A 144,179-nucleotide genomic window follows, 5' to 3' on the forward strand; every position below is an offset into this window, starting at 1 on the left:
CATACGTATAAAGGAGAATTTTATGCGTGAATGGAAGGTTGTAAATAATTCTAAAATTGATTCATAATAATAATAATAATAATAATAATAATAATAATAATGAATGGGAAAGAAAACGTTCTTTGAGTGCTATATTTGTACTTACTGAGCGAGAAGGAACAGCTGTACTTAGAAAACAGCAACGAAACGTTAAGTTAAATGATATTGCGTAGTGTGTGTGAGAGAGAGAGAGAGAGAGAGAGAGAGGGAGAGAGGGAGACTCAGTTTCTGATATACTGACTAAATCAAAACCATTTATATTGATATGAAAATCATTGAAGTTTTATCAAAATGCGAGAGTTCGTGACTGCAGCATTGTTTTTTCCTCAGAAAGTTTTGATTCAATTAAATTTCAATGACGAATTAAATTTCAATGACGTGTGCAAACCGAGCACAATTTTATAAAAGAAACGAAGAATCAAAACGGAATATACATTGTTAAGACAATTCTCATATCCAATGCCGACACTGACGTGCACAGAGAAATGGGTACAGCGGTTATAGCCCTGAAGACATTCGGTCACATGACAGATCCGCACGTTTTGCTTGCTTGTTTACGCTAAATTCTTTATTCAGGCCACATTCTAAAGTGTCATATAAGGTATCCTATAAAAAGGACAATATGTGGCATTAATTCCAGTTCTCTAAGTTCGCTATATGGTTAGGATGTGCAAAACAGGATCACGCCTATTTGGTGTATGTTGGAGATGTTACGTTGTTGTGGGATTTCTGATGCTCCACGGAGTCCACTCGCAAGACACTTATAATGAGGTAAGCGCTGTGCCTCTCTTCTAATATGTCCATGCATCTGTATGTGCGTCTGTATGTTTATATACGTACACGCATACAATGATCTCTAGATATTCACAAACACCCGTATCAATAGGTGTCATTCATACATACATACATACATACTGCTACAAGCTAGCGGTCTTTACTTGACCGAGCGGTGTCAAACCCTGGGCCCAATTCCCGCTAGAAGTCATAAGTTTACCCAAAATTTCCAAAGACTTCCTTACAACTTCAGTTGTAAAGTAAAAAGCCTGACGTGTCCATTCTATACATAAATTTTATTCTAATCAATACAAGACCACATATCTCACAACCTGCCAAATATCTATGCACCGCACATCTGCATACTTTCTCATCGTTAGGTTTCCGTACCGGCAGCAGTTCTCGCCGTATAAACTATGCAACTGTCCTTTAACGCAGGGAACTATTTTAACTACGCCACCTTGTACCAGTCAAACTATGGTTTCCAGGCACTTTTTGCCAGTATAACTGCATCACCTTTGCCACCATGGCGATATAAACGGTATTTACCGAGTCCGTTGTTACTGGCTCCATTGTGTGATTTACCGGTTTCTTACAGTAAATACTGCCATAGCAGTCACACCACCAATGTACACCACTAGATTTTAGTAGGGATTTTACTATTCATGGACACTCATTAGGTTTGGACCTGAATTGACGACTAGTCAATCAGGGCATCATGGAAACTCACTAACACTTTTCTCCGTGACGTATAATCCTAGTAACTGGCTTATTATTTCGGGCAAAGGAATATTTCTATTGCACCGAATTCCAATAATCAGACAAGTTATCACAAAAACCGATGAATTCCTTAAAACGGGGCTCTTTAACAAATGTACATACTCCAAATGTTTTATAATACATTCACACATACATACATACATACATACATACATACATACATACATACATACATACATACATGTATGTTAAAAAGGGATATATCAGAATTGGCGACAACGGGACTTTAACATGGAAATATCGGACTTGTATAGGGACACTAGACACTGGCAACAATGTTGCAAGTGGCTGACCTCAATCGGGCGGAACAGTGTGGCAAGGAGGATTGACTCAAATACGCGCTACTGTAGGGACAAATAGAGACATAGAGACATGGGGTTTACATATACAAACCATTTTTTATATGCAAAAGAGTTGTTTAGGCAAGAAAGTAAATCTTCTCGAGGCAATGGAGTGGCCCTGAAAAAAGTCTTTGAATTTCTTTTTTTGTCTTCTTTTTTTCTCTCATCCCTTCTACTTTTCCACCACCTTCTTAGTTTTGTCATCGCCGTTGTCTTTGTTTTCTTTCGATCCTTTTTCTCATTCTCCTCATACTCTTTCTTCCTCTTCTCATTCGCGTCCTCCAATTCTATCTTTTCGTTCCAAGCTCACATTTGGATTTAGTTTCTATATCTTAATTTTCCTCCTCTTTTTTCTTATCACCTCTCTTATCATCTCCTTCCCTTTCTTTCAATTATTTATCTCCATTTTGAGACGGTGTGGACTATAGGCACCATTCTCTATTGTCACTAGCATCTCTTCTACCATGCCTATGATATCCACTACTTCCTGAAACTTTCACATCTTCTCCAAATGTTTGATTGCCATTTTGTGTTCAATGTCGAATGACGCGAATGACTGCCTGATTGATTATTTGGATTTAAGAGGCGTTCGCACGGAGTGCATGTGCCTGTGGTCTATGTCCACACGGCGGACTGATAATTGTTCCGGAGAAAAGGAATTAGAGCCACATCCCCAGGCATTTATGTGCTCACAGAGCACTGCTAATTTAGCCATCAGGTCTTGGAACTAGGTGTCTCTAACGACCTGAGTGAAGGGCTTTCATGAGTGGGAATGGACCCAGTACACACACTCATGGTATCGAAAAGTTGGAATTCAGTTAGCTGTCTACTGCACTAGGTGTCAACCCAAGCAGTATGTAACGTCCGCTGCGATTGTGATTGGGATTGTGTTGTTGTTGTTTATTTAGTTCCGCAGTGTGTGTGTGTGTGTGTGTGTGTGTGTGTGTGTGTGTGTGTGTGTTTGAGAGAGCCTTTTGACCTGGCTTAGGTCACCTTATAGTCTTAAGATGGTAGGGACTTAAGAATTGTTTGTACTTATTTATATCTTACTACTCTTGTTGTCGTGTGTATCTGGGCTGATGGCGGGGTTTGCCACCTTCATAATATGTATACATAGTTATGAGAATATATGTGTTGTTTTTCTCAGACCATGATGGTTAGTATTGTGTTAGTTGCTTGTCTACATGCGGAAAAAAACAACAAACACACACACACACAACAACAAGCATGGGCGTGCGCTTCAGCTAGCAGTCTTACCTTACTGCTTTAGCCCTTCTATTCATTGTGATTATAATTACTTGTGGTTGTATATATATGTTGGCATGTTTGTTAATTTGTTTGAGGTACCTTATTATGTTCATGTATGTGGTATCGATGTTTTTGTTGCGTACCTTGTCCAAAAATTCAGGGTATATTGTAGGGGAATTAATTTTCTTTTGGTAATCTTGGAAGTCGACTCGTTGATTATGGTACATCTGGGACAGGTGTTGAATACGTGGTCCAGTGTTTCTGCAGCAGGGCAATGTGGACAGTTAGTAGTTTGGTTCAATTCCTGAGATATATGTGAGAAAGCCTGCCAGTAACTTCTCGTGGGTCGGTGGTTCTTTCCGGAGGTTTTCCCGCGTTCTTCCTCCACCATTAATACTGGCAACCATGTATAGCCTATCGTGTGCTGAAAATTGGCGTTAAACCCTACAACAACAACAACAACCTTCCTGAGATGTTTCCCAAAGCTGTTCCGGGGTAAAGTTTTCCTGTTTTGATCCTATTGATAATTCCACGATGTCCACGATTTCCAGGATTTTAGGTGTCTTGATTACCCTTCTGGCCTCTTTTAGCAGTTGGTATAAATGTTTACCCTTGTTGGAGCTGTCCCAGAGGTGCTGTCATTTCTTGTTCATTTTGATTCTTATCTGGCTATATATCTCATACACATAATTAAGTGTTTCTGTTACATTGTTCAGGAGATTGTATTTCGCCCTACGGTCAGCATTATCGTTGCTAATCAGACTGATGTGAGAAGGTTCCCATAGGAATTAAATAGTTTTTTTTCTTTCTTCGATCTCTCTTACGGATAACATAGTGTCTTCTAGCATATTTGCTCTACATTTTGACGTGCCAGTCTCTAAGGATTTGAGTACGCTTAGAGAGTCTGTTATAATGATGTACTGGCTGTGGTTTTGGGTCTTAATCCATTTGAGGGCTTCATTTATTGCCCAGAATTCTGCTGTGTAGATGGAGCAGCCATCCGGGAGTCTTGCACCAAATTCAAATTCAACTTGTTGTTGCGGTACCATTATTGCAGCATCAGTTCTGTTTAGTTCTTTCGATTTTAATCCGTTTGATTTTAAGAAATCCAGAGTAAGTTTCTTCGATGATTTTCTGAATTTCTCTTAGCATTTTTGGTGGGTATTGTAGTTTGGATCCTAAGTTCTGGGCAGACATGTTTTATTTTGGGCGTGCAGTTTTGCCAAGGGGTAGGATCTTTGATTTTGTATTGTTCTGCTTGAATTCCGGATAGTTGAAGTTCATCACAGAGTGTGTGTATCTCCTTACCTGCTGGGTGGTTTAGAGCTCGTGTTTGCCTGAACGGAATGTTGCACTTTTTAATCATCATTTTGGTTGGGTTGGTGTCTTGATATATTGAGTTTCTGGTAGAATATCTCAATATCTGCTCTTTTCGTCTAAGATGTAGCGGTAGATCTCCCGTCAGTATTTGTAGCTCCTCGAGTGAGATGTTAGGTAGAGACCCCGTACATAGTCTAAGTGCTTTATATTGTATGCTGTCCAGTTTCTTAAGCCGGTCCTTGTTTGGCGAGGCATACACCTGGCAAGCGTAGTCCAGTTTAGCCCTGATTAATGAATTGTAGAGCTTGAGCATAGTTTGTTGGTCAGCTGCCCACGATGTCCCATTGATATATTTAGGAGGTTGATGTCTTCTTGGCATTTTTTGAATAGGGTTGTTATATGCGTTTTCAAATTAAGTGGTTCGTTAAGTAGCATTCCCAAAACGTACGTTTCTTTTACAAATGGGATTGGTGTATTTTGGATGTAGAGTTTTAGGTATGTAGTAGGTTTCCTGTTTGTTGGAGAGAAAAGCATTCCTACTATTTTAGTATCAGATATTTTGAATCCATAGTTGTCTGCCCATTTGCCGATGGCGTATAGGCTTTGCTGTAGTTGCTTGATGTTGTTTTGGTTGTTGGGGTTGCCTGCCTTCCATATTCCACTATCGTCAGCAAATTGGGACAGTTCGACTAGTTTGTTGGTAATATTGTTGCCGAGGTTGTTGATCATGAGGTTGAACAGTGTTGGACTTATTACACTTCCCTGCGGAGTTCCGTTGTCCAGAGTGTAAGTCTTGGAGAGTGCATGGCCTACTCTGGTTTCGATTTGCCTTCCCGTTAGGAAGTTTGAGATCCAACGGTGCATTTTTCCTGTTATGCCGAATTGATTGAGTTTGGAAACGAGGCCTTTAGTCCAGACCATATCAAACGCGTTTTCGAAGCCTAGGAATACCGCAATTAAGTGCCTATCTTTTTTCGGGTTGGCATTGAAGGCAAGTTTAATGCTGGATTCTAGTCGAATTATCTGATCAATGATAGAGCGTTTGGTTCGAAATCCACTTTGATTTTTAGTAAGTAGGTGGTTTTGTTCCAGTTGGTGTTTTAGCCGGTTGTTGATAATTGTTTCCATGACTTTGCAGATGGTGTTAGTCAAGGAGATGGGTCTATATGATATGTTTTTGGGGTCTTTTCCTGGTTTAGGTATGACTATAACCACTGCTTGTTTCCATAATGTGGGTGTGTTTCCAGTGTGCCATATTAGGTTTATCATGTCAAGTATAATTCTTTGCATATTTATCGGGAGATATTAATAGATGTCGTAGCAGAGGTTGTCTTCACCTGGGGATGTGGGTTTTTTTTGTTAAGTAGTGCTTTTTCTCCATTCATTGACGTTGAATGGGTCATTTAGTGGTGAGTTATTGTTGGTTTGGTCCGTGAATATTCGAGGAAATTCTCCTTCGATTGCCTGTCTTTGCTTCATACATTTTTGGGTATGATTGTTATTACTGCTGGAATTGGCAGAATGGCGTGCCAGCTGTTCTGCTTTGTTCTGGTTGGTGTCGGTTCCTGATATTTTTGGTGATGTTGCCGGGACCTTCCCTTTCATGGCTTAACTTTTGCCCAGACTTCTTTAGAATTGGTATGATGGTTGAGTGTGGAGCAGTATGCTCGCCATGAATTAATTCTTGCTTCCTTTATTACTGTTCTTGTGTTGTTTTCTTTTTGCTTATGTATTATAAACTCCAAGTTTTAAAACAGTTGAGGGCTTTCTTTTTTCCTTGATGGCTGTGCGGCAATTGTCTGTCTACGATGGTAAACTTTTGTGGTTGGATTCCCCGATAGTTTTAGGTATACTGTTTTGTGCCGCTTCATTGATAATATTGATTTGGTTCGTTACTTTGAAGTTCTTCTAGTTGTATCTTGCTCAAGGCTTGTTGGAAGAGGTCCCACTTGGCTTGCTTTGTTTCCCATTTTTTATGGTTACTTGTTGCGTGTTTTTTGGACTTTGTATATTGTTATACATAGCGGGAAGTGGTCAGTGCCAAGTGGACTTTGTTGTAGCACTTCCCTGTCCGTGATAAGTGCGAGGTTAGGTGTTGCGAGTGTTAAATCAATAGGTGTCAGTTTTCCGTGGATGGGGGGTCTATTCTGGTGAGTGCCGGTATTTAATATTACAAGTTGATTCTCTCTGGCGTATTTTTCGATGCTTTTCCCTCTTGTGTCTATATGGTCACCACTCCATTCAGTGTGGTGTGCATTAAAGTCTCCACAAATTATGCTATTTATACCCTTACCTTGAATAGCACCGAGTAAGTTTGGGTGGGGTTTGTATTATTTCCTCCAGGGAAATATAGATAATATAAATATGTAAGTTTTTTTTGTCCCAATTTAATATTGATTGTTTGATATTCAATTAGGTTTCCATTTAAATTAATGTTAGTGTCTATCTCTACTGCATCTCTAATATCGTTGTGAACATATATGGCAAGTCCTCCTCCTTTTTTTTCGATTACTCATATGCTTAAGAAACTTTGTGTCAAAACCATTTATTTTGGGGATAGTCTTATTTTATCATTTAAGAGTGTTTCTTGTAAGCATAGTATTTTCAGTTTGCTGGTGGCTATGTTAATGGTTGATACTTGTTTTCCATGGTTTGGAATTAGGCCTCTGCAGTTCCATTGCCATATGATGAGTTTGTCTGCATACTCTTTGTCGTTATGTGTATTCATTGTTCAATGTTGTTATTTATTTGTTTAGTATGATTTTTAATAAGATACAGGGACGTATGGAATTTTTATTTGTCCTTGGGCAAGATTTTTGTCTAGTAGTTGTAGGAGTAAGAGGATGAAGTCTTGATTTTTAATTTGATTGTGATGCGTGTTCTGTTGTATACCCTCCAGCAGGTCATTGAAATATTGGGTTATTAAGGCGGGATCGATATAGTCCTGTGTTGTGGTACTTACCTCTTTTGCCTCTTCTCCAGCACTAGGGGTGGTATTTTCCTTGTTTATGTGTTGACTACGTGCTGGTTCTTGTATGTTTTGTTTGGGTGTAGTATCCGTTGTCTTTGTATTGTCTAATTTTTGTTGGTCATTCCTCTTGGTTGTGGGTGACTGAGGTTGACTGTGCGTAGCGCGATCCATGAGAGGTAGTTGCTGTTGTTGGTGTAGGGCTCCCTTCACTTATTTGTGTCACTGCTTGTGTTGGGTTGTTGTTCTTGGTCAGTTTTTTGGCTAGGTTACAGGAGATTTGCCCGTCTTCCATGATTTGTATGATTTGTATCTCCTGTGTTGTGTAGTGGCACTCCATAGAGTATGGTGTGTGTGTGTGTCAAGTGAAAGACAAAAGCTGCATTTTACATCTCTTAAGCGCGGACGCGAAGGAAAACATCCCCTCTTACCAACTACCCATATCACCTATTAAACATCCAAAGTAATGAGAGTGCTAATCTAAAATAAATATTTGTATTAAATAACACGCTATACCAAACTTTCTGTGTTAAGTGATTACTTTTTTGGTATTTTTTAAATAAAAAAAAAAAAAAAAAAAACGTACACGCACGCATCAAACACAAATACATACACCAACAAACGTACAAGCAAGCATACAAACACTATTACAAGCACAAACATACGCGCATGCATACAAAAACACATACATACATACAAACGTACGTATGCATACATAGACACACATACATACTATCACATCAGTATAGGAGTTAGTTTTTAAAATCGCACTACTCCAGTCGCACAAATTGGCAACTTGAATAGTTTATTTTTGAGAGATCTGGTTAGCCCTGAGAAGGGCTATTCTTTTAGAACTCTAAATGCACTTGGCTAATGGTGACATCTTCCAGGCCGAGCACCACAGACACATGAGCGGCTCCAGTCCTGCTCCAAATTTATGCGCATAGTTGGGAGCGCAGAGGCCTCATCATCCCCGTTTTCCCTCTCAAGTATATTTAAGACTTCTCTCTGTCTTCTTCTATTCCACATCCGTGGATGATGAGGTCTCCTTCTCTCCTGCGGACCCTGTCTTCCCAGCTTCTTCTACCAGTTTTCTGTCTGTGGAACTACAGGTCTCGGTACTGATGGTAATGGCTGTGGTAGTCGTTAGGGTGCTGGTAGTGGCTGTGGTGCTTTTACTGGCCGTCGAGGTGTCCTCACCTCAGGCATAACCTAACACAGAGGCATTATCATGAGGTGAGGCATGATTCTTTCTTCCTTCTCTTTCTCCTTTTTTATCTGCTTCTCTTTCTCTTCTGTCCTGGGTTTTTCCTGTATCGTCTCCATGGCAAGCGCGTCCAGGAGGCACCTGGCATACTCCAGGTACATTTGGAGTTCTATCAATTTTGAAATTCTACTGATCTTCTTTGCAGTTGATACGTCAACGATGGGTAGCCAGACTGATACGATACGATAATAAATTTAGGTCGCCTGCGCAGATAGTGCTTTCGAGACCGGTTAAGTCTTGAAGGTCAGGATTCTTAATTAGTCGGGTCTGTGGGTGTGGTGCCACCACAGCCCCGTTTTAATGTACAATGTCGCACTCCTTAATTTTGAGATTTCGGACATGTCTAGGCGAGGCGAAGAGGAAAGGGACCCCTGTGACGCTGTGAGCCATTGGATGCTGGTACGCCCTGGAACGCTGACACTCGTACGATCAAATTTTCGTCCATTTTTACTATTGGACACTTACTTTCCCAATAATGTGTGAGCCACCTATGCAAGTTTCCAAATTTTTGAGTTGTATAATTTTCTTTATTATTTTTAACAAAAGATTGGAATTTTGTGTACATGGTGTAATTTTTTTCCCGAAAAGGTGCCAATCAGATGGGTATCACGTACCCTGTATACTATTTGTATCCTGTTAGTTTAGTTTTGGTTTTGAATTTTGATGGTGGTAATCAAAGGTTCAGATTAGGATTTTGTGGATAGAGCTTTTGTCAAAAGAGGACTTCATAAACCAAAGGAAGAACCTCATTAAAAGAAGGCAATTTGGAAGTCGATGTCGGTCTTCTTTTTCTTCCTTTGTCTTCTTTCTGCTTTCTGTTGTTGCGGTGGTATGTTTTCGTTCCGACTCGACTTTCAATGTTGTAGTCCGGTATGATGTTTGCGACTGGTCTCTCTGGTTATTAGGCCGTTATTCTCATTTACTTGATGGAGTTTTGGAATTACATTGATTCTCTAAGTGTTATTAGCTTTGTGAAAATGTTAGACTTGTATAGTTTTGGGCTTAAGATGTTGTGTTTTAAATAGTTTGAGGTCTGTACATCTGCTATTACTTTTATTTCCGCCTTGCGCGGTGGGCCTGATGACTGGGCTTTGTCACCTTATATTCTGATTTCTTATTGGGCCTTATGGTTAAATGATGGTTGTTTTGAATATTGCCAATCTTGGTCGCCTTGTGCGACCGGACCTGATGGCGGGGGCTTGGCCACCTTATATACTGCTTTTTCCATGGGTTGGAATTGGTTCTTACAGACCTATGTGTTTATTATGTAAGTTTGGAGTGCTGACATGCAATAGAAGAGAGTTATTGATATATATAAACAGAAGATATATTCGTATACACCCTTAAGCACAATGAAGTAAATAAATTTGTTTTTGTTTTTTGTTGTTTAATGATTAATTATCATTATGTTTTTTTTATTTTGTATTTCTATTTTGTTTGGCGGGGTGAGGGCTGGGGGTGCATGATATGGACTTGCCTTTTGGCTAGAGATCTTACCCTTATCTCTTTAGTCCAGTCCGGGGTGGATTTAATCAATCTTGTGTTATTTGTAATTTTAGGTCTAGTTTTGTTTTGATTTATTTGGCCCTATTTTAGATTAAGTTGGTTAGGGTATTTATTATATATATGTATATATATATATATATATATATATATATATATATATATATATATATATATATATATATATATATAATATACTTTTATTATTATTATTTATTATGTTATTTGTACGATTTTTATTTTTGCAGCTAAGTTTATTTTGATGAGACATCTGGTCTTTTTTATTTCATAAGTTTAGGTTTATTAATCTGATTTACGTATTTCTATTTTTAGGCTGATTATTTATCTAGTGTTAACTTTCTGGCTACTTCTATTTTGATTAAGACAGTTGTCCTTGCCGAATGCTTTGGTCATTAAGACTTTTCAAGGACATCTAGTCTTTTTTGTTTAATTTTTTTCTCCCTAGGTTTAAGTATATTAGCCTGTTTCCTAGTTGTGTTAGTTTTGATTTCTTTGTTTTGTGTGTTTGCATGTCCAATAATTTCTATTTTGTTTTGTTCACTTTTGTCATATTTGTCAATTTGTGTTAGGTTATATTATATTTTTGTATGTATTAACATGTTTGGGTATGTTGTAAGTGATCCTTGTTTATGCTGTTTGTTGTGGAAGTTATTTCGTTGACTGCGATATTTGGGGCAGGTGTTGAAAACACAGTCCAATGTTTATATTCCTTAAAGTGGGGACAGTTTATGTTTTGGTTTGTTTCTTTGGTGAGGTATTTTTCAAAGCTGTTTTTAAGTAAGGTTTTTCCTGTCTTTAACCTGTTGATAACACGGAGGTCAGTTGTTTATCTTTATGTGTTATGATGGTTCTGATTACCTCTTTTTGCAGTTGGAATAGTTGTCTGCCCTTGTTCGTATTTACCCAGAGTTGTTGCCATTTGTTGTTTATTTTAGTTTTCATTTGGCTGTATATCTCTTGTACCCTATAGTCAAGATGTGTTACTGAGGTGTTCATAAGGTTTAGTTTTGCTTGTTGGTCTGCTTTGTCATTTCCTATTAGATTGATATGGGATGGTACCCATAATAACTCGAGTAGCCAGACTGACGACCTTTTCGCTTTATATGTCTATTGCACGGACGTGAAGGAAACCATCCCAATACCCATATCATCATAAAAAATATAAAAAGCGTGGACCTAAAAGAAAGCACTCAAGTCCACCTTTTACTTGCAAACACATACATCCACTACTTGACAAGACAGGGTAACGAAATATTTAAAAACCACACTTCTATCTTTTGTCATATTAAACGCAGTGCTTATGGACATTTTTCTATTTTTAACGTACATACAAAAACAAAGACAGACAAAAGGTAACTCGTTTCTAGATTGTCGGGGTAGCCCTGAAAATGGCTGTTTTGTTGGAGAATTATGACAATCTCTTATCATCTAAAATTGCGTTCCCGTTTATCTACAGGCTTTCCCACAGAATAGGGTCTGCTTATGCGGAAAAAGGAGAAATCTTTCGTGTCCACACGACAGTCTTCAAAACCTCTGTCTGGTTCCTGCTGTTGCTGCTGCTCTCTATGCTTCTGAAGTCTTTACTTCTGCGTCCATCCTTTTTGCTCCTTCTTGATTTCGTCTCTAAAGATCTCTTCAATCTTGATTTCGTCTCTAAAGATCTCTTCAATCAGGTCTTTAGCTACTTTCAGCATCCTGACATTCTTTATCTCTTCAGGCTTGGGTATCAGGCTTTGCCTGACACGATGCGAATTCACGTGGGCTTCGTTCTGCACAGATAGTCTTGAACACATCTTCATAGGAATACGAGTCAACAGTGGATGGCCAGACAGTCAGTCAGCCAGTCATTTTAATTAAAGTCGTTTGCGCCCATATGGGCATTTGCGACTAGTTAGTGCCCCGTTTGGGGCTATTTGATTTTTTCGAGGGGGAAGGAATAGTGCCACGCATTAATACATTTAGAAGTGCTATTGATTAGTCCGATTTCGAGACATTGATGTCTCATGGGACTCATGGTGAGTGGGAACGGCCCACACGCACTCACTTATGATTCATGTCTAGCAGTGGCAAACGTATGTCGGACTGAGTGGAAGGGATGCGCCCTACATCCGGGATCGTTTGTTTTGTTCCCCAGTTTCCGAATAGCAAATGGCGTCGTTTTGCCGTAATTATAATTTGGAAAATCATTTGTAATGTTTGTAGAATAAGATAGAGATGACATGACGAATACCCCTAGTCAATTTAAGGGAAATTTATTTAGTAGAATACTATTTTGGGTTACTACTCTAATAATTAGTGTTTGCGCCTTTTGCCGGGGACCTGATGACTTGGGTTTAGCCAGCTTATAGTTCTAAATGTTTAGGATATATTTCCTCATTATGCAAATTTGGTGCCACATTGTGTAACTGGCCCTGATGGCTTTGGTTATTAGCCACCTTATAGGTCTAATTTTAGGTTCTTACTTTGATTTCTAACAAGTTTTTAAGTCAATTCGTTGCCACATTGTGCAGCGGGCCCTGACGGCTGGATTTAAGCCACCTTATAATATCTAGGTTTATTGGCCTGTTTTAATTCGTATATTTAAAGACGATTCATCATACCTTAAGATTTAGGATAGAGTAGATAGATGTTGTTAGTATGAGTATTGATGGATAATTAGTTACCAATCACCTATTGCATTGCTTAACTGATTATACATCCGGACCACCCAGGTTGCAGCAGCAGGTGTAGCATCAGCCCGGATTTCGCGAAACACACCCCTACTTGGGCGGTAAATCTTATGCTACCCCCTCGACTAATTTCCCGCCCATCACTCCAAGAGGGATGTCCGGTGATGCATTAATCAGATATTGTGTAAATGGGTATTGGGCTATGTCCTACTTCTGAATCTGTCACTGAACTGCATAACCACGCAAGTCTTCCATATACTAGTCCAAGTTTTCTTTTTGACTCATTATCAAACATTTATCGTGTTGAATTGGTCTGGGATGATCATTTTGACATCCATAGCAATCTTTCCTGGTCATTTCAGTACATTTTTCTGCCAGGTGTTTGGCAAAACAGGAAACTAAATGTTATTCTTGTTCTGGCCATCTGGACCTCATCACTATGTCCCCCACGGCTCCCTTAGTCTTTCACGGCTTCCACGATATCCCCCCATTCCATTTCCATTTCTAAACTGTTGATTTCTATCGTATCATCAAATTAGGCATACAATATGATGTTCATCGTTTCATCAGGATCTCGGTTTGCAAACTGATTTTTCATACGAATCTTGCCTGGATTTTATAGGCTGGAAATATCTCTCGTCCCTTGGTCTGGAGTGAAATAAAAGGCCTACATAGCCTAACCTTCTGCATAATAGTCGTCTTCTATGCCGTGACTGGTGTTGGTCCCTAACTGTCCGGTTGCTTCGTACAAGGACAAGTACGATCTCAAGTAATTATTCTTGGAAAAGCCAGGTTCGAAAGGTCTGGTACACAAGATCTTGCCGTCGCGACTGACATCAATCTTGAACACACTAAAGTGTTGAAAGTTGAAAGTATTTTTTAGTTTTTTCCATTGAAAACTGAATTCTCTACGATACCAATGATTAAATGTTAGGGTAACTGTCCTTGAAACAGTTGATCTTCGATCTTGGATCGCTGAACCTTGGGAATGGTGAGAGTTTTCACTTCCCCTCGTCGTATCGGATACTTGGGGGTCGTTTTGCTCAGAGTGTGGCTGATGTCATTTCACACTTTAGGTAACACTACCATGCATCATACGAAGATTCTGGCTTCCTAGATTTTGGTTTTGAACGTGGGATCAATTTCAGACATCAAATGGAAAGCGGTACTGCTCATGTTCAGTCTGAAACGGACATCCACTCCGTTTAGCAAATACTTTTCTTGCAACCACATGTCCAAATGTAAGCGATCCACCAGTTCTAAAATTTGCCCCTCATTGATTTTGTTTCGTCGTCAGGTTTTCATAGCACACACGCATACAAATGGGTGTTCTTAGCGTCCTTTCCGTAGGTCTAGAAATTTTCCAGGTACGGGTAAGTGTCAGTGATGCTACTGACCAGATTGTTGTTCAAGTACAAATCCACGGAGCTGAACAAAGAATGCATGAAATTGTTGACGGGAGCTACTGACTCGTTGTCTATAGGACCTCCATCCGGATCAAGAACGTTGACTTACAGATACAAGTAAGTGCTATTCAGCTCGATATAATCTCCAGGCTGTCCTTTGATTTCAAACTCGATGTAGGTTGAATCCGTAAAAGTGGAGACGTAATGAAATTCTACCCATTGGGATCCTTGCATCGTCATCATTGTGGGTGGCATAGCAAACAGATCAAGATCCGACTTGGAACAGGCGCAAGACTCTCAGTGCATATTTCTTTCTCTCTGTGTTTTTAAAAGATCAAAGGCGTCTAAGTTTCGGAAGGTTCTTCTTTACTTGGTCGTTGTAGCTCTGAGGTTGTGAAGTCCTCTGAAGGGGTGTCTTCATTGTCTCTTTCTGCCTAGTCCTTGCTATGGCGCAGGGAAGCAGGAATGCCTGACGCGGCACCGTCCAATGTATTTATAGGAGTTTTTTGTCGGCCCAAAATGATTTTGCCCGTTTGAAGCAGGACGTTTTTGCCTGCTCTCAAGAAAGCGTTTTGGGGATTTTGTTTGTCGATGATGACATTTTGGAGAAATTCTTTGCCTTGCGTCAAAGCGGCATCTTTCAAGGCGTGCAATAATCGTGTCACCATCGGTTTAAACATCGGGGTCCCCAACAAAAGGCTCATTTCAGCATATCTCCTAAACCGTGTCCTCGCTGTCGTGCAACCCCTCGATACACTGGATACATGACTTACGAGTTGTCAGAGAATCGTTTTCGGCAATGGAGGTTCGCCGTAAGTTTCCCTTTGGAGAATGGAATATTAGTCCCAAATCTCTTTTCATAGCAATGTTGACACTTTAGAAATACGACGTACTGACGGGCAAATAGTTAGGATGTACAAATTTGTGGTGAACTGTTTTCACCTTCCTTGTCATTGGTCAAGACGGAATCCACTTTGAAAGGAGGTGTGTCCCACTAAGTTGTACTCCACTACATCAGAGAACACAAATATCAAATTTAATCATTCGTTCAGTTCGGTATTGCTGTTGATCTTCGGGCTGATGTTCGGTGCCATGTTTGTGTCTCCATCCAAAATGTCAAACAAACAACGATTAAAACTGATTGACAACGTCTGGGGATCCTTCAATTTCATGAGTAGGCGACGAGCAACTTTATGGTATTCAATCTTGACTGTTTTGTTTAGTCTCTCCAGGGCTTTGCTAAACGTTTCATAGAAACTAGCACCAATCGTGTCCACCAAATGTTGACCGCTAAAATAATAGCCTGCCGAAATGTTCACGGTATAGATGTTGAGTGATGATTTGGATAGTGATTATATATTGGGAAGAGAAATATTACTTTCATCAAAATATTTTTGTAGTTATTCGTTAAGTTCTTCGACCTCAAATGTGTTTTGATGTTCAGTGATGTTTTCGATTTGTGTAGGGTGAATATTTCCACCAAAGCCACTTCCCAATGGTCTTCTTCATCCATTTGGATCGCCTGATGTTATTGGGCCGTGAGACAAAAAAAAATATTGTGGGGAAACACTTCCATGGAACTGTTAATGGGTAACGTTAAATACAATGTGTTGTTCATAATTCGAGAGTTCTGCTGTTCGAAGTTAGAGGAGTGTCTAAACGAGGATTGTTGTTGTTTGGGTGGTGACTGTTGGGACTGTGACTGACGTTGGGTGCAAGTCTCCCGTTGTTACTGTTAGAGAAGTATTTCAGGAAGGATTGGGGTGAATGTAACCGATCAAACTGTTTAGTAAAATGGTCCACAATTGTTTGTCTCCTTGCTGCAAACTCAAATTGGCAATGTCAGCACCGATGACACAATACACCACAAAGATTTGGCAGAATAAGACGATTTTCATTTTAGGCACACGTTCTCTATACGACACACACATGGGTTGCTTTTGTGGTTCTTGAACAGAAGAACTAGATGAAGGAGTGGTTACTGTTGCTGAGTCTGTGTTGAAGGGCATGATGGTCACTTCTTTTTATAGTTGATGACTTGCGAAGCGTCGATGCCAGAATCAAAACTGAGAGGATATTCTTTCCAACGTAAAATCATGAATGTCTCGTTTCTTTAATTCTTGTTGGAAAGCTTGGTTCAGAAATGGCCATCAAAGAGGGTGAAGACCGCTTTGTTTGAACACCACTGTAAGGACACGCTCTAGCTCAGTGGTCGATTTGGAAGTCAATGGCACGACCCAGGCAAATTTGGAAAAGACGTCGATGACACAAAACAAATATTTGTAGCCACACGATTATAAGTGGCCAAGTGAGAAACATCGGCTAAATCGGCATGCCATTGATGATCAATGCCCTCCACTTGTGTGCAACGTCTGGAACATATTTGTCCGATGGGTATGTGTAAAGTGGTATACAGCTTGTTATTGTAACCATCGTTGCACTTGAGGTAAACGGAGACTTTTCAGTCAGGTTTATTCAGCACGACACAATTTCTGAACTTCTCCGTATCCCACAGGATGGCCTGGATCATAGTAAATACTGGCTAAGACCTTCTCCATTTTTGTTACCCACTATTCGCTGATGCTACTCTGGATGGGGCGTAGTGGTGGCTTGGAAACGGCTTTTCGTGTCCGATGTGCCACAGGAGTATAACTCGATGGTGGTGGGGGAGGTAGTAATTGGATGGCTTTGGTTTTCCTTTCTTTTTTCCCTTCTGTTTCCCATTATTTCTTTTTCACGTCTGTCGAAGGAGGAGTGGACATAACTTTTTAACCCAAGCTTTGAGTTCGCCTCATTGGGGCGTGGAAAAAGGGGTCAACAAGTACGCTACAATGTTACTAGGGATGGGAGCTGCTGACGGTGTTTGAAGAACTTTCCGTGCCTCTTCTTTCACGGGCATCCGTGTGGCTGCATCTTTCTTGGTCTCTGGGGATGGTGATGGTGATTGACCTTTCATCAGGGTCTTAAAATATTTCAGAATTGGATGAGCTGTTTCGTCTACACTTTCTGGTGAAAAGAATTGCAGTCGCTGAAACACTTGGCCTAACCGTTGTGATTTTTCCGTTTCTAACAAATCGCTGAGACCCATCAACGGCTGCAGTTCGTGTTGTAACTGGGACATCTCGATCAAATGAGGATTGGGAGGTAAATGTAGGGTTCGTTGTTTTTGAAAACGATGAAATTCCACCTATAAGTTTTCATCCTTCCATCAGATTCAAAAGGTCACGTCTCAGATCTTTAGACTCCAGACACCCACTTTTGTTTAAAGGATCCTTTTTATCTTTGACCTATCCCTTGTGAAGCGGCTCCCGTCATGAGTCCTGTACTCATTGTTCCCAATACTCCTTTCACCACGGGTGCTAACAACAGGTGCGCAAATCCTCCGCGTTGTATCAGCATCTTTTTCTTTTGACGAATGGGTGTTTTCTTTTGAACCATTTGGCGAAGACGTGTCGGTGCTTAGCTAAACATTCTTTCTGATGCTGAGACAAATCTATTGTTCCTTTCAAGACATTCAGACAACATTCGCACACGGTATCCACCACGTTTTTGGAGGCGGTTTGAATGATTTGTTTTCCCATGGGCCGAGGGACTTTGGACAGGACGGACAACACGTCCCACTGTTTGGCTAAATGCAGAGGCAGTCCTTTCATTTTCTTTCCTTTAGGGGTAGAAGAGGGGTGGTTTCTAGTGGTTGACATCTTTGTTTGTTTCGGGGCTTATAAAACAATACACTGACGTCGATGACTTGGCACACACCATTTAATCTTATTTCTTTAACTCTCGCTTCGTCAAAAATGTGACAGCGTTTTTTCCTATATCGCCTTACAATCCTCCCCCACGATTGCTTCTCTTTTTCTTTAGACGAATTTGTCTTTTCTGAGCGAGACGTCGATGTCTGGTGAAGCGTTTCTTCGGATGACGAGACTGTCCTTAACTTTTTCCTTTTCCTTTTTGGACAGGAGAACTACGATGGTGGTGGCGTGCCCTTATTTTAGGTGACATCTTTTGGCGTTCAGGAGCACAAAATACATTGAAGTTTATGATTTGACATGCGTCCTTATATCTTATTTTGTTTTTGAAGAAGTATTTTTGGTATAGTTGAATGGATGTGTAACCAGTCTTTTTGACGAACTATGGTTATTGCGTTATCACACAAAATTATTCCCCTTTGCTTAATCCTCTTTTTCTTTGGGCGAGTGGGTCTTTTCAAGGGTAGACGTCGATGCTTTGCTAAGCTTTATTTCGGATGACCAGACTGTCCATTTCTTTTTTCTTTTCCTTTTTGGACAGGAGAACGACGATGACAGTGATCGTGGTGTTCACGTTTGTTGGGTGACATCCTTGGGTGTTTAGGAGCAACAAACACTGATACCCATCGTTTGCTGCAGACCTTTCTATACTAGAATGAGTCGCCACTGATTGACGGTCCGTCGTATCATTTTCATGGCAGGCATCACTCGACGTGGAGGGGCTGGCAGCAGACTAAATCGGGATAGTTCTTGCTTTGATGAATCCATTAAACTCTTTAGCTGAACCTATATCTTTTGGACTTTGATTTTGGGGGCAGGTACTTTGTGGCAGCTACCACAGTGGCTAAAGAGTCGAAGGGTGTCACCGCTGGAGGAGAAGTTCCTGGAGACACGGGTTTCCATTTTATCATCAAATTAGGAAAGACGCTTGTGAAATCGGGTTTGGCTGGTATCATCAGCAACAGAGAAATGGAATAACCTGAGGCTATTGGAGACGCGGTCACCGTCGCTACGAGCCGTATTGTGGGTATGTAAGGTTGCATCCTGGCCGAAGTGCCTCTCTTGCGGGTAGAAGCTGCTTTCTGGGGTCGTTACTGGGGTCTTTTCTTTCTCTTTTTCTGCGGACGTTTCTTTCTCCGGGGCTGTGACCGGGTTTTAACACCACTGCTCTTTTTCTTCTGGGTCCGTTTGACTTTTTTCTTGGGGAGGACTTTGGGGGCATTGAGAATCCATTTTAAGAGGGAACGACTGATAACACCACCTAGAGAAGCTCTACCACCAGATTTCGAAATGATTTGCTTTTTTATTTGAGAGTCAATGCGGTGATCTGCCAGTTGCAACAAGGCTTCTTTGTTTCTCTAAGACAAAAACATTTGGTTTGATATGGGATGTGAATGATGCTTTGCAATATTTGGCGTACTGTTACCGTAAACCATTGTTGTGGATTTTAAGTCCACGAGTAAATAGACGCGAGGGGTTTGAGTGGCATCGTCGTTCACATGGGTCAGCCAAGGCGTTCCTAACTGTTTGGCAAACACTTGCACTTGCGATTTATTTGTAGGGTTTTTAAGTAAGAACACATACTGAGCATTCAAGAATGATAGTGCGATGGGCTTTAGTTTATTTAAAAACAAATTATGAATAATGTAAATGATACTGGCATTACGGTGATACCCTGTGCGCGTCAACCACAGTTTAATTTCTTCTTCGTCTTCTCCTAAGATGTCGTTGAAGATGAATAGGAGTGTTTGACGTGGGTCAGACATGATCATGTCGTCTTCGCCAGGAATGCCTTCCACAAACATGAATGAATCGCATTGACTTTTTCGCAGGAGGTTGTAAGCCGATTGCCACTCTTTGTAACACTACACGATACACTGAGGTGGACAATGGATCAAATGATGTTTATGTTCGATCAGTGTTGTATGACATTCGTAGGTGTGTGAACGAGGTTGGACTGTTTGGCAAGGGGATGTCTTTTTTCTTGGGTCGTATTAAAGAAGTCTGATACATTTCTTTGCGACTCCTTAACTCTGCCAAAATGTCAAAGTTAACCGTCACCGTTTGACTTGTACCGTCTTTCTTCTCTCTTAGACCTTGCTTCTTCTTCTCTGCTTCCTCTTCTTCCTGTCGTTTCCTTCTTGCCTCTTCTTCTAACTGTTGCTGCTGAAGGAGAAAAACTTGTTCTGCTTCTTTCTGCTTTTGCAAAAATGTCTCCAGTTCTTCTTTCTGTCTCTGTTTAAAATTCTCCCGTGTGGTATGCAAGGAGAAGTTGGCGAATGTGTTGGTACCATAACAAATTCCTGTGAAGAAAGAAAATCCACTGAATCCCAATTAAAATCAGTCTCTTCTGGAAGCAGGACCGTGTTAACTTTGGTAGCCGCTGCTATGCCATCACTTCTCATATCCACGGCCGGTGCACCGCAATTCATCGTCTTCGTAGTTTCAGTCATGTTCTAACTCTCTCGTATTGATTCACTGCGCACAGGTGCTAGATCATCTATATAGGGAATGTGACGTCACAGGCAGCTCTCTTCGGATTGGAAGACAGACTCCTCCCTGTGACCGAATTTTTGTAATGCCTGTTTGGATTGATGAACGAACTCAATCCGTTTGTTGACAAACGAAGAATCCTCTACCCTCGTATTGTCGTTGCTGTCCGACCCGGACTATTCCATGTATGTCAAATCATCATGGTCTATCACCTGAATGACTGATACAGTCCATTGAAAACGAAGGATCTATGTAGATAGACAAGGTTGTCTAAAGAGAGTCTTAACATACGGAGTTCAAACGAAGTTTGAGGAAGAGAAGGAGATCCGTGCGGTGCCCTCTATATTAACTGAATGGTGTTAACATAAAAACCAAAAACCAAAGACTTTTTTTCCAGGGCCACTCGAGTGCCTCGAAAAGATTTAATTTCTTGCCTAATTATTTTACATATTAAAAATGGTTTGTATATGTAAACCCCATGTCTCTATCTATTCTATATTTGTCCCTACATTAGCGCCTATTTAAGTCAATCCCCTTTGCCACACTGTTCCGCCCGATTGAGGTCAGCCACTTGCAACATTGTTGCTAGTGTCCACTGTCCATATACGGGTCCAATATTTCCATGTTAAAGTCCCATTGTCGCAAAAATGGCCCATTAAATAAAAAATTCCCATGTTAAAGTCCCGATGTTGTCAATTTTGATATACCCCTTTTTAACATTATGTCCCAATTGTCGCTAAGTGGCCTCTTCACACTGCTCTCGCGAGACCCGAAAGAACTAGCGTGATCTATATCAAAAGAGATGCAATACAATAACACAGGCCGTGCTGTAGTGCTGATTTGCCTATTATATACCCTAATCAAGTAATTCATAATATCAAGAAAATAACTTTTAAATTGTTGTTCTGATAATTTTATTCCGTCATCCACTCCCATCACGCGACCCTTAGTAGATGACGTTATCAGTGACAACGAGAAATCATCTCGCTTAAAATAGCTTTCAGTTTTTTAAAATCATCTTTCTTTTTACTTTCCTAAAAATTCCACTGGATCATAACACCAGAAGGATTAATGTTTCACCGGGACGATGCATACAGTTGCCCAAATAACTTCAATGAATATAGGCTGATGCTTAGACATTTGCTAACTCTTGATGGATACCGATGATTTAGAATATGCATATATAATTTTAATTTTCCTTATCAATTCTCTTTAGAGACCGGATATAGTTTCCCTCCATATCAGCTCCGACATCAAATATCGCTTTGCCACCACGTTGGTTGTCAGTCGTGTGAAGAACCCGTACAAGGTTGCCAAAGAAGTGGTGTTTGACGTCACGCTTCCCAACGAGGCTTTCATCACGGACTTTAAGATGTAAGTGTATAGAGAAAAGAGATGTGGTCCAGTCCTACGTCAAGAGAATATGACAAATTTCTGACATTTTGGTAGTTGCTTTACTTCTAAGACAATCACAACACTGAAATTTAGTATCCTCCACTCCCAAGCACCCCAATAAATGAAAGTTACCAAGATAAAGAGAACCTGCAAACGTACACTATATGGTATTCTCACACCATCCCATTAGTTTGTACCCACTCCCCACCGATTTAGAAAAAGATGGCATTACGGATATAATAAATGCACAATACTTGGCCATTTCATTCACTCATCGATAAGTACCAGGGAGTCCCAGATTCTGTCAGCTTGTTGACGTTTCGAATCAAACCGGAGTATCTTTAGCAACACGGTCACCATATTTTCTCGCGACAGTCTGTGTCTCGAACAACAGCTGTGGTGTAGTTTACCGTCTTGGAAAATCTCAATAATTCCGTAAATTTTGGATTTACATCTCTTTGAATACATGTATAAAAGAATTCATCACATTTTGTTGTTCAGTGTGTTTTATAAATATTGCAACGAGACATCGCAAATATTGGACGCAGAGATAAGGTTTTAACTGAAATAGACTATTCTCGAAAGCAGAAATGGACAGCGAGAAGTCTGTTATCTTGTTTACCTTGGAAGCTTCCGGTTGCGTTGAACGCCAATAATTCGATAGTGTTAGGTATCCCTTGGCGATAGTCAGTTTGGAAATTATAGAGCAATAATTGAAATGACTATGTTCTGTGCATTTTTTATGTCCTTGATCATTCCCTTTTTAAAAATGTTCGGGGTGTGAGTACAAAAAAACGGGAGGGTATGCGATAACTATACTGATTCAATGTCCTTGGCGCGAAGTTAAATTTTAGTTTGCAAATAAAGTGCTTTTAGTAAAATTACTGGAAAAGACCTGCTTCTAATCAGACGCCTCCTTCTTTAAAATAGAAATTCAAGTAGGATTCGAGGTAAATGTTTGTCATGTAACATTCTTATTAGGAAGGTTTTATGAAAGCAATAAAGCTACCAAAGGACCGCAAAGGGGCGGCTGTTTACGTCAGCTATTTTCTTGCACGAGCAGTTCTGATTGTTTCAAGCACTTTGACACAGCGAAGGGTACAAACTGCATCACTCACGCCCTTAAGCTTCCTTCCACATCCATTCTCCACCAAAACACACAAATAAGTAAGCACAATTGATGTGAGTATACACGTAATCACACTTGATGTGAGTGTATAAGCAATTACACTTGATGTGAGTATACAAGTAATTACACTTGATGTGAGTATACAAGTAATTACACTTGATGTGAGTATCCAAGTAATTACACTTGATGTGAGTATACAAGTAATTACACTTGATGTGAGTATCCAAGTAATTACACTTGATGTGAGTATACAAGTAATTACACTTGATGTGAGTATACAAGTAATCACACTTGATGTGAGTCTACAAGTAATTACACTTGATGTGAGTGTATAAGTAATTACACTTAATGTGAGTATACAAGTAATTACACTTGATGTGAGTATCCAAGTAATTACACTTGATGTGAGTATACAAGTAATTACACTTAATGTGAGTGTATAAGTAATTACAATTAATGTGAGTATGTAAGTAATTACACTTGATGTGAGTATACAAGTAATTACACTTGATGTGAGCATACAAGTAATTACGCTTGATGTGCGTATATAAGTAATTACACTTGATGTGAATGTATAAGTAATCACACTTGATGTGAATGTATAAGTAATCACACTTGATGTGAGTAAACAAGTAATCACACTTGATGTGAGTAAACAAGTAATCACACTTGATGTGAGTAAATAAGTAATCACACTTGATGTGAGTAAATAAGTAATCACACTTGATATGAGTAAATAAGTAATCACACTTGATATGAGTATATAAGTAATCACATTTGATGTGAGTATGCAAGTAATCACACCTGTTGTGAGTATACAAGTAATGACACTTGATGTGAGTATATAAGTAATAATTCAAAGACCAGTCAATTGTTAATTACTTGTTAAGATGAGTTTAAACGAGTTTGACTCGTGATGAGGAAAGGTGCTGATTCGATTTATCCGTCGGATGAGCAGAAATTGTCAGCGGTGGCGTATTCTTGCTCAAGGCACCTTGTTTTCCTTACCTTAACGCGATTTCCATCCCAAATCTGCTGCTGTGCAGTAAAACCAAACCAATGTCTAGTTAATAGATTAAGAGGAAATACTTAGAATGTGATATTGGTTTTTAGATAATTTCAATATGGATGGTTTCTAGTTTAGTCGCCTCGGTGTCATAGAGTAATATTTAATCGTCCACAAATATTTTTTACTGCCTCTATGTCTCGTTTTTCGCACCAGCAATCAAATTAAGCACCAGGAGCACCAAAGTCGGTTGAACATCAATTATGCCAAAATGCGTGAAAAAAAAATATATGCAATCTCGTACTGCATATTTTATCTACTCCCTTCCTTTTTTCTTTCCAAAGAAATTAAACCTTTACACAGATATGCCCACTCTCCAGCATGACGGAGATATGAGAAGCACGTATAAGTAGTTAAGTGGGATACCCTACGTACAATGGGAATTAGCATTACAGGGACCCCTGGGACACTCTACGTACAATGGAAATTTAACATGGCGAAAAATCATGGGTCACTCTACGTACAAGGGGAATTTAACATGGGGGGAATAGAGTTTGGGTTTGTTTAGGGACAAGGGGAATTGAACATGGGATCTTTTTTTTGTTTTAAAAAATTTTTTAAATTTAAATTTAAATTTAGGCAATTGAAAAGCTATCTCTTTTCGAGAAATATGGTTGGCCCTGAAAAGGGCCTTTGGGTTTATGTTAATGTATTCATTAACATAAAGGGTACCGCATTGGTCTTCTTCTTGTTCTTAGGCTGCGTCTCACTGTTGGTCCGTAAATCAGCACTCTTTTCAGGCATCCTTGTCTTTCAACGTAGATCCTACGTATCCACAGGCTGGTGTTTGTCCTGTGGACAACGGTCCACTTGGATCGGACATACATGGGTATGTCCGTCCGGAACATCATGGAAGACACAAGCGTAGAAGATTGCACATCGGTCCACATCTTGAAGCGACGAGAACAAGTGAATCAATGCACTGAACTGTGCTTATTTATAGGTAGAGGTAGGATTGAAACGGATTGAGTTCATTCACCAATCCGAACACGCGTTACAAAATTCAGTCAGCCCGCATCCAATCCGAAGACAGCAGTCTGTGACGTCAGTTGGTCTATATAGATTCGCTAGCGCTTGTGTGCGGTCAATCTATGCGACAGTGATTCAACATGACGGAAACTCAGAAAACGATCCATTGGGGTGCACCAGCAGGGGAGACTGCCCAAGGGAACCCGGACTTACTTTCAGAAGAGGTACATTGGGATTTTGTGGATTTTCTTACCTCGCAAGAATTTGTTCCGGAACCTTCGTTACCTTCTTCATTACCGCAAGTGGAGAATTTTAGACAGAGACAGAAAGAAGAATTGGAGAAATTTATGCAACGACAAAAGGAAGCGGAACAAGCTTTTCTCCTACAGCAACAGCAACAGCAACAAGAAGAGGTAAGAAAAAAACAACAGCAACAACAGCAAGAAGAAGTAGCAGCAAAGAAACAAGAGGGTGAAAATCAAACGGCTACGGTACTGTTGGACATTTTAGCGGAGTTAAGAAGTCTGAAACAAATGTATCAGACTTCTTTATCACGACCGAAGAGAATACGACCTTCCCGAGCTAAACACGCCAACCCTGTGACTAAGCCTGTCGTACCACCCTTAGTGATTTCAACCCAATCATCAGAAGTAGGCCTTGGCCGTGGCAAAGGCTTAAGGCAGTTAAAGTTGATTGGTTAAACTCACCCCTACACCAAAATAAAAAGGTCCTTTTCAGGGCCACCCACATTTCTCGAAAAGAAATACAATTTCAATTTGCCAATAACTCAAAAATAAACCCCACCCATTTTACCCTTATAGTACGTGTCTGTGTATGAGTGCGTGAGTGTAGCTTCTTATTTTAAAATCAAAACTCAAAGACACTTACCTTATATCATTCATGTATTCTTTTATCCATTTTTTTACAATCCAATTCACAATTCACCACAGAACACTTTAATTAAAAGTTCATTGACTTCTTCTTTCTCCTTGTTTAGTCTCTCTGTTTTTTGAATTTCTTCACCGTTTTTTCCTCATTTTCTTCCCTTCTTCTTTTCTTCTCCTGTTTCTTTGCTTCTTTTAAATAGAATTGTCTTCTTTCTTCCTCTTCTTCCTCTGAAGAATCCCTCTCTTCTTTCGAAGAATCCCTCTCTTCTTCCGAAGAATCCCTCTCTTCTTCTGAAGAATCCTTCTTTTCTTCTGACTACTCTTGTTTCTTTTTTGGGCAATCTGGAGACCAATGTCCTATTTCTTTACAATAATAACAGGTATCTTGACTTTTGTCTTTTTTAACCCCTGTTTTTATTTCTTTTTTGACGGTCTGGACACTCTGAAGACCAATGCCCTTTCTTCTGACAGATATAGCAAGTATCCTGACTCTTATCTCGAAAGGAAGGAGAGTAGTCCGTCGGCTGGTCTGAAGAGAATTTTCTAATGACCCCTCGCAAAGCTCTGACGAAACGTTCCATATGGGTAGTCTCTTCCATCGTTCTCCTCGGTTTGAGAGTAAAATGAATAGTGAAAGGACAAGACACACCCTTTTTATATACGCTGGTTTGCCATCACTATAAATTAGTCTATGGTGTTTGAACTTGAGTCATTTGACGTTTTGCACTCAAGATGAAACGATCCTATTCATTCGAGAAGAAAGAAGAAGAAGAAGAAAGTAAGAGGCAGAAACGTGATCTATCGCCTCGTACCAGGGATGAAATCTTGGCACAAATTCATGCCAGTGATTTTGAAGAGGACATGAGTGAACCAGAATCCGAACCCTCTAAACCAAGTTCGTCACCCTTAGTCAACCCTGAAAAATACTATTCCATTCGAGAGACGGAAAAGCGCTCCTCTAGAAAATTTAGAACCACGGCTTACACCTACACGGTGAAGTTTAAAGATTTCAAGGCCGACGTACCCTTGGAGAAAGCAGAAGGGTTCATCACCGAGATGTGGGATTCTTTGCTCACTGCACTCAAACGACAATGTCAACCCAAAGAAGACGATCGCTTGACACTATCCATAGATCACGACGGTTTGAAATCCCCTGTTTGGATCGAGTTTAGCAGACCCGCAGAACTGACCCCTTCCAAAGTCATGGACAAGATTCAACACGTACAACAATCTAATGACCAGTTTGACATCACCGATGGTAAAGCCACACTGAAAATGGCTCACGTCTCTCTTCCTCAAGGGACAGGACGCAAAAAGATGTTATTGGTGGACGACCTTCGCAACACCAAAACAAGTCTCGTCCGAATTAACAACCCTCAAGACCAGATGTGTTTAGCTCGAGCCATCGTGGTGGGACGAACCTATGCCAACAAGAACGACACGGTAGAATGGAAAAGAACCTGGAACACTATTCAACGTTCCTATCGAGCCAAACAACGAAACGAAGCAGAACTCCTGTTACAACAAGCCGGACTGTCCAAAGACACACCCGGTGCCATTCCTGAGATGCAAAAATTGCAAGATGCCCTAGCTCCACGCTACACCTTGAAAGTGCACCCTCAAGAAATGCGCGGGCCTCTGTTGTTTCGAGGCCAAGATTTTAAGGACGGAAAATACATTCATGTCTATCATCACGATGACCATTTCGATACCATTACCAGTATCACTGGATTCCTGGCATACGGTTATTATTGTGAGAAATGTGATTATGGTTATAACAATCAAGAGCAACACAAGCATTGTGGATTGAAATGCCCAGGATGTTTGGCCTCTCCACCCTGTCTGAGCGAAGAACCAGTGCCTTGTTCGACTTGTCTGCGTACGTTTGTCAGCCCTACCTGTTACCAGCAACATCTGAAGACGCAAGGTTCACAGCAGAAATGTGCTTGTCAACTCTTGAGATTGTGCCCTACCTGTGGACAAGGCATACTTACCAACAATGCCAAGGCACACGTATGTCGAGGAAAGAAAAAATGTCACATTTGTCACCACATCGTGGACTTGGAACACGAATGCTACGTGCAAAAATACCAACCCCCAGCAGAGGAAGAGGACGGTCACAAGAAGAAAGGCAATTTCATCTTTTTCGATTTCGAATGCATGCAAGAGACCGGCATTCACATTCCTAATTTATGCGTGGCTCATCGAGCGTGCGAGAAGTGCATTCAAGAACCTATCTTCAGTCATTGCCCTCACTGCAGCAAGATTCCCGGAGGGCGTGAAAAAATCTTGCGGGGACCAAACACGTTAGCCGATTTTGCCCAATGGGTCTTAGACCCCATCGACAAGACGTGGAGCCAAGAGGACATCGAACTTTACGGAGATTGTCATCGTCATGCCACGGTGATGGCTCACAATTTCTCCGGATACGATGGACAGTTTCTTTTGAGGTACTATACGGAACATGGCACCGAACGTCCTAAAGTGATTTTGAACGGAACCAAAATCATTTTCATGCAAGTGGGACAAGTACAGTTTAAAGATTCGATGAGTTACTTGGCCATGCCTTTGAGCCGAATGCCTAAAACGTTTGGAATGACAGAAATGTCTAAAGGGTACTTTCCACACTTTTTCAATACGGAAGCCAATCAACATGCCGTTCTACCCCATTTGCCTGAGGCTCACTATTACGACCCCGACAACATGCGTACCGAACAACGAGAAGCTTTCTACGCTTGGTACCAAGCTCACGCCTCGGACCCTTTCGACTTTCAGGAAGAAATGTTAAAGTATTGTCGTTCCGACGTGGACATTTTACGGCGTTGCTGTGGAAAATTTCGAGAACTGTTCATGGAACACGGAGGGGTTGATCCTTTGAAAGAAGCTTGCACCATTACCAAAGCGTGTTCCTTAGTGTACCGCCAACGATTCATGCCTGAAAACACCGTGGCTGTCATCAGTCCTCAAACGACCCACTATGTCAAGCGTCAATACTCGGTCAAAGCCCTACGTTGGTTACATTACTTGTGCGACAAGGAAGACAAGTGGATTCAGCATGCCCGCAACGGAGGAGGCGAAAAGACCATCGGAACGTATTCGGTCGATGGCTGGGACTTAGAAAACCCCAAGATCGTGTACGAGTTTAACGGTTGCTTATTTCACGGATGTCCCGTCTGCTACCCTGACCGTGACACTAAAAATCCGTTTTTACAACGGACCATGGAAGACCTGTACCAGGACACTTGTCAGCGACGCCTAAAGCTAGAACAGCAAGGATACCAAGTGGTGGAAATGTGGGAACACGAATACGATCACCGTTTGAAAACCGATCCCGAGTTTAAACGCCTCGTGGAAAGTTACCAGTTCATGGACCCGCTGAACCCGAGGGATAGTTTGTACGGAGGAAGGACCAATGCCACCTGTTTGCTGTACCAAGCCGACGAAGAGAAAGGAGAAGAAATCAAATACTTGGACGTGTGTTCGCTGTATCCCTACGTGTGCAAATATTGTCGCTTTCCTGTAGGGCACCCGCAATTGCTGACGGAACACATCGACCTGAAAAACATTCGACAATACGAGGGCTTGATCAAGTGTAAAGTTTTGCCTCCCACGAACCTATACCATCTCGTCTTACCTCACCATTGTCAAGGCAAACTGATGTTTCCCTTGTGCCGTACTTGTGCCGAAACGTGCAACCTGGACCAACCTTGCCATCACAGCCAGGAAGAACGTGCCTTGACGGGAACCTGGGTCAGCGTGGAATTGTTCAAAGCTCTGGACATGGGATACCAACTGTTAGAAGTGTACGAAATTTGCCACTTTCCCAAGACACAACAGTACCACAAGGGTGACCCTACTCAGAAAGGCATTTTCGCCGACTACGTGGATGCCTTTTTGAAACTGAAACAAGAAGCCAGCGTCTATCCTTCCTGGTGTCACACTCCCGAAGACCAAATACAATTCAAAGAGAAATACTACGAACAAGAAGGCATCTCTTTAGACCACATCGAAAAAAACGAAGGCAGGCGATCGTTTGCCAAAGTGATGTTAAATTGCTTGTGGGGTAAAATGGCACAACGACCGTGTTTACCCAAGACGGAATATTTGACAGAACCTTCCCGCTACTTCCAGATGATTCACGACAAAACCAAATACATGAAACACGTGGACGTCGTTCGAGAGGATTTGATCTTGGTCAATTACGAAGAAGATCTGGACTTTGTACAAGACGACCCTTTTGGAAATGTCATCATTGCGGCTTACGTGACAGCTCATGCTCGCTTAAAATTGTACGAAGCTTTAGAACTGTTAGAAGAACGCGTCCTGTACTTTGACACGGACAGTTGCATTTACATCCATCACCCGAGTCAACAGCACCCTGACATCGAAGGAGACCGTTTAGGAGCCTGGACAGACCAGCATCCCGACGACAAGATTCTAAGTTTCGTCAGTGGTGGTCCCAAAAATTACGGCTACGAATACCGGGACAAACAAGGAGAAGTGCACACGACGTGCAAAGTGAAAGGACTGACTCTGAATCATCGTACCAGTCGAGTGGTCAACTTTGGGGTATTGAAAGAAGCCTTGCAATCGGGAGAGGATGGAAACTTTAAAGTGACCACCTATCAACCGAACAAGATTGTACGTTTACCCACTCACCACATCGTCAGTCGACCCTTGGAAAAAGTCTATCAAATTGTATACCAGAAGCGAGTGCGACTTCCCAATCACTTCACCTTACCGTACGGTCACGTCGGTATTGGTCTGTATATGAAAAGGAACCCTAGGCAAGATCGATAGTTCATTGTTCATTGAAGTAACTTACCATGTCGTTGACGAAGAAGAAACCAGATTGGTTAGGAGTCAAATGTTGGACATCACCGAGACCAGGGTTTTGAGGCTTGGACACAAGAGGTGGCCTAGTATGCACGAGAGTTATTCAAGGAAAAAAGTTACTTTTCAACCTGTGTTAGTGACGGTGCCAGAAGAACCCGTCACCCAGGACAGGACTATCGTGGACAGGCCTGAAAGACCCTTTCGGGAGGACACTTGTGTGACCTTACCCCTACTATAGAACTGGTTAGAACTTTACCCAAAACATGTTGTACAGACACTTGTGTTTATTCCACGTTCATGGTTATCATGTGCCTTTTATTCTTGTACTTAAGCCTTTGGCTTTTATGTATTTTTTGTCTTTCGTATTCATGTTTGAAAAAAACATTCAATAAACGTGTTCTGAAAAAGTATATAAACTCTTGTCTTGTTTGTTTTTCGTGTCACAAGTGACATTTCTCACACCATGGCTACCTCTGCTGTCTCTGCTCCCTCTTCCTCTACTGTCAAAGTCATCGACGAACACTTAGATCGTGCCAGTTGGGAGGCTTTGTATCTTCGCCATCCCTTTAACATGCTCATTGCTGGACCTAGCGGTTCAGGCAAAACCGAATTCGTCAAACGTTTGATCGAACATAAACATCATTTGATCGATCGACCCCCTCAACGACTCGTGTAGTGTTACAAAGAGTGGCAATCGGCGTACAGCCTCTTGCGAGAAAGTCAAGGCGATTCCATCGTGTTTGTGGAAGGCATTCCTAAAGAAGACGACGGCATCGTCTCTGACTCCCGTCTAACCCATTTGGTCATTTTCGACGACATGTTAGGAGAAGACGAAGAAGAAATTAAACTGTGGTTCACGCGCAAAGGGCATCACCGTAATGCCAGTGTCGTTTACATCACCCAAAATTTGTTTCAACAAAGTAAAGCCCATCGCACCATCAGTCTCAATGCGCATTACGTGGTCTTGTTTAAAAGCCCTCGAGATAAATCGCAAGTGCAAGTCTTAGCCAAACAGTTAGGAACGCCTTGGTTGACTCAGGCGTACGACGATGCCACTCAAACTCCACACGCCTATTTACTCGTCGATTTGAAACCTACGACTCCCGAGGATTTGCGATTTCGTACCCACTTATTTCACCACTGGTGCCAAGACGGAGGGCCTGTCCTGTACACGTCTCCGTCCTCGACTTCATTTCACTCCCTATAAAAAATCTATAAAAACCTCAGACCCTTTTTCGTCTGTCTCACTCTCAGTGCGAACATGACGTCCCTTCAGTCGCATCTTCCCGTCAAATTGATTCGTGCCTTGTATGGCATCAGTCGAGAAAAAGATCCACAAACACGAGCTCGTGTCTTAGAAGCTAGTCTCAAAGAAGTCTTACGATGGTTCACGGTGACGGCACGTCAATTACTCCAAGGAATCATTCAGATTCCTCATCAAACCAAACGCTTTCTCGATCGAAACAAAGTCGCTTTGGTCCAACTGGCCGATCCCCGCATCGACACTCAAACCAAAAAACAAATCATTTTGAAACCTGGAGGGAGCGGTACTCTAGGAGGGGTCATCATTCGCTCACTCTTAAGATGGGATCCTAATGCCCCCAAAGTTATCCCCAAGACAAAAGTCCAACGAAGCCCCAAGAAGAAAAAGACCAGGTCCCCAAGGAGAACTTCTCCAGTGGCAGGACCCTCCTCTGACCAGACACCACCAGCACCCCGGAAAAAGAAAAGAAGCCCCCAGAAAAAGAAAAGTCCACAGAAAACTAGTCGCAAGAGAGGCACTTCGGCCAGGACGCAACCTTACACTCGCAAACCACGACCTTCCACCGCGGTGACTGCGTCTCTGGCAGCTTCACGTTTGTCCACTTCTCCGTTAATGACACCCAGAACTGAGGAGTACTTGGAGACGTTGATCACACCAAGAACTTCTTCGTTGATGACCTCCAAAAGAACTTCCCCAGTGGCAGGACCTTCCAATTTAGTGGCAGTGGCTGCTGCTCACAAAGTACCTTCTCCCAAAATCAAAGTTCAAGAAAGATCGGGCATGTTACAAAGTTTGCTGGATTTGTCCAAGCAAGAAATGGCTCGATTTAGTCCGTTACGTACCCCTGCACGACGTGTCATGCCTGTCCTCAAACTAATACGACGTAAAGACAATCAGTGGCGACGCGTTCCAGTATAAAAAAAGGCCTGTGACCAAGTCGGGTATCAGTGTTTTTTTTTGGTGCTCCTGAAGACTCAAAGAAGTCACCCTCCAGAAAACCCCAAGGAAAGAAAAGGAAAGGACTGCCACCACGTTTAGCCAAACATGGGGACATGCTATCTGTTCTGTCCAAAGCTTCTCCACCCCTACGAAAAAAACTCATTCAAATAGCCTCCAAAGAGGTCATCGATACCGTGTGCGAATGTTGTTTGAACGTTTTGAAAGGCACGATCCCTTTGTCCAAACACCAGAAACAATGCTTAGGCAAACATCGTCACGTTCTTCGCCAAATGGTTCAAAAGAAAGTTCCCATTCGTCAAAAAAAGAAGATGTTAGTGCAACGTGGAGGTATTTTACCTCTCTTGTTAGGCCCCATACTGAAAGGTGTCTTGGGAACCATGTTGGCAGGACTGGTGGGAGCAAGATAAAAAGGCCTCGGAAGTTCCAAGATCTCAGAATCGACCCCTGACAACCCCATGGAAGGACGAAAACTAGCTTTAGTACCTTACAAACGATGGATGGAATACCATCGGTGGCAAGAACAACGCACCCCGCATTTACCTCCCAATCCCCATTTGAGCGAGATGTCCCAGTTACAACACGAATTGCAGTCCTTAATGGATCGCCAAGATTTGTCCGAAACAGAAAAATCGCAAAAGTACGGTCAACTCTTGCAACGACTGCAACTCTTTCACCAGAAAGCTTTAGACGAAACAGCTCTACCCACTCTGAAAGATTTTAAGACCTTGATGAAAAGTCCAGTACCATCACCAGTACCAGTACCAGTACCACCAGTACCCGTGACCAAGACAGAAAAAGGAGAAGAGGAAGGGTTTCAAACTCCACCAGAAAAAGTACGCAAGTTAACAACACCAGCTACCTCCAGAATTGGATGGATTAAAAAGATGATGGCCACCCCTTCTTCCTCACAAGAGAAAAAGAAAGTGAAGACAGAAGTGAAGACAGAAGTGAAACAAGAACCGATATCCCCCGCTCAGACATCCTTCTCCTCTTCGACACCTATTGCTGGCCGCACACGCAAAGCATTGCAATCCAAGAAAATACCCCAAGAGAAAAAGAGTAGCATCCTCCAAGAGTGGGTGTCTTATTAAAACACCAACCAACACAAAAAAATGGAAAAAGTCTTAGCCAGCATTTACTACGATCCCTCCCATCCTGCAGGTTACGCAGGAGTTCAAAAATTGTATCGTGCTGCCAAAACGCGACTGAAAAGTCTCCGTTTACCTCAAGTGCAACGATGGTTACAAGAACAAGCTACCTACACTTTACACAAACCCATTCGACGCAAGTTTGCCAGAAGTCGCACCCGAGTGGAAGGCATCGATCATCAATGGCAAGCCGATTTAGCCGATGTCTCTCATTTGGCCAGCTACAATCGTGGCTACAAATATTTGTTTTGTGTCATCGACGTCTTTTCCAAATTTGCCTGGGTCGTGCCCTTGACTTCCAAATCGAGCAGCGAGTTAGTGCGAGCCCTGCAACGGGTGTTGAAACAAAGCGGTCGTCACCCTCTTCGATGGCAAACGGACAAAGGCACCGAATTTCTGAACCAAGCTTTCCAAAAAGAATTAAAGAAACGTGACATTCATTTTTTTACCACCGAGAATCCCGAAACCAAAGCCAGCATCGTGGAACGTTTTCAACGCACTTTGAAAGAACGCATGTGGAAATATTTTACGCATCACCACACTCTGAAGTACATCGACATCTTACCGCACCTGGTGCAAGCGTACAACCAATCTTACCATCGAAGCATCGGACGTGCCCCGCAAGACGTGACTCCCGACAACGAAGTGTTGGTGTTTGAGCGTCTGTTTGGTACGTCCCCGACGAGGGCTGTCCCCGAGAAAAGTGGAATGTTGGCCGTAGGAGATTGGGTGCGCATTGGCAAAACCAAACGCACTTTCGACAAAGGTTACTTACCTAACTGGACGACCGAATTGTTTCGCGTCACTGGACGAGTGCATGGCCGTCATCCTGCCGTCTATAAATTGGAAGACATGAACGGAGAAGTGCTCAAAGGAACGTTTTATTTGCCCGAGTTACAACGTGTCACCAAAAAAGAAGACGACGTGTACGACATCGAAAGCATTCTCGAACGCAGAACCCGTAAAGTGGGCAAACGACGTGTCAAAGAAGTCAAAGTACGTTGGAAAGGATATCCACCCAGTTTCGATTCTTGGATCGACACTTCACAAGTCATCGACTATAAAAAGAAGTGACCATCATGCCCTTTCACACAGCAGACGCAGCTACGTCGAACACTCCTCCTTCACCTAGTTCTTCTGTGCAAGATTTACAAAAACAACCCTTGTGGGTGTGGTGTGGAGAACGTGTGCCTAAAACGCAAATCGTCTTTTTCTGCCAAATCTTCGTGGTGTATTGTGTCATCGGGGCAGCCATCGCCAATTTGAGTTTGCAACAAGGAGACAAACAATTGTGGACCATTTTATTGAGCAGTTGCATCGGTTACCTGCTTCCTAATCCCTCCCTGAAATTCACCTCGAACGGGAACCCCGGGAACCTTGTGTCCAGTGCCAGTGCCAGTCACCACTTCAATCACAACCAGAACCCCATTTTGGGCGGAGACACGCCTCTGACGTCCAGTAACCCCTCGGACAGCCACAGAACTCTGGAATTATGAGTCACCAAAACCAATTTTACTTAACCTTACGCAGTGACAGTTCCATGGAGGTGTTTCCCAAGAACACGTTGTGCTGTTACACGGCCAAATTACCTCAGGCCATCCAGTTAGATCACGAAGCCCATTGGGAAGTGGCTTTAGTAGAAATGATTCACCCGACCCAAGTCCTCAATGTCCTTCCCAATCAAAATTTTTTTGATGTGGAAGTTCATGACGAGCAAATGCAACAGTGGATGGATAGCAATGTCAAATATGACAAGAAAACCCGTACACAAAAGTACACCACCTATCACTTGTTCATTCCCCCAGGCTATTATTTTAGTGGACAACATTTGGTCAGCACCATAACCTCCAGGTTTAATGTCGTGTTTCTGAAAGCTTTGGAGCATGTCAACAAAAATGTCACCATGGAGTACCACAAAGCAGCTCGTCGCTTCTTGATGAAATTTGAACGGAGTAAAATCCTGTCCATTTTATTTTGTCCTGAATTGTATGACATGCTGGGCGGAGACATGGACATGAGAAAGACCATGATCAAGAAAAACGAATTACCCATCGTTTACGACAACGAGTCTTTAGCAAGTTATTTCGTGCCCCGGTAGAACTGAACCAAGGACTGAATTTGATGTTCGTGTATTCCGATGTGGTGTATTCCGATGTGGTGGAGTACAACGTGGTGGGACACACCTCCGTACCGTTACTGCGTGTCATTCCTTTCAAAGTGGATTCTGCCACGAACACTGACGAGGAAGGTGGAAACACTTACCACGTCCACCGCGAATTTGTCCATCCTCACTATTTGCCGATCAGTAAGTCGTATTTGGACACGGTCAACATTGCTATAAAAGGAGATTTGGGACAAAATATTCCATTCACCAAAGGAAAAGTCACGGTGAAACTCCATTTTCGAAAACGGTTCTCTCACGACTCTTAAGTCATGTATCCAGTGTACCGAGGGGTTGCTCGACAGCTAGGACACGGCTTAGGAGATATATTAAAATCGGCCTTTCGTTCGGTGGCCCCGGTGTTGAAACCGATGGTGACACGCGGATTGCACGCCTTGAAAGATGCGGCACTGACGCAAGGCAAAGAATTTCTCCAAAATGTCATCATCGACAAACAAAACCCTAAAGAAGCCTTCATGAGGGCAGGCAAAAATGTCTTGCTGCAAACGGGCAAAGACATTTTAGACCAACGAGAAACACCTATAAATGCCCTGCACGCTACCGAGTCAGGCATTCAGCAAGGACAAGGCAGAAAGAGACGACGAAGAAAACACCCTTTCACCAGACTTCAAGCTAGAAAGGCCAAGAAAAGAAGAACCGTTCGAGACTTAGACGTTTTCGATTATTGAGAAAAGAGACAAAAAAATGATGCACCGAGAATCTTGCGCTTGTTCCAAGACGGAACTGGATCTGTTTGCCATGCCCCCCCCCCCCCACGATGATGACGATGCAAGAATCCCAGTGGGTGGAATTTCACCCCGTCTCCTCACTGACCGATTCCGCTCCCATCGAGTTTGAAATCAAAGGACAGCCCGAAGATTACATCGATCTGAATAGCAGTTACTTGTACCTGAAAGTCAAAATTCTAGATAAGACTGGAGGTGCTATAGACGATGAAGCAGTAGCTCCCGTCAACAATTTCATGCATTCCTTGTTCAGTGGAGTGGACTTGTATTTGAATAACAAACTGGTCAGTAGCAGCATGGATACTTACCCTTATCGTGCCTACCTGGAAAATCTCTTGACGTACGGAATAGATGCCAAGAACACTCATCTCAATGCCTGTGTGGTATGGGAAGCTGACGAACCTACCAAGTTTGAAATATTGGAAACTGATGAAAAGAAAGACAACAATGATGGATTTGTAGAACGAAGAAAGAGAATCACGGGAGCCGACACAAGTTTAGAACTGACGGATCGTTTGCATTTGGACATGTGGTTGCAAGAAAAGTATTTGCTGAACGGGGTGGATGTCCGCCTGAGACTGAATCGTAGCAGTGCCGCTTTCCATTTGATGGCTGATAGTGACGGTTACAAAACCAAAATTCTAGAAGCCAGACTCTACGTACGCTGTGTGGAAGTGTTACCTAAAGTGGGAAACGACATCAGTCAGACGTTGAGCAGAACGACCGCCAAGTATCCCATACGACGCGTGGAAGTGAAAACCTTCACCATTCCCAAGAGACAGCGATCCATGATCGAAGATCATCTGTTCCAAGGACAGTTACCCAAACGTTTGATCGTTGGTATCGTCGAGAATACAGCCTTCAACGGAGCTGCCGAAAAAAATCCTTTCTACTTTCAACACTTTGGCGTGTCCAAAATCGAAGTCAGTCGCGATGGCAAGACCTTGTGTACCCGACCTTTCGAACCTGACTTTAAAAAGAAGAATTACTTGAGATCGTACTTGTCCTTGTACGAAGCCACCGGACAGTTAGGAACCAATACCAGTCAGGGTATTACGTACGAGGATTATGCAGGAGGCTACGCTTTGTGGGCTTTCGATTTCACTCCAGACCAAGGCAGCGACGAGGGACATTTCCACCCTATAAAATCCGGCCAGATTCGTGTGGAAATTCAGTTTAAAGACCGAGACCCTGGTGAAACGGTGAACGTCATCCTGTATGCAGAATTCGATAATACCATAGAAATCAACAGTTTGAGAGAAGTCATCCTAGATTACTAGAAACCATGGAAGACTGTTATCCCTCTTTACCTAGTGGAGAAACTTTTAGTGTTGCATTGTTGTTAAAAAATGTTAGAGTTGTTGTTGTTTAGTGTTAAGTGATTTTTGAATAAAAAATGTTGTGTTTTGAAAAAAATGCCTTTGTCTTTTGTTTAGCTATAAGAATGTTGGATTGATGCTCTTTCATTTCTTACTATCCCTCTCATGACACTCACTAAACGTTGCGACTCAAAAACCGTGTGGGGGATGTTTTCCTTCACGTCCGCGCTTTGACTTTAAGAACCGGGTTGTTTCCAGTCTAACCACCCATTGTCGACTCATCCTCCTAAGAAGATGTGCTCCAAACTAGCTAAACTCAACGAAGCCTACGTGAATTTGCATAGGGTCAGACACAGTCTGATACCGAAGCCAGAAGAAATAGAGAATGTGAGAATGTTAAAAGTCACTGAAGACCTGATAGAAGAGCTCTTCAGAGAAGAAATGAACAGGGAGAAGGAAGAATGGACAGAGAAGTACAGACTTCAGAGACAGCAGCAACAGCAGCAGCAACAACAACAACAGCAGCAGCAGCAACCTGAACCTGACAGAGGCTTTGTCGATTGCCGTATCGACACCAAAGAGTTCTTCTTTTCTTTCCGAAGAAGCAGACCTATCGCCAGAAAGTCTATCCTCAGATGACATCGCATTCTTAGAAACTAAAAAAAGAATGCCATAGCAAACAAAAAAACAGCCCTTTTCAGGGCTACCCCAATACTCTAGAAAAGAAATAACGATCGATTTGCCAATGTGTGTAGGTAGAGTAGTGTGAAAATAAACACTAACTCTTTTTTAAAAAATGTGAGGGTATGTGTTTGTGTGTTAGTAAGTGCTTAAGTAAGTTGGTATGGATAGTAGATTAAAATGATGTCTTTTTTGGTGTTTGAGGTGTATATTTGGAGTTAGATTGGATTGCTTTGAGTATGTGGATAGTCTATTGAAGTGATTTATAAAAAAATTGAAAATAGTGATGGGTAGCATAAAAAAATAGTGAGTGTTTCTTTTAGGTCCGAGCGTTGTTGTTTTTTGGTCATGATCTAGGTAAGATCAATTTTATGTTTTTAGGGGATGTTTTCCTTCACGTCCGCGCTTTCACTATAACTTGAAACTCGTTCGGCAGTCCAACTACCCTTGTTGATTGATCAACACCAAAAATGAACACGAGACTGGAGAAACTGTTGGAACTTCATGTGCATCTGGAATATGCCAGGCGCATATTAAATGAACTGGCCGCGGAAGCCATTGTGGAGGAGGGAAGGATAAGAGAGGAGGAGGAAAGAAGAAACAAAGAAGAGGAGGAGAGAAGATATAAAGAAGAAGAGGAAAGAAGATACAAAGAGGAGGAGAGAAGATACAAAGAAGAGGAGGAGGAGGAGGAGGAAAAGGAGAGAAGAAGAAGAAATTTCAGAATCCCAGAGAGCGAAAATTGGGATTCTGAAGCGACATATCCTGCCTCTGCTCTCTCCCCCCAAAAGGTAAAAAGTAACTGGGGGATAAGATGTGTATGCGGCGCCAGGCCTGGAAGGTGCCACCATTAACCAGGTGTCCATGAAGTTCCAAACAAAAAACAGCCCTTTTCAGGGCTACCCAATACTCTAGAAAAGAAATAACCATCAGTTTGCCAATGTGTAGGTAGAGTAGTGTGAATATAAACACTAACTCTTTTTTAAGATAGTGTGAGGGTATGTGTTTGTGTGTTTGTGTTTGTACCCGCTCACGTACGATTGTGTGAATAGTAGATTATGGGTTTCTTTATTGTTTCTTAGCGTAGGTGAAGAGTATAGTTAGGGTTTTGTAAGCGCTCACGTACGATTGTGTGGATAGTAGATTATGGATTTTGTTTATTGTTTCTTAGCGTATGTGGAGAGTATAGTTTGGGTTTTTATTATATGAAATGAGAAAATAGGGGGATGTTTTCCTTCACGTCCGCGCATTGTTTGGTCATGATCTAGGTAAGATCAATTTTATGTTTTTTAGGGGATGTTTTTCCATCACGTACGCGCTTTCACTATAAAACTAACAGTGTTGGTCATTGGAGCCCATTCTACGGAATAAGCAAACAAGAAGATGCCAGCAGCTTCAGCTTTATACAACGATCTTATGGGAAGTTGGTATTGGATGGTAGATGGATTGATTGTAGCAGAAAGGGTTGAACAGGAATGGAGGTATGCAGTGACAAAAGACTTCGTCTCAAGACAAGTAACCAGCCTACACTTATCAGCAAATATTGTAAAAGAAATGATAGAGGATGAGGAGAAGAGAATCAGAGGTTTAATTAACCTACCGTATGTGAAAGTGGGTAAGTTAAAAGAAGCAATAGATCATGTGACGAGTGCAAGGTGCTTTCTAGAAGACATTGCAGAATGGACAGATTGGTGTTTCGCGAAGTGGGGGTTAGAAAAACTTAAGAAAGCTGAAGAACTAATGAGGAATGTGCTGACCGAAGAGGTCAAGAAGATCAAAGAAAAGTGGTCAAAGGAAAGAAAAGAAGAAGAAAATAGAAAAAAAAGGAAGAACTAGAAAAACTGAACACAAACTGGATGAAAATCCAAGAGAAGTTCCGGGCCATGGGCCACCCGGACTGGACGCCGGAAACAGAAAAGAAGAAAAAGAAAGGAATGATGGACAAAATAAGAGGATGGTGGAAAAAGTTAAGAAGTTAAAAGAAGAAAAAACCCAAAGGCCCTTTTCAGGGCCAGCCATATTTCTCGAAAAGAGATAGCCTTTCAATTGCCTAAATTTAAATTTAAATTAAAAAAATTTAAAAAAAAAAAAAAAAAATCCCATGTTCAATTCCCCTTGTCCCTAAACAAACCCAAACTCTATTCCCCCCATGCTAAATTCCCTTTGTACGTAGAGTGACCCACGATTTTTCGCCATGTTACATTCCCCTTGTACGTAGAGTGTCCCACGATTTTTCGCCATGTTAAATTTCCATTGTACGTAGAGTGTCCCAGGGGTCCCTGTAATGCTAATTCCCATTGTACGTAGGGTATCCCACTTAACTACTCATATATAAGGGATATGTTTTGTTTACCCTTTTATTTTCAAATCTGATCACAGCTTGATTATTTCTGAAAGTGAAATCTTTACTAGGAAAATATTGTTATTAACGATAACTGTCCCTAGGACGAAATGGTTCAGGAGTTTCAAAAGCTCACTAGAACATAACTTATCATCTGTGCTTTTCAGACCCAAGTATTTTAAGTAGATCGTAATTTTAGTGAGAATGGAGTGAGCGATCTCATGCCTAGTTGGTCCTCTCTATTTCCTGAATGAAATTGACACATTCATGTAGATATGTCTATATTTAAATTGCACTTTTCAGTCTGTATTTATGCAACAATGTATTCGACACCTTCAGCATATTATCGACAGCAATACTGTTTAAGCAAACCAAGCTAACTGTACATTTAACATTCGATTAGGGAGATAAATGATACCGTGTATAATGGAGTACACCAAGCTAACTGTTGTTTTAACTTTCGTTTAGGGAGATAAATGATACTGTGTATGCTGGAGAAATAAAAGAAAAAGAACAGGCAAAGACACAGTACGAGGCAGCCAGAAGTAGAGGAGAAAGTGCGGCCCATATTAAAGAACGGTAAGGGCACATCAGCACAACACCCATTTGTCTTTATGCATAGCCGTATATCCATCTTTACTCTGTCTTTCCTCCTTGCAGTCCCATTATGGTTTGTTATCTCCTTATATTGAGCGTAGCAACCTTTCGGGCTAATCTCTCTCTCTCTCTCTCTCACACACACACACACACGCACGCAGACATAAACACAGACACACACACACAGACACACCACACCACACCGGTTTAAAGAACTAAAACTGTTTATGTTATACAGCCATGTTATATTGCAGTCTTCTTTATCTATGTTATATATCCATGTTATATATCCATGTTATATATCCATGTTATATGACGAATCTTATGCCGGTGACCCACTCGGATGGACCAGACCTTGTAATGCAATTAAGTAAATATTGAAACGTAAGTAGTGAATAGGGATACCCTACGGACAATGGGAATTAGCATTACAGAACCCCTTGGGACAATCTACGGACAATGGAAATTTAACATGGCGAAAAATCGTGGGACAATCTACGGACAAGGGGAATTTAACATGGGAATAAATCGTGGGACAATCTACGGACAAGGGGAATTTAACATGGGAATAAATCGTGGGACAATCTACGGACAAGGGGAATTTAACATGGGATTTTTTAAAATTTTTTTAAAAAAAGGGGTAGGCAATTCAAAGACTATCTCTTTTCGAGAAATATGACTGGCCCTGAAAAGGGCCTTTGGGTTTTCTTCTTCTTCTAATTTCTTCTTTTCCTCCACCAAGTTCTTATTTTATCTCCTACACTCTTCTTCTCTTTCTTTTTTTTCTTCTCCTCCTCCTCTTCTTTCTTCTTCTCTTCCTCCTCTTCTTTCTTCCTCTTTTCATTTTCTTCTTCTTTTTCAATTTTTTCATTCCATTCTCTCATCCTTATCCTTTCCTCTTCATCCTCCTTTTCCTCCTTTATTTCTTTTAACAGATCACTGATGATTACCTTCATTTTTCGTAAATTGTTTATCTCCATCTTCACTCTATGGGGACTATATGAGTAGTGATCCTCGTTTAGGTTAACCAACATTTGCTCAAACATTCCTAAATTGTCCATGACGTTTTGCAATTTTTCCATTTTGTTAAGGTGGTTTGAAGCCATCTTCTTTTTTATTCTTTGCAGAATGGTTTGAACCACGAATACTGTGGGTTCTTATACAAAAAGCGCGGACGTGATGGAAAACATCCCCTAAAACATAAAATGGATCTTACCTAGATCATAACCTAACAACGTGCGGACGTGAAGGAAAACATCCCCACTTTTCTCATTTCATATAATCAAACCCAAACTATACTCTCCACATACTCTAAGAAACAATAAAGAAACCCATAATCTACTATTCACACCAACCTACTTCATCATTTACAAACACAAACTCACAAACACATACACTTCCATTATTAATAAAGAGTTAGTGTTTATTTTCACACTACTCTACCTACACACATTGGCAAATCGATAGTTATTTCTTTTCTAGAGTATTGGGTAGCCCTGAAAAGGGCTGTTTTGTTTGGAACTTCATGGGCACCTGGTTAATGGTGGCACCTTCCAGGCCTGGCGCCACATACACATCTTATCCCCCAGTTACTTTTTACCTTTTTGGGGGAGAGAGCAGAGGCAGGATATGTCGCTTCAGAATCCCAATTTTCACTCTCTGGGATTTTGAAATTTCTTCTCTCCTTTTCCTCCTCTTCTTTGTTTCTTCTTTCCTCTTTATATCTTCTTTCTTCTTCTTCTTTTTTTCTTCTTTCCTCCTCTCTTATCCTTCCCTCCTCGACAATGGCTTCCGCGGCCAGTTCATTTAATATGCGCCTGGCATATTCCAGATGCACATGAAGCTCCAACAGTTTCTCAAGTCTCGTGTTCATATTTGGTGTTGATCAATCAACAAGGGTAGCTGGACTGCCGAACGAGTTTCAATTTATACTGAAAGCGCGGACGTGAACGAAAACATCCCCTAAAAACATAAAATCCATCTTACCTAGATCATGACCAAGAAACAACAACAACGCGCGGACCTAAAAGAAACACTCGCTCACTTTTTTATGCTACCCATCACTTCAATTGACTATCACATAAGCAAAGCAATCCAATCTAACCCCAAATATACACCTCAAACACCAAAAAGACATCATTTTAATCTACTATCCACAACAACCTACTTTATCACTTACAAACACACAAACACATACACTCTCACTATCAATAAAGAGTTAGTGTTTATTTTCACACTACTCTACCTACACACATTGGCAAATGGATCATTACTTCTTTTCTAGAGTATTGGGTAGCCCTGAAAAGGGCTGTTTTTTGTTTTGCTATGGCATTCTTTTTTAGTTTCTAAGAATGCGATGTCCTCTGAGGATAGACTTTCTGGCAATAGGTCTGCTTCTTCGGAAAGAGAAGAAGAACTCTTTGGTGTCGATACGGACATCGACAAAGCCTCTGTCAGGTTCAGGTTGCTGCTGCTGCTGCTGCTGCTGCTGCTGTTCTTGTTGTTGCTGCTGTTTTTGAAGTCTGTACTTCTCTGTCCATTCTTCTTTTTCCCTGTTCACTTCTTCTCTGAAGAGCTCTTCTATTAGGTCTTCAGTGATTTTTAACATTCTCACATTCTCTATTTCTTCTGGCTTCGGTATCAGACTGTGTCTGACCCTATGCAAATTCACGTAGGCTTCGTTGAGCTTAGCTAGTTTGGAGCACATCTTCTTAGGAGGATGAGTCGACAATGGATGGTTAGACTGGAAACAACCCCGGTTATTATAGTGAAAGCGCGGACGTGAAGGAAAACATCCCCCACACGGTTTTCGAGCCGCAACGTTCATGAGAGGGATAGTAAGAAATGAAAGAGCATCAATCCAATATTCTTATAGCTAAACAAACCACAAAGGCATTTTTTTCAAAACACAACATTTTTATTCAAAAATCACTTATCACTAAACAACAACATTTCTAACATTTTTAACAATAATCCAACACTATAACATCTAACAACCTTTTTCTAATCACAAACATTTTTTTCTTCAAATACTAACTACTTTGAACAGGGCTGACAACGTTGTGAATGAAATTGTGATTTCCACTGTTGGAAATCATTAGGCCATTGATGGACACTACGTTTCCTAGCTTGAGACAAAAGATAAGCATAATGGTCACAAAACCATCGATCTACTTTCACATCGTTTCTAGCAGAAGAACGAGGATCGAAATGAGTCACTAAATGTTCTAAGGAATAGCCCAGGCTGCGATGATGCAGAAAATACACACAGTACTGTCCACACACCAAGGAATCTGTGCCTTGTAATTTCACGTTATTGAATCGGGTGGTTTGAGCATTTCTTCTCATAAAGTCGATGATATCGTCTTCCAAAGGGGGCAATCCGTACGAATCGAAATATTCCACACATCCTTCTTGAGGAAAGTAGACGGCTACCCAGTGGGTTCCTGGGAGATGACTTTCGTCCGTGTTGATCACGTAAGCTTGATGGTCTTTAGGTTTGCGATGAGGGAGTTCATCTTTAGCACAGACGACAGGATTCCAAGAAGCCGTATACGAACTATGGTTCAAAAGGTAATAAAGTTCCCAGGTATCCATTGATTTGTGTTTTTTTCTTCTTCACAGGTAATAATAAGTCGTCAATTCGATCCTGACTTTTTGCTTGAAAATGTCTGACGAATAAACGGTTATTCGTTCTGTTTCCTCACTCTGATTCAGGAGAGCTTCGATACGATGGATCTCTTGAGTGGTTAATGGTGGACAAGAATGTTCACGCAAGTCTTTATACCACTGGTGCAACACGTCTTTGTTTGAGATGAGACTCCAAGCTTCGTCCAGATACTCGTCCAATTTTTCTTCTTGACTCAACATCAGGCATTTATCGTGTTGAATTTGACTGGGATGATCGTTTTGACATCCATAACAATTTTTCTTGATCAATTCCGTCATTTTGTCGACCAAGTGTTTGGCAAAACAGGAGACTAAATGGGCTTCTTGTTCTGGCCATCTCGACTTCATCATGACAATTTCTTCGTCTTTGTCTTGGGATTCTCCTTCCACGGTCTCCTCACATTTCATGTCCAAAGTTTCTTCACTAGGTAAAGAGGGATAACAGTCTTCCATGGCTTCTAGTAATCTAGAATGACTTCTCTCAAACTGTTGATTTCTATCGTATTGTCAAATTCTGCATACAAGATCACGTTCAACGTTGGATCAGCAGGGTCTCGATTTGCAAACTGAATTTCCACACGAATCTGGCCAGATTTTATAGGGTGGAAATGTCCCTCGTCGCTGCCTTGGTCTGGAGTGAAATCGAAAGCCCACAAAGCGTAGCCTCCTGCATAATCTTCGTACGTAATACCGTGACTGGTATTGGTTCCTAACTGTCCGGTGGCTTCGTACAGGGACAAGTACGATCTCAAGTAATTGTTCTGGGCAAAGTTAGGCTCAAAGGGTCGTGTACACAAGGTCTTGCCGTCACGACTGACTTCGATTTTGGACACGCTAGAGTGTCGAAACTCAAAAGGATTTTCGTTGTGAAGTCCATTGAAAGCTGAATTCCTGACGATACCAACGATCAAACGCTTGGGTAACTGTCCTTGGAACAGATGATCTTCGATCATGGATCGCTGTCCAACAGGAATGGTGAACGTTTTCACTTCCACACGTCGTATGGGATACTTGGCGGTCGTTCTGCTCAACGTCTGACTGATGTCGTTTCCCACTTTAGGTAACACTTCCACACGGCGTACGTAAAGTCTGGCTTCTTGGATAACAGTTTTGTATTCGTTGGCATGGGCCATCAAATGGAAAGCGGCAGTGCTACGATTCAGTCTCAGGCGAATATCAACTCCGTTCAGTAAATACTTTTCTTGTAACCACATGTCCAAATGCAAACGATCCATCAGTTCTAAACTACGTCCTTGCAAAATTTTAGTTCTACGTGTGTTAAACCCCACATTGTGAGGATTGTCATCTTCTGTCAGGGCTGTGTCGCTAAACGTGCCTGCACCTGCCGTGTCAGGTTTCCATACCACGCAAGCATCCAGATGAGTATTCTTGGCTTCTTTTCCGTAGGTCAAGAGATTTTCCAAGTAGGCACGATATGGGTAAGTATCCATGCTGCTGCTGACCAGTTTGTTATTCAAGTACAAGTCCACTTCGCTGAACAAGGAATGCATGAAATTGTTGACGGGCGCTACCCTATCATTGGCTCCAGGATTGGTGTTGTCAGTTTTGATCACTTTGACTTTCAAATACAGGTAACTGCTATTCAGATCGATGTAATCTTCGGGTTGTCCTTTGATTTCGAACTCGATGGGAGCGGAATCCGTCAAAGAGGAGACGGGATGAAATTCCACCCACTGGGATTCTTGCATCGTCATCATGGTGGGGGGCATGGCAAACATATCCAGTTCCGTCTTGGAACAAGCACATGACTCTCGGTGCATCATTTTTTTCTGTGTCTCAATAATCGAAAACGTCTAAGTCTCGAACGGTTCTTCTTTTCTTGGTTTTTCTAGCTTGAAGTCTGGTGAAAGGGTGTTTTCTTCGTCGTCTCTTTCTGCCTTGTCCTTGCTGAATGCCTGACTCGGTAGCGTGCAGGGCATTTATAGGTGTGTCTCGTCGGCCTAAAATGTCTTTACCCGTTTGCAGCAGGACATTTTTGCCTGCCCTCATGAAGGCTTCTTTAGGGTTTTGTTTGTCGATGATGACATTTTGGAGAAATTCTTTGCCTTGCGTCAGTGCCGCATCTTTCAAGGCGTGCAATCCGCGTGTCACCATCGGTTTCAACACCGGGGCCACCGAACGAAAGGCCGATTTTAACATGTCTCCTAAACCGTGTCCTCGCTGTCGTGCAACCCCTTGGTACACTGGATACATGACTTACTTACGAATCGTGAGAGAACCGTTTTCGAAAATGGAGTTTCACCGTGACTTTTCCTTTGGTAAATGGAATATTTTGTCCCAGATCTCCTTTTATAGTAATGTTGACCGTGTCCAAATACGACTTGCTGACTGGCAAATAGTGAGGATGGACAAATTCGCGGTGGACGTGGTAAGTGTTTCCACCTTCTTCGTCAGCGTTCGTGGCAGAATCCACTTTGAAAGGAATGACACGCAGTAACGGCACGGAGGTGTGTCCCACCACGTTGTACTCCACCACATCGGAGTACACGAACATCAAATTCAGTCCTTGGTTCAGTTCTACTGGGGTACGAAATAACTTGCTAAAAGACTCGTTGTCGTAAACGATGGGTAATTCGTTGTTCTTGAGTATGTTCATTCTCAGGTTCATGTCTCCGCCCAACATGTCAAACAATTCAGGACAAAATAAAATGGACATGATTTTACTCCGCTCAAATTTCATCGAGAAGCGACGAGCTGTTTTGTGGTACTCCATGGTGACACTTTTGTTAACATGCTCCAAAGCTTTCCCAAACACGCCATTAAACTTGGCAGCTATGATGTTGACCAAATGTTGACCACTGAAATAATAGCCTGGGGAAATGAAAAAGTGGTAGGTCCACTTTTGAGTTTTCTCATTATAGGTTTTATTGTCATATATGACTTTCTTATTCAACTCCTGTTGCAATGACTCGTCATGAACTTCCACATGAAAAAAATTTTGATTGGGAAGGACATTGAGGACTTGGGTCGGGTGAATGATTTCCACTAAAGCCACTTCCCAATGGGCTTCGTGATCTAAGGGGATGGCCTGAGGTAATTTGGCCGTGTAACAGCACAACGCGTTGTGGGGAAACACCTCCATGGAACTGTCACTGGGTAAGGTTAAGTAAAATTGGTTTTGGTGACTCATAATTCCAGAGTTCTGTGGCTGTCCGAGGGGTTAGTGGATGTCAGAGGCGCGTCTCCGTCCAAAATGGGGTTCTGGTTGTGGTTGTGGTTGGAGTGGTGACTGGCACTGGCACTGGACACAACGTTCCCGTTCGAGGAGAATTTCAGGGAGGGATTGGGAAGCAGGTAACCGATGCAACTGCTCAATAAAATGGTCCACAATTGTTTGTCTCCTTGTTGCAAACTCAAATTGGCGATGGCTGCCCCGATGACACAATACACCACGAAGATTTGGCAGAAAAAGACGATTTGCGTTTTAGGCACACGTTCTCCACACCACACCCACAAGGGTTGTTTTTGTAAATCTTGCACAGAAGAACTAGGGGAAGAAGGACTGGTCGACGTAGCTGCGTCTGCTGTGTGAAAGGGCATGATGGTCACTTCTTCTTTTTATAGTCGATGACTTGCGAAGCGTCGATCCAAGAATCGAAACTGGGTGGATATCCTTTCCAACGTACTTTGACTTCTTTGACACGTCGTTTGCCCACTTTACGGGTTCTGCGTTCGAGAATGCTTTCGATGTCGTACACGTCGTCTTCTTTTTTGGTGACACGTTGTAACTCGGGCAAATAAAACGTTCCTTTGAGTACTTCTCCGTTCATGTCTTCCAATTTATAGACGGCAGGATGACGGCCATGCACTCGTCCAGTGACGCGAAACAATTCGGTCGTCCAGTTAGGTAAGTAACCTTTGTCGAAAGTGCGTTTGGTTTTGCCAATGCGCACCCAATCTCCTACGGTCAACTCTCCACTTTTCTTGGGGACAGCCCTCGTCGGGGACGTACCAAACAGACGCTCAAACACCAGCACTTCGTTGTCGGGAGTCACTTCTTGCGGGGCACGTCCGATGCTTCGATGGTAAGATTGGTTGTAAGCTTGCACCAGGTGCGGTAAGATGTCGATGTACTTCAGAGTGTGGTGATGCGTAAAATATTTCCACATGCGTTCTTTCAAAGTACGTTGAAAACGTTCCACGATGCTGGCTTTGGTTTCGGGATTCTCGGTGGTAAAAAAATGAATGTCACGTTTCTTTAATTCTTTTTGGAAAGCTTGGTTCAGAAATTCGGTGCCTTTGTCCGTTTGCCATCGAAGAGGGCGACGACCGCTTTGTTTCAACACCCGTTGCAGGGCTCGCACTAACTCGCTGCTCGATTTGGAAGTCAAGGGCACGACCCAGGCAAATTTGGAAAAGACGTCGATGACACAAAACAAATATTTGTAGCCGCGATTGTAGCTGGCCAAATGAGAGACATCGGCTAAATCGGCTTGCCATTGATGATCGATGCCTTCCACTCGGGTGCGACTTCTGGCAAACTTGCGTCGAATGGGTTTGTGTAAAGTGTAGGTAGCTTGTTCTTGTAACCATCGTTGCACTTGAGGTAAACGGAGACTTTTCAGTCGAGTTTTGGCAGCACGATACAATTTTTGAACTCCTGCGTAACCTGCAGGATGCGAGGGATCGTAGTAAATGCTGGCTAAGACTTTTTCCATTTTTTGTGTTGGTTGATGTGTTAATAAGGCACCCACTCTTGGAAGAGGCTACTCTTTTTCTCTTGGGGTATTTTCTTGGATTGCAAGGCTTTGCGTGTGCGACCAGCAATAGGTGTCGAAGAGGAGGAGGATGTCTGTGCAGGGGATATGGGTTCTTGTTTCACTTCTGTCTTCACTTTCTTTTTCTCTTGTGATGAAGAAGGGGTGGCCATCATCTTTTTAATCCATCCAATTCTGGAGGTAGGTGGTGTTGTTAACTTGCGTACTTTTTCTGGTGGAGTTAGAAACCCTTCCTCTTCTTCTTCTCCTTTTTCTGTCTTGACCACTGGTACTGGTACTGGTACTGGTGATGGTGCTGGACTTTTCATCAAGGTCTTAAAATCTTTCAGAGTGGGTAGAGCTGTTTCGTCTAAAGCTTTCTGGTGAAAGAGTTGCAATCGTTGCAAGAGTTGACCGTACTTTTGCGATTTTTCTGTTTCGGACAAATCTTGGCGATCCATCAAGGATTGCAATTCGTGTTGTAACTGGGACATTTCGCTCAAATTGGGATTGGGAGGTAAATGCGGGGTGCGTTGTTCTTGCCACCGATGGTATTCCATCCATCGTTTGTAAGGCACTAAAGCTAGTTTTCGTCCTTCCATGGGGTTGTCAGGGGTCGATTCTGAGATCTTGGGACTTTCGAAGGCCTTTTTATCTTGCTCCCATCAGTCCTCCCAACATGGTTCCCAAGACTCCTTTCAGTATGGGGCCTAACAAGAGAGGCAAAATGCCTCCACGTTGAACCAACATCTTCTTTTTTTGACGAATGGGAATTTTTTTTCGAACCATTTGGCGAAGAACGTGACGATGTTTGCCTAAGCATTGTTTCTGGTGTTTGGACAAAGGGATCGTGCCTTTCAAAACGTTCAAACAACATTCGCAGACGGTATCGATGACCTCTTTGGAGGCCGTTTGAATGAGTTTTTTTCGTAGCGGCGAAGAAGCTTTGGACAGGACAGATAACAGGTCCCCATGTTTAGCTAAACGTGGTGGCAGTCCTTTCCTTTTCTTTCCTTGGGGTTTTCTGGAGGGTGACATTTTTGCTTGTGCGTTCCGGGACATTCACCGAACAGACACTAACGTCGATGACTTAACGCACACCCTTTTATCTTTTTTTGGGACTATCGCTTTGTCATAAAGGTGACAATGTTTTTCCCAAAATCGCCAAGGAATCCTCCCCTTTGTTGACGCCTCTTTTTCTTGGAACGACTGTGTCTTTTCTTAGGGTAATGTCGATGCTTGGCTAAGCGCTTTGTCGGATGACGCGTCTGCCTTTGTCTCTTTCTTTTGTGGCTTCTTGGAGGTGACATCTTTTTTACAAGTTCACTGATACCCCGACTTGGTCACAGGCTCTTTTTATACTGGAACGCGTCGCCACTGATTGTCTTTACGTTTTATCAGTTTGAGGACAGGCATGACACGTCGTGCAGGGGTACGCAACGGACTAAATCGAGCCAGTTCTTGCTTGGACAAATCCAGTAAACTTTGTAACATGCCCGATCTTTCTTGGACTTTGATTTTGGGAGAAGGTACTTTGTGAGCAGCAGCCACTGCCACTAAATTGGAGGGTCCTGCCACTGGGGAAGTTCTTTTGGGGGTCATCAACGGAGATGTTCTTGGTGTGATCAACGTCTCCAAGTACTCTTCAGTTCTGGGTGTCATCAACGGAGAAGTGGATGAACGTGAGGATGCCGGAGACGCAGTCACTGCCGTGGCAGGTCGTGGTTTGCGAGTGTAAGGTTGCGTCCTGGCCGAAGTGCCTCTCTTGCGACTAGTTTTCTTCTGTGGACTTTTCTTTTTCTGGGGACTTTTTCTCTGTTTCTTTTTCTGGGGGCTTCTTTTCTTTTTTCGGGGTGGTGTCTGGTAAGAGGAGGGTCCTGCCACTGGAGATGTTATTCTTCTTGGGGACCTGGTCTTTTTCTTTTTCTTCTTGGGGCTTCGTTGGACTTTTGTCTTGGGGATAACTTTGGGGGCATTAGGATCCCATCTTAAGAGTGAGCGAATGATGACCCCTCCTAGAGTACCGCTCCCTCCAGGTTTCAAAATGATTTGTTTTTTGGTTTGAGTGTCGATGCGGGGATCGGCCAGTTGGACCAAAGCGACTTTGTTTCGATCGAAAAAGCGTTTGGTTTGATGAGGAATCTGAATGATTCCTTGGAGTAATTGACGTGCCGTCACCGTGAACCATCGTAAGACTTCTTTGAGACTAGCTTCTAAGACACGGGCTCGTGTTTGTGGATCTTTTTCTCGACTGATGCCATACAAGGCACGAATCAATTTGACGGGAAGATGCGACTGAAGGGACGTCATGTTCGCACTGTGTGAGACAGACGAAAAAGGGTCTGAGGTTTTTATAGATTTTTTTCATGGGGAGTGAAATGAAGTCGAGGACGGAGACGTGTACAGGACAGGCCCTCCGTCTTGGCACCAGTGGTGAAACAAGTGGGTACGAAATCGCAAATCCTCGGGGGTCGTAGGTTTCAAATCGACGAGTAAATAGGCGTGTGGCGTTTGAGTGGCATCGTCGTACGCCTGAGTCAGCCAAGGCGTTCCTAACTGTTTGGCTAAGACTTGCACTTGCGATTTATCTCGAGGGCTTTTAAACAAGACCACGTAATGCGCATTGAGACTGATGGTGCGATGGGCTTTACTTTGTTGAAACAAATTTTGGGTGATGTAAACGACACTGGCATTACGGTGATGCCCTTTGCGCGTGAACCACAATTTAATTTCTTCTTCGTCTTCTCCTAACATGTCGTCGAAAATGACCAAATGGGTTAGACGGGAGTCAGAGACGATGCCATCGTCTTCTTTAGGAATGCCTTCCACAAACACGATGGAATCGCCTTGACTTTCTCGCAAGAGGCTGTACGCCGATTGCCACTCTTTGTAACACCACACGATCCGTTGAGGGGGTCGATCGATCAAATGATGTTTATGTTCGATCAAACGTTTGACGAATTCGGTTTTGCCTGAACCGCTAGGTCCAGCAATGAGCATGTTAAAGGGATGGCGAAGATACAAAGCCTCCCAACTGGCACGATCTAAGTGTTCGTCAATGACTTTGACAGTAGAGGAAGAGGGAGCAGAGACAGCAGAGGTAGCCATGGTGTGAGAAATGTCACTTGTGACACTAAAAACAAACAAGACAAGAGTTTATATACTTTTTCAGAACACGTTTATTGAATGTTTCAAATATGAACACGAAAGACAAAAATACATACAACCCAAATAGTGATGTACAGGAATATGAAACACAGCAAAACAATCAAAGTGAAATATAAACAAGTGTCTGTACAACATGTTTTGGGTAACGAAGATGTCCTAGGGACAGTGTGTAATGTTCTTACAGTCTCTACTTGAGGTATTGTCACACAAGTGTCCTCCCGGAATGACCTTTCAGGTATGTCCATGACAGTCCTGTCCTGAAGCGAGTGGTTGTTCTCGGTGACGGGTTCTTCTGGCACCGTCACTAACACAGGTTGAAAAGTAACTTTTTTCCTTGAACAACTCTCGTGCATACTGGGCCACTTCTTGGGTCCAAACCTCAAAACCCCCCTTTTTCCAATCACGAACATCTGTCCAATGAGGGTGTAAGTCACAAGCTACACACACATCGTCATACACGTCTTGGGTCGCTAAAAGTTGACGAATCTTTTTTTCCTGTTGAGGTCGAGAAGTATCCAGATGAAAACGCAAGGCTTTGAACAAAAGGAGTTTTTCGTGACCATTTAAGGCCATGGAGGTGGTAAGTACTGATCGTAAAGAGTCCACAAAGAATCGGCTGGTAAACGAAATCCCAGAAAACAAGTCACTAAGACACACACCACTTGTCGTCCAAAATTGAATGGATACAGTTCTTGTAATAATTGATGGTAATGATCCACGGTTTGAATATGGTCATTGAGTTCCTTCCACGGAATCTGTTGGATGACATGTGACATAAACCGTGGCATGACAGCCTGTTTTTATATTCTCTTTTTTTCGGATGCAATAGACGTACTTTCTAGCCAGAGATCTTCGTTCTCCAGTAGGGAATCTAAATCTTGCATACTGTAACCGAAACGTCAGAGTTCGTTTAGGTGTTTCCTCTTCCTCTAAGTAGATTCCACGTAAAATATGTTGGTAATCCTTTAACTTGTCTTCCTCAATGTATTGCTGTAGGTGAATCTCGAAGTAACCATAATCATGAACATGTCGATCATTAGCGACCTCAAAGTTTTGAACAATGTCTGACCATTGAAAGAATTTCTGACGAATCAGTTCTTTTATACCATTCAAGTACCAGTGGTTAAAGATCTGGTGACGTATCGGATGCAATTGTTCTTTACGTTTCACTTGTATTTTCACCAGCTCTCGGTAAATGCGTTCTCTCAACTCCACAGGCAAAGCACGAATGTTCTCTTGTAAAGTATCCATGAATAGGTCATACTAAATCCTCTTTGGTCTGACACAAGAAATGTACTCTTTGCACAAACATGGTTTCACTTCAGTGTCGAATTTAAATCGTTGAGTCACTAATCTACACATTACAATTCGTTCAGAAGTTTCCTCTTTCACCAAGTTGACATTGTGTGAAAGATGTTGGTAATTCGTTAACTCTTCCTCTGGAATTCGATGCAATACGTTTACAATGTAGTAGATAGAATCGTCAATACCAAACCATTCCTTTTTATAACCAGGAGGTCGTTGATCAATGTCTGTCCAATGGAACACTTTCAATTGAATCAGTCCTTGTATAGCCTTCAGGTACCAGTGGTTCAAACACCGGTGACGTATCGGATGCAATTGTTCTTTACGTTTCACTTGTATTTTGACCAGCTCTCGATAAATGCGTTCTCTCAACTCCACAGGCAAAGCACGAATGTTCTCTTGTAAAGTATTCATGAACAGATTATTATGGTAAAAAAAGTTACTTCAATGTCTCGGTCCCACTAAAGGTAAGTAATGACAATTCGGTGACCATCGAGCATGTTCTACGTAGGCCGAATCTTGCGGTTCCCAGTGGTGAAGTGACACACTGCAACTGAAGCACTTGACTTTATCTCCTTCGCCCAAGTAGAAAAATCCGGCTCTGGCTAATTCTTCGGGGGTCGGTCCTCCCAGATACTTAGGCCATTTTCCTTTGAACGATTGAAGACGATTTTCAAAGTCGCAGTATTCCGACAAACGCACAGGAAACGAATATTCGTTTTTCACAGGTTCGTTTCGATGAGGGTTGAGTGAAATGGGCAGGAGTTTGCTCAGGGCTGGATGACATCCGTAGGGAGGTAAACGTGAAGGTAGACATTCCCCTTTAAAACGAAACCCAGTAAAATGTCCAAGAGGACGAGCAGCATCGCTTTCGCATCCCTCAGGTTTGACACGCACAGCATCACTTTCCATGACAGGGGTAGGGGCACTAAAGTTCCCATGATGCTTTACGGCATCGCTCAGGTCACAAGGTACAGCATCGGTCCCATCGCAAGGCTCACAATCGCACTCGTCTGCAAACTCCGTTACGCAATTACAATGGTAACCACATGGACAATCGCAGTTTCCTTCCGGACATTTTCCGTCGCAATGCCTGGGTCTTATCCATCCAGTATTAGTCACACTAGAGGAAGATACAGCTTTTTTACAATCCCCAAACTGGAACGATGTCTTTTTCAAAGTATTCATCTTGTTCGCTCGGTCTTGGTAGTCCCAATGAACTATCGATCTTGCCTAGGGTTCCTTTTTTATATAAAGACCAATACCGATGTGACCGTACGGTAAGGTGAAATGATTGGGAAGTCGAACTCGCTTCTGGTACACGATTTGATAGACTTTTTCCAGGGGTCGACTGACGATGTGGTGAGTGGGTAAACGTACAATCTTGTTCGGTTGGTGAGTGGTCACTTTAAAGTTTCCATCCTCTCCCGATTGCAAGGCTTCTTTCAATACCCCAAAATTGACCACTCGACTGGTACGATAATTCAGAGTCAGTCCTTTCACTTTGCACGTCGTGTGCACTTCTCCTTGTTTGTCCCGGTATTCGTAGCCATAATTTTTGGGACCGCCACTGACGAAACTTAGAATCTTGTCGTCGGGATGCTCGTCTGTCCAGGCTCCTAAACGGTCTCCTTCGATGTCAGGGTGATGTTGAATCGGGTGATGGATGTAAATGCAACTGTCCGTGTCAAAGTACAGGACGCGTTCTTCTAACAGTTCTAAAGCTTCGTACAATTTTAAGCGAGCATGGGCTGTCACGTAAGCCGCAATGATGACATTTCCAAAAGGGTCGTCTTGTACAAAGTCCAGATCTTCTTCGTAATTGACCAAGATCAAATTCTCTCGAACGACGTCCACGTGTTTCATGTATTTGGTTTTGTCGTGAATCATCTGGAAGTAGCGGGAAGGTTCTGTCAAATATTCCGTCTTGGGTAAACACGGTCGTTGTGCCATTTTACCCCACAAGCAATTTAACATCACTTTGGCAAACGATCGCCTGCCTTCGTTTTTATCGATGTGGTCTAAAGTGATGCCTTCTTGTTCCAGGTATTTCTCTTTGAATTTTATTTGGTCTTCGGGAGTGTGACACCAGGAAGGATAGCCGCTGGCTTCTTGCTTCAGTTTCAAAAAGGCATCCACGTAGTCTGCGAAAATGCCTTTCTGACTGGGATCACCCTTGCGGTACTGTTGTGTCTTGGGAAAGTGGCAAATCTCGTATACTTCTAACAGTTCGTATCCCATGTCCAGAGCTTTGAACAATTCTACGCTGACCCAGGTTCCCGTCAAGGCCCGTTCTTCCTGGCTGTGATGACAAGGCTGGTCTTGGTTGCACGTTTCGGCACAAGTACGGCACAAGGGAAACATCAGTTTGCCTTGACAATGGTGAGGTAAGACGGGATGGTAGAGGTTCGTGGGAGGCAAAACTTTGCACTTGATCAAGCCTTCGTATTGTCGAATGTTTTTCAGGTCGATGTGTTCCGTCAGCAATTGCGGGTGCCCTACAGGAAAGCGACAATATTTACACACGTAGGGATACAGCGAACACACGTCCAAGTATTTGATTTCTTCTCCTTTCTTTTCGTCGGCTTGGTACAGCAAACAGGTGGCATTGGTCCTTCCTCCGTACAAACTATCCCTCGGGTTCAGCGGGTCCATGAACTGGTAACTTTCCACGAGGCGTTTAAACTCGGGATCGGTTTTCATACGGTGATCGTACTCGTGTTCCCACATTTCCACCACTTGGTATCCTTGCTGTTCTAACTTTAGGCGTCGCTGACAAGTGTCCTGGTACAAGTCTTCCATGGTTCGTTGCAAAAACTGATTTTTAGTGCCACGGTCAGGGTAACAGACGGGACATCCGTGAAATAAGCAACCGTTAAACTCGTACACGATCTTGGGGTTTTCTAAGTCCCAGCCATCAACCGAATACGTTCCAATGGTCTTTTCGCCTCCTCCGTTGCGGGCATGCTGAATCCATTTGTCTTCCTTGTCGCACAAGTAATGTAACCAACGTAGGGCTTTGACCGAGTATTGACGCTTGACATAGTGGGTCGTTTGAGGACTGATGACAGCCACGGTATTTTCAGGCATGAATCGTTGGCGGTACACTAAGGAACACGCTTTGGCAATGGTGCAAGCTTCTTTCAAAGGATCGACCCCTCCGTGTTCCATGAACAGTTCTCGAAATTTTCCACAGCAACGCCGTAAAATGTCCACGTCGGAACGACAATACTTTAGCATTTCTTCCTGAAAGTCGAAAGGGTCCGAGGCGTGAATCTGGTACCAAGCGTAGAAAGCTTCTCGTTGTTCGGTACGCATGTTGTCGGGGTCGTAATAGTGAGCCTCAGGCAAATGGGGTAGAACGGCATGTTGATTGGCTTCCGTATTGAAAAAGTGTGGAAAGTACCCTTTAGCCATTTCTGTCATTCCAAACGTTTTAGGCATTCGACTCAAAGGCATGGCCAAATAACTCATCGAATCTTTAAACTGTACTTGTCCCACTTGCATGAAAATGATTTTGGCTCCGTTCAAAGTCACTTTAGGACGCTCGGTGCCTTGTTCCGTATAGTACCTCAAAAGAAACTGTCCATCGTATCCGGAGAAATTGTGAGCCATCACCGTGGCATGACGATGACAATCTCCGTAACGTTCGATGTCCTCTTGGCTCCACGTCTTGTCGACGGGGTCTAAGACCCATTGGGCAAAATCGGCTAACGTGTTTGGTCCCCGAAAGATTTTTTCACGCCCTCCGGGTATCTTGCTACAGTGAGGGCAATGACTGAAGATAGGTTCTTGAATGCACTTCTCGCACGCTCGATGAGCCACGCAGAAATTAGGAATGTGAATGCCGGTCTCTTGCATGCATTCGAAATCGAAAAAGATGAAATTGCCTTTCTTCTTGTGACCGTCCTCTTTCTCTGGTGGGGGTTGGTATTTTTGCACGTAGCATTGGTGTTCCAAGTCCACGATGTGGTGACAAACGTGACATTTTTTCTTTCCTCGACATACGTGTGCCTTGGCAGCATTGGTACATATGACTTGTTCACACGTAGGGCACAATCTCAGGAGTTGACAAGCACATTTCTTCTGTGAACCTTGCGTTTTCAGATGTTGTTGGTAACAGGTAGGGCTGACAAACGTGCGCAGACAAGTGGAACAAGGCACTGGTTCTTCGCTCAGACAGGGTGAAGAGGCCAAACATCCTGAGCATTTCGATCCACAATGTTTGTGTTGCTCTCGATTATTATAACCATGGTCACATTTCTCACAGTAATAACCGTATCCCAGAAATCCGGTGATACTGGTAATCGTATCGAAATGGTCATCGTGATGATAAACATGAATGTATTTTCCGTCCTTAAAATCTTGGCCTCGAAACAATAGAGGTCCGCGCATTTCTTGAGGGTGCACTTTCAAGGTGTATCGTGGAGCTAGGACATCTTGCAATTTTTGCATCTCAGGAATGCCGCAGGGTGTGTCTTTGGGCAATCCGGCTTGTTGTAACAGGAGTTCTGCTTCGTTTCGTTGTTTGGCTCGGTCGGAACGTTGAATAGTGTCCCAGGTTCTTTTCCATTCTACCGTGTCGTTCTTGTTGGCATAGGTTCGTCCCACCACGATGGCACGAGCTAAACACATCTGGTCTTGAGGGTTGTTAATTCGGACGAGACTTGTTTTGGTGTTGCGAAGGTCGTCTACCAATAACATCTTTTTGCGTCCAGTCCCTTGAGGAGGAGAGACGTGGGTCATGTCCAGTGTGGCTTTTCCATCGGTGATGTCAAACTGGTCATTAGATTGTTGCACGTGTTGAATCTTGTCCATGACTTTGGAAGCAGTCAATTCTGCAGGGGTGCTAAACTCGATCCAAACAGGGGATTTCAAACCGTCGTGTTGTATGGAAAGTCTCAAGCGATCGTCTTCTTTGGGTTGACATTGCTGCTTGAGTGAAGTGAGCAAAGAATCCCACACCTCGGTGATGAACACTTCTGCTTTCTCTAACGGCACTTCAGCCTTGAAATCTTTAAACTTCACCGTGTATTTGTAAGCCGTGGTTCTAAATTTTCTAGAGGAGCGCTTTTCCGTCTCTCGAATGGAATAGTACTTTTCAGGGTTGACTAAGGGTGGTGAACTTGGTTTAGAGGGTTCGGATTCTGGTTCACTCATGTCCTCTTCAAAATCACTGGCATGAATTTGTGCCAAGATTTCAGCCCTGGTACGAGGCGATAGATCACGTTTCTGCCTCTTACTTTCTTCTTCTTTCTTCTCGAATGAATGGGATCGTTTCATCTTGAAAGCAAAAAGTCAAATGACTCAAGTTCAAACACCATAAACTACTTTATAGTCATAGCAGACCAGCGTATATAAAAGGATGTGTGTCTTGTCCTTTCACTATTCATTTCACTCTCAAGCCGAACACAACGATGGAAGAGACTGACCAGATGGAACGTTTCGTCAGAGCTTTGCGAGGGGTCATTAGAAAATTCTCTTCAGACCAGCCTACGGACTACTCTCCTTCCTTTAGAGATAAAAGTCAAGATACTTGCTATATCTGTCAGAAGAAAGGGCATTGGTCTTCAGAGTGTCCAGACCGTCAAAAAAGAAAAAAAACAGGGGATAAAAAAGACAAAAGTCAAGATACCTGTTATTATTGTAAAGAAAAAGGACATTGGTCTCCAGATTGCCCAAAAAAGAAACAAGAGGAGTCAGAAGAAAAGAAGGATTCTTCAGAAGAAGAGAGGGATTCTTCAGAAGAAGAGAGGAATTCTTCAGAGGAAGAAAGCAGACAGGTGAAGAAAAAGAAACAGGAGAAGAAAAGAGGAAGGGAAGACAGTGAGGAGGAAGAAGAGGAAAAGAGTGTGACAGTGAAGAAATTCAAAAAACAGAGAGACTAAACAAGGAGACAGAAGAAGTCAATGAACTTTAAATTAAAGTGTTGTGTTATAAATTGTGAATTGGATTGTAAAAAATGGAGAAAAGAATAAATGAATGATATAAGGTAAGTGTCTTTGAGTTGTGATTTTAAAATAAGAAGCTACACTCACGCACTCATACAAAGACACGTATTAAAAGGGTAACATGGGTGAGTTTTTTTTGAGTTATTGGCAAATTGAAATTGTATTTCTTTTCGAGATATGTGGGTGGCCCTGAAAAGGGCCTTTTTTTCTTTATGGTGCAGGGGTGAGTTTAAGCAATCAACTTTAACTGCCTTATGCCTTTGCCACGGCCAAGGCCTACTTCTGGACTGCGTAATGTTGATAATGATTGGGTTGAAATCACTAAGGGTGGTACGGTAGGCTTAGTCACAGGGTTGACGTGTTTAGCTCGGGAAGGTCGTATTCTCTTCGGTCGTGATAAAGAAGTCTGATACATTTGTTTCAGACTTCTTAACTCCGCTAAAATGTCCAACAGTACCGTGGCCGTTTGATTTTCACCCTCTTGTTTCTTTGCTGCTACTTCTTCTTCTTGCTGTTGCTGCTGTTGTTTTTTTCTTACCTCTTCTTCTTGTTGCTGTTGCTGTAGGAGAAAAGCTTGTTCCGCTTCCTTTTGTCGTTGCATAAATTTCTCCAATTCTTCTTTCTGTCTCTGTCTAAAATTCTCCACTTGCGGTAATGAAGAAGCTAACGAAGGTTCCGGAACAAATTCTTGCGAGGAGAGAAAATCCACAAAATCCCAATTCACTTCTTCTGAAAGTAAGTCCGAGTTCCCTTGGGCAGTCTCCCCTGCTGGTGCAGCCCAATGGATCGTTTTCTGAGTTTCCGTCATGTTGAATCACTGTCGCATAGATTGACTGCACACAAGCGTTAGCGAATCTATATTGACTACGTGACGTCACAGACTGCTCTCTTCGGATTGGATGCGGGCTGACTGAATTCTGTAACGCGTTTTCGGATTGGTGAATGAACTCAATCCGTTTCAATCCCTCCTGTCCCTATAAATAAGCGCCGTTCACTGCATTGATTCACCTATTCTCGTCGCTTCAAGATGTGGACTACAGTTGAGTCATCCACCCTTGTGTCTTCCATGATGTTTCGGACAGACTTGCTTATGTATGTCCGATCGAAGTGGACCGTTGTCCACAGGACCAACACCAGCCTGTGGATACGTAGGATCTACGTCGAAAGACAAGGATGCCTGAAAAGAGTGCTGATGTACGGACCAACAGTAAGACGCAGCCTAAGGAGAAGAAGAAGACCAATGCGGTGCCATTTATGTTTATGAATACATTAACATAAACCCAAAGGCCCTTTTCAGGGCCAGCCATATTTCTCGAAAAGAGATAGTCTTTGAATTGCCTACCCCTTTTTTTAAAAAAATTTTAAAAAATCCCATGTTAAATTCCCCTTGTCCGTAGATTGTCCCACGATTTATTCCCATGTTAAATTCCCCTTGTCCGTAGATTGTCCCACGATTTATTCCCATGTTAAATTCCCCTTGTCCGTAGATTGTCCCACGATTTTTCGCCATGTTAAATTTCCATTGTCCGTAGATTGTCCCAAGGGGTTCTGTAATGCTAATTCCCATTGTCCGTAGGGTATCCCTATTCACTACTAACGTACGAGGATGATTAGAGTGAGCTGATTGGGATGTTTGTTACGCGATATTTGATTGACAAATGCCGCATCCGACCGTTAGGTTGATTGCTTCCTTGCGCTTCGATATTTTCACTGCGTTATTCATAATTTATTCGCAACATTTCCACCATGTTGCAGATCTTATATCTGTTGTGGCCATTTTATTAGTTAAAGACTCTCAGTAACTTTTTCATGCTGTTGTAAACGAATTTTCAGCAGCCATTGGAATGTATATAAAAAAAATCAGATACAAATTTCTGCTGTTTTAAGGAAGATTGTAGAATATGAATCAGATCACCATTTCATATGAAAGAAATAAAAAGAAAGAAACAAAAACTATGGAGAGAAAAAAATTAAAGCGAGGATGTTATTCAATTCAAAATGGTCGCCATAGCTTAACATGCTTGAGGCATCTACACGGGAATTGTTGTGCCCTTTTTCATATGTGTTTGTTTTCAGTATTCGTCTTGATTTGTGATTTCATCATGCATTGGCTGTTCTGTTTGAATGTGTTTCTTCATTTTTTTGTGTTGGAAAAGAGAATTATAATTTTTTCTCAGTCGTTTTGTCTCACTGATAGAACGGTCTTTTGTCTTGAACAGGACGCCGTCACGTTATACTCGTTAATCAACCCGTTTGTTTTACAAAGGACCCGCATTAATTGCATTAATAACCACTCCTTGGCACTCAGTAATACATTGTGCACTATACCTGAGACAAAATTCATTGTTACTTGAATGTAAACATTGTTTCAAAGCATACTGATGTAGAACAGGGAGAAGAATTAAAGCCATTTCTCTCTCGCCCTTTATTTCACAGCAAATTCGACCTTTAATCTGGATAACTTTAATCAAATTCCTCTTAAATCGTCAACCTTGAAATCTGAGCAACTGCTGAGCGTTGTATTATTCAACGCCCAATCATCAGGACCACCGGAAAGGCGCACATAAATAGTTAATTTATCAAAGGTCAGGATATGGATGTATTTTTCCTAACAGAAACATGGCTAAAATAATCAGGCGATGATATGCGTATCTAACACGCTCTAGTTACTCCATCAAGTTATTCACACTCCACTCAACGCGGAGATGAAGCTGCTGTCATCGCAAAGAACTCCATAATCCAACGTCGTAACCACAGTACAACTTTCATTTTCGACCACACCTAATTCTAACTGATCCAAACCTTATTCACAATTCCATAGGTGGCAATCATATTATTATTGGAGATTTCACTGTCCTGGAAACCCATACACATAACAACTCTTAGGTTCCATTCATATTTTCAACCTCAAACACTCAGTTAGCCACCCACCCACCCATAAACGTAGTCACATTTTAGACTGGATTCTTCATAGACCTGATGATAGTATTCTACAGTCTTTATTGGTATCCCACGAACTTGCATCGGATCACCTCTGCGTCATATGCTATCGCACTCTATTAGTCCCTACCCCTCCCCCACCTATGCTTGCTACTAAGAGAAACCTGCGTATGATAAATAGAACTGACCGCTCCGGTGGCCTAGCGGTTAGAGCATCCGCTTCGGATGCCGGAGGGCGTGGGTTCAATCCTGGCTGAGTCATACCAAAGACTTAAACAAAAATGGTACTTACAACTGCCTCGCTTGGAGCTCAGATTAAGAGGTTAGTGTTAGGACTGGTCGGCCTGGAGTCAGGATAATGTGACTGGGTGGGACATCATGATACATGTCTGCGGCATGATGCCCCAGTGCTAGACGTCGCTATAAACGGCCACACTGCAGACATCGTAGCGATATGACTGAAAAATCGTTAAAGCTACGTTAAAAAAATAATCCAAACCAAATAAATATAACTCATCTATTGCTTGACATACAAGAAAACTTAACCTCATGCAGCAGTACAACGTTATACGTGCTTGCGTTTAACGGTTGACAAACATGCCCCAGCAATCAAGTGCAGAACATCATTTCAAAAACGTTTTCCATGGTATAGTAGTGTTAGGGACCAGCTTGGAACTGCTAAAAGAGAACGACGTAAGGCATAAGATGATTCGACTTTCCACCAGCCTCACTGTTCTTGAGTAGACCTATGAAGCTGCTAAGAAGGATGTCACAAATATAGTTAATGCATGCTTAATTATCTTAATGCAGTACTAACATCACTGAAAGTTCCAGCTGCAATGAGCTCTTCGAGATTACTAACAAATTAATGTCAAGGAATACATGTACACCACTTCCAACGACCTTCTCTCACTCAGCCTTTTGGACCTGTTTACGTATTTATTCCGTGACAAAGTACACTCCATTAGAGATAAGCTTGACAACACAGTTTCAATTGACTGATCAATCACTATATAGTTGTGATACAGAATATCAACGGCAACCTTTAACATCATTTCAACAGGATTTGGTACATACAATTGTGATGACGAGCGCCCAAAAGTCACGTGAACTCGATCCGATTCTGACACGACTGTTGCGTGGGTGCTTAGATTCAATATTACCTTCACTAACCGACATTATCAATCATTTGGGGAATTCCCATCAGTTTTAAAAACTGTCATTGTAAAGCTCCTGTTGAAAAAACCAACGCTTGACCTTACTGATTTAAAGAACTACCAGCCTTTTTTTTAAACCTCCCATCCATATCAACATCTTAGAAAAAAAGTTGTTTTATCCTAACTTATCTCATCTGAATTCACACAGTAATTTTTTTTATTATAGCAATGTACAATCCATGTATCGATGTATCACCCTCGCCATAGCAATCCATGTATCTATTTATCACCCTCGCCATAGCAATCCATGTATCACCCCCGCCATAGCAATCCATGTATCAATGTATCACCCTCGCCATAGCAATCCATGTATCAATGTATCACCCTCGCCATAGTACAAAAATCCTTTCTGAGAGTAATTAACGGCCTTCTCGCTGCTTGGATAATGGAAATATTACAGTACTCGCCCATGATGTATTACTTCAGTCTCTCCAGCATGTATTTGGTATTCACGATACAGTGTTACTATGTCCTACTTTGTCAATATGACAGAAATTGTGTCCATAAATGGAAAACATTCGAGCCCATTTTTCTTTTGGTGTTCCACAAGGCTATGTTCGCTGCTACTTTCTCTTCATTTTGTACACTCAGCCGCTCTCAAGTGTCATATATCGACATCCGGTGTCTCACCAATTGTACACTGACCACACTCAAATATACAAATTTGGCTGCCCAACTAAAGCTGAGGCTACCATTCAAGCTGCAATGTGGCGTGTGTTAGATGTGAAATCATGGATGACAAGCTGCAGATGAATGATGATAAAACTGAAACCATCCTGATCACCACGAAGCTACTTTCTCTTTCACATCGTTTACCGCAAATAATACATACCAACAATGACAATATTTAATTCAAAAAGTCACTCTCGTCATTACACGCTCATTACACTCTCATGAACATATTCAAGGCGACCCATTTGAAGCTGAGACGCATCAGCTCCATTCGCAGTTTTATTTCGGTTGATGCCACTAAAACACTCCTTTGTTCCTTAGTATGTTCAAGACTGGGCTTGTACCAGTATCTGCTAAAGAAACATTCGAAAGTTTAAAACTCAGCTGCTCGGATTATCCTTATAATATTATGAACTGAGCCCCCCCCCCCCCCCCCCCCGCCCCAGTGTTGTAACCTTCACTGGCTACCCGTTCGATTTAGAATCAAATACAAAATCTGCTCACTATAATACATTTTGTTGGCTGGCTGCAGTCCAAAATACCCATCTGACTTCACCCAAATCTATATCACATCTAGAAACTTACGTTCTTTTTCCAACACTCGTATTCTCATTGTTCCCACTGTCAAAACGAAGTCATAGGGACAACGTTCGTTGGCGTACTAGGGCCCAGCTACGTGGAACGAAATAACGATCTTAGACACAACGACACTGTGATCTAATTCAAGAGTGCTCTTAAAAAAAAAATCACCTATTTCGACTACAGACTTAAAACCTTAATGTTTTACTTCCTTAATTATTATCAGCATGTTTTTGTTTCGCAGTTTTATGTTGCTTGTTTTTGTATCTTGTCGTTGATTATGTTTTCATGTGTTGTCTAATACACATAGAGCTTTTAAAGATTAAGTCCATATTATTATTATTATTATTATTATTATTATTATTATTTTGTTGTTGTTGTTTTTGTCGTACACATATTCGTGTCCTAAGGCCATTTTGCAGAAAAAAGAATCATTTTGTTTAGTGACCATCTCTTTATTTTGCTCATTTCAAATAAATATTAAATTAATTCATTAATTAACCAAATGGAGGCCGAGAGAAACCAATAAATTTGACATCCAAGTCAACGTTGCCGCCAAGAGTGAGGTGACCTTCAACTTGACGTACCAGGAACTTTTGAGACGAAAACGAGGCATGTATCACCACGTGGTTTACATCGATCCGGGTCAACCGGTGCAGGATATGAGTGTTCGAATCCACATTCAGGAATCAAGAAATATTTCTGTAGTCCGTGTACCTGCGCTCAGAAATGATATTAATGAAATCAAAGGAATAGGTAACGTATTATAGTTTTCTTTTTTTTTTCTCTTGTAATATTCAAATGTTTTATTCTGTTCATTATTCATACTTCATGATACCTCAAATGAATGATAATCAATCATCCAGGGTAATGTTGTATGTTTGTGCGTACGTGTGTGTGTGTGTGGGGGGGGTATGGGTGTTCATGGGCTAGTATGATTGTGTGTGGAATAGGTGAGTCTGGGTGTGCATGTATTAGTCTGATTATATAGAGTGGATGAGGCTTGATGTGTCTTTACCTGTATGAATGTGTGTGGCTGGTGAATCTGGGCGTGCAATGATATTATGATTTAAGTGATACTTGTGAGTCTGGGGGTGCAAAGGCAAATGAATTATGTGAAGTAGGTGGATCTAGGTGTGCAAAGGCTAGTATAATTGTGTGGAGTTGGTGAGTCTGGGTGTGCAATGGCTAGTATAATTATGTGGAGTGGGTGAGTCTGGGTGTGCAAAGCTAGTATAATTATGTGGAGTGGATGGGTCTGGGTGTGCAAAAGCTAGTATAATTATGTGGAGTGGGTGGGTCTGTGTGTGCAGAGGTTAGTATAATTATGTGGAAAGGTGTGGCTGGGTGTGTGCAAAGACCAGTATAATTGTGTGGAGTGGATAGGTCTTGGTGTGAAAAGGCTAGTATAATTGTGTGGAGTCGATGGGTCTAAGTATAATTATGTGGAGTGGGTGAGTCTGGATGTGCAAAGGCTAGTGGAGTGGGTGGGTCTTCATGTGAACAGGTTAATACAATTGTGTGGAGTGTATGGGTCTGGGTATACTCAGTTGTAGCATTAGCTTTTTACGTATCTTTATCTCGGATAATTGTGTGAATTTTCATCAATTTGATAATTGATTTCGTAACAAAATATGAATTTAATAAAGTCTCCGTTTACTGGAACGCGTTCCCGGTTTCTGTTTCAGAAACAATTGTCTGTTCTGTATCAAACACATTCCGAATTAAGTCTTTCTTTTTTGCCTGGCCAAGTGAAGAAAAAACATCTGGTATTAAAAATACGCCTTTTTAAAATCAGCATAGACACAATATAGTTTCAGAATTGATTTAAAAGATACAATATATTCTCATTATCAGAGACACGGAAGACGTTCGAATAAACGCGACTTTTTAAAGTTAATAATAATGTGGAAAATGAAGAGTGTAATTGAAATTAACATTTGACAGAAAAATGTTTTAGAAGTTCATATCAGTAATACAATTAGTACATACTAATTTCAGTTTTTATGGAAGTTTTATTGTTGACACAACATATTGTTTCTTTTTCTAATGCAACATAGTGTCTATAATGTGCAAGCTTTCGACACCTTCATACATGTAACTTTTAATTAGTATCATATTTCCCGAGTAACCTCCATTTCAGAAGCAAATCCGCCAAAGCGAATTGAATTCAGCTATGTGTTATAAAAGAATTTCTATAACGTACAGTGTGACTGTGTTTATCCATTACGTTTACCGTTTCAGTGTTTTTTTCATCAGTTGTGTTTACCGTTTGTGTGTTCATCCATTACGTTTACCGTTTCAATGTTTTCATCCACTACGTTTACTGTTTCCGTGTTTTCATCTTAACATTTACCGTTTCCGTGTTTTCATCTTACGTTTACCATTTCCGTGTTTTCATCTTACGTTTACCGTTTCAGTGTTTTCATCTTACGTTTACCGTTTCATTGTGTTCATCCATTATGTGTACCGTTTAAGCGTGTTCATCCATTACGTTTACCGTTTCAGTGTGTTCATCCATTACTTGTACCGTTTATGTGTGTTCATACATTACGTTTGCTGTTTATTTGTGTTCATCCATTATGTGTACCGTTTAAGTGTGTTCTTCCATTACGTGTACCGTTTCAGTTTGTTCATAGATTACGTGTACCGTTTAAATGTGTTCGTCAATTACGTGTACCGTTTAAGTGTGTTCGTCAGTTACGTGTACCGTTTCAGTGTGTTCATCCATTACGTGTACCGTTTAAGTGCGTTCGTCAATTACGTGTACCGTTTCATTGTGTTCATCCATTACGTGTACCGTTTCAGTGTGTTCATCCATTACGTACACCGTTTAAATGTGTTCGTCAATTACGTGTATCTTTTAAGTGTGTTCGTCAGTTACGTGTATCTTTTAAGTGTGTTCATCCATTACGTTTTCATTTCAGCTACCAATAACCTCGTTTTGATCACAAGACCTTCTCCTAATACGGCGTTCATTCAGTTTGCTCCCACCATAAGGCAACAGATAGACAATGACCAAAATGGTATATCGGGACAATTTGTGGTCGAATACGATATAAAAAGGTCACGCGATGCCGGAGAAATACTGGTCAGTATACAATATCTTGGATTTAATGCTTTTTACTTCACAGTTTGACATTTTATTTTCATTTTAGAAAGTATGAGAAGAAAAGATTTTTATTTTATTTTAGTTTTTATTATCACGAAAATTATTGGATATGAGGCCATTGTGAGGTTTGATCGTAGACCCTGAAGACATTGTTTAGGACAAGCTGGCAGCGTTTTAATACGTTAGTTGCCATGCCAACAGAAGTTACGTTGAAGAGGATCCATTGCATGATGTTCTATTTGCAAAAGTGATAAATGTAAATGGTGAGTCAGTCTGATTAAAGTCATATCCATACCCCATTATGATGCTCATTGTTATGTTCTAAAGCAATCGCATTGATAGTCTTTTTCAGATAATCACGTGATATTTACAGATTTTGCAACCAATTAAATTTCAGTTTTATACACAGTTGGTTCGATAGGCTTCGGATTTTGTTTTCCGCGAGATGGAGTGATATCTGTTCTCAGTTTTAAATTAGACAACTACATTTTGATAGGTCAATTGAAAGGTCATAAGGTCATGACCTCCGTTGTTACAGTTTCAGATCTTTACATAATAGTTTGATGTAGCGTTAGGGTCTGGTTTTTGATCTGACTGATGGCGAGCAAAGAACAAAATTAGCAAATACAATTATACATCAGCATTAAATATGGTTTTCATCTCCTGTCGGAGTCTATCGTGAACCGCGCTACATCTGAAGCCATCCGCTTTCAAAGCAAGACTCAATAACGATCCACAGACTTGACATCGTGTTACGGAGAAACAAAATCAGTAAAAATATTTTCGATTTTAAATTCCGCAAAGAAATCACACTGATAAAGAAAAAAGTGGAACATCACTTTTTGAAAATGTCAAAAACCTAGTAAAATTAGAACTAATGGAAAAGGCTTCACTCGTGCATGTTGAGGTCAAAAACGTAACATCGAATCCGGCTAGAACATATGTTATACTGCACAAGAAATCATGCATTCTTTATAGACTTGAGTGGTGCATTAGGACATAATGGTTTGATACACCTTCAATACTGAGCTTAAGATGAAGAAACCTTTAAATCGTTCTTATCAAATAGTTTTAGCAACTCCCTTTCACTGTTAAGCTTGCCCTTTTGTCCTTAAACAGATTTTCAAGCGAGGCAGTGTGTTGCTCAACAACCACCGAAACGAACATACCATAACAGCGTAGTGACAGATCAGAGGACAATCTACGCTCTATCTCAAACAATAGTACTACAATGATAATACCAAAGTCAAATTGTAAGAGTTTCTATTTTAATATTTTAAAGGTGGTCAATGGATACTTTGTACATTTCTTCGCTCCGTCTGGATTCAAACCATTTCCAAAAGATGTCCTATTTATTGTGGACGAAAGCGGTTCCATGTCTGGAAGGAAGATGGACCAAGTCAAAGAGGCAATGACCACCATTCTTTCTGACCTTCAAGAGGGTGACCGTATGAATATCATGACCTTTAGTACAGACACTAACCTTTGGAGAAATGAAGTGGTCAACTGCACAAAAGAAAATATCTTGGAGGCAAAGGCTTTTATTACTGGAAGAAGTGCAAATGGCGGTAACGATTATTTTCCTCTGACATCACACTATGTAGTAATTGCATTGAAAACTGGCTTAATTGAGTCTAACTGGTTGATGGTACCGTATATTGTAGACTACAACCAATCCGATGGACAAAGTGATAATTGGTGTGTGTGTGTGTGTGTGTGTGTGTGTGTGTGTGTGTGTGTGTGTGTGTGTAACTTGTTCCGCTGATTTTCAAGGACTTATCGTCAACGACCGTTGTTCACTGGAAACTCCAACACGTCTAGGCTATAAATGATTTTCCTCCAATCAATGCATGACCACAAATATCACAACTACACATTGGCAAGACAACCTCACAACTGCGTGGTTTCTCCTTATTACATTTCCGTACATCACGCCGTGAAAATATAAATACAACTCATACACCAAATACAGGGAACTATTTTCCTATGCTGTCCCTAGAACAGTCAAATCATGATTTTAAGCTTCATCTCGACTTTAACTCTAAACCATATTTGCCATCATAGCAACAATAAAAGGCGTCTCCAGATAATGGAGCAATCCCTTATTAATTATTTCTTGTACAAATTATCAGCCCCTATCACGAATCCTTCACATCGAGATACACAACCAATCAACACAATTTGATTTTAATAGGAACTACTTGGCTAAACACCCACATAAGCGGCTCTGACCTGAACTCACTACAAAAATAAACCATGCCGTCATGAAATCTCATCAACACTGCACTCTGTGGCGTTTGCTTTTAGCAATTGGCCAATTACTTGGAATGAGGACTATATTCCCAATATCGACATCCCATAATCAAACAAGTAATCACAAAAATCTATACCCCACCTAAGAGTGGAGGTATATACAAAGGGCGTATGTATGTAGGTAGGTACATACGTACGTACGCACGCACATGGTTTATAAGTACGTCAGCACAGTTCTTCCTTTATAATACTGAGTAAGTTTAAATATAGTAATAGTAGAAGTATCGCCCACAGACTAGTTACAATTTTTGCGAGAAGTTGTTTTTAGGTATCTAGGCGTAGACTCGGCCAATATATTCCGGCGTCTCTAAAAAAAAAACTTTCCCCGCCAGCCAGTGCTGGGCCGGACAGAATTATTTTCCTTTTTTTGTTCGCCTTGTGAAGGTATCTTCTTTGTGATGCTCAGACACCTGTCATTTAGAGTCAGTCGATGAGATTGGCAAGATTTTTGTATGCTCTGATTGGTGACCGGAAAAGAGGATTTGGCGGTGGCGTCGTTGCGGATACTACAGATGGCGATGTTGCTTCACTAGCCGTCGATCCGCCAATGGCAGGTCAGTGGACAGAGCAGTTTGGTGCCACTTTTTGAGGGTGAATTCAATAAGATGGCCGCTAGTGTATGGAGATTTTGATGTCCATAATGTCTTTTTTAACCTTACGGCGCCTAAAATATCGTTCATGTAGGTTAACTGCAGCAGATTTACCTTTAAAAAATGTCGACTTTGCAAAAGTACGATTCTTCGAACATTTACAATTATTTGTCGTCAGGAAAGATTTGTGACGGAACAAACAACAAGAGATCTTGAAGCCAAACAAATCCAGTGCGCATGTCCACCATGGACCACATCTACCGCATGTCCACCATGAACCACATCTACCGCGTGTATACCATGAACCACATCTACCGCATGTACACCATGAACCACATCTACCGCATGTACACCATGGACCACATCGACTGCATGTACACCATGGACCACATCTACCGCATGTACACCATGGACCACATCAACCGCATGTACACCATGGAACACATCGACCGCATGTCCACCATGGACCACATCGACCGCATGTCCACCATGGACCACATCTGCCGCATGTTCACCATGAACTATATCGACCGCATGTCCACCATGGACCACATCGGCCGCATGTACACCATAGACTACATCGGCCGCATGTACACCATCGACCACATCTGCCGCATGTACACCATGGACCACATCGACCGCATGTTCACCATGGACCACATCGACCGCATGTACACCATGGACCACGTCGACCGCATTTACACCATGGACCACATCGACCGCATGTTCACCATGGACCACATCTACCGCATGTACACCATGGACCACATCGACCGCATGTTCACCATGGACCACATCGACCGCATGTACACCATGGACCACATCGACCGCATGTACACCATGGACCACATCTGCCGTATGTCCACCATGGACCACATCTACCGCATGTACACCATGGACCACATCTACCACATGTCCACCATAGACCATCTCGACCAAGTGCTTTCTGACGTTGATTTGTCATTATATTAGGTAGCAGAAAGGAGACCTTTAGAGAAAGTTTTAGTTACAACACAGCTTTGGAGACCAATTATACACGGCTTTACGGACTTTTGAGTAGCGGTTCGTGCGTTTTCCAACCGAAAGGGGTCGCACACGATCTCATAACTTGGGCAACAGCCGTTTCGGCTGTTATGATGCCAGTTTCTTGATACCTCGTCACTCTGCCAGACGGCTACTATAATTTTCAATCAGTCACAACGACGATAAAGTTGAGCGCTTCAGGCTTTATATTGTTGTACAGCGACATTACAGAACGGGTCTCAATACTGCTTACCGAACCTGGGGAGCGCGTCCATTTAATCAGTGCGATGCTGCACTCGCTGGTCGACTCTGATAAGCATTGTCGGGGTGTTGTTGTTTGCATCAGAATTTGCCAAAGATATATGAAGGCCCGCTGATGCTGGTTCCCCTGGCACTCCTGTTTTATATACCTATATTACATTAACACAAATGATAATGTCACTGACTGCGGCAGCAGCTCACGTTTGTAAGTTGTACCTGTTGGCTCAGAGGGCTTTGGACAGATACACTGCGTGCGACCAAAGCAGTTTTCGCGGTGCCTACGTGAAGGGTCCTTCTGCCAGCAAACGTTCTGCGTTTTATGCAAAAACATCAGCCTTTAACTCTTTTGGAAACCATAGCCATCCTCAAGTTTATTAAACAACAAACCCAACGAGCCTCGACGGTCCTTCGTACGCGATTACAAATTTGGCGCTGACCATCAATGTCGTAAGACATTATCCTTATGAACTACCGTATGCATTAATGTCGTAAGACACTATCCGTATGAACTACCGTATGCATTAGTGTCGTTCGACACTATCCGTATGAACTACCGTACGCATTAATGTCGTACGACACTATCCGTATGTACTACCGTATGCATTAATGTCATAAGACACTATCAGTATGAACTACCGTATGCATTAATGTCGTACGACACTATCCGTATGAACTACCGTCCGTATGCATTAATGTTGTAAGACACTATCCGTACAAACATCAATGTGGGCTCGTAAGCGAGTATATCTTTAAAAGCAACATTGTATCCCTTTTCAACTAACTCGCTGAGGACATCCGCCAACGTCAAATTAAAAAACTTTGGTTTCGCCCCCTCTGAGAATATGAATAGGTTCGGCAGCTGGTATTGCGGCCCTTTCTAAGGCTTCGTCGAACTGGCTACCTGTAAAGCATCAATAAATCGCCAACACGATAAGCCAACGTGGCTACCGCAATACGAGTAGCTTATAACCATTTTTTTCCACACCAGTATAGAACTCATCAATCGATACGACGTTAGGGCTATGACGTTCTCGTTACCAAAAAGAGAGTTCAACAAACTTTGAAAGTCTGAATATTTGGACACCATGGTAACCGGGTGGGCAGCACGATGTAGGTACCTACACAAGGCGGGCTGAAGGATTATTCCCTCTGACCCGACATGACATGATTTTGTTGATTTTATTAAATGGCACCGTACGAGTGGAACTCGGATTATTTTGGCTGAACCAAAGCCGAAAGCCCTAAACAGGTGCGAAAACGCAAAACAAATATAATTCTGGAAAGGCGTAAAGAATCTCAACTGGCCTTGGAGCGGTATTTCGTTTACTACTAATAATACCCAATGCTACTAATAATACTCAAAAGGCATACAAGAAAAGATAAAGGCAAAAAAGTTTAAAATCCGTAAAATATAATGTCCGCATTCCCAAAAGTTGCATCTGTTAGTCGACTCTTAGGGCAGACTGGGGTTGCTCTAAAACCCCTAACCTCTAACCCATAAGGGGACAATAATTAGTAGTGTACAAAGCGAGTTATACATTAACATTATACGTTTCCTTAATTTGAACATACGGACTAAATTGGGCCAAACCCTTCCTCCCATCTCTTGTATATGAAAATATTAGTTTTGCTCGAGTTTTATCCTCCATCTGGCCTAACATTTTGTTATCCAGGAATTTCTTAAAATTGTTATTCGAATATTATGGGGATAAATTTCAACATACTGTTCGAAGTAGATATTTAATTCTACAATAAAAAAGGTAGGCATGAAGGATTTTCTTTATCATCAAAGTCAAAGATGCAAGGAGTCAAAATCGAGTCTGTCCCCAACTTGAGTAAATAAAATAAATGATTTTATTGGTTGAATGCCAATGATGACGTAGCAGTAAAGTCATGGATTTAAATAACTAATTTCCCTCCTTTTTGTTCATCAAAGCAGAAACGTCTTGTGGTTTTAGATACTGTATTTGCCAATGCTTAACGTGTAGCCATTCAGGAAGAGAGTAGACCAAAAACTGCCGTCGCCAAATACACCGGCAGTTCAGGTTCTACGCTGTTCTCGTGATATAATAAATAGAACGGACCATATAAACCCCGATCTGCTGTGCCATTATGCGCCGACACATTTGGCTTTATTATACGGTTCGTATTCGGATGAGCATGACACATGAGCAACGTGTGTGTGTGTATATATATATATATATATATATATATATATATATATATATATATTTTTTTTTTTTTTTTTCAGGCACTAACATCAACGAGGCTTTGTTGGAAGGCATCAAGCATTTATTTTCGTTAGAAAAATCTAAGTTCCGAACTCCGATGATTGTCTTTCTCACGGACGGCGATGCAACAGTGGGTGAAACTAATTCCGAGATAATTTTGGAAAATATTAAAAAAGAAAACCAAAAGGGACTCATTCCAATTTTTACTCTTGCCTTTGGCGAAGACGCTGATTATAATCTTCTGAAAAATATATCTTCACGAAACTACGGAGTCGCACGAAAAATTTACGAAGCATCGGATTCTATCTTACAAATAACGGGCTTTTACGAGGAAATATCGGCCGCTCTGATGACTGATTTATCATTCCAGTATCTAGAAGGATCCGTTGATAACACTACTGTTACAGAAAACCATTTCAGACACTACTTCGATGGTTCAGAGATGGTTGTGGCAGGGAAAACGTCAGAAGAGGAAACAAAAACCGTTCCCTTAAAAGTTATAGGTAACAGCATAGAGGGCAGCACAGTTTTGAACTTTAATTCTGCTGTTCTGGAGTTTGGAGACTTTATAAACATGACGACTTTGGCTTCCATTGAAAATATCACAGAAAAAGTATGGGCGTATTTAACCATCAAGCAGATTGTGGACAAGCTGAATGCAGCAGATGATGCTGCAGAAAAAAAGTCTCTTAAAGCGTCAGCATTGGCACTGTCCTTGAAGGTGAGTTAATGTATTCGAATACAGTTCGTACTAGAGTATTATTCGCTTCTAAATGCATATACATTATAATTGTAGATAGAAAGATCAGCGTTGACGCTGACCTGATTTGTCAGTAGAGTATATGCTAGGAGATCTTGATCTAAACTGTTCGCTGGTAATTTTAGTTTCAAGGATCAGCGTGCTCAGGTCTGAATTGTCAGTACAATATTTACCGGAAGGCCCGTGCCTACGCGCTTGAAATTAAAGATCGAAAGATCAGCGTAGACTCTGGTTTAATTTAATCTGCATGATGGGATCGGAGTCTACTCTTGAAATTATAGATCGAAGAATCAGCGTAGACTCTGCATGATCTGAGTCTACTCTTGAAATTATAGATCGGTGGATCAGCGTAGACTCTCTGCATGAGTCTACTCGTAAAATTATAGATCGGTTGATCAGCGTAGACTTTGGTGGGATGTGATCTGCATGATATGATTCTACAGTTGCATAGAAGGATGAGCTTTAACTCTGATCTGGCCTTCCAGATAGAACGATCAATGTAGACCGATAACCGACCTTCCAGTATATTGTGTAGCAGCAGATCTGCGGTCTAAGCTGTTTGCTTGATTATAGATAGAAGCTGTTTGCTTGATTATAGATAGAAGAAACAGCGTAAGCTCTGATATGATCTGAACTGTGAGTAAAATATGTGAAGGCAAATCTGGGTATATTTTGTTCGCTTGATGCTATCGACAGAAAGATCAGCTTGGATTCTGATTTGATGCGTTAGTATACTATATTAAGGCATATTTGGGTCTTTATCTGTTCACTTGATATTATAAATAGATGTCGAATATTGGATTTGTCTATTCTTCTCCGCTATTAGTAAAATACAAATTTGCTTAAACGTAGACCTGCTCCGAATAACAGCAGGAAGTGTTTTAAAAGTAGACCTGCTCCCAATGACATCATGAAGTGTTTTAAGAGTAGACCTGCTCCCAAAGACATCATGAAGTGTTTTAAGAGTAGACCTGCTCCCATTGACATCAAGAAGTGGTTTAAGAGTAGACCTGCTCCCAATGACATCATGAAGCGGTTTAAAAGTAGACCTGCTCACAATTACATCATGAAGTGTTTTAAGAGTAGACCTGCTCCCAATGACATGAAGTGTTTTAAGAGTAGACCTGCTCCCAATGACATCAAGAAGTGGTTTAAATTAAAAAAATTACTAAGCTGTGGAGACTTGATGCTCGAGATAGAGATAAAAAATAATTTTTTTTAAAAACCAAAGCAAATTTTTAAACAAATTCAGTTAATGTAATACTTTTCTTGACGACCGGTGTTCTAGTAGTTAGAGCGTACGCCTTGGATGCAGGAGGTCGTTCCTCTTTCTTGACAACCGGTGTTCTAGTAGTTAGAGCGTACGCCTTTGATGCGGGAGGTCGTTCCTCTTTCCAAAACACAAAGTGAAACCACATGGATTTAGAATTTGCATGCCATGATTAACTGACCTTGTTCTCCGTACATATCAACCTATTCACTGGTATTTGGGGTGGGGGGTGGGCTGAATTTCACGACAAAATTGCATAGATAAGATTCAGTATTTTTATACATTGGAAATCAATCAATAAATCACTACATTAATCTATCAGTTTGTCTCTCAATCTGTATACGTGTCTCACTGTATGCTTAACTGTCATTGTACATATATATATATATATATATATATATATATATATATATATATATATATATATATATATATATATAATTATTTATACCACATACATTAAAAATAACATGGCCTTTGAAGTGTTGGTATAAAACAACTTCATATACCAATAGTATTGGTATATCAAATTGTGATTTGCCCATGGCGTATGAATACGCATAATGAAGATGTTTTTATAGCTATTATACTCTCTAAACATGGATATGAATTTCTTGTAATATTACATTTAAAAATGAAAAAATAACAAGAAAATGATTTTCTTGTAAAATATTTTTATAGAAACTAACAATTTTATACAAAAAAAACCCAACCATACTCAATCCAGGAAATAAATATTATTGAGCTCCACCCTGTGTGGTCTGCTGTCATCTCTGTCAACATTGATTATTCCAGTATCTCCCTCTGGCAAAAATCAAACACTGCATCTCTGTGGAAAAAAGAAAACAATGCCATCAGATATGGAGCAAGATGATGAAGCAACATTTAATCTACTAAACTGCGAGTTAATTGGAGAGTTTGAAAGAGACATGGCTGAGACATTTGTAAATGAAAATGATCATTGTGTTAGGGAAGACAGATTTGTACACCATGATCCTGATGATATACTGAAATTTATAGAAAGTAAACAGAATGCAAACACTTTAAAAAAGACACTTTTTGATGTAAGGCTAGTGACATAATTCTTGCAGTCAAAAAATGAATTCAGAAATTTACGCAAGATACACCCATCTGAATTGGATCAGCACCTGGCTGGTTTTATACTCAGTGTTAGGAGAAAAGATGGATCTGAGTTTGAACCGAACAGCTTAACAAGCATCGTCAGCTCCATTGATTGTCACCTTATAATAAAAATAAAAAATGAAAGAAAAGGCAAACATTACAGAAAGAAAGAAATTAACAAACAGAAGTAGCCGACAGTACTTAATTCAGAAATTAAGACACAAAAACATTCCCCCAACTGATATCATGCAAATTTCAGGCCACAAAAACGTACAGTCTATAAACAGCTACTCAAACGTTAGTGAAAAATAACAATCAGACGTACTATAATTACCTGAGCAACACCGGCCACCAAAGTAATGATCCTGTCAACCCCCACCCCCACAACAAAGAAAATTCCAACTGCACAGCAACAGACTGTAGTATATCGAGTTCTCAAACGTGTAATATTTATAGGTTACTGCATTTGTATGGGAAAATAGGAACGAGTTTTCGGAATGAATGCTGCACGAACTTATGAGTGCAGTATATCCTTCCGACAAAACGAGTTCATATTTTCCCATAGAAATGCAGTAACCTTTTTATTATATGCTCACTTTTTTTTATTCTACCTAAGGTTTAATTATATAAACAAAATACACTGCAAGAAACAACGTAAATGAATGAATGCCGTATTCCAGACCAAATACACAAGCGCAGATTTGACATTACAAAATGACATCATTATTAATGCGCACATAACACCGCCCAGATAAATTTAAACTTAGTCGCGCGCTCGACATAACTTTCGAAAGAAAATGGCGTGTCTAGTTAAAATTGAAATTTGCAGTCATATTGTGAATGAATGCGCATTGCAACGACTTTTCCATTTGATCTGAGTGAATATATTTTGGTATTTTGTTTCGATTCGACGAAGGTTTGTGATTTTGGACTGGATTCATCTGTGCAAATTATACATAAAATACATCGGATTGAAGTGGCGCGGGAGAAGCGTGTTTACGTCTGCCAATGTGTTTCTGATTCTGTCATTGAATGTTTGAAATCATAACGTGGGAAAATATGAAGTCTTTCAATTGCAATTTTTAAAAAGACGCAATGGAATTTAATGTGTATTTCATTTTGAGTACAGTAAGAAGGATGCAATTGCACTTATCATCGAAATTACAGCACACTTTCAAAATGTGTAATCCAGATTGAAAACCTATGACATGGCTCATGTAATTCGGATTTGCAGAATTAAGAAAAAACATTTTGAGGAAATTCAGGATGTAAAACTGTAAGTATATTTTATTTTGCCATTCTTATCACCAAGATAAAGAATACAGTATATTCTTTGTCACTTGTATGTTATTTGTAAGGACATAATCGTCCGTCTTTTATATAATGTAGCTAGCCTAAATCCGTAACATTGTATCAACGCGGAATGTGCCAAAACAGCTGTTTGTTTTTTTTTTTTGCAGTCCACGAAACATGTTTTAGTTCATTCAGAAACAAATTTAAATAACCACAATGTAAAGAGCTTCTTACGCGAGTGTATATGATTTGTTTACAAATCAAAAGTGCTGGTGTCTGCGTCATTGTTTGTTTACAATAGAAAGTAGTTCCTTTATTCACGTGAATGCTGTATGTGTATTGTCGCGCGCGTTCAGTATCGGGGAATACTGAACGATTCCGACAGTGTAAAGTTAACGGGGGAAAAAATGAGCATACAATAATCAGCAGAATCAGATTATCAGCAACCCATTCTACGGATCAAACATCACCGTACAAAATATATTTGTTATGAACCTAACGGAAAAGATGAACGAGATCCCTAACTGGGTCAACTTATATATATTTCAGTATAAGTTTGTTACTCCCCTAACGTCCATGGTTGTGACGAAGCCAGACACTCAAGGCGAGGCAACTAGGAATGTGAATTACTCAGCATCGTTTCAGGACGACATGAAATCAAGTTCTTCTTTAGGTAAGTATCGTCAAAGAACTAGTACTGTACATAAAAAAGAGTACATATTTTTTATTGCTAATGTTGTCAGTTGTTTTATTGTAATTTTTTTCCTTACATATAGGAAATGCCCAATCACTAAATGCGGCAACGTTTTTCCGAACGGCACAAGCCTCGCCAGTCGCAAAATTAAGTGTTCAAGGTAAGTCATATATTTTCACTTTTACAAATACAATTGCCAGACTGCCGGGACAAGCTCAAATTGGGTTCCGGCAATCTCTAATTTGCATAAGGATTTGCTGAAGCCAAGGTTCTAAGTTAGCCTCGGGCAGTCTGACACTCTGAACAACTGGCTTTTCAAAGATTATTTTCATGCGTGTCGGCGAATTAAATGCGATTATGTGTTGATTACTTAAAATACAAGTGACATTTCTTTAAAGGTGTGTGTTTGCAAACAAAAGGCACCTGGCGCTTATGATTATCTGTCAGGAGTTCATTTCGAAGCGTGATTATGTTAGGAAACTGTAGCACCCGCAGGCAGCGTTATCGTACTCATTACAAGAGGCTCGATACATACCGCTTGGCAAACTATCAAACAGACAAATGCACGTGTTCTCATATCATTCTGAAAAGTCTGATTCTCAGATATTTTGATGCATGTTGCCAATTTGAAGGTGCCAAAAAGAGATACAAAGGGAACAACATATACAGCGATTTCCAAAATGTTGTCCTAATGTTTTACTCATCTTGGGTTATTATGTTTTGGCTAACTTTGTCAATAGCAAGTTCAATATCTTACGTAATATGTACAAAAAATGTATGTATGTATGTATGTATGTATGTATGTAGTTTGCTACTGTTGACCAACTACCATTATAATTTGTATTTCCTCAGATGTACAAGCTGTCTCATCCCTACAGACGATGCGTCCATCTGTTGATATTTATGATGCAACACCAGTTGCACTATTAAGTTTTAAACGTAAGTCACATATTTTTACTTTATATATGTGTGTGTCAGTGTGTGTGTGTGTGTGTGCATTTGCTTATTGCAAAATTGGAAAAGTTGAATGGCTGATCATTTACGCATTTAGGACCACGAAGTCAGTAATATATTTGCTCTTTAAATATAATTAAATATTCTATATAAAAACAAGGAGGAAAAAGAAAAAGTGTCTCACAAAGAATGAAAACTTATGAACTATTCGGCACGGCTGCATCACTAAATTTGAGTCCCACCACCAAGCACCACTAATCGAGGTTGAGTTTCAGTTTGAAAAATCCTTTTTATGATACCTAATGGACTGAAGCCTACAACATAAATATATGCAAGAGTAGTTGCAAGACATTACACATATACACACCACTAATGTACGCCTAGAGGAGTTTCAAGACATTACACATACACTCACCACTGATGTACACCAAGAGCAGTTTCAAGACAGTACACATACACACACAACTTATGTACACCAAGAGTAGTTTCAAGACAGTACACATACACACACAGCTTATGTACACCAAGAGTAGTTTCAAGACAGTACACACACACACACACACACACCACTTATGTACACTTAGAAGAGTTTCAAGACAGTGTCACGTACACACACCAATGATGTACACATAGAGGAGTTTCAAGACATTACACATACACATACCACTTATGTACATCAAGAGGAGTTGCATGACATTACATCACTGATGTACACATAATTACCAGATACTACACATACACACCACTGATGTACACACAATTGCCAGATACTACACATACACACCACTGATGTACACCTAGATGGGTTGCATGACATTACACATACCCACACCAGTGATGTACACCAAGAGTAGTTTCAAGACATTACACATACACACACCACTTATGTACACCAATAGTAGTTGTATGACATTATATATACACACACCACTGATGTACACCAAAAATAATTGCATGACATTACACATACCCACACCAGTGATGTACACCAAGAGACGTTTCAAGACATTAAATATACACACACCACTGATGTACACCAATAGTAGTTGTATGACATTATATATACACACACCACTGATGTACACCAAAAATAATTGCATGACATTGCACATACACACACCACTAATTGTTGTTGTCGTTGTTGTAGGGTTTAACGCCATTTTTCAGCACATGATAGGCCATGCATGGCGGCCAGTATTAATGGTGGAGGAAGAACCCGGGAAAACCCTGGGAAAAACCAGCGACCCACGATAAGCTACTGGCAAGCTTTCTCACATACCCACATTGGCCGAATCCTGGACTCAAACCCACGCAGACAGAGTTGAGATGGCAGTGATCCGTAACGGAGAGCGCTTTAGACCACTCGGCCACTCGGCCCCCCCCCGCCCACCACTAATGTACACCAAGAGGAATTGCATGATATTACACATACCCACACCAGTGATGTACACCAAGAGACTTTTCAAGACATTACACATACACACACCACTTATGTACACCAATAGTAGTTGTATGACATTATATATACACACACCACTGATGTACACCAAAAATAATTGCATGACATTACACATACACACACCACTAATGTACACCAAGAAGAGTTGCATGACGTTACAAATACACACACCACTAATGAACGCCTAGATGAGTTTCAAAACATTACACGTACACACACCAATGATGTACACCTAGTTGGTTTTTGGTGTAGAAAATCTACACATTTTTAGGAATTAAAGCTTTACAGCATTTATAAAGCTAATGAGGATCGAAGACACTTTGCATGAACAACCGTGGTTAAGAAACTAAATAATAAAGAAACTGAAATAATAACGAACTTGAAGAAATAACAGAACTTAATTTTAACTATTATTTACATATGTTTTCAAAGAACACAAGAATCGACGTGACAAGATGCAGTTTTATCAAGTTTAAATGCTTGTTTACAAAGGTTTTGTACGAGTTTTCAATGATAGTAACTTGATAAAATTGTCCAAAGTCATGTTTTTCTGTCTAGCATTGATGATGAATCTGTTACCAAAATTAATTCTGACGTCTAGAGTTTCTCATATAGTTCAGAACAAATGTTACTCCCATGTAAAAACTAAAATAATCATAAGATATACACTCGTTCGGGATATAGAAAACCCACCCGAAGGTCATATCTTGTTGGCAGGAAAAATACTTTGTTTTGTTATTTCTAAATTTTGCATCAAATAGTATGACGTCAGTCATAATACATGACATTTTCAAATGTAATTTATTTATAATGGCCATCCATTGGATCCAAAATGTTCGTCTCATGTCAGCAGGTGCACTATTGTGAGATAGATTTTTCTCTCATCCCTATACAGTTTTGATATTGCTATCCATAAGAGAAAGTTATGTGCCAATACATTATGACCCTTGAGTGGGATATTTATTTATCTCATATGACTTTAAAACATAGGAAAACTACATTTAGAATACATAGGATTTCAAGAAATAAGCTTGTCTCATCTCATCTGTTACAAAATATGATTCAAATGCTTTTGAGGTATGCTACCCGTAGAGAGAAAACATCGTAGGTAGCAAACGGATTATTTGTTAAACCATTTTTGTTTCCGAGGCAGACTTTTTAATGTACTGGGAGACATATTTAGGTACCTATGTGACTATAAACTTAGACAACAGTTACTTTCAATCTATCCTGCCTGAGAAAACAAATCAATGAAGGACAACAAAATCTTTAAAAGTCTTTTGCTTTTCCTATTTTTCTTGCCTTATTAATTTCTTTGTGTATCGATTGTCGGGATTTTGTAATTTTTTAATGACTTGTTATTCCCGTTTCTTATTATTTATCAATAAGAATACCAACATTTACAGTATTTAGGAATTCTAAGGAAAACTAACAAAATTGTTTGAAACGATCTGAATAGTTTGTCATTACTTTTTGTTTCTTTACACCTGTCAATAAACGTACTTCAGGTCTTTAAAATGAGCCGCAGCTGCACGTGCAGCACGTCTGACATGTACATATATATGCTTTTGATGTAACATAGGGAATTGGCAGTGACGCAAAACTGGGCGAGAAGGAGAACAATTCCGCCACTGCGCAAAGAGCATACGGTGAAGTCCAGGTGCTCTTAAAGTACTCTCTACCTTACCGTACCTATTTACCTTGCCTTGCCTTAAATAACATTATACAAAGTATCAGAAATAAGCAAAACCCCTGCAAGTTTTATAAAACTTAACAAATAATTTAATTCTCAAAGTTATAAAATGAACATGTAAGACGAACGAACAGTATTGTAAATCAAATCCAAAATTAATTCTGGAAGTTCTAGCACAAGTCCAAAGTATAGAGTTCCGAGTGAGTTTCTGTGGTTTTTCGAATTAAAGTCCAGGTCTTGAAAGTGTTGATAGACCAGTAGTCTGAAATGTTTCGACGTGCTAATAGTCTTGATGATTTTCAACGCTACCATCCATTATTCTTTTGAAATAATTCACAATAACCCCCAAAGTCATATTTTAGTCCTAAGCCAATGAGCACTTTGTAATTCCAATGAATATTTTAAAAACACGATCCCTTTCAATTTCAGTCTCAATACAACATTAAATACATCTGCAGACCGAAAATAAAATAAGAACATTAATAAAATTTGACTCGGGAATAACTGTTCACTTCTTCATCTTTATATAAATCTCCACGAGTCTATTATGCCTCTATGTCGCAATTCATCCCACATGACTTGTGTCAAAACACAACCCACCCGACTTGATCAATAAATGGAAAAATACCTCAAACTGTAAACGGGTGTATAATATTCAACCAAACCCGAATAAACAACCTATTTTTAGTCCATTATCTTAAAACAGAAACTACACCGATGGACAAAAGTTAGATTGTCAGAATCATGCATTATTTTACGATATTGCACTCACAGGCACTTCATATTGCACTCACATGTGCCATTAGTGTATTAAACACTATTTTGTAAACAAATCATGTACACTCACGTAGTAGACGCTTTACGTATTGGTTGATTAAATTTGTATATGAATGAACTAAAGCAGCTGTTTCATGGATTGCCACATACTAGCTGCTTTGCCACATTCCGCGTTAACTTTTTTGATACAAAGTTTCGGATTTATGCTAGAGATAGACGCCAGACAGATCTGGATCCCTACAAATAACATGCAAGAGACAAAGTATAAACGTGTCTTATTTAGCTGGTAAAAAGAATGGCAAAAAATATACTTACAGTTTTACATCCCGAATTTCCTCAAAATGGATATTTTAAGTTCTGCAAATCCGAATTACATAGATAGATATATTCGTCATGCGTCTTCCTTATTTTAAAACTAAATGCGTTTTCTTCTTTCTTCTTGAGGTTAAGGCTTTGAGGAAATCATTGCGTCTCATAACTTTATTTGTAGCGAGTCCACTGACCACTATGCAGACTAGACTTGGAACGACATCTGGTAGGAACCTTGGTAAGTCAGTATTAGCAGCAAAATAAATAATTTCTGTATAAAATAAATATAATAAGAATTTTAACAAATGGTTAGACATCATGGCATGTTTTGCTGAATATATTATAAGATGAAAGCTGTATCTCTATCTACTTGTAATGCAACGTATACACACAGAATCACATTCCAGTAAAGCACACACACACACACACACACACACACACACACACACATATATATATATATATATATATATATATATATATATATATATATATATATATATATATATATATATATATATATATATATATATATATATATATATAGAGAGAGAGAGAGAGAGAGAGAGACTAATGTCTGGTGACTAATTGTGGAAAGAGTATTTTTTATACTAAATCAGATGGAGACTAATTACTGTTTCATCTTTTTGAACATAAACCAAGCAGTAGAGAGAGAGAGAGAGAGAGAGACTAATGTCTGGTGACTAATTGTGGAAAGAGTATTTTTTATACTAAATCAGATGGAGACTAATTACTGTTTCATCTTTTTGAATATAAACCAAGCAGTAGATAATTGTAATTGGGGATCCTGGTTGTAATTAGGCTGCATTGACCAATTAATTTCTGCTTTTTTGCCAGATGCATTTTAATGCACTAGTACAGTAGAGTCACAAGTTTGAGCTCCATGTCAAACTTTGGACCACTCCGCAACCATGTTTTGGTTGTAAGCCTTGTGTACTTAAGATCAGGTATCAAATGAAGAAACTGTCTGAGCACAAACCCTATACTCAAACTCGAAATTCGAACATTTTGAATGGTAATAACGGTATTCACAACATAGGTATAACTGACACACTTAATATTGCTGCATTAAAAAAGTTAAATGTTGAATTTCCATACTCAGTATTACCAGATTATACTGTAGGGTGATCACACTTAATAACACGTATTAAAGGTCGAATTACAGCACTAAATAACACGTATTAAAGGTCGAATTACAGCACTTAATATTACCACATATTAAAGGTCGAATTACAACACTTAATATTGCCACATATTAAAGGTCGAATTACAGCACTTAATATTGCCACATATTAAAGGTCGAATTACAGCACTTAATATTACCACATATTAAAGGTCGAATTACAACACTTAATATTACCACATATTAAAGATCGAATTACAGCACTTAATATTACCACATATTAAAGATCGAATTACAACACTTAATATTGCCACATATTAAAGGTCGAATTACAGCACTTATTATTACCACATATTAAAGGTCGAATTAGAATACTTAATATTACCATATATTAAAAATCGAATTACAACACTTAATATTACCACATATTAAATGTCGAATTCCAATACTTAATATTACCATATATTAAAAATCGAATTACAACACTTATTATTACCACATATTAAAGGTCGAATTACAATACTTAATATTACAATATATTAAAAATCGAACTACAACACTTATTATTACCACATATTAAAGGTCGAATTACAATACTTAATATTACCATATATTAAAAATCGAATTACAACACCTAATATTACCACATATTAAATGTCGAATTCCAACACTTAATATTACCATATATTAAAAATCGAATTACAACACGTATTATTACCACATATTAAAGATCGAATTACAACACTTAATATTGCCACATATTAAAGGTCAAATTACAGCACTTAATATTGCCACATATTAAAGGTCGAATTACAGCACTTAATATTACCAAATATTAAAGATCGAATTACAGCACTTAATATTACCACAAATTAAAGGTCGAATTATAGCACTTATTATTACCACATATTAAAGGTCGAATTACAACACTTAATATTACCATATATTAAAGATCGAATTACAACACTTAATATTACCACATATTAAAGATCGAATTACAACACTTAATATTACCACATATTAAAGGTCGAATTACAACACTTAATATTACCAAATATTAAAGATCGAATTACAGCACTTAATATTACCACATATTAAAGATCGAATTACAACACTTAATATTGCTACATATTAAAGGTCAAATTACAGCACTTAATATTGCCACATATTAAAGATCGAATTACAACACTTAATATTGCCACATATTAAAGGTAAAATTACAGCACTTAATATTGCCACATATTAAAGGTCGAATTACAGCACTTAATATTACCACATGTTAAAGGTCAAATTACAGCACTTAATATTACCACATATCAAAGGTCGAATTACAACACTTAATATTACCACATATTAAAGGTCGAATTACAACACTTAATATTACCACATATTAAAGGTCGAATTACAACACTTAATATTACCATATATTAAAAGTCGAATTCCAACACCTAATATTACCACATATTAAAGGTCGAATTACAACACTTATTATTACCAAATATTAAAGATCGAATTACAGCACTTAATATTACCACAAATTAAAGATCGAATTACAACACTTAATATTACCATATGTTAAAAGTCGAATTCCAACACCTAATATTACCACATATTAAAGGTCGAATTACAACACTTAATATTACCACATATTAAAGGTCGAATTACAACACTTAATATTACCACATATTAAAGGTCGAATTACAACACTTAATATTACCATATATTAAAAGTCGAATTCCAACACCTAATATTACCACATATTAAAGGTCGAATTACAACACTTATTATTACCACATATTAAAGGTCAAATTACAACACCTAATATTACCATATATTAAAAGTCGAATTCCAACACCTAATATTACCACATATTAAAGGTCGAATTACAACACTTAATATTACCATATATTAAAAGTCGAATTCCAACACTTAATATTACCACATATTAAAGGTCGAATTACAACACTTAATATTACCATATATTAAAAGTCGAATTCCAACACCTAATATTACCACATATTAAAGGTCGAATTCCAACACTTAATATTACCATATATTAAAAGTCGAATTACAACACCTACTATTACCACATATTAAAAGTCGAATTACAACACTTAATATTACCACATATTAAAGGTCGAATTACAACACTTAATATTACCACATATTAAAGGTCGAATTACAACACTTATTATTACCACATATTAAAGATCGAATTGCAGCACTTAATATTACCACATATTAAAGATCGAATTACAGCACTTAATATTACCATATATTAAAGGTCGAATTACAGTACTTAATATTACCACATGTTAAAGGTCAAATTACAAAACTTAATATTACCACATATTACATGTCGAATTACAACACTTAATATTACCAAATATTAAAGATCGAATTGCAGCACTTAATATTACCACATATTAAAGGGCGAATTACAGCACTTATTATTACCACATATTAAAGGTTGAATTATAGCACTTAATATTACCACATGTTAAAGGTCAAATTACAAAACTTAATATTACCACATATTAAAGGTCGAATTACAACACTTAATATTACCAAATATTAAAGATCGAATTACAGCACTTAATATTACCACATATTAAAGATCGAATTACAGCACCTAATATTACCACATGTTAAAGGTCGAATTACAACACTTAATATTACCACATATTAAAGGTCGAATTACAACACTTAATATTACCACATATTAAAGGTCGAATTACAACACTTAATATTACCACATATTAAAGGTCAAATTACAACACCTTATATTACCATATCTTAAAAGTCGAATTCCAACACCTAATATTACCATATATTAAAGGTCGAATGCCAACACTTAATATTACCATATATTAAAGGTCAAATTGGAACACTTAATTTTACCAAATATTAAAGATCGAATTACAGCACTTAATATTACCATATATTAAAGATCGAATTACAACACTTAATATTACCACATATTAAAGATCGAATTACAACACTTAATATTACCACATATTAAAGATCGAATTACAACACTTAATATTACCAAATATTAAAGATCGAATTGCAGCACTTAATATTACCACATATTAAAGATCGAATTACAGCACTTAATATTACCACATAATTAAAGTCGAATTACAACACCTAATATTACCACATATTAAAGGTCGAATTACAACACTTAATATTACCACATATTAAAGATCGAATTACAGCACTTAATATTACCATATATCAAAGATCGAATTACAACACTTAATATTACCACATATTAAAGGTCGAATTACAACACTTAATATTACCAAATATTAAAGATCGAATTGCAGCACTTAATATTACCACATATTAAAGATCGAATTACAGCACTTAATATTACCATATATTAAAGGTCGAATTACAGCACTTAATATTACCACATGTTAAAGGTCAAATTACAAAACTTAATATTACCACATATTAAATGTCGAACTACAGCACTTAATATTACCAAATATTAAAGATCGAATTGCAGCACTTAATATTACCACATATTAAAGGGCGAATTACAGCACTTATTATTACCACATATTAAAGGTTGAATTACAGCACTTAATATTACCACATGTTAAAGGTCAAATTACAAAACTTAATATTACCACATATTAAAGGTCGAATTACAACACTTAATATTACCAAATATTAAACATCGAATTACAGCACTTAATATTACCACATATTAAAGATCGAATTACAGCACTTAATATTGCCACATATTAAAGGGCGAATTACAGCACTTATTATTACCACATATTAAAGGTCGAATTACAACACTTAATATTACCACATATTAAAGGTCGAATTACAACACTTAATATTACCACATATTAAAGGTCGAATTACAACACTTATTATTACCACATATTAAAGATCGAATTGCAGCACTTAATATTACCACATATTAAAGATCGAATTACAGCACTTAATATTACCATATATTAAAGGTCGAATTACAGCACTTAATATTACCACATGTTAAAGGTCAAATTACAAAACTTAATATTACCACATATTAAATGTCGAATTACAACACTTAATATTACCAAATATTAAAGATCGAATTGCAGCACTTAATATTACCACATATTAAAGGGTGAATTACAGCACTTATTATTACCACATATTAAAGGTTGAATTACAGCACTTAATATTACCACATGTTAAAGGTCAAATTACAAAACTTAATATTACCACATATTAAAGGTCGAATTACAACACTTAATATTACCAAATATTAAAGATCGAATTACAGCACTTAATATTACCACATATTAAAGATCGAATTACAGCACCTAATATTACCACATGTTAAAGGTCGAATTACAACACTTAATATTACCACATATTAAAGGTCGAATTACAACACTTAATATTACCACATATTAAAGGTCGAATTACAACACTTAATATTACCACATATTAAAGGTCAAATTACATCACCTTATATTACCATATCTTAAAAGTCGAATTCCAACACCTAATATTACCATCTATTAAAGGTCGAATGCCAACACTTAATATTACCATATATTAAAGGTCAAATTGGAACACTTAATTTTACCAAATATTAAAGATCGAATTACAGCACTTAATATTACCATATATTAAAGATCGAATTCCAACACTTAATATTACCACATATTAAAGGTCGAATTACAACACTTAATATTACCAAATATTAAAGATCGAATTGCAGCACTTAATATTACCACATATTAAAGATCGAATTACAGCACTTAATATTACCACATATTAAAAGTCGAATTACAACACCTAATATTACCACATATTAAAGGTCGAATTACAACACTTAATATTACCACATATTAAAGATCGAATTACAGCACTTAATATTACCATATATTAAAGATCGAATTACAACACTTAATATTACCACATATTAAAGGTCGAATTACAACACTTAATATTACCAAATATTAAAGATCGAATTGCAGCACTTAATATTACCACATATTAAAGATCGAATTACAGCACTTAATATTACCATATATTAAAGGTCGAATTACAGCACTTAATGTTACCACATGTTAAAGGTCAAATTACAAAACTTAATATTACCACATATTAAATGTCGAATTATAACACTTAATATTACCAAATATTAAAGATCGAATTGCAGCACTTAATATTACCACATATTAAAGGGCGAATTACAGCACTTATTATTACCACATATTAAAGGTTGAATTACAGCACTTAATATTACCACATGTTAAAGGTCAAATTACAAAACTTAATATTACCACATATTAAAGGTCGAATTACAACACTTAGTATTACCAAATATTAAAGATCGAATTACAGCACTTAATATTACCACATATTAAAGATCGAATTACAGCACTTAATATTGCCACATATTAAAGGGCGAATTACAGCACTTATTATTACCACATATTAAAGGTCGAATTACAACACTTGATATTACCACATATTAAAGGTCGAATTACAACACTTAATATTACCACATATTAAAGATTGAATTACAACACTTCATATTACCACATATTAAAGGTCGAATTACAGCACTTACTATTACCACATATTAAAGATCGAATTACAACACCTAATATTATCACATATTAAAGGTCGAATTACAACACTTAATTTTACCACATATTAAAGGTCGAATTACAACACTTAATATTACCACATATTAAACATCGAATTACAACACTTAATATTACCACATATTAAAGATCGAATTACTGCACCTAATATTACCACATATTAAAGGTCGAATTACAACACTTAATATTACCATATATTAAAGGTCAAATTGCAACACTTAATATTACCACATATTAATGGTCGAATTCCAACACTTAATATTACCATATATTAAAAGTCGAATTACAACACCTAATATTACCAGATATTAAAGGTCGAATTACAACACTTAATATTACCACATATCAAAGGTCGAATTACAACACTTACTATTACCACATATTAAATATCGAATTACAACACTTAATATTGCCACATATTAAAGGTCGAATTACAGCACTTAATATTGCCACATATTAAAGGTTGAATTATAGCACTTAATATTACCACATGTTAAAGGTCAAATTAGAGCACTTAATATTACCACATATTAAAGGTAGAATTACAACACTTAATATTACCAAATAGTAAAGATCCAATTACAGCTCTTAATATTACCACATATTAAAGATCGAATTCCCACACCTAATATTACCACATATTAAAGGTCGAATTACAACACTTAATATTACCACATATTAAAGGTCGAATTAGAGCACTTAATGTTACCACATATTAAAGGTCGAATTACAACACTTAATATTACCATATATTAAGAGTCGAATTCCAACACCTAATATTACCACATATTAAAGGTCGAATTACAACACTTATTATTACCACATAATAAATGTCAAATTACAACACCTAATATTACCATATATTAAAAGTCGAATTCCAACACCTAATATTACCACATATTAAAGGTCGAATTACAACACTTAATATTACCGTATATTTTAAGTCGAATTCCAACACTTAATATTACCATATATTAAAGGTCAAATTGCAACACTTAATGTTACCAAATATTAAAGATCGAATTACAGCACTTAATATTACCACATATTAAAGATCGAATTACAACACTTAATATTACCACATATTAAAGGTCGAATTACAACACTTAATATTACCAAATATTAAAGATCGAATTACAGCACTTAATATTACCACATATTAAAGATCGAATTACAACACTTAATATTGCCACATATTAAAGATCGACTTACAACACTTAATATTACCACATATTAAAGGTCGAATTACAGCACTTACTATTACCACATATTAAAGATCGAATTACAACACTTAATATTGCCACATATTAAAGATCGAATTACAACACTTAATATTACCACATATTAAAGGTCCAATTACAGCACTTAATATTGCCACATATTAAAGGTTGAATTACAGCACTTAATATTACCACATGTTAAAGGTCAAATTTCAGCACTTAATATTACCACATATTAAAGGTCGAATTACAACACTTAATATTACCAAATATTAAAGATCGAATGACAGCACTTAATATTACCACATATTAAAGATCGAATTACAGCACTTATTATTACCTCATATTAAAGGTCGAATTACAACACTTAATATTACCACATATTAAAAGTCGAATTCCAACACCTAATATTACCACATATTAAAGGTCGAATTACAACACTTAATATTACCACATATTAAAGGTCGAATTACAACACTTAATATTAACACATATTAAAGATCGAATTACAACACTTAATATTACCACATATTAAAGGTCGAATTACAGCACTTACTATTACCACATATTAAAGATCGAATTACAACACCTAATATTACCACATATTAAAGGTCGAATTACAACACTTAATATTACCATATATTAAAGATCGAATTACAACACTTAATATTACCACATATTAAAGGTCGAATTACAACCCTTAATATTACCAAAGATTAAAGATCGAATTGCAGCACTTAATATTACCACATATTAAAGATCGAATTACAGCACTTAATATTACCATATATTAAAGGTCGAATTACAGCACTTAATATTACCACATGTTAAAGGTCAAATTACAAAACTTAATATTACCACATATTAAAGGTCGAATTACAACACTTAATATTACCAAATATTAAAGATCGAATTGCAGCACTTAATATTACCACATATTAAAGGGCGAATTACAGCACTTATTATTACCACATCTTAAAGGTTGAATTACAGCACTTAATATTACCACATCTTAAAGGTCAAATTACAAAACTTAATATTACCACATATTAAAGGTCGAATTACAACACTTAATATTACCAAATATTAAAGATCGAATTACAGCACTTAATATTACCACATATTAAAGGTCGAATTACAGCACTTAATATTGCCACATATTAAAGGGCGAATTACAGCACTTATTAGTACCACATATTAAAGGTCGAATTACAACACTTAATATTACCATATATTAAAAGTCGAATTCCAACACCTAATATTACCACATATTAAAGGTCGAATTACAACACTTGATATTACCACATATTAAAGGTCGAATTACAACACTTAATATTATCACATATTAAAGGTCGAATTACAACACTTAATATTACCACATATTAAAGGTCGAATTACAGCACTTACTATTACCACATATTAAAGATCGAATTGCAACACCTAATATTACCACATATTAAAGGTCGAATTACAACACTTAATATTACCACATATTAAAGGTCGAATTACAACACTTAATATTACCACATATTAAAGATCGAATTACAACACTTAATATTACCACATATTAAAGATCGAATTACTGCACCTAATATTACCACATATTAAAGTTCGAATTACAACACTTAATATTACCATATATTAAAGGTCAAATTACAACACCTAATATTACCACATATTAATGGTCGAATTCCAACACTTAATATTACCATATATTAAAAGTCGAATTACAACACTTAATATTACCACATATTAATGGTCGAAATACAGCACTTAATATTACCACATATTAAAGGTCGAATTACAACACTTAATATTACCACATATTAAAGGTCGAATTACAACACTTAATATTACCATATATTAAAAGTCGAATTCCAAAACCTAATATTACCACATATTAAAGGTCGAATTACAACACTTAATATTACCACATATTAAAGGTCAAATTACAACACTTACTATTACCACATATTAAAGGTCGAATTACAACACTTAATATTACCACATATTAAAGGTCGAATTACAACACTTAATATTACCATATATTAAAAGTCGAATTCCAACACCTAATATTACCACATATTAAAGGTCGAATTACAACACTTAATATTTCCACATATTAAATATCGAATTACAGCACTTAATATTACCACATATTAAAGATCGAATTACAACACTTAATATTGCCACATATTAAATGTCGAATTACAGCACTTAATATTGCCACATATTAAAGGTTGAATTATAGCACTTAATATTACCACATGTTAAAGGTTAAATTAGAGCACTTAATATTACCACATATTAAAGGTCGAATTACAACACTTAATATTACCAAATAGTAAAGATCGAATTACAGCCCTTAATATTACCACATATTAAAGATCGAATTACAACACTTAATATTGCCACATATTAAAGGTCGAATTACAGCACTTAATATTGCCACATATTAAAGGTCGAATTACAGCACTTATTATTACCACATATTAAAGGTCGAATTACAACACTTAATATTACCATATATTAAAAGTCGAATTCCCACACCTAATATTACCACATATTAAAGGTCGAATTACAACACTTAATATTACCACATATTAAAGGTCGAATTACAACACTTAATATTACCAAATATTAAAGATCGAATTACAGCACTTAATATTACCACATATTAAAGGTCGAATTACAGCACTTAATATTGCCACATATTAAAGGGCGAATTACAGCACTTATTAGTACCACATATTAAAGGTCGAATTACAACACTTAATATTACCATATATTAAAAGTCGAATTCCAACACCTAATATTACCACATATTAAAGGTCGAATTACAACACTTAATATTACCGTATATTAAAAGTCGAATTCCAACACTTAATATTAGCATATATTAAAGGTCAAATTGCAACACTTAATTTTACCAAATATTAAAGATCGAATTACAGCACTTAATATTACCACATATTAAAGATCGAATTACAACACTTAATATTACCACATATTAAAGGTCGAATTACAACACTTAATATTACCAAATATTAAAGATCGGATTACAGCACTTAATATTACCACATATTAAAGATCGAATTACAACACTTAATATTGCCACATATTAAAGGTCGAATTACAGCACTTAATATTGCCACATATTAAAGGTTGAATTACAGCACTTAATATTACCACATGTTTAAGGTCAAATTACAACACTTAATATTACCACATATGAAAGGTCGAATTACAACACTTAATATTACCAAATATTAAAGGTCGAATGACAGCACTTAATATTACCACATATTAAAGATCGAATTACAACTCTTAATATTGCCACATATTAAAGGTCGAATTACAGCACTTATTATTACCTCATATTAAAGGCCGAATTACAACACTTAATATTACCACATATTAAAAGTCGAATTCCAACACCTAATATTACCACATATTAAAGGTCGAATTACAACACTTAATATTACCACATATTAAAGGTCGAATTACAACACTTAATATTACGACATATTAAAGATCGAATTACAACACTTAATATTACCACATATTAAAGGTCGAATTACAGCACTTACTATTACCACATATTAAAGATCGAATTACAACACCTAATATTACCACATATTAAAGGTCGAATTACAACACTTAATATTACCAGATATTAAAGGTCGAATTACAACACTTAATATTACCACATATTAAAGATCGAATTACAACACTTAATATTACCACATATTAAAGATCGAATTACAACACCTAATATTACCACATATTAAAGGTCGAATTACAACACTTAATATTACCACATATTAAAGATCAAATTACAACACCTAATATTACCACATATTAATGGTCGAATTCCAACACTTAATATTACCATATATTAAAAGTCGAATTACAACACTTAATATTACCACATATTAATTGTCGAATTACAGCACTTAATAGTACCACATATTAAAGGTCGAATTACAACACTTAATATTACCACATATTAAAGGTCGAATTACAACACTTAATATTACCATATATTAAAAGTCGAATTCCAACACCTAATATTACCACATATTAAAGGTCGAATTACAACAGTTAATATTACCACATATTAAAGGTCGAATTACAACACTTACCATTACCACATATTAAAGGTCGAATTACAACACTTACTATTACCACATATTAAAGGTCGAATTACAACACTTAATATTACCACATATTAAAGGTCGAATTACAGCACTTAATATTGCCATATATTCAAGGTCGAATTACAACACTTAATATTACCACATATTAATGGTCGAATTACAAAACTTAATATTACCACATATTAAAGGTAGAATTACAACAGTTAATATTACCACATATTAAAGGTCGAATTACAATACTTATTATTACCATATATTAAAGGTCGAATTACAACACTTAATATTGTCATCTATTAAAGGTGGAATTACAACACTTTATATTACCACCTATTAAATGTCGAATTACAACACTTAATATTTCCATATATTAAAGGTCGAATTACAATACTTAATATTACCATATATTAAAGGTCGAATTACAACACTTAATATTACCACATATAAAAGGTCGAATTACAGCACTTAATATTACCATATATTCAAGGTCGAATTCCAACACCTAATATTACCACATATTAAAGGTCGAATTACAACACTTAATATTACCACATATTAAAGGTCGAATTACAACACTTAATATTACCATATATTAAAGGTCGAATGACAACACTTAATATTGTCATCTATTAAAGGTGGAATTACAACACTTTATATTACCACCTATTAAATGTCGAATTACAACACTTTATATTACCACCTATTAAATGTCGAATTACAATACTTAATATTACCATATATTAAAGATCGAATTACAACACTTAATATTACCATATATTAAAGATCGAATTCCAACACCTAATATTAGCACATATTAAAGGTCGAATTACAACACTTAATATTACCACATATTAAAGGTGGAATTACAACACTTTATATTACCACCTATTAAATGTCGAATTACAACACTTAATATTTCCATATATTAAAGGTCAAATTACAATACTTAATATTACCATATATTAAAGGTCGAATTACAACACTTAATATTATCACATATTAAAGGTCGAATTACAACACTTAATATCACGATATGTTAAAAGTCGAATTCCAACACCTAATATTACCACATATTAAAGGTCGAATTACAACACTTAATATTACCACATATTAAAGGTCGAATTACAATACTTATTATTACCATATATTAAAGGTCGAATTACAACACTTAATATTACCATATATTAATGTCGAATGACAACACTTAATATTATCATCTATAAAAGGTGGAATTACAAAACTTTATATTACCACCTATTAAATGTCGAATTACAACACTTAATATTTCCATATATTAAAGGTCGAATTACAATACTTAATATTACCATATATTAAAGGTCGAATTACAACACTTAATATTATCACATGTTAAAGATCGAATTACAACACTTAATATTACCATATATTAAAAGTCGAATTCCAACACCTAATATTACCACATATTAAAGGTGGAATTACAACACTTAATATTACCACATATTAAAGGTCAAATTACAACACTTAATATTATCACATGTTAAAGATCGAATTACAACACTTAATATTACCATATATTAAAAGTCGAATTCCAACACCTAATATTACCACATATTAAAGGTGGAATTACAACACTTTATATTACCACCTATTAAATGTCGAATTACAACACTTAATATTTCCATATATTAAAGGTCAAATTACAATACTTAATATTACCATATATTAAAGGTCGAATTACAACACTTAATATTATCACATATTAAAGGTCGAATTACAACACTTAATATCACGATATGTTAAAAGTCGAATTCCAACACCTAATATTACCACATATTAAAGGTCGAATTACAACACTTAATATTACCACATATTAAAGGTCGAATTACAATACTTATTATTACCATATATTAAAGGTCGAATTACAACACTTAATATTACCATATATTAAAGTCGAATGACAACACTTAATATTATCATCTATAAAAGGTGGAATTACAAAACTTTATATTACCACCTATTAAATGTCGAATTACAACACTTAATATTTCCATATATTAAAGGTCGAATTACAATACTTAATATTACCATATATTAAAGGTCGAATTACAACACTTAATATTATCACATGTTAAAGATCGAATTACAACACTTAATATTACCATATATTAAAAGTCGAATTCCAACACCTAATATTACCACATATTAAAGGTGGAATTACAACACTTAATATTACCACATATTAAAGGTCGAATTACAACACTTAATATTACCATATTATAAAAGTCGAACTACAACACATATAATTACCATATATTAAAAGTCGAATTACAATACTTATTATTACCATATATTAAAGGTCGAATTACAACACTTAATATTACCACATATTAAAGGTCGAATGACAACACTTACTATTACCACATATTAAAGGTCGAATGACAACACTTATTATCATCTATCAAAGGTGTAATTACAACACTTTATATTACCACCTATTAAATGTCGAATTACAACACTTAATATTTCCATATATTAAAGGTCGAATTACAACAGTTAATATTACCATATATTAAAGGTCGAATTACAACACTTAATATTACCATATATTAAAGGTCGAATTACAACACTTAATATTATCATCTATTAAAGGTGGAATTACAACACTTTATGTTACCACCTATTAAATGTCGAATTACAACACTTAATATTTCCATATATTAAAGGTCGAATTACAATACTTAATATTACCATATATTAAAGGTCGAATTACAACATTTAATATTATCACATGTTAAAGATCGAATTACAACACTTAATATTACCATATATTAAAGGTCGAATTACAACACTTAATATTACCACATATTAAAGATCGAATTACAGCACTTAATATTACCATATATTAAGGGTTGAATTACAACACTTAATATTACCACATGTTAAAGATCGAATTACAACACTTAATATTACCACGTATTAAATGTAGAATTACAACACTTAATATTACCATATATTCAAGGTCGAATTACAATACTTAATGTTACCATGTATTAAAAGTCGAATTACAACACTTAATATTACCATATATTAAAGGTCGAATTACAACACTTAATATTACCACATATTAAAGGTCGAATTACAACACTTAATAATTACCATATATTAAAGGTCGAATTGTAGCATTTAATATTACCACATGATAAAGATCGAAACTTGCGGCGGCATGTCAGTTGTTTGTATTTTTAAAATACCTTGTTTGTATTTTGAGCTTAAAACTTTCTTTCTTTTAAAATCGCTGATCCCAATTTTTTTATATATTGTTTTTACTTTTTTTAATTTTAGTTTTATCACTCCCAGCTGCCAAACAAGAAGTCGTGATTTCAAAACTCGCGACATCCCAATTTTTAATTTTCGTTTTACTTTTTTTACGTTGAAACTCTTTTGAAATCGCGCATCCCAATTTTCTAAAACTAATTCTTTGATACTTTATAAATTCCTCTCCGAAGTCGCACACTTAAGCTAGATACCAGCTATTAAGGTGGTTTAATCATGCTTAATATTATCAAATATTAAAGGTGGAATTATCATAGGTATTATTATTTAAATAAAAAACAAAAAAATCCAATGTATATAGTAAATTTATAAGATATTTAGTCGTGAACTAGGAAATTTCAGTTATAACTGGCGCTTAACCTTAGAATTGCCCGGTTCTTGAAAGGTTGCTTACCACAGGATTTCAAAAGAAAATTTGTCACGAACCAACAATTAATGTGGAAATGTGACGAGAATTAATTTTTGTGTTTTGTTCTTTATTTTGGTGTTTTACGCTCTCATATAGTCCAAACATCAAAACAATAATTGAGATTTTAATTTATTTTTCTTCTTCGTCACACACACTCACTAAAACACACATGTATATATAAACAGGTAGAAAAAGTCGTCATATGCCTTCTTTGTTTAAACTTAATATGTTTACTTGTTTAATGTCAAGATTAAGGATAAGAGGAAATCCGTGTGTCTCATAACTTCAGTATGTATATTTGTAGCAAGTCCACTGACCACTGTGCAGACTAGACTTGGCACGACATCTGTGAGGAATTTTGGTAAGTCAGTATTGACAGCGTATGGCACGGGGATTCGTACGTCAGTATTGACAGCATATGACAAGGGGATTCATAAGTCATTATTGACAGCATATGACACGGGGATTCGTAAATCAGTATTGACAGCATATGACACGGGGTTTGTAAGTCAGTATGACAGCATATAAACGAGGATTCATAAGTCAGTATTAACAACATATGGCATCTTGTAAGTCAGTGTTGGCAATATAAGGCACGGGGATTCATAAGGCATTATTGACAGCATATTGCACGGGATTCATAAGTTAGTATTAACAGCACATGGAACGGGAAATTCGTAAGTCAGTTTTGACAGTATATAATACGGGGATTAGTATTGACTGCATATGGAACGGGGATTCGTAAGTCAGTATTGACAGCATATGGCATGGGGATTCGTAAGTCAGTATTGACAGCATATGGCACAGGGACTCCTAAGTTAGTATTGACCGCATATGGAACGGGGGTTCGTAAGTCAGTATTGACAGCATATGACACGAGGATTCGTAAGTCAGTATTGACAGCATATGACACGAGGATTCGTAAGTCAGTATTGACAGCATATGACACGAGGATTCGTAAGTCAGTATTGACAGCATATGACACGAGGATTCGTAAGTCAGTATTGACAGCATGTGACACGGGGATTCGTAGCACTCTTAGCATTTATGAAATATCGTTTAAATTGTAGCATGTGCTTTTATAATAACGATGATTCAGGAAAAATAAATATACAATTATATATATATATATATATATATATATATATATATATATATATATATATATATATATATATATATTTATTTATTTATTTATACTCGTGAGGAATAGCTATTTATTGCAGATCTATTTTTGGTCTAAGTTGTCCTCTAATTCTTTAAATGTTCAAGAAAAGCCTGTAATATTGTTAATACTTTTAAATGAGAAAGTCAATAGAGGGAACTTTTATGAAAATGTCATTTACCTCTGTCTTTGAGTTTTTCGTAGATGGCGTGGTAGTCAGCATTTACTCCGACAGCTTCCTCGCTAGGCGCTCAGCATAAAGATATTAGTGTTAGGACTGGTCGGCCTGATCTCAGGATAATGTGACTTAGTGTGACATCATGCTATATGTCTGCAGCATGATGATCCAGTGCTAGACGTTACTATAAACTAGCACACTGCATTATTGGTAATACAGGGTATCCAGTCCTTTGAATGACGTTACTGGCAATAAGTATGTGCGTGAGAACATCAGTACAGCAGGGAAAGCACGAGTTTACGCTGTACAAGCTTGAAAATTACTAGCTTTGTACAATAGATGATGATATAAAATCAGTTTGACCACTCCAGGGTGGGAGCCCCGAGTGGCTGAGTGGTCTAAAGCGCCCACCGTTCCGGATCACTGCCATCTCACCGTTGTCTGCGTGGGTTCGAGTCTCAGGCTCGGCTAACGTTAGTACGCGAGAAAGCCTTGCCAGTAGCTTCTTGTGGGTCCTTGGTTCTTCCAGGGTTCGCGCTCCACCAGTAATACTGGCCGCCATTTATATCCTATCTTGTGCTCAAAAATGGCGTTAAACCCTACAAAAACAACAACAACAACTATTCCAGAGTAAGATAAATTTTGATAAAGAGGTATCACATTGTGCAGACAGCTATTATGTTGAGACACCCCCCCCACCCATAACATAAAAAACAACAACACGAAAAAAACCCAAGCAAAAATTGAATTGGTCCCTTGATTACATCAATGGATGAATGGCCTCAGTAGTAATATAGGCATGTGGATATCCGTTAAGGCAATCGTTGTAATTTACAGTAATTACGTACCGAATTACATCAGTGGATAATTAGCCTAATAAAAATATTGCCATGTGGATATCCGTAACGGCTTTCACTGTAATTTGCAGTAATTACATACCGAACATTATTAACCAATCTTGGTCAGCCAACCCATTATATGCTCTATTTTATGTACACCCATTTCCAGGCTGGTTCCCTTTTTTCCATATCAGTAGTACCGTGTGTCCATTAGGAAGGCAGAATTTTCTCCCGGTTTCAATTAGATGCCTGAAGTGTTGATAAGAATGCGCTACTTAAACTAATGTCACAGTCCTGCACGATACGCGTCAATCAACTATCGCGTTACAAGACAGTTGAAGGAGAGGTGACAAGTCCAGTCACCCAAAAATATACGCGAATACTACCTAATCGCGTCTTGATTCGAAGTGTTTAGGTTAGACTATGGGCCAGGCATGAGTCAGTTATGTTGTGGTCAATGTATCACTTGCATAATTTTAAATCTTGATTCGTAGTGTAAGTTAGACTGGGGTACATACACGAATCTGATAGGGCACCTACATCCTTATTGCAGTATCACATGTATCATTGTTAAAAAGGTCTTCTATTTTAATGTCTTGAATAAAAGAAAGATGCCGATGAAAGGAAGAAATCATAGGTAGAAGATATTATGTTCCGCGGGGTTATAAAATATGTATTTGTCTTTTCTCCAAACGTCTTGCAGAGTAAGTAAATAGTACTGAGATGATAGTCTATATATATATATATATATATATATATATATATATATATATATATATATATATATATATATATATGGAGTTGGATTTTTTCTGTCTTCTCGTTATTCCCATAATACACGTCGGACTCGTATGTGGGGCGGGGTGGCTCTTGTTCAGCATGGATATGTGAAAAAAGACTGCCAGTAGCTTCCCCGTGGGTCGATGGTTCTTTCCGTTTTCTTTCTCCACCAAATGTTGTGGTAACATCTATATCCTATCATGTGCTGGAGTAATGGGAATAAACTCATAAAATCAAACCAAACCTTATTCAGTATGTGATAAAATCAAACTCGTTTTTTTCGAGGACAGGCATGAAGGAATATGAAATCCAAGGACATATGCACTGTTAGTCAGAGGACTTGTCTACTCTATTTTGTGACTGAAGAGGTGTGCAGACCAAACGGGAGATTCTTTATATCAAAGAACACGATTCCTGTCTAAGAACTCAAAGCAATGATCTTACTATAGCAACGCATTTTAATATACACTTCCACTCCATATGTGATTATTCAGTGAAAGAGACCGAAGTACAAAACCGTCCACGTTGGGAAAGGAGCCATTTTGATTTATAACCAAAATACACTGTCTACAAAGGGGAGAGATACTCAATATGAATTGCCCCTTTATCACATAGTATGCTCACTTTGCATGTAGTATCTGCAGTGTGATATATTTGATATGATATTATGCTTAATTTCACTTTATGTGATTCTGATTGGTCCAGATAAGCCGATACAATTCTTGCGCCGTATTCTCTTTACTGATTGTCGGCGATCGTGGGAACACTGTTTTTTATTACCCCGCCAACTGGAACTACTAATATTTTGGCAGCCATTTTTTCGAATCGATTTCCTAAAGGGAATTGTGGAAAAAAGGCCACTTCTGTCTAAATATGGCCCATTTAACCATATATTGGTCTGGATACGCCATCTATAGATAGTCTGGCGCCGGCCCTGAACTCATGCTATCTGGCGCCCTAGGCAAGGTTAGATTCTGGCGCCCCCCCCCCCCCCCCGGAAAATATCAATTTCAAAATTTATAAACATAATATACATTTGTCTTATCATACCCAACAAACATATAAGACTGAATCTACCCGATCAGTTGCCCCTGTATGAAATAAACCAGGATAAAAACGACCCTCAATAAAACTGAAATTTATTTATTTATTTTTCAAAACTGTTGTTGATTTGGAGAAATGCGCCCCCTGAAATCAGCGCCCTAGGCGGCTGCCTAGTTTGCCTATATGGTAGCGCCGGCCCTGCATGCGTTGATAAACCCCAAACAAGAACAAGAACAAGGTAAACTTAAGGAATTGGTCAATTGATAGAGTGCGTGAGGAAGGGGTGGCGGTATACCTGTAACATGGAATCCACCATATATACAAGAGTGGTTTCAATGTTAATTTATAGGATTATATAAACTTACCTTTGTTCACGGATGAATGTGGACATAAACCGGTCTCCAAACTAAAAGAAGGTTATCCAACCACAGCGTGTTTACGCCGTAAAATAACTCTTATCATGTGATGCAATTCCGAATTTGTCTACGATAGTTTACAGATCCAACTCGAATAATGGAAATATTCGGTCACAAATACATTATTGTAAATCTGGAATGCTTGCATCCATAATCATCCCTTGACATATCCAACAATGTGAATGCTTAGAAGTGAAACTGATAGTGACACACTCTCGCTGTTAAACATTTGTCTAACCGAAACAAAACTATATGACATCATACTGAAATTGCATATACATTCTGTGCGGAAAATATGTTGAGTGAAATATTCTATTTATTGGGAAGGTAATTTTTTAAAAATAAGTTTTAATTGGTAAACGAAAATAGGGTAAATTTTACTAGATATAGAACAGCGCAAACATTCCAGTGATTATTCTTACGTGCAACAATTGAAAGGTTAAATATTTTCTTCATTCACTCCTGTTTCCATCAAAATTAAAACCATGTGATAAACAGAATGGGAAATGATTCTAATTTATGAAATATGAATATATCCAGCTTTTGCGAGCCAGAGCCTGCATCAGCTGAGTATTATTCAGCTGGTTTCATAAATTCAATATTCAATCATTACTCATTTCGCATACTCTATGTATCCTCCATTTACGTTATGGCGTTAAATTGTAGGTATATTTTACGTCATTCTCGACATATATATATGAAAATTATAAAGTTAGACTCTGTATGTTACAGGACCAAAGACTTATCCAATTCGGATAAAATACAACAATGCTTCATATGCCACCTGTTACAGCATTCCAAACAGTGGAAGTTACAAGCTGCAATTGCTCCACAGTTCAGATGGTAAGATTCATCTTAAGCCAGGCGTAATCTTTATTCTACCAAAAATAAAGAATGTTACGATGATAGCAACGATGATAATGTTTCTGATCATGTCAGTAATGATGGTGATGGTTATTGCAGGAAATATTATGAAGGCAATGCTACTGATGGTGGTGGTGGTAATGATGAAGATTACCGTGATAATGATGATGGTCATAATGTTGTTGTTGATGGTGATGATCATGATGGTGCGATAATTACAACTACTACTTATTATTGTTATTATTATTATTATTATCCTGAAGATGTTCACGATTATGTTAGCGACGACGATGATTATGGCGATAATATATTGTTACACGCACACGGGCATTTACTTGACCGAGCGGTTGTCAAACCCTGGCGCGATTCTCGCTAGAAGTCATAAGTTTACCCGACTTTCCAAAGACTTGAATACAACCTCAGTTGTAAATCAGAAAGCCCGACGTGTCCATTCTATACCTAAATTTTCCTCTAATTAATGCAAGACCACAGATAAACCAAACTGCCAACTATCTATCAACCGTACATCTGCGTGTTTTGGCTACATTATGTTTCCGTACCACCAACCGTTCACGCCTTAGAACATATACGAGTACTCCCTAACAATGGGAACTATTTTAACTCCGCCACCTTAGGCCAGTCAATGTATGCTTTCCAGGCACATTTCGCCGATATAACTGCACCATATTCGCCCACATGGCGACATAAACGGTGTCTGTCAAGTCCCTTTTTATTTATGCCCTTGTGTAATTTACCGGTTTAATACCGTAAGTACCGTCCTTGCAGTCACGCTACCAACGTATACCACTAGATTTTAATATGTACTATTTTACGACAGGGACATTCATTCGGTTTTGGTCGGAATTCACTACTAGTGAACCAGGACATCATGGAAACACACTAACACTTCACTCCGTGACGTATGCTCCTATTAATTAGCTCATTAGTTCGGGCCAGGAATATTTCCATGGCGCCGAATTCCAATAATCAAACAAGTAATCACACAAATCTAAGAACTGCTTAAAACGGGGCACTACACCCAAGTGCACATACTCTAAATTTACTACAATATTACATAATTTAAGCACTATCACCCTATTGTGTTCATCTATGGTTGAGTTTTGTCTTTATAGGTATAGAAATCAACGCTGATCTTGGTGACCAGGCGCAAGGTGACCATATTATATCCATAAACGTAACAGTTAACTCAACATTAATTGAAATCAATACTGCAGACATTTCCATTCTTGAAGTTAATAAGAGCCACGTGTATTACTGGGGGAGCCACGATCTGTTACTTCCGGACGTCAAACTTCATGTTGAACCATCTACAGTTAAAGTGGAAGCGGATGGACTGAGCTTTCTGGTAAACAAGATCGGAAATTCCAGCAAGGGGTTAGGATTGTTTATCAATGAAACATTTCAGTTCGACTCTTCGGCAACTGGCCTATTAGGTATGTGGTAAAACATTGCAACAGATCTCAAAGCCTATGCAACATTTTATTGACCACATGAGTGTTATGTGTTGTGGAGATTATTAAATATTCTTTTTAGCGTTACTCCGCGCATGTGCAATGTCGCACAACTCTTTCTACTGTATGTAAGAACAAATTTGACACTTGGTGATAATGTTTGGGGGTGATATTCGAAAATTTGTTGAACTGCCTTCAAAATCCTATCACTTCTGAATCCCTGTGGTCACGAGGTAGTGTGGGCACGGGTAGAGTCATTCAGTTGTAAAAGTACGCTTAGTTAACGTATGTATCTTGTTTATGAAGTCATCATGATCTTCTTGTAATTACTTGTTGCAAAATACATCTTTATCACGGCAAACATTTACGAATGATTGTTAAGTATTACCGAATTCATATTGACTGACAGAGAAATAACGAGCTTATATCCAGAGTAATAAGTATAATGTCTGATTGGACATTGCCTTCTGTTGGCCTTTCCTGATTGGACCTGGTCTTTTGCTGGCCACTCCAGAGCAGCTTTGTCGTCTGTTGGCCTTTCCTGATTGGACCTGGTCTTTTGCTGGCCAGTCCAGAGCAGTCTTGTCTTCTGTTGGCCTTTCCTGATTGGACCTAATCTTTTGCTGGCCAGTCCAGAGCAGCCTTGTCGTCTGTTGGCCTTTCCTGATTGGACCTGGTCTTTTGCTGGCCAGTCCAGAGCAGCCTTGTCTTCTGTTGGCCTTTCCTGATTGGACCTGGTCTTTTGCTGGCCAGTCCAGAGCAGCCTTGTCTTCTGTTGGCCTTTCCTGATTGGACCTAGTCTTTTGCTGGCCAGTCCAGAGCAGTATTGTCTTCTGTTGGCCTTTCCTGATTGGACCTAGTCTTTTGCTGGCCAGTCCAGAGCAGCATTGTCTTCTGTTGGCCTTTCCTGATTGGACCTGGTGTTTTGCTGGCCAGTCCAGAGCAGCCTTGTCGTCTGTTGGCCTTTCCTGATTGGACCTGGTCTTTTGCTGGCCAGTCCAGAGCAGCCTTGTCGTCTGTTGGCCTTTCCTGATTGGACCTGGTCTTTTGCTGGCCTTCCAGAGAAGTGAGGTTATAATGTCTTAGTCAAAATTCAGTCGTTCGAAATTGTCTACATAAGTAAGAAACAGTTTAAAAACTAGAGGAAATCCTACTGTAAAACAAGGGACCTGTAGATTACATCTACCGTAAACAACGGACATGTCCATTGATTATACCTACCTTAAACAACGGACATATAATTGATTATACCTACCGTAAACGACGGGAATGTGCATTGATTACACCTACCTTAAACAAAGGACATGTACAGTGATTATACCTACTATAAATAAAGGACCGCTACATTATACTTACCATAAATAATGTCCTGTAGATTATATTCGCGGAGTCTTATATACTGTTTGAGGCACTTTATTGTATTTGTCTTGATAGGATGCAACCTTGAAAGTGTTGCCGTGTCGTAAAATCGTAAAACACCCCGTCCCCAACTATTGCATTAACCTTGATAAATATAAAAGTAAGCCAGTAAGAAAGCTACGACAGTCATCACTCAACTTAATATTTACTTTAACTATTATCTATACTTCAGATAGGAAAAAGTCTGGTTATTAAATGAGCACTGTAAAATATGACAGTTGTAAAAATTAGAAGAAAATAGGATAACTGTGAGCGGTTCGTATAGAAACATAAACATGAATGTGCGCAAATGTGGTAGAAAGGTAAACTTTATATTGTTTGACAATTAAGTATTTATTTAATGGTGTCATTATTCTATGTTCGAATATCTTTCACAACTATCTTGGTATGAACTTCATATCGATAAATACGTTAGAATATATCAAAACACATACATAGTACCTTATGTTTATCAGCATTTGTTTCGACAAGGATATTAAAATTTTAAAACTGAAGTAACAAAATGAAATAATTGCATGATAATAGTATTTGTCAGACACGAACAAATGAAATCTAAAACATGGTTCATAAACATCAAATGGCAATTGTATTTTATGCTTTTTAAAAGAAAACTTCAGCTGCTCCTATATTTGCGTGGAAAGCGCATCTGAACCAGTTTATCGGTATAGGTTCGGCACCTAAACCAGGCAAATATTCTTTATTATTTGGGTAGACCTGTTCGCTGTCGTCGACCGTACGAACTTGACATGACGTCAGTGCCATTGAACCCGAGCGTACATTCATTCGCATTGTGCTTCCCATTGCATTTGGTCTTCTTTGACATCACCGCTGCCTGACTCACTTTAGAATACTTCAGGAGCTCAGTCTTACACTTAGGGATCCAATTGGAATTAATGTCAGGCTAATAATTGAATTAATCAAAACAATATCCAGGCGAATTTGACTTTGCAAAGGATGTTCCCGAGGATGGTCAGGTGCACCAGAAATCCGAGAGAGAGAGAGAGAGAGAGAGAGAGAGAGAGGGTCAAAGGGCATTTAATACGGCGGGAAGTATGAAATTAGATTCATTTAAAAGGAAGAAATACATCTTTCCATTTCACAGACCAGCATCAAAATGTTTAACAAATGAAACTTTAATATATAATAGTTGACAACATCTCTTAATTCCCTTCGTCCAATAAACAATCTCATATATATACTAAAGTTTGCTTTTTATTATTATTATTGACTTGTACATTGACAAGTCATAAAGTTAAATTTTAGGGACTGCTTCAAATCTAATCACACGACAATAACTATATAACTGCACACCAACAACATTTAATTTTACTTTTGAATCTGAAGCATACACTGTCTTCACGTGTTACCATTTTGTTAATTTTATCAAATGACAGTGTTGTCCAATATACAACAGTGCTTGTACATGTCTGTAATACTGATCGTAATTTGTTATCAGGTGAGCAGGAGCATGCTGATATACCGTTTTATGTCCTACAGGTCATTTATCAAATAAGTCTCCTTTCATGATTTGGTGGAATGTTAAAGTTATTATATAATGTTTTAAAATGTTTAAGATATATGGTGTTATTGGCTGACTTAAAAGTTTCTTCATCTGGTGAATCTTTTGTATATTCAGGCAACCGTTTTGTTATCTGAAATTAAAAGTTAAACTTGTAAATTAATTTTGCTAAGTCTGCTGTACTTGTACCTTTTATTTGACGATAACATTCCGGTTTTTGTAATCCATAATGTGAAGTTAAGTTGATGTCAAAACTAAACACCATGCTATTATCTGTATTCATTAACACAATCAAGTCTTAAAGTGTACTTAAAAACAATTGTAATGGCTTTTATTTTGAAATTGTTGTTTTTCATTATTAAATATTCATCACTTTAAATAATTTAGTAATATCCCTTCTAACCTAGGCATTAAACTAAGCTGCAGTGGAAGAATAAATTGTGCTGGTTTCTATTTCAAAACAGAGTAAAAAAATATGAAGCCTATTATTTATTGTCGCATCAACTAAATAATATACATTAGCAATAATAAAAAAACAATAATCAATAATATACATTAGCAATAAAAAAACAATAATCAATATTATACATTAGCAATAAAAAAACAATAATCAATAATATACATTATCAATAATCAATATACAATAATCAATAATATACATTAGCAGTAATCAATATTCATTGATCAATAATATACATTAGCAATAATCAATATAAAAATCAATAAAATACAATAGCAATAATATACAATAACAATAAGCTATATACAAAAATCAATAATATACAATAGCAATAATCAATATACAATAATCAATAATATACAGTAACAATAAGCAATATACAATCATTAATAATATAAAATATAATAGCAATAATCAATATAACAATAGTAATAATATCCAATAGCAATAATCAATATGCAATAATCAATAATATACAATAGCAATAATCTATTTGCAATAATCAATAGTATACAATAGCAATAATATACAATATCAATTATCAGCATACAATAATCAATAATATACAATAGCAATACTCAGTATACCATAACCAATAATATACAATAGCATTAATCAGTATCCAATAGCATTAATAAATAATAGCAATAATCATTATACAACGATGAATAATATACAGTAGCAATAATCAATATGCAAAAATCAATAATAAACAATAGCAATAATATACAATAGCAATACAATACAATAACAATAATCAATATACATTAATCAATAATATGCACTCACTAATCAAAATACAATAATCAATAATATACAATAGCAATAATCAATATACAATAATCAATAATATAAAATAGCAGCTTATTCCTTTATCTTCCAGTTCTAATCATTTGCCTCTTTTCTCTTGAGCGCATTTATCTCTGTTTCTTGTATTCATTCTGATGATTATTTTTAAATGTTGTCTGAGTTCTTTTCCACATGCACTTGGGGTTTGTTTGATTTACAGCATGTGTCATACTAGACAACGTATTCTTCTACATTGATATTTAAATACAACAGTGTCAAACTATATATACATTGTATTGTTCTATCACGTTTGCATTCAAATATTTCATTATCAATGATTTCTGTCAAATAAGCCATTACCTACCCACAATCAATATCCTGGTTTTGCAGTTGTCAAATTTTAGTCTGCATTTATATCCCAGAATAACTAACATTTATTAATGTAAGACAAGTAATTGCCATTTATTAATGTAAGACAAGTAATTACCATATAAAAAGTAGTATTACTATCAGCTTTCTCCCTACTGAGGTACTTTAATATTTTATAATGTTGCTACTTAGTATCGGAATAAACTTGGTGGTGATTACCAACACTCTCATGGAATGCTACTTTAATAAAGTTAGTGGCAATTACTACTGTGCTTCTACTGCTCTCATGGAATTCTAATTTTAATAAAATTAGTAGCAATTACCACCGTAATACTGCTGTCATGGAATGCTAATTTTAATAAGGTTAGTGGTAGATGCCATCACCCTACTACTTTCGTGGAATGTGTCTGTGTTTGTGTGATTTGGATTTTTAACGTAGCTTTAACAATTGATCAGTCATATCGCTACGATGTCTGTAGTGTGACAGTTTATAGTGATGTCTAGCACTGGGGCATCATGCCGCATATATTTAGCATGATGTTCCACCCCGTCACATTATCCTGACACCAGGCCGACCAGTCCTAACACTAACCTCTTAGGGGGCGCTCACCAATTAATATGTACTTTAGAGAGAGAGTGACGTATGTAAGGTGAAGTAGTTTGCATTTAAAACATGCACAATGGAGAGAATGTTGGCATACCTATATGCTACAGTAATATAATGTGGATGATATTTTTTTGGATATTGTACTTTTGGAAATTTTACATGAATCAAGCACACTGCTAACTAAAATGACTGCTCCCTTGTGTTAAAAAATCAGCATGAATTAGTCTAAAGTACACTATACATAGCAGCTATTAAAATAGGGAAAATGAATTTTGCCAGACTAGACAATACCAGCTTCTGAAAGTGCAATGAATGAATTACCAAATACATAAAATGTAAAAAATGTTATCGGCTCTTTTTTATACAATTTACCTCTGAAGTTCAGGAAGTGAAAATGACCAAGTTAAGCTAGCACTTTTTTGAAAGGTTCACATTTTAAGTAAGGCCAAGCTGTATACTCTATAACCCATAGAACACCCATCAATCATACACCAAAATAAAGGGAATTAAAGGTTCTTTTAATTATACCTAAGATACACAAGGTCTTTTTTAAATAGCCAGTATAACCAGTGAGTAAAGCCGGGGAAATTCTTTTTCTTTAAAATCTTAACCCCTATGCAAAATGCGAAACTGTATAGCGCCTCCTTAATGATGAGCACCAAGCGAGGCAGCTGTTAGTACCATTTTTGTAAGTCTTTGGTATGACTCGGCCGGGGATCGAACCCACGACATTCCGCATCCGATGCGGATGCTCTAACCACTAGGCCACAGGAGCGGTCAAACGTGGAATGTAATTTTAATAATGTTATTGGTAATTACCACTACCCCATCACTGTCATGGAATGCTAATTTTAATAACGTTAGTGGTAATTACTACCACCCATCCAACACATGTCATGGAATGGTAATTTTAAGAACATTTGGTAATTACCACCCATCCGACCACTGTTACGGAATGTTAATTTTAAGAAGGTTATTGGTGAATACCACCCATTCGACCACCGTCATTAAATGCTAATTTTAATCAAGTTAGTGGTAATTACACCAATTATACCTCTGTCCCGGAATGCAAAATTTATAATGAAAGTGGTAATTACCACCCAAAATACCACTGTCATGAAATGCAGATTTTAGCCATCATAAGAAGTATCACATTATTATCATAAGTTCCATGTCGTCTTTAAAATGATAGATGTTGTTCTATGTCTATTTGTTATTCTTCAACAGTTTCCTTGGATCCCGTTCCTTCTGTTTTGATATAATATTGTTATCTTTTTTTTTTCCAGCTACACTGGCAGGCGGTAAAAGCTCTCCTGGGATCACTATTTTGGGACATGCTTCTGTGTTTACTGCGTACACACTTACAGATCTCAGTGAGACGGACTCATGGCATGGTGACACCAAGTGCTACACGGTTCAGAGCGATGGTGTTTCTAAAATAACACCATGATATAAAGTTTTGTTCTTTTAATGTAAGACACAGACTGGCTAATATTTTCCTATTTGCAATGGAACTCATTTAAAACTAAGTCGTATATAACGAATTTCTGGCTATAAGATATGTTGTATTCAGTGCATTCATAGAGTTTTCACGAGCTCGACGGTGGGCGTCTGGTGGGGTAGGGGAATGCACCATTAAGTTGAACAATCTTAATGTTTAGATAATTCGATCATGACTTTAAAATTGTGGGCAATACAGTGATGCCTTCAGTAATGCAAATAATGTTGTATCGCATACAATAAATCAAGTTTTACTGAAAATAAATATGATTTGTGCAATTCCCTTTACATTTAAGGAAATTATTTTTGAAAAGCTTAATATCGTATATGCGTCTTGTTTTGTTATATCGGGTTCCACTGTAAGAGCTTTGTAGATTGCATTATTTGCATCATTTGTTATGATAGTTTACATTGTATAGACTGCTTTGATAGCACTTTTGCTCAGAAAGTACTTCATAATGATTGCGTCTTTGTTAGATTTTGATGGAACAAATGTATTGCAAACAAAACTCGATCTTTTTAGTAAATAAAAGCATATCATACACTTTCTTGTTTACATATTTTATAAAGGCATACCACACACTTTCTTGTTTACATATTTTATAAAGGCATACCACACACTTTCTTGTTTACATATTTTATAAAGGCATACCACACACTTTCTTGTTTACATATTTTATAAAGGCATACCACACACTTTCTTGTTTACATATTTTATAAAGGCATACCACACACGTTCTAGTTTACATATTTTATAAAGGCATACCACACACGTTCTTGTTTACATATTTTATAAAGGCATAGCACACACTTTATTTACATATTTTATAAAGGCAGACCACACACTTTCTTGTTTACATATTTTATAAAGGCATACCACACACTTTCTTGTTTACATATTTTATAAAGGCATACCACACACGTTCTAGTTTACATATTTTATAAAGGCATACCACACACTTTCTTGTTTACATATTTTATAAAGGCATAGCACACACTTTCTTGTTTACATATTTTATAAAGGCATAGCACACACTTTCTTGTTTACATATTTTATAAAGGCATACCACACACGTTCTAGTTTACATATTTTATAAAGGCATACCACACACTTTCTTGTTTACATATTTTATAAAGGCATACCACACACTTTCTTGTTTACATATTTTATAAAGGCATACCACACACGTTCTAGTTTACATATTTTATAAAGGCAGACCACACACGTTCTTGTTTACATATTTTATAAAGGCAGACCACACACTTTCTTGTTTACATATTTTATAAAGGCAGACCACACACTTTCTTGTTTACATATTTTATAAAGGCATACCACACACTTTCTTGTTTACATATTTTATAAAGGCAGACCCCACACGTTCTTGTTTACATATTTTATAAAGGCATACCACACACATTCTAGTTTACATATTTTATAAAGGCATACCACACACGTTCTAGTTTACATATTTTATAAAGGCATACCACACACTTTCTTGTTTACATATTTTATAAAGGCATACCACACACGTTCTAGTTTACATATTTTATAAAGGCATACCACACACTTTCTTGTTTACATATTTTATAAAGGCAGACCCCACACTTTCTTGTTTACATATTTTATAAAGGCAGACCCCACACTTTCTTGTTTACATATTTTATAAAGGCAGACCACACACTTTCTTGTTTACATATTTTATAAAGGCATACCACACACTTTCTTGTTTACATATTTTATAAAGGCATACCACACACTTTCTTGTTTACATATTTTATAAAGGCATACCACACACGTTCTAGTTTACATATTTTATAAAGGCATACCACACACGTTCTTGTTTACATATTTTATAAAGGCAGACCACACACTTTCTTGTTTACATATTTTATAAAGGCATACCACACACTTTCTTGTTTACATGTTTTATAAAGGCAGACCACACACTTTCTTGTTTACATATTTTATAAAGGCATACCACACACTTTCTTGTTTACATATTTTATAAAGGCAAACCACATACGTTCTTGTTTACATATTTTATAAAGGCATGCCTCACACTTTCTTGTTTACATATTTTATAAAGGCATACCACACACTTTCTTGTTTACATATTTTATAAAGGCAAACCACATACGTTCTTGTTTACATATTTTATAAAGACATGCCTCACACTTTCTTGTTTACATATTTTATAAAGGCAAACCACATACGTTCTTGTTTACATATTTTATAAAGGCATGCCTCACACTTTCTTGTTTACATATTTTATAAAGGCATACCACACACTTTCTTGTTTACATATTTTATAAAGGCATACCACACACTTTCTTGTTTAGATATTTTATAAAGGCGTACCACACACTTTCTTGTTTACATATTTTATAAAGGCATGCCACACACTTTCTTGTTTACATATTTTATAAAGGCATACCACACACTTTCTTGTTTACATATTTTGGATCAATAAGAGATGAATATTCGTTCATTTGGTGATTTATTTGGTATTTACCTTGGACTTCAGGTTATTACAGTTTATACATACAATTCCGATAGAATATTTGCATAAAGTGTTTGGTAAAAACCAACCATGTCACGTAATATGGTAATCAATTTTAGGTGTTTCAAAATTATTTGGACGTTAGTGAAGTTTATATTTCAGAACATACCGAATGTTTTTACCTGCCGGAAATAAGACTTTGTCCCGTATATTACAATCGTCCAGTATGTATAATTTGATTTGTAAAATATATTGAAAGTATAATCCCATATGTTCTGAGGCAAGCATTATTAACTTTAGGCACGAAACGTATTACGTGAGGACAAGCTTCGCTTGTTTTTAATTTACGTTTCGTTATAATGTTTGACAAAGGTTCTTTAGGCTGTATAATTCCTGTTCCTGTATCTTACACGAAACACAAAGCAGAAAATTTAATTCCATTTCAAATTTTCGAACCAAGATTAGATGAACTTTACATATGTATTCAAAAACACACTGATATATTTCCTCCCTCACATTTTTCGGTCTATTATCTTGCATTTAAGAATTATCTCTTTTGCTGGTAGCGACGGCGTGAAAAAGTGATACGAGTCCGTTTTTGACGCAGTTTGAAGCTTTAAAAATATTTTCTACATGAGTTGTTGTATTCAACCAAACATATCATACTGTATTACAGTGTCAAAGTTTTGGACCATGGTATGACTAATGCTGTTGTTGTTGTTGTTGTTGTTGTTGGGTTTAACGCCATTTTTCAGCACACGATAGGCTATACATGGCGGCCAGTATTAATGGTGGAGGAAGAACCCGGGAAAACTCCGGAAAGAACCACCGACCCACGAGAAGCTACTGGCAAGCTTTCTCACATACCAACATTGGCTGAATCCTAGAATCGAACCGCCGCAGACGGAGGTGAGATGGCAGTGATGCGTAACGAAGAGCGCTTTAGACCACTCGGCCACTCGGGGCCCCGGTATGACTAATGCATACTTAGTGAGTGTTGCATCGCTTTCGAAAAACAATTTTTAAAAGTTCTCCACAGAACATTGCCTTTACATTACCTCGTTTACTGAACTTCATACAAAATCAGTATTGATGTCAGGGGTAGCATAAATAGAAAGCTTTGAAACTGAATACATGTACACTTTTCTATTCTTGAAAAAGTGTCGAAGAATTCCTCAAACGTTATCAGATACTCATTACTGTTTCAGTGTTATGGAAAGATTCTTTAAGGAAAATTGAAGGTTTAAAGACTGTATCTTATTCGTCGATTTACGCTTAATGTTCTTTGATAAAAACATGGATTTCCAAGCTTTTAGAAAAAAATATTAAAACTCATTAATAAACAAGCATAAAGAAAAATATCTAGAAATCTCAGTTTGAGGAAGATACTGTGAGATGCTTAGTAAATTGGGGTCTGGATGATATTGAAATTAATTCGATTCCACGTCTTTTAAAAGAATTCTAATAGACTTTGCACACGTGCAGTAAATAATTAATTGAACAAATAAAAGATCGATTTAGACTTCATAGGATTATTAAAAAAAATTAAACATTTCTAGACACAAGGGCCTTAATTTTCTTCAGAAATTAAAACTTACCAGATCAGAAATTTAAGCGTCATTAACGGATTGTTCCATTTGTTCCAATATAAATTTTCTTTAATAAAACAGTAGTGAAGTGGGATACCCTAGCGACAATGGAAATTAGCATTACAGACCCCCTTGGGACAATCTGGCGACAAGGGAAATTAACATGGAGAAAAAATTGTGGGACTGTTGAGCGACAAGGGAAATTAACATGGAGAAAAATCGTGGGACTGTTGAGCGACAAGGGAAATTGAACATAGGATTTTTGTTTTAAAAAAAAAAAAAAATTTTTTTTTAAAAAAAGGGGTAGGCAATTCAAAGACTATCTCTTTTCGAGAAATATGGCTGGCCCTGAAAAGGGCCTTTGGGTTTTCTTCTAATTTCTTCTTTTCCTCCACCAAGTTCTTATTTTATCTCCTACACTCTTTCTCTTCTTTTTTTTCTTCTCCTCTTCTTTCTTCTCTTCCTCCTCTTCTTTCTTCTTCTTTTCATTTTCTTCTTCTTTTTCAATTTTTTCGTTCCAATTGCGTATTCTTATTCTTTCCTCTTCATCCTCCTTCTCCTCCTTGATCTCTTTCATGACACCACTAATCTTGTCCTTTGCTTTCCTTAAGTTATTAATTTCCATCTTCACACGATGGGGACTATAGGAATAATGGTCTTCAACCAGTCTTAATAGCATCTGTTCCATTATTCCTAAGTTGTCTAAAACGTCTTGCAAGGTTTGTAATTTGTCCATTTGGTTTGACGCCATCTTCTTTGTATTCTTTGCAGAATGGTTTGAACAACGAACACTGTGGGTTCTTATACGAAAAGCGCGAACGTGAAGGAAAACATCCCCCTAAAACATAAAATGGATCTTACCTAGATGATGACCCAACATCGCGCGGACGTGAAGGAAAACATCCCCCTACTTTCTCATTTCATATAATATAACCCTAACTATACTCTTCACATACGCTAAGAAACCCATAATCTACTATTCACACAAACTTACTTCACCATTTACAAACACTTCCACTATTAATAAAGAGTTAGTGTTTATATTCACACTACTCTACCTACACACATTGGCAAATTAATAGTTACTTCTTTTCTAGACTATTGGGTAGCCCTGAAAAGGGCTGTTTTGTTTGGAACTTCATGGACACCTGGTTAATGGTGGCACCTTCCAGGCCTGGCACCACATACACATCTTATCCCCCAGTTACTTTTTACCTTTTGGGGGGAGAGAGCAGAGGCAGGATATGTCGCTTCAGAATCCCAATTTTCACTCTCTGGGATTCTGAAATTTTTTCTTCTCTCCTTTTCCTCCTCCTCTTCTTTATATCTTCTCTCCTCCTCTTCTTTTTTTCTTCTTTCCTCCTCTCTTATCCTTCCCTCCTCGACAATGGCTTCAGCGGCCAGTTCATTTAATATGCGCCTGGCATATTCCAGATGCACATGAAGTTCCAACAGTTTCTCCAGTCTCGTGTTCATTTTTGGTGTTGATCAATCAACAAGGGTAGCTAGACTGCCGAACGAGTTTCAATTTATAGTGAAAGCGCGGTCGTGATGGAAAACATCCCCTAAAAACATAAAATTGATCTTACCTAGATCATGACCCAAAACAACAACGCGCGGACCTAAAAGAAACACTCACTCACTTTTTATGCTACCCATCACTATTTTAAAAATTTTTATAAATCACTTCAATAGACTATTTACATACGCAAAGCAATCCAATCTAACTCCAAATATACACCTCAAACACCTAAAAAACATGATTTTAATCTACTATCCACACCAACGTACATGAGCACTTACAAACACACAAACACATACACTCTCACTATCAATAAAGAGTTAGTGTTTATTTTCACACTACTCTACCTACACAAATTGGCAAATTAATAGTTATTTCTTTTCTAGAGTATTGGGTAGCCCTGAAAAGGGCTGCTTTTGTTTTGCTATGGCATTCTTTTTTTTTAGTTTCTAAGAATGCGATGTCCTCTGAGGATAGACTTTCTGGCGATAGGTCTGCTTCTTCGGAAAGAGAAGAAGAATTCTTTGGTGTCGATACGACAATCGACAAAGCCTCTGTCAGCTTCAGGTTGTTGCTGTTGCTGCTGTTGTTGTTGCTGCTGTTGCTGCTGTCTCTGAAGTCTGTACTTCTCTGTCCATTCTTCTTTCTCCCTGTTCATTTCTTCTCTGAAGAGCTCTTCTATCAGGTCTTCAGTGATTTTTAACATTCTCACATTCTCTATTTCTTCTGGCTTCGGTATCAGACTGTGTCTGACCCTATGCAAATTCACGTAGGCTTCGTTGAGCTTAGCTAGTTTGGAGCACATCTTCTTAGGAGGATGAGTCGACAATGGATGGCTAGACTGGGAACAACTTGGTTCTTAAAGTTAAAGCGCGGACGTGAAGGAAAACATTCCCCACACGGTTTTCGAGCCGCAACGTTCATGAGAGGGATAGTAAGAAATGAAAGAGCATCAATCCAACATTCTTATAGCTAAACAAAAGACAAAGGCATTTTTTTCTAAACACAACATTTTTTATTCAAAAAATCACTTAACACTAAACAACAACATTTTTAACAATAATCCAACACTATAACATCAAACAATTTTTTTCAAATCACAAACATTTTTTTCTTCAAATACAATCTACTTTAAACAAGGCTGACAACGTTGTGAATGAAATTGTGATTTCCACTGTTGGAAATCATTAGGCCATTGATGGACACTACGTTTCCTAGCTTGAGACAAAAGATAAGCATAATGGTCACAAAACCATCGATCTACTTTCACATCGTTTCTAGCAGAAGAACGAGGATCAAAATGAGTCACTAAATGTTCTAAGGAATAGCCCAGGCTGCGATGATGCAGAAAATACACACAATATTGTCCACACACCAAGGAATCTGTGCCTTGTAATTTCACGTTATTGAATCGGGTGGTTTGAGCATTTCTTCTCATAAAGTCGATGATATCGTCTTCCAAAGGGGGCAATCCGTACGAATCGAAATATTCCACACAGCCTTCTTGAGGAAAGTAGACGGCTACCCAGTGGGTTCCTGGGAGATGACTGTCGTCCGTGTTGATCACGTAAGCTTGATGGTCTTTAGGTTTGCGATGAGGGAGTTCATCTTTAGCACAGACGACAGGATTCCAAGAAGCCGTATACGAACTGTGGTTCAAAAGGTAATAAAGTTCCCAGGTATCCATTGATTTGTGTGGTTTTTTTCTTCTTCACAGGTAATAATAAGTCGTCAATTCGATCCTGACTTTTTGCTTGAAAATGTCTGACGAATAAACGGTTATTCGTTCTGTTTCCTCACTCTGATTCAGGAGAGCTTCGATACGATGGATCTCTTGAGTGGTTAATGGTGGACAAGAATGTTCACGCAAGTCTTTATACCACTGGTGCAACACGTCTTTGTTCGAGATGAGACTCCAAGCTTCGTCCAGATACTCGTCCAATTTTTCTTCTTGACTTAACATCAGGCATTTATCGTGTTGAATTTGACTGGGATGATCGTTTTGACATCCATAACAATTTTTCTTGATCAATTCCGTCATTTTGTCGACCAAGTGTTTGGCAAAACAGCAGACTAAATGGGCTTCTTGTTCTGGCCATCTCGACTTCATCATGATCACTTCTTCTTTTTCCACGGTCTCCTCACATTCCATCTCCAAAGTTTCTCCACTAGGTAAAGAGGGATAACAGTCTTCCATGGTTTCTAGTAATCTAGAATGACTTCTCTCAAACTGTTGATTTCTATGGTATTATCAAATTCTGCATACAGGATGACGTTCACTGTCCCGTCCAGTGGCTTTGCAAACTGAAGTTCCACACGAATCTGGCCGGATTTTATAGGGTGGAAATGTCCCTCGTCACTGCCTTGGTCTGGAGTGAAATCGAAAGCCCACAAAGCATAGCCTCCTGCATACTCGTCGTACGTAATGCCGTGACTGGTGTTGGTTCCTAACTGGCCAGTGGCTTCGTACAGGGACAAGTACGATCTCAAGTAATTCTTCTTCTCAAAGTCAGGTTCGAAAGGTCGGGTACACAAGGTCTTGCCATCGCGACTGACTTCGATTTTTTTCACGTTGAAGTGTTGAAAGTTGAAAGGATTTTTTTTGAAGGCTCCGTTGAAGGCTTCATTCTCGACCATACCAAGGATTAAACGTTTGGGTAACTGTCCTTGAAACAGATGATCTTCGATCATGGAATGATGGCTAGCGGGAATGGTGAACGTTTTCACTTCCACACGTCGTATGGGATACTTGGCGGTCGTTCTGCTCAACGTTTGACTGATGTCGTTACCCACTTTGGGTAACACTTCCACGCGTCGTACGTAGAGTTTGGCCTCTTCGATTTTGCTTTTAGGATTGCCAGTCTTAGTAGCATCCTCATCAGCCAACAAATGGAAAGCGGCACTGCTGCGATTCAGTCTCAAGCGGACATTGACCCCGTTCAGCAAATATTTCTCTTGCAACCACATGTCCAAATGCAAACGATCCATCAGTTCTAAACTCTGTCCACCTACGATTTTCTTTTGTCTTTCCCCGAAGCCGGTATTGTCTTTATCTGGGTCGTCAAACTCCTTCGCTTCGTCAGGTTCCCACAACACACAAGCATTGAGATGAGTATCCTTGGCATCTATTCCGTACGTCAAGAGATTTTCCAGGTAGGCACGGTAAGGGTAAGTATCCATGCTGCTGCTGACTAGTTTGTTATTCAAGTACAAGTCCACTGAGCTGAACAAGGAATGCATGAAATTGTTGACGGGAGCTATATTCTCAGTGTCTACTACTGTTTTATTTTCCTTATCTAGAACTTTGACTTTCAAGTACAAGTAACTGCTATTCAGATCGATGTAATCTTCGGGCTGTCCCTTGATTTCAAACTCGATGGGAGCGGAATCGGCCAGTGAGGAGACGGGATGAAATTCCACCCATTGGGATTCTTGCATGGTCATCATGGTGGGGGGCATGACAAACAGATCCAGTTCCGTCTTGGAACAGGCGCAAGACTCTCGGTGCATCATTTTTTTGTTCTGTTCTTTCTCAATAATCGAAAACGTCTAAGTCTCGAACGGTTCTTCTTCTTTTCTTGATCTTTCTCGCTTGAAGTCTGGTGAAAGGATGTTTTCTTTGTCGTCTCTTTCTGCCTTGTCCTTGCTGAATGCCTGACTCGGTAGCGTGCAGGGCATTTATAGGTGTGTCTCGTCGACCCAAAATGTCTTTGCCCGTTTGCAGCAAGACATTTTTAACTGCCCTCATGAAGGCTGCTTTAGGGTTTTGTTTGTCGATGATGACATTTTGGAGGAATTCTTTGCCTTGCGTCAGTGCCGCATCTTTCAAGGCGTGCAATCCGCGTGTCACCATCGGTTTCAAGACTGGGGCCACCGAACGAAAGGCCGATTTTAACATGTCTCCTAAACCGTGTCCTCGCTGTCGAGCAACCCCTCGGTACACTGGATACATGACTTACTTACGAATCGTGAGAGAACCGTTTTCGAAAATGGAGTTTCACCGTGACTTTTCCTTTGGTGAATGGAATATTTTGTCCCAAATCTCCTTTTATAGCAATGTTGACCGTGTCCAAATATGACTTGCTGACAGGCAAATAGTGAGGATGTACAAATTCGCGGTGAATGTGGTAAGTGTTTCCACCTTCCTCGTCAGTGACCGTGGCAGAATTTACTTTGAAAGGAATGACACGCAGTAACGGTACGGAGGTGTGTCCCACCACGTTGTACTCTACCACATCGGAGTACACAAAGATCAAATTCAGTCCCTGGTTCAGTTCTACCGGGAAACGAAAATACCTTGCAAAATGCCCGTTGTTGTCAATCTCTGCGATGTGAATTTGTTTGGTCTGCTTATCCGTGACCATATTGAGGTCTCCACCCAGAATGTCATACAATCCAGGGCAAAATTTAATACGTATACTTTTTTCCTCACTTTCAAATCTGATGAGTAGACGGTGAGACAGTTTGTGGTACTCCATGGTGACACGTTTTTTTAGTCCGGTCAGAACTTTGTCAAAGGCTGCATAGAATTTGTCAGCGATGGCCTCCACCAGATGTTGACCACTAAAATAATGGCCTGAGTTAATTTTAAAGTGATACACGTAAAGAGGAGGAGAAGTGTCACTGCTCCGGGGTATTGGGGTCTTGGGAAGTGATTTATGTTGAGAAGTGGTCGTCATGGTTTGCTGCACTGTTGGGTCCAGAATTTCGACGTCAAAAGTGTTTTGAGTTTCAGTGATGTTTTTGATTTGTGTTGGGTGAATCATTTCTACCAAAGCCACTTCCCAATGGGCTTCGTGATCTAAGGGGATGGCCTGAGGTAATTTGGCCGTGTAACAGCACAACGTGTTGTGGGGAAACACCTCCATGGAACTGTCACTGGGTAAGGTTAAGTAAAACTGATTTTCGTGACTCATAATTCCAGAGTTCTGTGGCTGTCCGAGGGGTTATTACTGGACGTCAGAGGCGTGTCTCCGCTCAAAATGGGGTTCTGGTTGTGGTTGGACTGGTGACTGGCACTGACACTGGCACTGGACACAAGGTTCCCGTGGTTCCCGTTCGAAGAGAATTTCAGGGAGGGATTGGGAAGCAGGTAACCGATGCAACTGCTCAATAAAATGGTCCACAATTGTTTGTCTCCTTGTTGCAAACTCAAATTGGCGATGGCTGCCCCGATGACACAATACACCACGAAGATTTGGCAGAAAAAGACGATTTGCGTTTTAGGCACACGTTCTCCACACCACACCCACAAGGGTTGTTTTTGTAAATCTTGCACAGAAGAACTAGGTGAAGGAGGAGTGGTCGACGTAGCTGCGTCTGCTGTGTGAAAGGGCATGATGGTCACTTCTTCTTTTTATAGTCGATGACTTGCGAAGCGTCGATCCAAGAATCGAAACTGGGTGGATATCCTTTCCAACGTACTTTGACTTCTTTGACACGTCGTTTGCCCACTTTACGGGTTCTGCGTTCGAGAATGCTTTCGATGTCGTACACGTCGTCTTCTTTTTTGGTGACACGTTGTAACTCGGGCAAATAAAACGTTCCTTTGAGTACTTCTCCGTTCATGTCTTCCAATTTATAGACGGCAGGATGACGGCCATGCACTCGTCCAGTGACGCGAAACAATTCGGTCGTCCAGTTAGGTAAGTAACCTTTGTCGAAAGTGCGTTTGGTTTTGCCAATGCGCACCCAATCTCCTACGGCCAACATTCCACTTTTCTCGGGGACAGCCCTCGTCGGGGACGTACCAAACAGACGCTCAAACACCAACACTTCGTTGTCGGGAGTCACGTCTTGCGGGGCACGTCCGATGCTTCGATGGTAAGATTGGTTGTACGCTTGCACCAGGTGCGGTAAGATGTCGATGTACTTCAGAGTGTGGTGATGCGTAAAATATTTCCACATGCGTTCTTTCAAAGTGCGTTGAAAACGTTCCACGATGCTGGCTTTGGTTTCGGGATTCTCGGTGGTAAAAAAATGAATGTCACGTTTCTTTAATTCTTTTTGGAAAGCTTGGTTCAGAAATTCGGTGCCTTTGTCCGTTTGCCATCGAAGAGGGCGACGGCCGCTTTGTTTCAACACCCGTTGCAGGGCTCGCACTAACTCGCTGCTCGATTTGGAAGTCAAGGGCACGACCCAGGCAAATTTGGAAAAGACGTCGATGACACAAAACAAATATTTGTAACCACGATTGTAGCTGGCCAAATGAGAGACATCGGCTAAATCGGCTTGCCATTGATGATCGATGCCTTCCACTCGGGTGCGACTTCTGGCAAACTTGCGTCGAATGGGTTTGTGTAAAGTGTAGGTAGCTTGTTCTTGTAACCATCGTTGCACTTGAGGTAAACGGAGACTTTTCAGTCGCGTTTTGGCAGCACGATACAATTTTTGAACTCCTGCGTAACCTGCAGGATGCGAGGGATCGTAGTAAATGCTGGCTAAGACTTTTTCCATTTTTTTGTGTTGATTGGTGTCTTAATAAGGCACCCACTCTTGGAAGAGGCTACTCTTTTTCTCTTGGGGTATTTTCTTGGATTGCAAGGCTTTGCGTGTGCGGCCAGCAATAGGTGTCGAAGAGGAGGAGGATGTCTGAGCAGGGGATATCGGTTCTTGTTTCACTTCTGTCTTCACTTCTGTCTTCACTTTCTTTTTCTCTTGTGAGGAAGAAGGGGTGGCCATCATCTTTTTAATCCATCCAATTCTGGAGGTAGGTGGTGTTGTTAACTTGCGTACTTTTTCTGGTGGAGTTTGAAACCCTTCTTCTTCTTCTTCTTTTCCTTTTTCTGTCTTGGTCACGGGTACTGGTGGTACTGGTACTGGTACTGGTGATGGTGCTGGACTTTTCATCAAGGTCTTAAAATCTTTCAGAGTGGGTAGAGCTGTTTCGTCTAAAGCTTTCTGGTGAAAGAGTTGTAGTCGTTGCAAGAGTTGACCGTACTTTTGCGATTTTTCTGTTTCGGACAAATCTTGGCGATCCATCAAGGATTGCAATTCGTGTTGTAACTGGGACATCTCGCTCAAATTGGGATTGGGAGGTAAATGCGGGGTGCGTTGTTCTTGCCACCGATGGTATTCCATCCATCGTTTGTAAGGCACTAAAGCTAGTTTTCGTCCTTCCATGGGGTTGTCAGGGGTGAATTCTGAGATCTTGGGACTTCCGAAGGCCTTTTTATCTTGCTCCCATCAGTCCTCCCAACATGGTTCCCAAGACTCCTTTTAGTATGGGGCCTAACAAGAGAGGTAAAATGCCTCCACGTTGGACCAACATCTTCTTTTTTTGACGAATGGGAATTTTCTTTTGAACCATTTGGCGAAGAACGTGACGATGTTTGCCTAAGCATTGTTTCTGGTGTTTGGACAAAGGGATCGTGCCTTTCAAAACGTTCAAACAACATTCGCACACGGTATCGATGACCTCTTTGGAGGCCGTTTGAATGAGTTTTTTTCGTAGGGGTGGAGAAGTTTTGGACAGGACAGATAACAGGTCCCCCTGTTTGGCTAAACGTGGTGGCAGTCCTTTCCTTTTTTTTCCTTGGGGTTTTCTGGAGGGTGACATTTTTGCTTGTGGGTTCCGGGACATTCACCGAACAGACACTAACGTCGATGACTTAACGCACACCCTTTTATCTTTTTTTGGGACTATCGCTTTGTCATAAAGGTGACAATGTTTTTCCGAAAATCGCCAAGGAATCCTCCCCTTTGTTGGCGCCTCTTTTTCTTGGAACGACTGTGTCTTTTTTTAGGGTAACGTCGATGCTTGGCTAAGCGCTTTGTCGGATGACGCGTCTGCCTTTGTCTCTTTCTTTTGTGGCTTCTTGGAGGTGACATCTTTTACAAGTTCACTGATACCCCCGACTTGGTCACAGGTCTTTTTATACTGGAACGCGTCGCCACTGATTGTCTTTACGTTTTATCAGTTTGAGGACAGGCATGACACGTCGTGCAGGGGTACGTAACGGACTAAATCGAGCCAGTTCTTGTTTGGACAAATCCAGTAAACTTTGTAACATGCCCGATCTTTCTTGGACTTTGATTTTGGGAGAAGGTACTTTGTGAGCAGCAGCCACTGCCGCTAAATTGGAAGGTCCTGTCACTGGGGAAGTTCTTTTGGGGGTCATCAACGGAGAAGTTCTTGGTGTAATCAACGTCTCCAAGTACTCTTCAGTTCCTGGTGACATCAACGGAGAAGTGGACAAACGTGAGGCTGCCGGAGACGCTGTGGCAGGTCGTGGCTTGCGAGTGTAAGGTTGCGTCCTGGCCGAAGTGCCTCTCTTGCGACTAGTTTTCTTCTTCTGTGGACTTTTCTTTTTCTGGGGACTTTTTCTCTGTTTCTTTTTCTGGGGGCTTCTTTTCTTTTTCCGGGGTGATGGTGGTGGTGTCTGGTAAGAGGAGGGTCCTGCCACTGGAGAAGTTATTCTTCTTGGGGACCTGGTCTTTTTCTTTTTCTTCTTGGGGCTTCGTTGGACTTTTGTCTTGGGGATAACTTTGGGGGCATTAGGATCCCATCTTAAGAGTGAGCGAATGATGACCCCTCCTAGAGTACCGCTCCCTCCAGGTTTCAAAATGATTTGTTTTTTGGTTTGAGTGTCGATGCGGGGATCGGCCAGTTGGACCAAAGCGACTTTGTTTCGATCGAAAAAGCGTTTGGTTTGATGAGGAATCTGAATGATTCCTTGGAGTAATTGACGTGCCGTCACCGTGAACCATCGTAAGACTTCTTTGAGACTAGCTTCTAAGACACGGGCTCGTGTTTGTGGATCTTTTTCTCGACTGATGCCATACAAGGCACGAATCAATTTGACGGGAAGATGCGACTGAAGGGACGTCATGTTCACACTGTGTGAGACAGACGAAAAAGGGTCTGAGGTTTTTATAGATTTTTTTCATGGGGAGTGAAATGAAGTCGAGGACGGAGACGTGTACAGGACAGGCCCTCCGTCTTGGCACCAGTGGTGAAACAAGTGGGTACGAAATCGCAAATCCTCGGGGGTCGTAGGTTTCAAATCGACGAGTAAATAGGCGTGTGGCGTTTGAGTGGCATCGTCGTACGCCTGAGTCAGCCAAGGCGTTCCTAACTGTTTGGCTAAGACTTGCACTTGCGATTTATCTCGAGGGCTTTTAAACAAGACCACGTAATGCGCATTGAGACTGATGGTGCGATGGGCTTTACTTTGTTGAAACAAATTTTGGGTGATGTAAATGACACTGGCATTACGGTGATTCCCTTTGCGCGTGAACCACAGTTTAATTTCTTCTTCGTCTTCTCCTAACATGTCGTCGAAAATGACCAAATGGGTTTGACGGGAGTCAGAGACGATGCCGTCGTCTTCTTTAGGAATGCCTTCCACAAACACGATGGAATCGCCTTGACTTTCTCGCAAGAGGCTGTACGCCGATTGCCACTCTTTGTAACACCACACGATCCGTTGAGGTGGCCGATCGATCAAATGATGTTTATGTTCGATCAAACGTTTGACGAATTCGGTTTTGCCTGAACCGCTAGGTCCAGCAATGAGCATGTTAAAGGGATGGCGAAGATACAAAGCCTCCCAACTGGCACGATCTAAGTGTTCGTCGATGACTTTGACAGTAGAGGAAGAGGGAGCAGAGACAGTAGAGGTAGCCATGGTGTCAGAAATGTCACTTGTGACACGAAAACAAACAAGACAAGAGTTTATATACTTTTTCAGAACACGTTTATTGAATGTTTTTTATCAAACATGAAAACGAAAGACAAAAATACATAAAAGCCAAAGGCTTAAGTACAAGAATAAGAGGCACATGATAACGATGAACGTGGAATAAACACAAGTGTCTGTACAACAATCACATGTTTTGGGTAATGTTCTAACTAGTTCAACAGGGCGTAAAGTCACACAAGTGTCCTCCCGAAAAGGTCTTTCAGGTCTGTCCACGACAGTCCTGTCTTGGGTGACGGGTTCTTCTGGCACCGTCACTAACACGGGTTGAAAAGTAACTTTTTTCCTTGAACAACTCTCGTGCATACTGGGCCACTTCTTGGGTCCAAGCCTCAAAATCCCATTCTTTCCAGGCACGGACATCTGTCCAATGGGGATGTAAGTCACAAGCTACACACACATCGTCATACACGTCTTGGGTAGCTAAAAGTTGACGAATCTTTTTTTCCTGTTGAGGTCGAGAAGTATCCAGATGAAAACGCAAGGCTTTGAGCAAAAGAAGTTTTTCGTGACCATTTAAGGCCATGGAGGTGGTAAGTACTGATCGTAAAGAGTCCACAAAGAATCGGCTGGTAAACGAAATCCCAAAAAACAAGTCACTAAGACACACACCACTTGTCGTCCCAAATTGAATGGATACAGTTCTTGTAATAATCGATGGTAATGATCCACGGTTTGAATATGGTCATTGAGTTCCTTCCACGGAATCTGTTGGATGACATGTGACATAAGTCGTGGCATGGCAGCCTGTTTTTATAGTCTCTTTGTTTCGGAAACAATACACGTACTTTCTAGCCAGAGATCTTCGTTCTCCAGTAGGGAATCTAAATCTTGCATACTGTAACCGAAACTTCAGAGTTCGTTTAGAAGTTTCCTCTTCCTCTAAGTAGATTCCACGTAAAATATGTTGATAATCCTTTAACTTGTCTTCCTCAATGTATTGCTGTAGGTGAATCTCGAAGTAACCAAAATAATGAACATTTCGATCATTCACTAACTCAAAGTGTTGAACAAGGTCTGACCACTGAAACAATTTCTGACGAATCAGTTCTCTTATACCATTCAGGTACCAGTGGTTAAAGATCTGGTGACGTATCGGATGCAATTGTTCTTTACGTTTGACTTGTATTTTCACCAGCTCTCGGTAAATGCGTTCTCTCAACTCCACAGGCAAAGCACGAATGTTCTCTAGCAAAGTATCCATGAATAGGTCATACTAAATCCTCTTTGGTCTGACACAAGAAATGTACTGTTTGCACAAACATGGTTTCACTTCAGTGTCGAATTTAAATCGTTGAGTCACTAATCTACACATTACAATTCGTTCAGAAGTTTCCTCTTTCACTAAGTTGACATTGTGTTCAAGATGTTGGTAATTCGTTAACTCTTCCTCTGGAATTCGATGCAGTACGTTTACAATGATGTAACTACAATCGTCCATACCAAACCAATCCTTTTTAAAACTAGAGGATCGTTGATCAATGTCTGTCCGATGGAACACTTTCAATTGAATCAATCCTTGTATAGCCTTCAGGTACCAGTGGTTCAAACACCGGTGACGTAACGGATGCAATTGTTCTTTACGTTTCACTTGTATTTTGACCAGTTCTCGATAAATACGTTCTCTCAACTCCACAGGCAAAGCACGAATGTTCTCTTGTAAAGTATCCATGAACAGATTATTATGGTAAGAAGTTACTTCAATGTCTCGGTCCCACTAAGGGTAAGTAATGACAATTCGGTGACCATCGAGCATGTTCTACGTAGGCCGAATCTTGCGGTTCCCAGTGGTGAAGTGACACACCGCAACTGAAGCACTTGACTTTATCTCCTTCGCCCAAGTAGAAAAATCCGGCTCTGGCTAATTCTTCGGGGGTCGGTCCTCCCAGATACTTTGGCCATTTTCCTTTGAACGATTGAAGACGATTTTCAAAGTCGCAGTATTCCGACAAACGCACAGGAAACGAATATTCGTCTTTCACAGGTTCGTTTCGATGAGGGTTGGGTGACAGGAACAGGAGTTTGCTCAGGGCTGGATGACATCCGTAGGGAGGTAAACGTGAAGGTTGACATTCCCCTTTAAACCCGGTAAAATGTCTAAGAGGACGAGCGGCATCGCTTTCGCATCCCTCAGGTTTGACACGCACAGCATCACTTTCCATGACAGGGGCAGTGAGAACAAAGTTCCCATGATGCTTTACGGCATCGCTCAGGTCACAACGTACAGCATCGGTCCCATCGCAAGGCTCACAATCGCACTCGTCTGCAAACTCCGTTACGCAATTACAATGGTAACCACATGGACAATCGCAGTTTCCTTCCGGACATTTTCCGTCGCAATGCCTGGGTCTTATCCATCCAATATTAGTCACACTAGAGGAAGATACAACTTTTTTACAATCCCCAAACTGAAACGATGTCTTTTTCAAAGTATTCATCTTGTTCGCTCGGTCTTGGTAGTCACAATGAACTATCGATCTTGACCATAGCCCCCTTTTTATACTAGTCGCAATGCAGTCTCCAGCTTGTACATCTTTCCTTTTTTACGTTTTTTATGTCTTGTTTCGGAAGGTACCGTCTCTAAGGTACCGTCAACATTGTACCGTAGTGTGATGGGTGGAAAGGCCATAGAAAGGTAAGGGCAGTGCGGAGACCATCGAGTATGTTCCAGAATAGCTGAATCTTTATAGATACATAGATCCATTCGTAACTTCAGTCCGCAAGCAAAACACTGTACCTCGTATCCCAATCCTGACTCAGGTCCCAAGTAGACAAATCCTGTTCTAGCTAAAACATGCGAAGAAGGTAATCCTTCCCTATCCATAGGCCATTTCTGAAACGTGTCCAATCGACGGGCACAATCACAATAGTCAGGTAAGAAGACTGGAAAATGGTAGGGTTTGAACTTGGAGTTCTCATCGGGTTTCTCACTCGATTCTTGCTGTGGCGAAGTCATCTTTCTGGTGGGGTAACTATCTTACAACCAATGTTTTATATCAACGTGTCCATACGGTAAGGTGAAATGATTGGGAAGTCGAACTCGCTTCTGGTACACGATTTGATAGACTTTTTCCAAGGGTCGACTGACGATGTGGTGAGTGGGTAAACGTACAATCTTGTTCGGTTGATAGGTCGTCACTTTAAAGTTTCCATCCTCTCCCGATTGCAAGGCTTCTTTCAATACCCCAAAGTTGACCACTCGACTGGTACGATAATTCAGAGTCAGTCCTTTCACTTTGCACGTCGTGTGCACTTCTCCTTGTTTGTCACGGTATTCGTAGCCGTAATTTTTGGGACCGCCACTGACAAAACTTAGAATCTTGTCGTCGGGATGTTCGTCTGTCCAGGCTCCTAAACGGTCTCCTTCGATGTTAGGGTGATGTTGAATCGGGTGATGGATGTAAATGCAACTGTCCGTGTCAAAGTACAGGACGCGTTCCCCTAACAGTTCTAAAGCTTCGTACAATTTTAAGCGAGCATGGGCTGTCACGTAAGCCGCAATGATGACATTTCCAAAAGGGTCGTCTTGTACAAAGTCCAGATCTTCTTCGTAATTGACCAAGATCAAATTCTCTCGAACGACGTCCACGTGTTTCATGTATTTGGTTTTGTCGTGAATCATCTGGAAGTAGCGGGAAGGTTCTGTCAAATATTCCGTCTTGGGTAAACACGGTCGTTGTGCCATTTTACCCCACAAGCAATTTAACATCACTTTGGCAAACGATCGCCTGCCTTCGTTTTTCTCGATGTGGTCTAAAGTGATGCCTTCTTGTTCGTAGTATTTCTCTTTGAATTGTATTTGGTCTTCGGGAGTGTGACACCAGGAAGGATAGCCGCTGGCTTCTTGTTTCAGTTTCAAAAAGGCATCCACGTAGTCGGCGAAAATGCCTTTCTGAGTAGGGTCACCCTTGCGGTATTGTTGTGTCTTGGGAAAGTGGCAAATTTCGTACACTTCTAACAGCTGGTATCCCATGTCCAGAGCTTTGAACAATTCTACGCTGACCCAGGTTCCCATCAAGGCCCGTTCTTCCTGGGTGTGCTGACAAGGTTGGTCTTGGTTGCACGTTTCGGCAAAAGTACGGCACAAGGGAAACATCAGTTTGCCTTGACAATGGTGAGGTAAGACGGGATGGTATAGGTTCGTGGGAGGCAAAACTTTGCACTTGATCAAGGCTTCGTATTGTCGAATGTTTTTCAGGTCCATGTGTTCAGTCAGCAATTGCGGGTGCCCTACGGGAAAGCGACAATATTTGCACACGTAAGGATACAGTGAACACACGTCCAAGTATTTGATTTCTTCTCCTTTCTCTTCGTCGGCTTGGTACAGCAAACAGGTGGCATTGGTCCTTCCTCCGTACAAACTATCCCTCGGGTTCAGCGGGTCCATGAACTGGTAACTTTCCACGAGGCGTTTAAACTCGGGATCGGTTTTCATACGGTGATCGTACTCGTGTTCCCACATTTCCACCACTTGGTATCCTTCCTGTTCTAACTTTAGGCGTCGCTGACAAGTGTCCTGGTACAAGTCTTCCATGGTTCGTTGCAAAAACTGATTTTTAGTGCCACGGTCAGGGTAACAAACAGGACATCCGTGAAATAAGCAACCGTTAAACTCGTACACGATCTTGGGGTTTTCTAAGTCCCAGCCATCGACCGAATACGTTCCGATGGTCTTTTCGCCCCCTCCGTTGCGGGCATGCTGAATCCACTTGTCTTCCTTGTCGCACAAGTAATGTAACCAACGTAGGGCTTTGACCGAGTATTGACGTTTGACAAAGTGGGTCGTTTGAGGGCTGATGACAGCCACGGTGTTTTCAGGCATGAATCGTTGTCGATACACTAGGGAACACGCTTTGGCAATGGTGCAAGCTTCTTTCAAAGGATCCACCCCTCCGTGTTCCATAAACAGTTCTCGAAATTTTCCACAGCAACGCCGTAAAATGTCCACGTCGGAACGACAATACTTTAGCATTTCTTCCTGAAAGTCGAAAGGGTCCGAGGCGTGAGCCTGGTACCAAGCGTAGAAAGCTTCTCGTTGTTCGGTACGCATGTTGTCGGGGTCGTAATAGTGAGCCTCAGGCAAATGGGGTAGAACGGCGTGTTGATTGGCTTCCGTATTGAAAAAGTGTGGAAAGTACCCTTTAGCCATTTCTGTCATTCCAAACGTTTTAGGCATTCGACTCAAAGGCATGGCCAAGTAACTCATCGAATCTTTAAACTGTACTTGTCCCACTTGCATGAAAATGATTTTGGCTCCGTTCAAAGTCACTTTAGGACGCTCGGTGCCTTGTTCCGTATAGTATCTGAGAAGAAACTGTCCATCGTATCCGGAAAAATTGTGAGCCATCACCGTGGCATGACGATGACAATCTCCGTAACGTTCGATGTCCTCTTGGCTCCACGTCTTGTCGACGGGGTCTAAGACCCATTGGGCAAAATCGGCTAACGTGTTCGGTCCCCGAAAGATTTTTTCACGTCCTCCAGGAATCTTGCTGCAGTGAGGGCAATGACTGAAGATAGGTTCTTGAATGCACTTCTCGCACGCTCGATGAGCCACGCAGAAATTAGGGATGTGAATGCCAGTCTCTTGCATGCATTCGAAATCGAAAAAGATGAAATTGCCTTTCTTCTTGTGACCGTCCTCTTTCTCTGGTGGGGGTTGGTATTTTTGCACGTAACATTGGTGTTCCAAGTCCACGATGTGGTGACAAATGTGACATTTTTTCTTTCCTCGACATACATGTGCCTTGGCATTGTTGGTAAGTATGCCTTGTCCACACGTAGAGCACAATCTCAGGAGTTGACAAGCACATTTCTTCTGTGAACCCTGTGTTTTCAAATGTTGTTGGTAACAGGTAGGGCTGACAAACGTGCGCAGACAAGTGGAACAAGGCACTGGTTCTTCGCTCAGACAGGGTGGAGAGGCCAAACATCCTGGGCATTTCGATCCACAATGCTTGTGTTGCTCTCGATTGTTATAACCATAATCACATTTCTCACAATAATAACCGTATCCTAGGAATCCAGTGATACTGGTAATGGTATCGAAATGGCCATCGTTATAATAGACATGAATGTATTTTCCGTCCTTAAATTCTTGGCCTCGAAACAACAGAGACCCGCGCATTTCTTGAGGGTGCACTTTCAAAGTGTAGCGTGGAGCTAGGACATCTTGCAATTTTTGCATTTCAGGAATGCCACAGGGTGTGTCTTTGGACAGTCCGGCTTGTTGTAACAGGAGTTCTGCTTCGTTTCGTTGTTTGGCTCGGTCGGATCGTTGAATAGTTTTCCAGGTTCTTTTCCATTCTATCGTGTCGTTCTTGTTGGCATAGGTTCGTCCCACCACGATGGCACGGGCTAAACACATCTGGTCATGAGAGTTGTTAATTCGGACGAGACTTGTTTTGGTGTTGCGAAGGTCGTCCACCAATAACATCTTTTTGCGTCCTGTCCCTTGAGGAGGAGAGACGTGGGTCATGTCCAGTGTGGCTTTTCCATCGGTGATGTCAAACTGGTCATTAGATTGTTGTACGTGTTGAATCTTGTCCATGACTTTGGAAGCGGTCAATTCTGCCGGGGTGCTAAACTCGATCCAAACAGGGGATTTCAAATCGTCGTGTTGTATGGAAAGTCTCAAGCGATCGTCTTCTTTGGGTTGGCATTGTTGCTTGAGTGCAGTGAGCAATGAATCCCACACCTCGGTGATGAACACTTCTGCTTTCTCTAACGGCACTTCAGCCTTGAAATCTTTAAACTTCACTGTGTATTTGTAAGCCGTGGTTCTAAATTTTCTAGAGGAGCGCTTTTCCGTCTCTCGAATGGAATAGTACTTTTCAGGGTTGACTAAGGGTGGTGAACTTGGTTTAGAGGGTTCGGATTCTGGTTCACTCATGTCCTCTTCAAAATCACTGGCATGAATTTGTGCCAAGATTTCAGCCCTGGTACGAGGCGATAGATCACGTTTCTGCCTCTTACTTTCTTCTTCTTTCTTCTCGAATGAATTAGATCGTTTCATCTTGAAAGCAAAAAGTCAAATGACTTAAGTTCAAACACCATAAACTACTTTATAGTCATAGCAGACCAGCGTATATAAAAGGGTGTGTGTCTTGTCCTTTCACTATTCATTTCACTCTCAAGCCGAGCACAACGATGGAAGAGACTAACCAGATGGAACGTTTCGTCAGAGCTTTGCGAGGGGTCATTAGAAAATTCTCTTCAGACCAGCCTACGGACTACTCTCCTTCCTTTAGAGATAAAAGTCAAGATACTTGCTATATCTGTCAGAAGAAAGGGCATTGGTCTTCAGAGTGTCCAGACCGTCAAAAAAGAAAAAAAACAGGGGATAAAAAAGACAAAAGTCAAGATACCTGTTATTATTGTAAAGAAAAAGGACATTGGTCTCCAGATTGCCCAAAAAAGAAACAAGAGGAGTCAGAAGAAAAGAGGAATTCTTCAGAAGAAGAGAGGGGTTCTTCAGAGGAAGAGAGGGATTCTTCTGAGGAAGAAAGCAGACAGGTGAAGAAAAAGAAACAGGAGAAGAAAAGAAGAAGGGAAGAAAGTGAGGAGGAAGAAGAGGAAAAGAGTGTGACAGTGAAGAAATTCAAAAAACAGAGAGACTAAACAAGGAGAAAAGAAGAAATCAATGAACTTTTTATTAAAGTGTTGTGTTGTGAATTGTGAATTGGATTGTAAAAAATGGAGAAAAGAATAAATGAATGATATAAGGTAAGAGTCTTTGAGTTTTGATTTTAAAATAAGAAGCTACACTCACGCACTCATACACAGACACGTACTATAAGGGTAAAATGGGTGGGTTTTTTTTGAGTTATTGGCAAATTGAAATTGTATTTCTTTTCGAGAAATGTGGGTGGCCCTGAAAAGGGCCTTTTTTTCTTTATGGTGCAGGGGTGAGTTTAAGCAATCAATTTTAACTGCCTTAAGCCTTTGCCACGGCCAAGGCCTACTTCTGGACTGCGTAATGATGATAATGATTGGGTTGAAATCACTAAGGGTGGTACGGTAGGCTTAGTCACAGGGTTGACATGTTTGGCTCGGGAAGGTCGTATTCTCTTCGGTCGTGATAAAGAAGTCTGATACATTTGTTTCAGACTTCTTAACTCCGCTAAAATGTCCAACAGTACCGTGACCGTTTGATTTTCACCCTCTTGTTTCTTTGCTGCTACTTCTTCTTGCTGTTGTTTTTTTCTTACCTCTTCTTCTTGTTGCTGTTGCTGTAGGAGAAAAGCCTGTTCCGCTTCCTTTTGTCGTTGTATAAATTTCTCCAATTCTTCTTTCTGTCTCTGTCTAAAATTCTCCACTTGCGGTAATGAAGAAGGTAACGAAGGTTCCGGAACAAATTCTTGCGAGGAGAGAAAATCCACAAAATCCCAATTCACCTCTTCTGAAAGTAAGTCCGGGTTCCCTTGGGCGGTCTCCCCTGCTGGTGCACCCCACTGGATCGTTTTCTGAGTTTCCGTCATGTTGAATCACTATCGCATAGATTGACTGCACACAAGCGTTAACGAATCTATATTGACTACGTGACGTCACAGACTGCTCTCTTCGGATTGGATGCGGGCTGACTGAATTTTGTAACGCGTGTTCGGATTGGTGAATGAACTCAGTCCGTTTCAATCCTTTCTGTCCCTATAAATAAGCGCAGTTCACTGCATTGATTCACCTATTCTCGGAGCCTCAACATGTGGACCGACGTTGAATCTTCAACCCTTGTGTCAACAATGATGTTCAGGACGGACATGCTCATGTATGTCCGATCCAAGTGGACCGTTGTCTACAGGACCAACAGCAGTCTGTGGATAAGAAGAGTCTATATAGAGAGACAAGGTTGCCTCAAGAGGACTCTGATGTATGGCCCTGCTGTAAGACGAAGTTTGAGGAAAAGAAGATGTCGCAAATGCCCTCTATGTTAAGGGCATATTAACATAAACCAAAGGCCCTTTTCAGGGCCAGCCATATTTCTCGAAAAGAGATAGTCTTTGAATTGCCTACCCCTTTTTTTAAAAAAAAATTTTTTTTTTTTTTTAAAACAAAAATCCTATGTTCAATTTCCCTTGTCGCTCAACAGTCCCACGATTTTTCTCCATGTTAATTTCCCTTGTCGCTCAACAGTCCCACGATTTTTTCTTCATGTTAATTTCCCTTGTCGCCAGATTGTCCCACGATTTTTCTCCATGTTAATTTTCCATTGTCGCCAGATTGTCCCAAGGGGGTCTGTAATGCTAATTTCCATTGTCGCTAGGGTATCCCACTTCACTACTTAAAACTCTCAGTTTGCGATAACCAGGGCCGTAGAAAGCGATCACGTGCCCTAGAGTAAGAAATACCCAGGCCTATCCTAGTTCTTGTTCAAGCGAACTTTTCCTTTTATAAAATTAAAAAGTTGTTTGGCCCGGGCACCCTTATGGTCCCGGGGCCCAGGAATTTATCCCGGTTTACCTCACCCCTCCCTTTATCGGTCCTAGCGATAACATGCTGTTATTCAACATTATTCCGTCTTCTTACTTGTTTTGATTTTGTGTCTTTTCTGTATAAGACATACAATTATATCTTCTGACATCTTCGATTGCATACAAATAGTTTAAAATATCTTCATATGAAAGTCAATTACTTACTTTTTAACATTGTCATGTATATTTCTACAGTCAGTAATCACACGAGTAAATCGTTTTCTACATTAGAAGTATCAACTGTAATTTTTACATAATTTATATCCGGAACGAATAACAGTTACCTTTTAAATTTTTATTGTAAATATTGTTGAAAATAAAAGTTAGACTGATAACAGCGATGTAAGAAAACAACTGTGTTGTCTCCCTGTCAATTTAATGCAAATATTTGGTTCTTTTTAACGATTAGTTATTCCGCAATTTATCATAGTATGATTTCCTTTTAGATTCATTGTAACGTAGGGATACATTTTCTTCGGCATGAGCCGTGGTAACGCTATTCGATACACTGAATTTCGGTATACATTTTCTTCGGAGTGATCCATGGTAACGCTATTCGATACACTGGAACTTCAGTATACATTTTCTTCGGAGTGATTCGTGGTAAGGCTATTCGATATTTTATTATTAATTAATGTGTTGAAAAGACACGAAGCGCATTCAGGGTGATTACCTATGGCTTTTAAAGAAACCTGTCGGCAACATACCCACTAATACTCATCACAGACGTAATGAAAATTAAGTGTTGTGCCTATAGCATTGCTACAAGTTGATGTATAGAGAGAAAATGTATTATAAAGGTTGTTTAAATGCAGTCATCGCAGATTGTTCTCTCACCTTTAAACACCTGCCATAGACGGAGCATGCTATGATCCTGTCCGTCCGTCCGTCTGTTTAATATTGTAGGAATCTTGCGTTTGGGAAAAAAAGAAATTTTAAGTCGGTCATCAAAGTTAAAGCTTAGATCACGCGGACTGAAATAATTGAAACAGTTGTGCATAATATATTTGCTTGCCGTCCAGATCTATCGAATTAGGAAAGATATTCTAGTTGATTTTAGTCTAGCGGATAAATGCTAAGGTCAACGTGACAGTAGTTAAGTGGGAAACCCTACTGACAATGGGAAAAATCCCTACTGACAATGGGAAAAATACATTACAGACCCCCTATTGGGAACGTCTACGGACACAATTTTCATATCACCCTGGGAACATTTACGGACAATGGGAATCGAACATGGGGAATATTGGGACTGTATATGGACAAGGGGAAGTTGGGTTGTTGTATAGGGTAGCGGGTAAGTTCACTGGGCACGTTTAGCACCAATTGGAATTGAACATGAGGAATATTGGGACTGTATACGGACAAGGGAAAGTTGGGTTGTTGTATTGGGACAATAGGAACGAATAGGTGAGGTGACGTCACGGTACTGGACATTGACAACAATTTTTTATGTCCCGCTCCGCCAATCATTCTATCCAGTTATATGTCCCACCCCGCCAAACATTCGTACAGTTTCACCGCTGAACTATCAAAACTTACCCGCCCCGCCAAGCGTTATGCATTTTACGGCGATATATCGACAAGGGAAATAGAATAGGTGAGGTGACGTCACGGTACTAGGCATTGGCAACAGTGTGGCAAGGAGCTGACCTCAATCGGGCCAAACAACAAACAGTGACACGGGGTAGCGGGTAAGTTCAGCTATTCCAGCGGGTGGCGGAAGGAAAATACACCTTCAAACTCATTGTAACGCAAACAGGAAGGCTGAACTGTCCAGGGATGAAATTCCCTATGGGACCTGGAATTTTTTAGGAAAAGATAATAAATATCTTTTCGAGGCAAATGAGTGGCCCTGAAAAGGGCCTATGGTTTTCTTCTTGTTATTTTATTTTCTTCTTTATCTCCACTAACTTCTTACTCTTTCTCATTCTTTCTTAACAAACCCGAAAAATACTATCCACACACGGGAAGGCGCCCCCCCCCAAAAAAAAATTTTTTTTTGTTTTTACTATCCACACACGGGAAGGAGCAAAAAAAAAAAAAAACAAACTACCAAAAATATACTATCCACACATGAGAAGGAGCAAAAAGATAAACCCCAAATATACTATACACACAAACGTACGCGCATGTATAAAAATCCACAAATACATACACACGCACACACCGCAAAGGGAAGAAGAAAACAAACTCAAATATACGATCCACACAAACGCATGTGCACGCATACAAACACAATCTTTACTATTCACACAAACACACACTCTACTATCCACACAAACGTACACGCACGCATACAAGTCCCAAATATGCTATCCACACACGGGAAGAGGAGCAAAAAACAAACCCGAAAATATACTATCCACACACGGAAAGGAGCACAAAAATAACAACAACCCCAAAATAAAGCAAACAAACCCCTCAAATATGCTATCCACACACGGGAAGGAGAAAAAGTAAACCCCAAATATACTAGCCACACAAACGTACGCGCATGCTTACAAACACACAAATACACACATACACACCACCGAGGGAAGAAGAAAAAAAAACCTCAAATATACTATCCACACAAACGTACGCGCACACGCATACACACACACACACACACACACACACACACACACACAAACACACACACACACCACAAAGAGAAGAATAAAAAACAATCCCAAAAATACTGTCTACACAATCGTAAGCGCACGCATACAAACACACACACTCTACTATCCATTTAAACACGCACTCTACTATCCACACAAACGTACGCGCATGCATTAAAACACACAAACACATACTCTACTATCCACACAAACGTACGCGCAAAGATACAAATCCCAAATATAATATCCACACAGGGGAAGAAGAGCGAAAAGCAAACCCCATATATACCATCCATACAAACGTACGCACAGGCATACAAACACACACTCTACCATCCCCACAAACACACATACTACTATCAACACAAACATACGCACATGCATACAAACACACAAACACACACTCTGCTATCCACACAAACGTACGTGCACGTATACAAACACCAAATATACTATCCACACAAACGTACGTCTAGGCATACAAACACACACTCTAACATCCCCACAAACACACATACTACTATCCACACAAACATACGCACACGCATACACGCAAACAAACACACACCCTACTATCCAAACAAACGTACGTGCACGTATACAAATACCAAATATACTATCCACACAAACGTACGCGTAGGCATACAAACACACACTCTACCATCCCCACAAACACACATACTACTATCAATACAATCATACGCACATGCATACAAACACAAAAACACACACTTTACTATCCACACAAACGTACGTGCACGCATACAAACCCACAAACTATACTATCTACACACGGGAAGGAGAAAAAACAGACCCCAAATATATTATCCACAGAAACGTACGCGTATGCATACAAACACACACACACACACACACGCATACCGCAGAGGGAAGAAAAAAAAAAGAAAAACAAACTATCCACACAAACGTGAGCGCACGCATACAAACACACACTCTACTGTCCATTCAAACACACACTCTACTATCCACACAAACGTACGCGCATGCATACAAATACAGAAACACATACTCTACTATCCACAAATAAAAGCAACGTATGCGCAAGGATATAAAACCCAAATATAATATCCACACAGGGGAAGAGGAGCCACAACCCCCCTCCCAAAAAAAAAATATACTAACCACACACGGGAAGGAGCAAAAATAAATAAATAATAAACCCCAAATATAGTATCCACACACGGGAAGAGTAAAAAAAGAACCCAAACCCAAATCTATTATCCACAAATGTGAAGATGAGAACAAACAAACCCCAAATATACTATCCACACACGGGAAGCAGAAGAAAAAACAAACACCAGATATACTATCCACAC

The 144,179-nt window shown here is 39.3% G+C and overlaps 1 protein-coding gene across 2 annotated transcripts; it reads left to right on the plus strand.

Annotated features, from left to right (window-relative positions):
- Positions 1 to 630: 630 nt before the first annotated feature.
- Positions 631 to 116,000, plus strand: LOC149803949 (inter-alpha-trypsin inhibitor heavy chain H3-like). 2 transcript variants are annotated; one of them, XM_089953767.1, is made up of 15 exons: positions 632 to 810; positions 21,798 to 21,955; positions 41,952 to 42,062; positions 66,811 to 67,055; positions 69,227 to 69,390; positions 70,694 to 70,979; positions 75,850 to 76,550; positions 80,824 to 80,947; positions 81,051 to 81,128; positions 81,821 to 81,907; positions 86,342 to 86,398; positions 102,340 to 102,396; positions 107,190 to 107,300; positions 108,455 to 108,775; positions 115,243 to 116,000. In XM_089953767.1, the coding sequence occupies exons 1-15, from the start codon at positions 697 to 699 to the stop codon at positions 115,404 to 115,406; spliced, it is 2,778 nt and encodes a 925-aa protein (XP_089809893.1). In that variant the 5' UTR covers positions 632 to 696; the 3' UTR covers positions 115,407 to 116,000. The 2 variants fall into 2 exon arrangements, with proteins under 2 accessions (XP_089809894.1, XP_089809893.1); XM_089953768.1 differs by lacking the exon at positions 102,340 to 102,396 and having other exon boundaries at positions 631 to 810.
- Positions 116,001 to 144,179: the final 28,179 nt, after the last annotated feature.

The sequence above is a fragment of the Sinohyriopsis cumingii genome, chromosome 3 (assembly GCF_028554795.1).
Source record: "Sinohyriopsis cumingii isolate HCF-2022 chromosome 3, ASM2855479v2, whole genome shotgun sequence".
Lineage (NCBI taxonomy): Eukaryota > Metazoa > Mollusca > Bivalvia > Unionida > Unionidae > Sinohyriopsis > Sinohyriopsis cumingii.

Excerpts from the sequence above, each read along its gene's own strand:
- LOC149803949 (XM_089953767.1), top strand. The coding sequence starts at position 697 with ATGGTTAGGATGTGCAAAACAGGATCACGCCTATTTGGTGTATGTTGG. Across the intron at positions 70,980-75,849 it reads TGGAAGAAGTGCAAATGGCG|GCACTAACATCAACGAGGCT; the intron begins GTAACGATTATT and ends TTTTTTTTTCAG. Across the intron at positions 86,399-102,339 it reads GACATCTGGTAGGAACCTTG|CAAGTCCACTGACCACTGTG; the intron begins GTAAGTCAGTAT and ends GTATATTTGTAG.